General features: G+C 43.8%; 1 protein-coding gene across 1 annotated transcript; it reads right to left on the minus strand.

Annotated features, from left to right (window-relative positions):
- Positions 1-123515: 123515 nt before the first annotated feature.
- On the minus strand, positions 123516-124421 carry LOC137308488 (uncharacterized). The gene has a single exon (XM_067977170.1). The coding sequence runs from the start codon at positions 124419-124421 to the stop codon at positions 123516-123518; it is 906 nt and encodes a 301-aa protein (XP_067833271.1).
- Between the last annotated feature and the right edge of the window lie 19758 nt (positions 124422-144179).

The raw sequence follows: 144179 nt of genomic DNA on the forward strand, positions 1-144179 counted from the left end.
ACTCCAGGTGTGGTCTCACCAGAGCCCTATACTATTGCAGTAAGACCTCCTTACTTTTATGCTCCAATCCCATGGTAATAAAGGCTAACATACCATTTGCCTTCCTAATTGTTTGCTGTACAAAGAGGATGCAAAGAGGCTGCAAAGGGATATAGACAGGTTAAATGAATGGGCAAGAAGGTGGCAGATGGAGTATAATGTGGGGAAATGTGAAATTATCTACTTTGGTAGGAAGAATAGAAAAACAGAATATTTTTTTAAAAGTGAGAGACTAGTAAACGTTGGTATTCAAAGGGATTTGGGTGTCCTTGTACACAAATCACAAAGTTAACATGCAGGTACAGCAAACAATTAATTAGGCAAATAGTATGTTGGCCTTTATTGCCAGGGGATTGGAATATAAAAGTAAGGAGGTCTTACTGCAATAGTATAGGGCTCTGATGAGACCACACCTGGAGTACTGTGTACAGTTTTGGTCTCCTTACCTAAGGAAGGATATTCTTGCCTTAGAGGTAGCGTAACGAAGGTTCACTAGATTGATTCCTGGGATGAGAGGGTTGTCCTATGAGGAGAGATTGAGTAGAATGGGTCTATATTCTCTGGAGTTTAGAAGAATGAGAGGTGATCTCATTGAAACGTAGAAAATTCTTAGTGGGCTTGACAGGATAGATGTGGAGAAGCTGTTTCCCTTGGCTGCAGAGTCTAGAACTAGGGGTTATAGTCTCAAGATAAGGGGTCAGCCATGTAGAACCGAGATGAGGAAAAATATCTTCACTCAGAGGTTGTGAATCTTTGGAATTCTCTACCCCAGAGGGCTGTGGATGCTCAGTCATTGAGTATATAAAGGACTGAGATCGATAGATTTTTGTAGACTAAGGGAATCAAGGGATATCGGGATCGGGCGGTGAAGTGGAGTTAATGTCGAAGATCAGCCATGATCTTATTGAATGGCGGAGCAGACTCAAGGGCCGTATCCTGCTCCTATTTCTTATGTTCTTATCCAGGCAGCTGTAACAAAGGTCTTCATCAGAAATAGGTGTGCGAAAAACAAATAAAACCCTGCATGGTAGATATCAAAGTGCAGTACAACTTTACTCCTAGAACATGAGCCAATGTGTGTTGGTGATGTTTTGTGGAAGCCAGTAACCATTTCTACATATTTTGCCTTTCTCCACAAATTTTCAATTACATCAGAGTTGACTATTGAAACTATTCACCTTCATTATCTTTTGGGACTTTTGATGGGAATCACCTTACCTGTACATGAACTAATACATCAGCCTGTAGTTTCACATTACATGCCAATGCATCCCTGTATTATAATTTAAGGCATGCGACTAATGTAGCCTGCTTGGATCCAGATACAGAAAATGGTCCATTTGGATTATATATACTCTATGGTTAGATTAGATAAGTTGGTAAAAGTATAGCCTTTCTTACTAGAGTTCTGCACATATCGACAGGCAGAACTATCCACAGCTGCAGATACATTCAGGGCAGCCTTAGGAGAATCCACAGTGAGGTGTTTGGGGAACTATGATTCTTTAGGCAGATTTTCCTCTTTTTTCCTTTTGTGCTGGGGCATAAATAATTACCTGGGCAGAACATGGACGAGAATCAGGCAGTGAGAATTACCCGTAATGGAGCTTGCCTGATTTTCCACTACGCTCTCTGTCCAGGCAATGTGCTCTCATCCCTCTTCCCAAAGTGCGCACTGCTTTCTAAGTCCCACTCCACCTCCATGCTCCATAACCTCCTCACTCTCCTCCAATAAAAGGCCTCCCATGGAATTTCGGGACCCGTCTCTTTGAGTTCGACCAATTTCTCTATTGCTTGCTTCTGAAAGAACTCCTTGTACATGCGATCAATGCTTCTCAGCACAGTGCAAAACAAATGATGCAATGTGTATCCTCAAGTGGGGTCAGGTCATGAACAAAGCACTGCTACAGGAGGAAATCCTTAATCATATCTCTTTCCTCATGGGACCAATCTTACAGTTTGTGTTGTCAGCGGGAAGCCTCTCCCATTGTCTGTGTGTTATAGAAATTTGGGTACTTGCCGAAACAGTAAGGCTCCCAAGTGATAGGGTGAAATATAAAATTGTCCATGTAAATTAACATTGATGTTCTTTCATCTCTTCCAGTTTTGTTTTTACTGGTGATATTCTTAAATAAAAAGTCTCAAATGGGGGGAACTATGTTTAATGTATTTTACAATTTTTCACCATTTTTAGATTTTCAAACTCTTACCAGTGACAGTAAGTTACTGCATGTGTGAAGAATTCATATCTCATTAGTGTGTGAGCATGAGTTGGTGATGGCAATGCTTCACAGAAGTGAAAGGATGCTTCTCCTTAAATGTCCTACGTAAATTATTCAGCAAGTACTTCTTTGAAATTTAGAAACAAATAGGAACAATCGTTCCCATTGGTTCCATGCCAGTTAATCCTAATTATCCGCAGTTTTCAGTTATTCTCTTCCTTTTCATTGTTGCATGACATTCGATCAATTTACCCCAATTAAATTAACTGCATTATTTGGTATTCAAAATCATGAACGGTTTTGACAGAGTAAACAAGAAGAAATTGTTTCCAGTGGCATACGAGTCGGTAACAGAAGACACAGATTTAAGGTGATCGGCATAACAACCAGAGGCGACATGAGGAAACATTTTTTTTATGCAGCAAGTTTGAATGGTCTGAAAGGGTGGTGGAAGCAGATTCAATAGTAACTTTCAAAAGGGAATTGGATAAATACTTAAAGGGAATAAAATTTACAGGGCTATGGGGAAAGAGCAGGGGAATGGGACTAATTGGATAGCTCTTCCAAAGATGCGGCATAGGCACGATGGGCTGAATGGCCTCCTCCTGTGCTGCACTTACTATGATACTATGATATGATATCTAAACACAAGGGAAACTATTACAGTCATCCATTCATAATGTAGATTTCTCACTATGCAAGTTTAGAAGAAAACACAAGATCTAAACAAATTAACAGTAAAACGGTGACTTAAACTAAATGGAAACTATATTGTGTGAAAGCAGATGCAAAGAACTGTAAATGAGTATTAATACATCACATTGTACATTTAATTACAGTAAAAGGGTAGAAATTCGTTATTGCCCATTTCCATGCGCATAACGGACAATGCATATCTAGCGCACGACTGAACAGGGAGGCCCAAGTTCCAGCAGAAATTGGGCTTTGGGCCTTATTTTAATAATAGCGGTGAGCTGACCGTGCCTGTTGCACTTCCAGAGGCAGCTTGCCACATTGCCGGGATTCAATTTGGATCAGCTGTCTCCCTAGCAGCGGCCTGCAGGTAAGTCCGTGGGTGGGGAGACAAATGGAAGGGGGACGAGCGAGGGCCGGCAATAGCCTGCAGTATTAACATGCAGGCAGGAGAAGCAATCCTGCTCCTCTTGGCTTCACACTGAGGGTATAAAAACTTTCATTTTCTTCGTCAGCCTCTTTAAGGACCTCTGCTTAGGCTGTTGTAGATCTAGAAAAACAAGCTCTGACTAGTCTTAAGGAATTTAACAAACAGTTCCGAAGAGGGTGCAGGGCCCTCATTTCATTGCTGTAATGAGGCCTACGCTCATTTTAGGCAGCCGTAAAACGGGTGCACCCCAAAATGGGATACAAATTATAAAAAAAGCAACAATGTCTCCTCAGTTTTTCTTCCCCACATGAAACAAGCATCTCACCAAAATCTGAAGTTTGAGGGAGATATTTGGTTGATTGGAGAAAATAAAATGAAAGGCTAAAATAGGTCACTGCAGTTTTACATCACAAGTATAAACAGTTCATAAAAATTAATGCAATTTAATGCTGATGAGTCAATGTTTCTGAAATATAACCTTACTTTAACTCAAAAAAATTAATATAAATCAGATTATTGTTTTAAGTACTTTGCATAGATAGGGCTCGATTTTAAAAGGGCGGCGGGATGGCAGCAGGGGGGTATGATTTGTGGGCGCCAAACCCGGAAGGCAAGTAGGCAGGTTGTGATCGCAACACTAATAAGGCCAATTAAAGCCTCCTCCAGATTTGGCGCCAGGCAGCCAGCCTGATTGACAGGCTGGCTGCTGACAGGAGCCGCAAATCCAAAGGGAGACGGGGAGAAACAGAGAGAGACCTCATCGGCTGTTGCGAGAGAGAGTGGGGGCTGGGGGAGAGACATTGGACATCAGAAGGGGGGGACATCGGATATCGGAAGTGGGGGGAGAGACATCGGAGAGACATTGGACATCGGAGCAGGGGGGTGCAGGTGACATCTTTGGAAAGTATGTTGATTTATTTTTTTACAATGTGAAATGTAATTTTATTTAAATTATTTAGTCTATTTTTCACTGATGGCGTGAATCGGAAGCTGTGGGAAAGCCGCCCAGGTAAGTTCAAAATCGTTTTAAATGCCCAAAAGGCAAAAAAAAAAGTACCTTAAGTACCTCAATAAGGTACATTTGCTGCATTAAATATCGTCCTGTTGGCTTTAATTGCCGGTGGGACTTCCGAGTTCGGGAACGGTGCGCGCACCCAGATGACTCTGGGTTGTGCTCGTTTTTCAGCTGGTTGGAACAGGGAATCCTGTCTGCTCCGGATTTCTCCAATTTTCTTTCCCCCCCCCCCCCCCCCGTCCTCAATGCACCTGGATTTTGAAGTTAAATTTGAGTCCATACAAACTATACACAACAGTTTGGGGATCACAAGACCTGAAAATTTAATACCACTCTCAAAACATCAGGATATTGGCATGTGTCTCGTTCAGATGAACATCATTATATTTGTGCGACAAGGTAATAGGAATGGTTTACAAGTATCACTCAATCTGGAATTTGAAGACCTTTTTCTCTTTAAAAAAAATCATCGATTTCTTGGATGAATAACTGGGATGAAATGTATCTATTTTTTAAGCTGTCTCCATACAGAATTTTCACGGTTGCTAGGCATTATGTAACATGTTTCAAAACAGTGGAAAAGATGCAATGTTGAGAGAGCTATAATTTTGTGGTCAAGTTCCAGAAAAGTGAATTGCTCTCAAATAATAGGTGACAAATTAGATCCACTGGTATACCTCTTGACTTATGCATCTTTAAAACAATTGCGAAAGTGCAAGTAAATAAATAAAAAACAACAACAAATTGGCTGTGCCAGAGGCATAGTGATGCAGCTGTAACGTATGGTGCCATGGAATAGTGGAACGCAGGTCCAATTGACCCATTCTGCTTAAATTTCTATCTCTGTCACATAGCTGAGTGAAGGAACTGAGCAGAGGTCAAGGAACAGGAAAAGAGGGACAATCAAAGGGACAGCTCTCAATATGAAGCTTTGGTTGCTGAATCAGAGCAGCATTGGCACAGACTTAGACAGACTGTATTTCTTGGGGAAACGAAAGGCCAGAAAAATGAGGAAAGCAATGAGAGTAAACAGCTTTAAAAAAAACGATTGCACCATTTTAATCAACATGGAAAATTTATTTCGAATACATCAGCTGACACTCTGTTTATTCTATTGGAACAAAATGTTTAACTTTAGAATTCCAGAATGATGCACAGAGCTGCTAAGTAATAATTTACTTTTCTGCAACGTCACTTTAATTTTTCCCTTGAATGAAATGTCACTCCGGTTGTCCACTGGTTCAATCCCACAGAATTGCATTTGATAATTAAAAAGGTTGGGAGCTATTTTTAGCTTGTCATAAATTTTCTGTGATTTACCATCAAACGATAAATGTTAGTCCAAGCGTTAAAGCTTCTTTGGAAGGTATTAATGCCAGCTCATATATTTAACACAGTAGCTAATGTTTTACATTAGATGACAAGAAGAATAAAGAATAGAGCCAAATATTGGAAGGTTCTGGTTGCAGATACAATTAGTATATACCTTGCTATATATTTACAGTTTTAAAATGGTGCATTCCACTAGCTTTTCTTGGACCAGATTTGTTTATGGATATAATTTATTACTAATACTAATCCTTTCTCTTAAAAAATACTGACAACATTTGCCAGGTCTGCATTCTACTCTGAAATATGTAGAAGCATCATGCAGCAGCAATGAGTTTTTCACATTGCTGCATGGTGTAATATATGCAACAAACCCTATTTGCATCATATTCGTACATTACTCTGTGCATTATGGAAATGGATGCAAATACAACATTTTCAGAGAGGAAATAATGCTACAAGCACCTGTTAGGCCATTCAGAAGTGCTCCTCCTGGCTCCACTGTAGTGTCGAAGACCATTTCCTGTCCCCTCCCAGACTCCTCCCAATCACCCTCTCCCTCTCTTAATCACTCCCCTCCCTCTCTTAATCACTCCCCTCCCTCTCCCAATCGCCCTCCCTCTCCCGGTTGACCCTCCCTCTCCCGGTTGACCCTCCCTCTCCCGGTTGACCCTCCCTCTCCCGATTGCCCCCCTCTCTCCCGATTGCCCCCCTCTCTCCCGATTGCCCCCCTCTCTCCCGATTGCCCCCCTCTCTCCCGATTGCCCCCCTCTCTCCCGATTGCCCCCCTCTCTCCCGATTGCCCCCCTCTCTCCCGATTGCCCCCCTCTCTCCCGATTGTCCCCCTCCCTCCCGATTGCTTCCCCCCCAGGACCTATCGGAGTGCCGCTGCCAGCGATGTAGTGGCCCAAAATTGAACTCCTCTTTGCCGGCGAGCCACAGGGAGATGCCTTCATGTAAATGAGGCCCAAGGTCCAATATCGGGTGTGCCTCGAACCAATTTCTAGCCCAACATGTCAAAGAGTTTGATTCTACCTATGAAATGGAACTAAAAAACTTCTCTAGGGGTGGAAAAGGAACTGGGAACAGGTGTGAAAGAAATAAAGCAGTCTCACTTCAATTATTAGATAAAAATATCATAGGCAAAGTAAATTGTATTGTTCTTTCAAACCTATATACTTATCAATGTTATTATCATCAGCAAAACATTGTGCAACATGAGATCATGAATGGTACTATATAAAAGTTACTTTTCCTTTTTTTAATACAATTTTTTCTCTGCAATCCTTGCAAAACCAATGTTGTTTCATTCACTACTGGAACAATATATGCAACAATGAAGGAGTGAGTTAAAAGCAGCAGGGTAGATTTTTTGATTGGATTTGACCGATTTTTGGGTGTAAACCAGGCAAACCCAATTGGAAAATTGGGGCGAGAACTGTAGTGCTGGCTCTCTATCCATTTTTACACCCAATCAATTTTCTAATTAGGCTTCCACCAACTCCAGGAAACATCAGCTAATCTGTGGGCTGATGCACATATACTTTCACCAACAGTGCCTTCCCTTTTCAATGCAACTCACAAATCTGTCAGTCATGCCACCTGATGAAATCTTTCCCCAAACTGTAGCAAAAACACTTTCTACAAGCAATTGTAGTTCAACCATATTTTTAACATCGAAACATTGTTTGTGTTCGTGAATGTGTGTGTCCACCACAGTTCTCCACTTGGTGAAGTTTTGTAAAATATTTCCTCTTAACCCAAATCTCAATGGCAGCAGTGTGTGAGGTGATTGCTGCTGTAGTTCAACAGGAAACTTGTGGCCCTCACCTCTTGGCAGCTGTGTCCTAAGACAGAACTGCTATAGGCTGCAGCACTTCCACTACTACATGGGTAGCTTGAGCTTACATGCTTCTTACAACCTGTGCGGGAAACAGAAGGAGCTGGCAGGATAGTTCAGATATGTTCGTGTCCTGAAAGACAACATATTCTAGCCATCTGTGCCTAGTCCAGTCACAGGACATACATCTGTCATTTGCATAGCATTAGAAAAGCCTGTCCATATATGGGCAGATAGATTGTACATCTCCGACCAACGCAGGTACAAAATCCTGCCAGTGACAGGGCAAAATGGGGAGTCGGTGGAGTGATCCCTGAAGAAATTTCCACATCAGTTGCTCAGGTTATGCTGGGGGTCCGGCGCAACTCGGGCAGAAAATCTATTCTCCAAACTATCTATTCAAACCTTCTTTTACTTTGTTCGGTTTAAAATTTTGAACCTAAACTTTTTTACTTCAGAGTCAGAGGCAAGAATGCCACCACAAAACCAAGGCTGACATGTAATGTTGCCTTTACACACTTGGGGGGTTAAATTCGATAACCCCTGGAACCGGGCGCGGCCATCAGGGTCCGCGATTAACCTGCGCCCGGTGATTCCATTGCAGGCAGAACGAGACATTCGTGCTGCCTGATCACTTACCTTATCAAAGTGCTACATGAAGGCCTTGACACATGGATTCCGCCACATTTGCACTTCTCACCGGAAGGGTGAGCCCAAATCTTGGGTGAATTGCTCGCGTCTCTTAAAGGTAGGCCACATCGCTTAAAGGTAGCCTGTACCTTTTATTTGCAAAAAATAAGATACGGGTCTGCACGGAGTCTGAACGGAGATCAGACATCGCACAGGTAAAACACGGATGCATGTCCCGTCCCTATGTTTACAAACTGATGAGTTATGTTAAAACATTGAATAAAGGTTGTGCACTATTAAATCCCACATCCTCCAATCTGCATGCCAGACCTAACCAATCTTTTTTTTTATTCGTTCACGGGATGTGGGCGTCGCTGGCAAGGCCGGCATTTATTGCCCATCCCTAATTGCCCTCGAGAAGGTGGTGGTGAGCCGCCTTCTTGAACCGCTGCAGTCCATGTGGTGAAGGTTCTCCCACAGTGCTGTTAGGAAGGGAGTTCCAGGATTTTGACCCAGCGACAATGAAGGAACGGCGATATATTTCCAAGTCGGGATGGTGTGTGACTTGGAGGGGAACGTGCAGGTGGTGTTGTTCCCATGTGCCTGCTGCCCTTGTCCTTCTAGGTGGTAGAGGTCGCGGGTTTGGGAGGTGCTGTCGAAGAAGCCTTGGCGAGTTGCTGCAGTGCATCCTGTGGATGGTACACACTGCAGCCACAGTGCACCGGTGGTGAAGGGAGTGAATGTTTAGGGTGGTGGATGGGGTGCCAATCAAGCGGGCTGCTTTATCTTGGATGGTGTCGAGCTTCTTGAGTGTTGTTGGAGCTGCACTCATCCAGGCAAGTGGAGAGTATTCCATCACACTCCTGACTTGTGCCTTGTAGATGGTGGAAAGGCTTTGGGGAGTCAGGAGGTGAGTCACTCGCCGCAGAATACCCAGCCTCTGACCTGCTCTTGTAGCCACAGTATTTATATGGCTGGTCCAGTTAAGTTTCTGGTCAATGGTGACCCCCAGGATGTTGATGGTGGGGGATTCGGCGATGGTAATGCCGTTGAATGTCAAGGGGAGGTGGTTAGACTCTCTCTTGTTGGAGATGGTCATTGCCTGGCACTTATCTGGTGCGAATGTTACTTGCCACTTATGAGCCCAAGCCTGGATGTTGTCCAGGTCTTGCTGCATGCAGGCTCGGACTGCTTCATTATCTGAGGGGTTGCGAATGGAACTGAACACTGTGCAGTCATCAGCGAACATCCCCATTTCTGACCTTATGATGGAGGGAAGGTCATTGATGAAGCAGCTGAAGATGGTTGGGCCTAGGACACTGCCCTGAGGAACTCCTGCAGCAATGTCCTGGGGCTGAGATGATTGGCCTCCAACAACCACTACCATCTTCCTTTGTGCTAGGTATGACTCCAGCCACTGGAGAGTTTTCCCCCTGATTCCCATTGACTTCAATTTTACTAGGACTCCTTGGTGCCACACTCGGTCAAATGCTGCCTTGATGTCAAGGGCAGTCACTCTCACCTCACCTCTGGAATTCAGCTCTTTTGTCCATGTTTGGACCAAGGCTGTAATGAGGTCTGGAGCCGAGTGGTCCTGGCGGAACCCAAACTGAGCATTGGTGAGCAGGTTATTGGTGAGTAAGTGCCGCTTGATAGCACTGTCGACGACACCTTCCATCACTTTGCTGATGATTGAGAGTAGACTGATGGGGCGGTAATTTGTCGGATTGGATTTGTCCTGCTTTTTGTGGACAGGACATACCTGGGCAATTTTCCACATTGTCGGGTGGATGCCAGTGTTGTAGCTGTACTGGAACAGCTTGGCTAGAGGCGCAGCTAGTTCTGGAGCACAAGTCTTCAGCACTACAGCTGGGATGTTGTCGGGGCCCATAGCCTTTGCTGTATCCAGTGCACTCAGCCGTTTCTTGATATCACGTGGAGTGAATCGAATTGGCCGAAGACTGGCTTCCGTGATGGTGGGGATATCGGGAGGAGGCTGAGATGGATTATCCACTCTGCACTTCTGGCTGAAGATGGTTGCAAACGCTTCAGCCTTGTCTTTTGCACTCACGTGCTGGACTCCGCCATCATTGAGAATGGGGATGTTTGCAGAGCCTCCTCCTCCCGTTAGTTGTTTAATTGTCCACCACCATTCACGACTGGATGTGGCAGGACTGCAGAGCTTTGATCTGATCCGTTGGTTGTGGAATCGCTTAGCTCTGTCTATAGCATGTTGCTTCCCCTGTTTAGCGTGCATGTAGTCCTGAGTTGTAGCTTCACCAGGTTGTTACCTCATTTTTAGGTACGCCTGGTGCTGCTCCTGGCATGCTCTTCTACACTCCTCATTGAACCAGGGTTGATCCCCTGGCTTGTTGGTAATGGTAGAGTGAGGAATATGCCGGGCCATGAGGTTACAGATTGTGCTGGAATACAATTCTGCTGCTGCTGATGGCCCACAGCGCCTCATGGATGCCCAGTTTTGAGCTGCTAGATCTGTTCTGAATCTATCCCATTTAGCACGGTGGTAGTGCCACACAACACGTTGGATGGTGTCCTCAGTGCGAAGACGGGATTTCATCTCCACGAGGACTGTGCGGTGGTCACTCCTACCAATACTGTCATGGACAGATGCATTTGCGACAGGTAGATTGGTGAGGACGAGGTCAAGTAAGTTTTTCCCTCGTGTTGGTTTGCTCACCACCTGCCGCAGGCCCAGTCTAGCAGCTATGTCCTTCAGGACTCGGCCAGCTCGGTCAGTAGTGGTGCTACCGAGCCACTCTTGGTGATGGACATTGAAGTCCCCCACCCAGAGTACATTCTGTGCCCTTGCTACCCTCAGTGCTTCCTCCAAGTGGTGTTCAACATGGAGGAGGACTGATTCATCAGCTGAGGGAGGACGGTAGGTGGTAATCAGCAGGAGGTTTCCTTGCCCATGTTTGACCTGATGCCATGAGATTTCATGGGGTCCAGAGTCAATGTTGAGGACTCCCAGGGCCACTCCCTCCTGACTGTATATCACTGTACCACCACCTCTGGTGGGTTTGTCCTGCCGGTGGGACAGGACATACCCAGGGATGGTGATGGAAGAGTCTGGGACGTTGGCTGAAAGATATGATTCTGTGAGTATGGCTATGTCAGGCTGTTGCTTGACTAGTTTGTGGGACAGCTCTCCCAATTTTGGCACAAGTCCCCAGATGTTAGTAAGGTGGACCTTGCAGGGTCGACTGGGCTTGGTGTTTTGCCATTGTCGTGTCCGGTGCCTAGTGGTCCGATGCCGGGTGGTCCGTCCGGTTTTATTCTTATTATGACTTTTCGTAGCGAGATTTTACAACTGAGTGGCTTGCTAGGCCATTTCAGAGGGCAATTAAGAATCAACCACATTGCCGATCTGAGTTTGTACCAGGCCTGCGAGAGTGCATGCACCAAGGTTCTCTGCTGATGCACTAGAGGCCTTGGTGCAAGAGGTGGACAGAAGGAGGGGCATCGTATATCCGGGGTGGGGGGAGGGAGGAGGGCAAGAGGCCCTCCAAACATATGCTCAAGAGGCAATGAGAGGCAGTAGAGGACACCGTTAATGCCAGGTACATAATACCATGAACATGGATGCAGTGCAGGAAGAAGTTCAATGCTTTGACATGAGTGGTCAAAGTGAGTGAGGTCAACTGTCAAGTGACATCACCTACCAACTACACCACTAGCCACATCCACTGCACCACGCACTAAACCCCCCATCACTCACATACCAACAAACTCTTTCCATCAGTACTCAGCTCTTCCAATCAGATGCTTCCTCTCACCCTTACATATTACCACTGTTGTAAGCCGCACACCCACAACTCACAGGTCACACACACTGGCAGCTATTCAATCATGACAGGCACATCACCCGAACATCCTGCAGGGCACTCACCGACACACTCCTCGCTTTCTTGCAGGAGACGATGGCACATAACAGAAGACAACAAGTGGCAGTGGCATTTAGCCCTTGAACCTGTTCCCCCATTCAATGAAATCACAGTTGATCTGTGACTTAACTCCGTATACCCGCCTTAGCCCCATATCCCTTAATATCCTTGGTTCACAGAAATCTATCAATCTCAGATTTAAAATTAACAATTGAGCTAGCATCAACTGTCATTTACAAGAGAGCGTTCCAAACTTCCACCACCTTTGCGAGTAGAAGCATTTCCAAATTTCAATCCTGCAAGTGCTGCGTCTAAATGTTAGGCTATATCCCCTCATCCTAGTATTCAAGTATGGGAGACCTCCAAAAACAGGTACAAATGCATCAGCAACCAAAAGCAATAATCCATTAACTAACCTTTAAATCCTGCAAATTCCCTTTAAATAGCACTGGTAGGGGTGTCCTCGAGGCACTCTGAGACATGTTTAGCTGGACGTGGTTAAGACAGTACATTGAGAGGAGCATTATGTGTCAAAATGGTGTCTATCCCATTAAATCAGCATTGCTCACTGATCGAACGCATGTTCTCCTTACTTTACACGCTGCCGGCATTCGTTATCTGCGCATGCGCTAAACCCTTTACCAAGATGACGTCCAGTGCACGTCACGCTAGAAGCGTGCGCGCGTACCCCAGACACAATCTTGGATATTCGGGAGGCCGTGTAGTGCCAAAACAATGGGCGCTAGACAGCCGAATTTCTAGCCCTTGGTCTTTCGGGATGCTGGGCAAGTATACTTATCATCAACCCTGAGAAGAAGAGTAAACTCATCAATTGAACGTTAAAGTTTAAGAGGAAATATCACACATTTCATTTTATTTTAGAGATGGTAGCCCTTTGCACTTTATGAAACTGCGCAAACTTTGTTGACATTCCATCCTTTCCATGGACTAAAGCTTCATAGAATGTACATTGAGCATAATAGATCTTCTTGCCAGAATTTTTATGTTTATTAATGGTTGGACAATTCAGCTTCAGAAATGTCATACAGCTTCAGAAAAGCAGTGTTATTTTTGTGTAGTTACTTTTGGTTTCCAATTTCTATCTTTTAATGGTAGAATGGCACAATGCAACATGCATCAGTCAAGTACCTCATTCCTACTGTATTGGGATAGTAAATATGAATCCAACTGTGTGTCTCTGGTAAGTTAGGATATTGTGTAGGTAGTATTCCCAGATGTATAGCACTTACAGTTGCACAACTGTTGGAAATGGCTTGCTGCCTGGCTAAAAATTGCTTTCCTAAATGATTTAACTTGGTTTGAATGGGAAAACATCCTAGCAAAGTCATCAGTTATTTTCTAAGTTTTTCTTTATAAACTTGGTCATTCTTGCTCAGCGTCTTTGTCTCTAACTTTGAATTGCTTTTATACCCTTTCTCCACCTGAATCATTAGGGAGCCACTTATACCTTGTCCCAACCCAATTACCTGTTCTATTTCTCACCCAAATGGCTACTATTAGCCTGAGTTAGTAACCTTCAGGTATTGTTATAACCTTTATAAAATTAATGGTTGGTTATAATGGGCATGTATTTCATTGAGAAGGTATATTTAATTAGAATGTTTGTTAGCAGCTTCCTTCTAGCCATTGAAAGGCAGGTGTCTTGGGATCTTTTATGAATCCACAATAAGTGTAGTCATTAATTTTCATAATGTGTAGCCCTTCAATCACAACTCGTCACTTTACCCCAAGCTAAATTTTTAAAAACATCAATTGAGCTACTTTTTTGAATGAGTACACTACAATATTGGTGCATAGTGTTCTCACAAGTATGAATGACATCCAAGTCATAGGCACAAGTGAGTGACGCTGATCTTAGAAACAATTGAAAGGGAGGAACACACAACTAACAATGTAATGTTCCATTTACCTTGTGGACTATTATTTAATTGTATTGAAAAATGTTCTGCACTATGCTTGTTTTCCCTGAAGTTTATCACATTCATGGACAGTAAAATTCTCTTTTGTAATAATCTCCAGTATAATTCAGAGTCTGCACTCTAAAGGTCATTTGCCTGCCAATCTTTAGCTAATGATGATTCTCTTCTTGCTGCTATTAATATAGATGATAAGAAAAATATTGCAGTTCCTTAGCACTTGAATATCAAAAGTTGCAAAGAATATAAGCATTGTTTATGAAACAAAATGTTTTTCACAATGTAAAATCATGCTTTGCATCATGTTGAATATATTATATTCCAAAGGACAAGACCGTTTTAATAATTTTATATCGTTTGTAGTATTAATAAAATAGTCCTTTGATCAACATGATCAAACAGGTCTGAAATAGTTCAGACTTTTGATACTCCAGATCGGCCATTTTGTGCTCTTTCAGTTTATACGTTGTGATTGAAACAGCAAAAGTTCTCCAGAGGAATCTCAGGACAGAAGAGATAGAAAAACAAAATAGACCGCAGCACAGAATGTAGACATATCAAAATGCCTCAAGAGCAAGAATTACAGGCTTCCAGTTGTAAGCAAAATAAGTTCAACTGAAATGGAAATCATGTATAACGATATACCTGAGATATTTGGCAAGGCTTACTACCAGTGTGGCTACCAGTTGACTACTTAAATTATTTTATACAAAATTATGCCATATATACAGCCATTTATTAAATAATAACATTTAAAACTGAATTTTAAATGTTTTACTTTCCATTGAAAAGTACATGGATGAAGTGAAAATTCTAAATGAAAGAATAGCATTATTATTCTGAGGTTCCTGGAGGCAGGGAATTCTGCTGGTACTGCAATAAATGTGTTAAAAATTAATTCCAAGAGAAGTATCAATGCACTAAATATTAATGAATCTATGTTTAAAATTAATGTGAAAAAAATAAATATCATTAGCATCCATTGAATCAACTCTCATTAACAGTAAACTCCAACTGAACAGCTATACACAATTGCCGGTGATCACTCCAGTTGCTATTATTTTTTTCTTTTCTAGGGTTAAACAAAGGCCTGGAGGATTCTGAGAAAGAAGCATAAATGCTAGAAATCTTAAATAAAAGTAGAAAATGTTGGAGAAGTGCACCAGGTCAATTAGCATCTGAAGAGAAAGATAGGATAACATTTTAGCCACCTCAAGTATTTTCCTCCTAAACACTCACCAGACGATTCTACAGCCTGCCCTGAACCTGAACCTGTCTCACTGCACATAAATTAAGGTGGATGGGCGTGGTTAATATCACCTTAAGTTTTCCGTTCTTTATCACCTCTATTGAACCTACTATTTAAGGGGAGCTATCAGGAATATAGTAGTGTCTCAGAGGTGGGACTGCACAGTCAAGCCCACGTTAACTGAAATAAAAACAGAAAATGCTGGAAATACTCAGCAAGTTTTCACAGGTCTCTCAGACTTCATTAGAACAATCTTTTGACTTCTTACACTGTACATTCGATGAAAAAATTACCTTGTTATTTAAAGTGAGTACCTGGAAATTTGAATTTTTTGGGGGAAAATGGATTTTCCAATGGGAATCCCTTTCTTTCTGAGATATGATGAGGAGGATGATGAGGATATGGAAGAACCTAGAATAGAGGAAATGAGAGTGAGGCATCACCAAAGATAATTGCATCCAATCCATAGTTACCCATTCCACAGGATTAACAGAACTCCAAGGTCTTACCTAGATTTCTCAGTTCATAAATGTATCAGATGGCTGTGTTTCCCCACCTCCTGGAGGCTATTGGGGTATTATACCAGATGCTGGCAGAAGAGTTGTAGCCCACTGCAGCCCACATCATCAAGATGCACAGCATTATCTCTGTGAATGTGACCGCATATGTGGTCTTGACAACCGCCAATAATAGCCCCTTCAATTTTATCAATAAGAAAGGGTTCCATCTGATGAATGCCCAGCCAGTACGCAAAGCAAATTGCATGATCTCACACAATGCCCACTACCTGTCATGACTTATCTATTCTTTGCCAATCCACCATATTAACTTTGAAGAGTTAACCCAATATATCAGGGTGACTGATTGGCGATCAGGGATATCCCTCTGCAGTAATGACTGATGACTCCTATTAGGCATTTGCACTCTGAAGAGGAATAAGGTACCTGATTAACACAACAATTAATATCACCCTGGTGCCTACAAATATTCCATGGTGAGAATACTTTCAGATGCAGACTATGCATCAATCTCTTCTCTTTTCTGTCTAACACCACTACACCTGGTCTCAGGGGCTAGGTAAGGCACAGCAGGAATTGGGAAAGGAGTGTGGTTGTGGGGTGTGCATGGTGCCTTGTAAATAAAATGCCCATCTCTTAATTTGCACTGTGAGGGCATAGTAGATATGGAGGTGAGTCATGCTTCTAGCATTCTTTCAGGATGTATAGGGTAATTGAGACCTCACATACCTTCACCAGCTTTCTGAGGTTAGTAACCTTATTTAGGCCCTTTGGAATGGTCGAGGTGGCATTACTGCCTGAGGTACTTCACTCCATACTTCTTGCACCACCCTCTTCTGGAACTTCCTTCATGTGTGCAAGTGAGCCAATCTCCCCTTGCTCTTATCTCTACCAACAAAACCTCCATGAAAGCTTCTGAAAATCTGGGGGCTTTTGCTCCAACAAACACCCACAATGTTGTTTCTCTTTCCGCCATTTCAGACCTTTCACTTGTGTTCCACAATTTTACGTTCTTCTGGCTTTTTAAGCAACTGCAGGCTTTTAATGCTACAGCAAAACTGCAATTCCCTATCAGTTATGATAAACCATTTAGAAGCGGAAAACCACTGAAAACCTGTGATGCGTGCCAAATGGGGCCCTCCAGAAAAATGCTGTGTGGGTTTCCAACGAAGCCACGTAGCTGTGGAAGTCCTGCCATGCCATGTTTCCAGTGGATGGAGGGGAATCTAGCGCTAGATGTCAGCTTGGTTCAGTTCATAGCATTCTCATCTGTACATCATAAGGTTGTAGGCTTGCACCCTACCATGGACTGCAGCATATAATCCAGACTGACACTTCAAAGGAGCACTAAAGGAATACTGAATTGTTGGAGGTGATCTCCTTTTGATGAAATGTTGAACTGAGGTACATCTGCCTGGCCAGGTATAATAAAGGATCCCATTCAAAGAAGAGCAGGGAATTTTTCCTGGCCTATATTCTTCTCTCAACCAACACCACCAAAAACAGATGACCTGACCATTTACTTATCTTATATTCGTGGGACCTTGCTGTACACAAGTTGGCTGCCATGTTTGACTTCATAACAACAGTGAGTTCACCTCAAAAATTTACAAGGTACCTTCATCCATCCTTAGAACTAATAATTGGTACAAGCAGGAGTCTGCAGACAATTGACCGAACAACCCAGCACCCAACTGCCTGTTTGATGGCTGCTGAAGTGGATGTGGTGCTGCATGAGATGGTTGTAGGAGGGCAGCCCTCTGTGCCACTCTATGGCACCATCCACCTACATCAGCATTGCAGCTGACTACTACTGTCAATGCATATAAGACAGCCTTATGCTATGTGGTACTGTCATTGCAAGTGTCCTGACAGCAGATGGCATAGTTTTGCTTCTGCCTGTTTGCTGACACAGACCTTGAGAGGACAGTTCCCCATGGTTGTTGCAAGATCAATGTGCCAGGCCCTGTAGAAATGGTTGGTAGCAACTGGCAATTGCAACCAACTGGGTTATGCTAGCTTTTAATCACCTCGGCTCGCCTTCTTTAATGCAATGCATGCTATAATTAGGGTGCTTGCATTTCAAATGGGCTTCCTGCATTGTATTTCCTGCATACCAGAACAGCGAGAAATGCCCTCAAATACGTGCTTAACCCAAGGACCCATGCGCCTGTGGCAGGCACTTTCACTGCCATTGGTCCTGCTCATCGTAAGTTGCCCAGGGGAGCATCTACACATTTTCCACTTCCGGCCACCTGATTGTCACCCAGGGTAGTAAGATGAGGGAAATCTAGACTCATCAGTTTCTTTGCAACCAGCTTCCTTTGTTCACAGCTCAATTTCGGAGGAGCCAAGACAAGCTATTGACTTCTGTTTGATGTGTGAGTCAATTTACTTAAACAAACAATTTTGTTCAACAGTCTAGATTTGTTATGTCTGTAATAGTGCTTTCGAAGCTCATAAAAAATATCATGTAGATGTCATATCTTAATCTAGATCAATAATAAGTGGATGTTCTGACATTATTACTTTCCTGGTGTAAAGGCAAAAATGAAAAAGCATTATGAGCCGATAACATTTGATGCAATGTAAATATTGCCTGCAATTTTCAATGAATATCTGTTGACCTACGTCAGTACTCTCTATGAACCAGCATGATTCTTGTATCGTACTCACAGGACAGAATGATGTGCTGGTCTTTAAAGTTTTATTCTTCTGCAAGTTTCTGTTGGAGTACAAAAAATAGTTGTGGACTTTTATCACTTTTTGGTGTTGTGAACATCTATGTACTGAATCAGTGCCACCGGCCCCTACAAACATTATGCAGATTGATGTATTAAGCTGTGGATTCTACAAGACTGCCTCATTCATTGTTACAAATCACAGACTAGTGTGAAAATGGCTTCAGACTCATATCATTTTTAATGCAATTATGAATAGTCTGACAATTGAAATAATTGTGAGGATTTGTCAAGTCCTTTTATCAACAAGAGATTTGGAGGACTGCTTGGTGTACTGAGTTAGAATGTTTTCCTTTTACCTTTGATGTCAGTGTTATAATAAAGCACAGACTAATGTGATTAAAGGCTCCTCAGTGAAGCGAATTTGGACAATCTTCATCCAGTTCCCAATGGAAATGTATCCATGGTGAAAAAATGCTTATAATTCAGCATTCATTGGTGCTGAACCGGTGATCTCATTCACAGACACCACACGGAAGAAGGTTTGGGAATGAGAATGTAATGTTGACGTGATTGTGGGTATTTTGAAACGTTGGTGAACAACCATTGTTAGGGAAAGAGGGAACTTTATCCTAAATTTAACCTTCTCCTAGGAATGCCTGTACCAAAAACAAAAGACAGGAAAAGACCAGCTGATTCATTAAGCCTATCCCATATGGTCTTCATGCAACTTACGCACTTCATGACCCCCATCTGCTCCCTTCCCATCAACCAGCCACACAGTTTCATTGGAGAGGCAAAAAAATGTGAAAAAATCTTAGGCCAATTTCGGAAGAAAAAATCAGAGAAATTCCTCTCCAACTCCCGATGGCGATCAAACAAGTTGTAGGAGAACATGATGACAGGGAGACACATCCCCCAGTAACCACCTACTTTTTATATGTAGTTGTGTTGGCCGCATCCTAAAACTATTTGCTTTTGCTATAGCCTCACAGGGCTGTTCATGGGCCCTCAGAGATTCACTAAACAGCCATATGCATGCAACCCTACATGGTGTACTTATCTATATTAAATGACATCTGCCAGACAGGTTCATCCCCTCAGCGGTAGAACACTTGCCTCTGAGTCAGAAGGTTGTGGGTTAAAATTCCACTCCAGAGACTTCAGCACAAAATCTAGGCTAACACTTCATTACAGCACTGAGGGAGTTTTGCACTGTCAGAGATGCCGTCTTTCAGATGAGACTTTAAACCGAGGCCCCAGCTGCCCTCTCAGATGGAAGATCCCCCAAGGCACCATTTCAAAGAAGAACAGGGGACTTCTCCCCAGTGTCCTGGCCAATATTTATCCCTCAACCAACATCATTAAAAAACAGATTATCTGGTCATTATCACATTGCTTTCCATGGGACCTTGCTGGGCACAAATTGGCTGCTGCATTTCCTACATTACAACAGTGACTACACTTCAAAAGTACTTCTTTGGCTGTAATGCATTTTGGGATATCCTGAGGTTGTGAAAGGCACTTTATAAATGCAAGTCTTTTTTTCTATCATTGCATCGAGATCTGCTTGTAATCAATGTTTTCATCTACTAACACTTGCACATAACTTTGTATTATCTGCAAAATTGCAGACAGTTCCTCTGATGCTTTCATCCAGATCATTGATAAAGATGGTGAAGAGCAACAGCCCTAACACCAATTTCTGCGGGTAACTGGTCCCCATGCAGAGCCACTGCCATTAAGAACAACCTTCTGACTGTGAAAATTCAACTAATTCCTTATCCAAAGCAAAATCTGCCCGTTAATCCCACAGAACTCAGTCATATTAAATAGCCTATTCTGTAGCACCTTGTCAAAGGCCTTTTGAAAATCAAGGTAAACAATATCAACAGTACTACCTGTAACCACCAACCGAGTGACTTCCTCAAAATATTCAGTCAGTTTGGTGAGACATTACCTTCTTTTCCAGAAGCCATGCTGAGAGTCTCTGATAACCCCTTCCCTGTCAAGGTGGTCATATAATGTATTTCTAACGATCGCTTCTTGCCTAAAACTGAAGTCAAGATAACAGGCCTGTAATTTCCTGGGTCAGACTTATTGCCCTTTTTAAATATTGGCATTATATGATCCTTTTTTCTAAGCCATGGGAACAATTCAAGACCCCAGTAAACTGTTAAATATATGAGCAACGGGCTCGCAAAGCACAGCCCCCTTTACTTTGAGCACTCTTGAGTGACTGCCAAAAGGGCAAGCAGTCAGACCTGTTTTGAGAACCCTTATTCTAGGCAGAACTATATCTCATTCACTTTGATACTTTCAACTTCAGCATCCACCCTACAATATACTACTGGAAACTCAGCTTCGTCTTCTGTAGTCACTGATGCACAGTAGTCATTTAAAATGTCTGCTATATCCTGGGAGTCCACCTGAATCTGTCCTGAGGAATTCTTCAATGGCCTTATACAGTCCTTAAGGGCCCTCTGACTCCTAATATAACTGAAAAAGACCTTGTTAATACTACCGCAGCTATCTATTGACTTCTTCTCTAATGTCCTTTTGGCTGCTGATTGCAGCTTGATTTGCATTTAGCTAAGATCAATACCTATCCCTGTTCTCCCGAGAACTATTCTTTTACGTCAATAAAAATATTTCTGCTTAAGTCTGATTTGTTTTTGAATATAACCCATTAGGTAATTTGGCTTTGTTTAACCATGTCCCCTTCTTTTAACTCTAGGCAGATAACTGGCTTTCTATTGCATAAGGATGTTTTTTCTTGCATGTTACTAATGTCCCCACCTAGCAGGATTGTCCAATCAATCTGGTTCAAGTAATTTACAATAATTGGAAATCTAGCCCTCTTAACATCTGGAATTGGCATTAAAGTTTCAGCAGCTGATCACATTGAATCTAATAATATTGTGGTTACTGTTGCCAGTCTATTGTGTTCCTGCACTTTGGAGATCTGATACTGCACCAAGGTCACTACGATATATAAGAACATAAGAAATAGGAGCAGAAATAGGCCACATGGCTGATCTTCTACGTCAACTCCACTTTTCCACCCTATCTCCATATCCCTTGATTCCCTTAGTCTACAAAAATCTGTCAATCTCAATCTTGATTATACTTAACGACTGAGCATCCACAGCACTCTGGGGCAGAGAATTCCAAAGATTCACAACCCTCTGAGTGAAGAAATTTTTCCTTATGTCGGTCCTAAATGGCCGACCCCTTATCCTGAGACTATGACCCCTAGTTCTAGACTCTCCAGCCAGGCGAAACAACCTCTCAGCATTTACCTTGTCAAGCCCTCTGAGAATTTTATACATTTCAATGAGATCACCTCTCATTCTTCTAAACTCCAGAGAGTACAGGCCCATTCTACTCAACTTCTCCTCATACGACAACCCTCTCATCCCAGGAATTAATCTAGTGAACCTTCGTCACACCGCCTCTAAGGCAAGTATATCCTTCCTTAGATAAGGACTGCAAAACTGTACACAGTACTCCAGGTGTGGTCTCACCAGAGTCCTATAATTGTAGCAAGACCTCCTTACTCTTATACTCCAACCCCCTTGCAATAAAAGCTAACATACCATTTGCCTTCCTAATTGCTTGCTGTACCTGTAAGTTAACTTCCTGTATTTTGAGTGGAAGGACACCCAAATCCCTCTTCATATCAACATTTCTTAGTCTCTCACCTTTTAAAAAATATTCTGCTGTTCTATTCTTCCCATCAAAGTGGACAATTTCACATTTCTCCACATTATACTCCATCTACCAACTTCTTGCCCACTCACTTAATCTGTCTATATCCCTTTGCTGCCTCTTTGTGTCCTCCTCACAGCTTACTTTCCCACCTGGCTTTGTGTCATCAGCACACTTGGATACATTACACTCGGTCCCCTCATCTAAGTCACTGATATATAGTTGAGGCCCAAGCACTGATCCTTGCAGCACCCACTAGTTACAACCTGCCAACCCAAAAATGACCTGTTTATTCCTACTGTCTGTTTTCTGTCCATTAACCATTCCTCAATCCATGCTCATATATTACCCCCTATCCCATGAGCCCTAATCTTGTGTGGCACCTTATTGAATGCTTTTTGAAAATCATAAACTTTCAAGAGGGAGCAAACTGAATCCATAAAAAACATGATAGGTTGGATAAATATGTGACCGGAGAAGACACAAATGAGACCACGTAAGAGACAAACCAGATCAGTATGCAGCAGATCAGGGAAGACAGAGAGGAAATAGAAGAAGGTATGAAATAAGTTAATAATACTGAATGAGGTGGTGACAAGTAATATGAGGGAGATTTGGTAAGAGTTTGTAGAGGATGTGAGGAAGATAGATAGCAGTGACAAGGCATAAGCTGATGCAATTAGTGGTGCCTAAACTCACTGGCATCATCAATGTGCTCCATCTGAATGTCAACACCTACACTAGCAAATAATCCTTCTAGTCCTACTTCTCCTAATAAGATATACCAAGCTATGGTGGAGTAGATTCAACAGGATTGTGCTGGAAAGATACAATTGTACTGTAAGCCCAAAAAACAGAACATATTTAAATTTTACATCACATAGAAATAATTGTTTTCATTTTGAAATCATTATAGCTAAAATATCTTGTAATAGTATTTTGGCATAGATAAATCATTTTTATCTGTAAACTCAACAACTCTAAAGAAAATATTTTTGAGAAATTATAAATTTATGACAAAATGCCTAACTTTTTGTTTGCTTAATAAAAATTATTGACCTTCTCAGTTGTAGCAGACCTTCAGATTATTCATTGTGTATCACAGTTGTTTATCTCTTTTGAAACATCTTTTTATGAAAACATTTTCTCTATGGTCTGTCTCGGTGTGTTTTTTCAAGGTGACATATGCTCACAGATAGCACTTATCCCCTAGGAGCTACAGAAAAATGAGTTCATGCACATGTGTATCCTTCACCTTTATGCATTGCAAAGCATTATGTGCAAGCATTGTGACAGTTGTGTCCAATCACCCTTTCTAAAGTAATTATGGATGATGGCAATATGTGTGCTCTTGGCAGCTGCATGAATTTGTTTCTTCTGCATTGTTCTGGTTGCTAGCCTCCACCATCTGTCTGTCATTGTTGCTTTCTTATAAGCCAACAGTAATACCATGCAGTGTCGTCATGTAGTACAGGGTACAATATAGAACTAAGTACTCACAGACCTTCCTACTGTGGTAGTCATCTGCCATCTGTGAAACTTAAGCATGAATTCAATGACTATTCATTACACTTTTCTTAGGCTCGCTTTTGAGGACTTGTAACTGGATCTGTGCACTATAGTTTAACTATAGCCTTTGTCACCTGACAGGGAGAGACAAATAAATCACAGACGTTAATTCCCATTGACTAAAATTTTCCTCCCATAAACTTAATGACAATTCCAAAATTAATGAGGAGGAATAAATATTGTGTAATACCAGGTTAGTTGATGTACACATCATGACAGTATTCTTGATGTCATATAGCACCTGCATCTTAACAGAATGGAAACTTTTTTCTGTTAAACTAGTTATGTATATTTAGGTGTCAGTCTTGGCTCAGTGGTAGCACACTTGCCCCAGAATCAGCAGACCATGAATTCAAGCCCCATTCCAAAGACTTGTAATCTATGCTGAGACTTCAGTGTAGTTCCGAGGGAGTATTGCACTGTCAGAGGTGCCATCCTTCGGATGAGACACTGAACTGAGGCCACGTCTGCCCTCTCAGGTGCACGTAAAGGATCTCATGGCATTATTCTAAGAAAGGCAGGGGAGTTCTCCCAGTGTCCTGGCCAATATTTGTACCCCAACCAACATCACTAAAACAGATTATCTGATAATTGCTATTTGTGGGACCTTGCTGTGAGCAAATTGGTTACTGCACTTCAAAAGTACTTCATTGGCTGTAACACACTTTGGGACGTCCTGAGGTTGTGAAGGCGCTATATAAATGCAAGTTCTTTCTCTTTGGTTATGTGCATTCCATTTAGCTGCAGAAATGGTTATGTGTACAGCATTAGAATATCAGAGAACATACAAATGGCAACGAATATCTCTTTGGTTCTCTCACTCTCTCCCAGTACCTTCCTGGCCAGTGTAATGGTGACTTAAGAAATGACTAGAAGCTACTGATGCCTACAATTGCTCTATCTGGTATCTGGAAGATCTAAGAAGCACAACAGATAAGCACTATGGTCACCATTAGCAGGCCGTAATTAAATTAACAAACCATAATTTAACTAACCTGATAGAGTTTTTTGATGAGGTAACAGAGAGGGTAGATGAGGGCAATGCAGTTGATATGGCGTATATGGTAGGCTTATCATCAAGATTGCAGCCTATGGAATAAAGGGGGCAGTAGCAACATGGATAAAGAATTGGCCATGTGACAGGAAACAGAGAGTAGTGGTGAACGGTTGTTTTTCGGACTGGAGGGAGGTGTACAGTGGTGTTCGCCAGGGGTCAGTGCTGGGACCACTGCTTTTCTTGATATATATTAATGACTTGGACTTGGGTATTCAGGGCACAATTTCCAAATTTGCAGATGACACAAAACTTGGAAGTGTAGTAAACAGTGAGGAGGATAGTGATGGACTTCAAGAGGATATAGACAGGCTGGTGGCATGAGCGGACATGTGGCAGATGAAATTTAATGCAGAAAAATGCAAAGTGATACATTTTGGTAGGAAGAATGAGGAGAGGCAATATAAACTAGAGGGCACAACTCTAAAATGGGTACAGGAACAGAGAGATCTGGGGGTATATGTACACAAATTGTTGAAGGTGGCAGGGCAGGTTGAGAAAGCGTACGGGATCCTGGGCTTTATAAATAGAGGCATAGAGGACAAAAGTATAGAAGTCATGATGAACCTTTATAAAACACTGGTTCGGCCACAACTGGAGTATTGTGTCCAGTTCTGGGCACTGCACTTTAGGAAAGATGTGAAGGCCTTAGAAAGGGTGCAGAAGAGATTTACCAGAATGATTCCAGGGATGAGGGACTTTGGTTACGTGGATAGACCAGAGAAGCTGGGGTTGTTCTCCTTGGAACAGAGAGACAGTTGTGAGGAGATTTGATAGAGGTATTCAAAATCATGAAAGGTCTAGCCAAAGTAGATAGAGAGAAACTGTTTCCATTGAGGAAGGGTCCAGAGGACTTAGATATAAGGTGATTGGCAAAAGAACCAAAGGTGACATAAGGAAAAACTTTTTTACACAGCGAGTGGTTAGGATCTGGAATGCACTGTCCAAGAGGGTGGTGGGGGCTGATTCAATCGTGGCCTTCAAAAGGGAACTGGATAAGTACTTGAAAGTAAAAAATTTGCAGCGCTACGGGGATAGGGCGGGGGAGTGGGACTAGCTGGATTGCTCTTGCATAGAGTTGGCTCTGACTCGATGGGCCGAATGGCCTCCTTCCATGCTGTAACCTTTCTATGATTCAATGATAATTTAGGTGAGCCTGACGTAAAGCATTTTCTTATCATATCCAATTCTCTGAAACGAGCAAATCAGGCTAATTTGCAAAACTAATAGAGCATTTGTTAAATCTGAGGGAGGATGCTGCTCTTTCCACTATATGCAACAGGATGCCAACCAACTGTGTTAGCCTCATGTGCTCTACTGAATACCTATAATTAGAAAATATAAAAGTGATGCAGAAACTTGGTGTTATAATCACTTTATAAAATATAATCACTTTATAATTATTTTCGTAACAAATCAATAATGCAGTTAAAATAAGCAGAATTGCAATAACTATATATGTCTCTGCCAAGTAATTTCAATAAGATGAAAAGACTATTCAGAAACAGCGTGGAGGATGGTATTTATAATCTAACACAATTTACTGATGACAAAAATTAATTTTCAGTGCCAGAGAGGTATTTTGTCAGTCATTAATACTTACCACACCATTAAAAGTTAGTGTAGATCTGATATAACTCAGCATATCTTTCTTATGGAGAGATTAGTTTGTTTCCAGCTGGGCAGTGCAGCAAGTTTGCGCTGGTCCATTCATTCAGCCGGTGAGCTGTCCTTCCTGCACAGCTTTCAAACGAGCAGGGCAAATGGTAGAGCAATTACCGGATATCTGCGTTTGACTGCACATGTGCGTTCACTGGAACTTGCTCTACAATTTGGCTTGAAATAACCCTGACCCCTGTTAGCATCCCTGTTATTTCATGAGCAATTGTTGGGCCAACAGCTTAAATCCAATTTGTTGAAAGTTGCTACTACTGCCAAAATGAACAATAGAAGCCAAGAGAAAGAATATTGGGGGGAAAATTCGATAGGGGCCGTTTTTGGACGCGGGTAGCACAATGCACTAGTACCCCGCGTCCAATGGCTCCTACGCAGGCAGGAACCAAGTTTGGACCCACGGGAGCATTTACCTACAATCAGCTTTCCTTTCCAGGCCTTGTGGAATCAACGCAATTTGCACTTTCCACCAACAGAGGGAGCTCAATCTCTTAAAGGGAGGACGGGCGCTATACGGCCTCTTCGACATCCAAGATGGCGTCTTGGAAGCGCACGCATGTTTCCAGCGTGACGTGCACTAGACACCATCTTGGTATAGGAGTTAGTGCAAGCGCAGATAACGAACGCTGGAATCATGTAAAGTAGGAAGAAAATGGCTTCAATCAATGTACAACGCTGATTTAAAATGATAGTCACCAGTTTGGGACTTAACGCTCAACTCAACGCACAGTCATAACCCCGACCATCTGAACGTGTCTTAGAGTGCCTGGAGGACCCCCACACCGGCGCTATTTAAAGGGACCATGCAGGATTCACAGGTTGGTGGCTGGATTATTGCTTCTGGCTGCCCAGACATTTGTAACTATTTTGGAAGTCTGCTACCCTTGAATACTAGGACGCGGGGACAAAGCCTAACATTTAGAGCCAGGACGTGCAGGAGCGAGGTTAGGAAATGCTTCTACACGCAAAGGGTGGGAGAAGTTTGGAACACTCTTCTGCAAACGGCAGTTGATGCTAGCTCAATTGAGGATTCTAAATCTGAGATTGATAGATTTCTGTGAACTAAGGGCATTCAGGGATATGGGGCTAAGGCGGGTATATGGAGTTAGGGCGCAGGTCCACTATGATCTCATCGAATGGTGGAATAGGCTGGAGGGGCAAAATGCCACACCACTTGCTGCCTCCTGATATGTGCCAGCTTCTCCTGCAAGAAAGCGGGACGTGTGTCTGGGTGATGTGCCTATCATGGTTGAATAGCTGCCAGTGTGTGTGACCTGTGAGTTGTGGGTGGGCGGCTTGCAACGGTGGTAATGTGTAAGGGTGAGAGGGTTGAGTACTGATGGAAAGAGTTTGTTGGTATGTGGGTGATGGGGGGTGTAGTGCGTAGAGCAATGGATGCGGCTAGTGGTGTAGTTGGTAGGAGACGCCACTTGACAGTTGACCTCGTCCACTTTGACCACTCATGTCAAAGCATTGAACTTTTTCCTGTACTGCATCCATGTTTGTGATGCTGTGCGCCTGGCATTGACTTCATCCCCTACTGCCTCCCACTGCCTTTTGGATGTATGTCTGGAGGGCCTCTTGCTCCCCCCCCCCCCACACACTGTGGATATAGGATGTCCCTCCTTCTATCCACCTTTTGCACCAAGGCCTCTGGTGCACCAGCAGAGAACCTTGGTGCACGGACTCTCAGGTTGGCAGATTGGTGAGGTCTGACATGAAGATTGGAGGATGTGGGATTTAGTGGTGCGCAACCTTTATTCAATGTTTTAACTTAACTCATCAGTATGTAAAAATAGAGATGGGACCTGCATATGTGCTTGATGTGTGCGATATCTGATCTCCGTTCAGTCTCTGTGCAGACAGCAGGCTGTTATATTCAGCAAATAACAGGTACCTTTATGAGATTTCTAACAGACAGCCTGCCTTTAAGAGATTGGAGCTTCCCCCTGCTGTTGGAAAGTGCAAATTGCATGGAATCCTTGTTCAACGCTGATTTCCAACGCAGATTGCAGGTAAGTCCTCAGGCCTGACAAAAATCTCATCCTGCCTGCCCAGGGACCGTTGGGCGCGGGGTAATAGCGGATTGTGCTACTCCCGGCCAAAAACAGGCCCTATCCAATTTTTCCTCCCGATGTTTCTTAGAAATCTCTTAAAGGTAGGTGGTACCTGTTATTTGATGAAAATAATAGTCTACTGTCTGCACAGAGTCTGAATGGAGATCAGACATCGCACACGTAAAACACAGATGCAGGTCCCATCCCTATGTTTACACACTGATGAGTTATGTTAAAACATTGAATAAAGGTTGCGCATTAATAAATCCCACATCCTCCAATCTGCACACCAGACCTCACCAATTTGCCGATCTGAGTTGGTACCAGGCCTGCGAGAGAGCGTACACCAAGGTTCTCTGCTGATGCACTAGAGACCTTGGGTGCAAGAGATGGACAGAAGGAGGGACATGCTATATCCAATATGGGAGGTGGGCTGGGGGAGGGGGCACGAGGCCCTCCAGACATAAAGTGGGAGGCAGCGGGGGATGAAGTTAATGCCAGGCGCACAGCATCATGAACATGGATGCAGTGCAGGAAGAAGTTCAATGCTTTGACATGAGTGGTCAAGGTGAGTGAGGTCAACTGTCAAGTCGTGTCTCCTACCCACTGCACCAAGCACTACACACCCCATCCCCCACATACCAACAAACTCTTTCCATCAGTACTCAACTCTTCCAATCAGATGCTTCCTCTCACCCTTACACATTACCATTGTTTCAAGCCGCCCACCCACAACTCACAGGCCACACACACTGGCATTGATTCAACCATGACAGGCACAACACCCATACACACGTCCCGCATTCTTGCAGGAGAAGGTGGCACACATCAAGTGGCAGCAAGTGGCAGTGGCATTTAGCCTCTCAAGCCTGATCCACCATTCAATGAGATCGTGGTGGACCTGTGACCTAACTCCACATACCTGCCTTAGCCCCATATCCCTTAATACCCTTGGTTCACAGAAATCTATCAATCTCAGATTTAACATTCACAAGTGAGCTAGCATCAACTGCCGTTAGCAGAAGCGCATTCCAAACACCCTTTGTGTGTAGAAGCATTTTCTAATTTCACTCCTGCACGTCCTGGCTCTAAATGTTAGGCTATGTCCTCGCGTCCTAGTATTGAAGTCTAAGAGACCTCCAAAAATAATTACAAATGTCTGGGCAGCCAGAAGCAATAATCCAGTCACTAACCTGTAAATCCTGCATGGCCCCTTTAAATAGCGCAGGTGGGTGCTCCTCCAGGCACTCTAAGACACATGCAGATGGTCAGGGTTAAGACTGTGCGTTGAGTTGTGCATTGAGTTAAGCATTTAGTCCCAAAATGGTTTCTATCACTTTAAATCAGCGTTGCACACTGATTGAAGCCATTTTCTCCCTACTTTACATGATTCCAGCGTTTGTTATCTGCGCCTGTGCAAACTCCTATACCAAGATAGCTTCTGGAGCACGTCACACAGGAAATGTGCGTGCGCATCCATGACGCCATCTTGGATGTCGGAGATACCGTGTAGCACCAAAACAACTGCTGCTACATGGCCCAATTTAGCGCCCAATGTCTTTCAATTGTTATTTAATTGTGGCTTATTTTGTAGTCTTAAATAACTGGTACATTAATAAAGCAACTGCTAAAATTTGGATCGCTTTACTATTCCAATATTAATGTTTTTTCCAATGACACAGGGAGCGAACGGAAAATGTAAGAAATAACTGGTCTGGGGAGAATGCCATTTTGCTTGAACTGCTGATAATTTAACGGTTACTAACAGTTAATGGGATTTGGATCAACCCAGAGGATGGGCCAAGGAACGTCGGGGGTAATTTTCAATTTCGGTGGGGGCGGAAATCTGGCAGCAGCTAATCAGCTGGCCGTTATACATCCCTGCCCAATTCTGGCCGGGTATATAACCAGTGTCCTATCTGTTACCGCCAGTTTTCTGCCTCCGCCAAAGTTCAAAATTACCCCCATAGTTTTCAAATGTAGGAACTTATTTTCAATAAGAGGTGCTTGATGCAGGGAATAAAATAGTCCAATTTTGCCATTGAATTCCACAGCAATGCTGAGCTGATGAAATATTAATAGGTTAACATGCAATATATGTTTTGTAGATTAATGCTGAAAATAAAACACAATATTGATTCTGTATTGTGCACTGGGACCTGTACTCTAAAAGCCCAGCCCTCAGAGAATTGCACACCCTTATTTTTGAGCCTTTGGCGATAAACTGAAGGCTTGACAGATAGAAACAATTATCTGCAGCATAATTTCAAAACAAAACATATTTAACAAGACATTGTTATCCTACCTTGGTGAGAAACCTTTGATTACGCTGAAGCAATATTGCACAGTTAACAATTCATTACTTAGGTATTACAGTAATAACTTTTTATATTTAAGGACAACCACACTGTTTTCTATTTTAATACGGTAAGATATTTTTGCCAGCACTTCCACTTTGATTAATGCTTCCTTTAGAGGCAATAAATTAAAACATGTTAAAACTGCAGTAGAATTGTGCAGTAAAATATAGCAACAAGCTCCTTCATTCAGAAAATAAAAACCTTTTGTATTTCCACAGTTTTTGCAATTCAACCTTAAAACAAAAAGCATTATCATTTTCAGACCACATTTTTTAAAAGCAATGTAATACTTAGGAGTGGGATAGTTATGGTCGGACTGTAGTACCCATTGTGTATAAAATCCTTATAATTGTGCTGCACAATACATGATCTGTTTTTAGCTTGTTGTTGTGTTCTATTTGAGGTGTCAATGAATTTATTTCCCAAGCCATTGAAGGCAGTTCCAATTGTTAAAATTTCATTTTAAGAAATGTACCCAAAAAATCAATTAGTTTTGCATCTATATTTTGTATCTAGTAGTACTTCCACTATTTTAATTTCTTTTTGTAACAGTGTGCTTTCCTTTATGGACACAGCATAAAGGGTCAATTTGCCTCTGCTTTGCATTCAACATATGCTAATTTCCTTTGCGTTAAAAAGGGGTGGAGCTTTGTAACATGGGAGAGGGATGCGAAATTGGACCTCACTTTGTCCATTTATTGGGCACGCACCTGGTCCACAACCTACCAATTTTCATTGCTGATTGCATGCGAATGAAATGCACAGGACGTGCGTCAGTCACCATATTGGTTAGGACGCCCCTTATTTGTTCCGGGCGCCTGCCTGAAACGAGCATTTGGTCCATTGCCTATGCAAATAAAGGGCCTAACGCTCGGTTCAAGCCCCTTGACTAAATTCGACTGCGTGTGACAGCAGCATATGCCATGAATGTTTTGGTAAGTTTATTCGGGCTTTGAAACAGCCAAACCAGTGGTCGTTAAAGAGGCCATGAGAGGCTGCTTACCAAAAAGGTAAGTAAAAATGTGGTGTCAGAAGGAATACTCGTGGCCAGCCGACACTCGCCCCCTCCTGATCTCCTCCCCTCCTCCTGGACTTACAGTTGATCCGGTGACGGCTTTCCTGACGGCCGACCTTCACCCTTCTCAGGAATGGCACACTGTCTCTTGGGGCATGACTAGCACCCCCAGAACGCCGGTCGTGTCCTGATGACGCAAGGTGACCAATTTCACGTTGTCCTCTTGCACATCAGTTTTGGCGGAACGGTCCTTGCTGCCACTGGGTTCGCACCTGAATTTAGACCTGAACCATTTTCTACCCCAGGGTTGCTGCTCTCTTTGTAATGCACAGTTACTTCCGGGAGTTTATCTGCAAATGTACATTTGACCATTGCATAGTACAGCTGTGAAGAAAATGTAATGCATTGGGTAGATAGGACTTTCAACTGAAAGTTTGATCCGTGAGAGCCTGCTATTTGGCTCTAGCTGCCTCCAAAGATCATCTCAAAGTTTCCCCTTTGTAGCCATGACCTCCTTAATGCTTCTGTGCACATCTGATTGACTGTTAGCGATATTCCCAGTGGCAGCTTATAATGACTCTCTGGCATTTATGGCTTGAGCAGGTAAGGAGTGCATGTTAACAAAGGGACAAGTGATTTTCCGACTGTGCTCCCAGTGAGTGAGGCTCTCTGCTGGCAGTGTTGAAGTGAAAATTGATCCTTTTAATTCTTTAACTTTTTTAATTACAAATGCTTACTAATGCCTGTGTGTTATAAGCTCCTGAACTAAATTAACTACATCTCGAATATATCCACAGCCTTCATTTGAAACTTTTAAAATGAATGGTTGAAACATCATAGGTTATGTAAATCTGAAGTTCCAATATACACTCCGGGTGGAGAAAAATCCCTGCTGAGAATGTGGACCTGAAATTAGCCCTCTAGTGTCAATATGGAGCATACTCATTGAGATACACCCGAGGTACAGAGAAGAGGAACATTTTCTCCACATAACCCAATAACGGGGCTGATAATCCACCAAGTTCCAGCCTTGTACTGGGAATCCTGATTGGCCATGTGGTATTGGAACCTCCTACTGCCCAGACAACACCACTGACATGAGGTAGTGTGGATTCCCTAGAATCAATTTTCAGATGGCCGAGCGGGTGCGTTCGTGGCGGGGGGGGCTCCTAAAATTGGGGATTCCCAGAGCGGGTCCGGAGCCCAGCTCCAACCCGCCCACTTCTGTGTTCCCCAATGACATGAATCAGTGTGCGCGCAGCCCCCGCATGCGGGACTCCCACCGGCAATCAAAGCCAGCGGGATCCCACTTAAGATCATTATCTGGGTACTTGACGTCGTTTACAGACCTCATTAGTCAGAGATTTTAGGAGGATTCGGATTTTGGACTACCCAGAGCGTGTTTCCCATGCTGGGGGAAACACTCCCTGTTTAAACAGACGTGTTGCAACCAGCAGCCAGTGGCAGCTGCAAAGGTCCATTTAACAGGTGCGGGGTAAACCCTCATTCATTGCAGCACGGCACTCTGTCACCTCAGACAAAGTTTTGCCTGCCACATCGTTGTCTCCACACTCCAGATTATTAAATCATACCTGAAACTCTGCTGTCCAAACACATTTACCTACTTTGTGGACCCCCTCACACTCACACCGTCAGGATGGGGAGAGGGGGGGGTCCATTGCTGCATTCATCACTCCATTGGAGGACGAGCAACATCACCAGCCTCACCAGGCATGCCGTCTACCTCCGCCACGTGGAGCTACACAACACAGTGCTGCGCAACAGGCACCTGCACAAAGTAGTCGTGCAACTACACATACACCCACTGTAGGGTGACCCAATGGGTGGCATCAAGGGTGTTCATGGAGAACCTCATGAAAGGGCCTTATTGCACAAGCCAGTCAAGAATGGCCAAGACGTGGCAGTAGTGGTGACAATATAATATGTAATGTGAGTTGATCAGAAATCAAATATAAGTAAAAACCAATACAAACCCTCAAACACCCTTGTGCATCCCCTTCATGCTCACAACACGTTTACCTTACGCTTCCTACTACACATACGTGATGCATGCCCTGTGGCTGCAGCACAGGTAGTGGCAGGTTGGGTGAGGCTGGCCGTGAAAGAGATGCATGAGAGGGTGAGTATGAGACAGAGCCATGAGATTGTATGAGACTTGGGTTGAGTGGTAGTGGTGGGATGAGTATTGGGGAGGTGAGGAAGTGCAGGTAAGATGAGGATGAGGGTTTAGTGGGTGTGAGGAGTGATGTGATACAATTAGTGTTGGCAGTGCAGAAGGAGATGTGGGGTGGGGCAGTGATGTCGCAGACGGAGTGTAGGGGAATGAGTACGAGTACTCACTTCGGCTGACCTGGTTAGGTCATTGAAGCGCCTCCTGCACTGTATGCAGATGCGTGATATGTTGGTGGTGCAGGTGACCTCCTCTGCCACCTCGAGCCAGGCCTTCGTGGTGGCAGAGGCAGGCCACTTCCTCCCGTCCGCCGGGTGGAAGATCTCCCTCCTCCTCCTCCTCCTCCCCCTCATCCCATCCAATAATACCCGGAGTGAGGCATCATTAAACCTGAGAGCAGCCTTCCCCCTGGGCTGCTCCATGCTGTAATTTTGCCTATTTTCTGCAGCATCAGTCAGTGGAGAACTCCCCTTTTAAATAGGGCTCCTCCAGCTGACAGCCTATGATGCGGGTGCGCAGTCCGCCCGCTGCCAACCCACCTCCCTCCTGATATCGGGCCCAGGGTCTGGAGTTCCCACACCCTGCCTTCAGTCAGTGTTGGCAGAGTCACGTCTGGTCTCACCATGCACACCTCCCATATAATCGGGGGTGGTTGGGCCCACTTGGTGGTCCAGGCTGGAATCGGTGCCTGAACCCCTGAAGATCACAGACATGAATATTCTCTTTTTCAATTGAGCAAGTGGCCTCCTGACACAAGTGCCACTCGGAGCAGCCACTTCCCCTTTCCAGGACGTTTTCCCCCTGCTGAGCAGACTTCAGCTAGCTTTTCCAGATACACTCCTAACTTGTCAAATACCTGCTCCCCTCGACCCCACAAACTTTTGTAAACAATTTTACAACACCAAGTTATAGTCCAGCAATTTTATTTTAAATTCACAAGCTTTCGGAGGCTTCCCCCTTCGTCAGGTGAACGATGTGAAAATGAAATCCTCGAAATGAAATCGCATTTATAATTCACAGAACAATGCTTGGTGAGTACAGACAGTTTTTTCAACTGCCCGTTGCCAAGGCAATCAGTGTGCAGACAGACAGGTGTTACCTGCCAGGTCTCACAGAATATACAAATCACCAAAAAAAAAACAACAAACAAAAAAAAACAGAGATAGAGGGGTAGAAACATAGAAAAGACAGCAACTGACCCGTTATATTAAAAACAGATAACATTTGTTCGCTGGTGGGGTAACGTGTAGCGTGACATGAACCCAAGATCCCGGTTGAGGCCGTCCTCATGGGTGCGGAACTTGGCTATCAATTTCTGCTCGACGATTTTGCGTTGTCGTGTGTCTCGAAGGCCGCCTTGGAGTACGCTTACCCGAAGGTCGGTGGATGAATGTCCATGACTGCTGAAGTGTTCCCCAACTGGGAGGGAACCCTCCTGTTTGGCGATTGTTGCGCGGTGTCCGTTCATCCGTTGTCGCAGCGTCTGCATGGTCTCGCCAATGTACCATGCTCTGGGGCATCCTTTCCTGCAACGTATGAGGTAGACAACGTTGGCCGAGTCACAGGAGTATGAACCATGCACCTGGTGGGTGGTGTCCTCTCGTGTGATGGTGGTATCTGTGTCGATGATCTGGCGAGTAGTGGAGGTGTGGGGATGGCCATAGCGAGGTGTTTGTCCTCATTGATGACATGTTGAAGGCTGCGGAGAACATGGCGTAGTTTCTCCGCTCCGGGGAAGTACTGGACGACAAAGGGTACTCTGTTGGTTGCGTCCCGTGTTAGTCTCCTGAGGAGGTCTATGCGATTTTTTGCTGTGGCCCGTCGGAACTGTCGATCGATGAGTCGAGCATCATATCCCGTTCTTACTAGGGCGTCTTTCAGCGTCTGTAGGTGTCCATCGCGTTCCTCCTCGTCTGAGCAGACTCTGTGTATTCGCAGGGCCTGTCCATAGGGGATGGCCTCTTTGACGTGGTTAGGGTGGAAGCTGGAAAAGTGGAGCATCGTGAGGTTGTCCGTGGGCTTGCGGTAGAGTGAGGTGCTGAGGTGCCCGTCTTTGATGGAGATTCGTGTGTCCAAGAAAGAAACTGATTCTGAGGAGTAGTCCATGGTGAGCTTGATGGTGGGATGGAACTTGTTGATGTTATCGTGTAGTCTCTTTAGTGATTCCTTGCCGTGGGTCCATAGAAAGAAAATGTCGTCGATGTATCTGGTGTATAGTGTTGGTTGGAGGTCTTGTGCAGTGAAGAAGTCCTGCTCGAACTTGTGCATGAAAATGTTGGCGTATTGGGGTGCGAATTTGGTCCCCATGGCTGTTCCGTGTGTTTGGGTAAAGAACTGGTTATCGAAGGTGAAGACATTGTGATCCAGGATGAAGCGGATGAGTTGTAGGATGGCGTCCGGAGATTGGCTGTTGTTGGTGTTGAGTATTGATGCTGTCGCAGCGATGCCGTCATCGTGGGGGATACTGGTGTATAGTGCCGAGACGTCCATCGTGGTGAGAAGTGTTCCTGGTTCAACTGGTCCGTGGGTACTGAGTTTTTGTAGGAAGTCTGTAGTGTCGCGACAGAAGCTGGGGCTTCCCTGTACGATGGGTTTCAGGATGCCCTCGATGTATCCAGAGAGGTTCTCACACAGGGTTCCGTTGCCTGATACGATAGGACGTCCGGGTGTGTTGGCTTTGTGTATCTTTGGGAGGCAGTAGAAGTCTCCCACGCGGGGAGTACGTGGGATGAGAGTGCGTAGGATGTTTTGAAGGTCTGGATCGAAGGTCTTGATCAGTTTGTTGAGCTGGTGGCCCACAAACTTTGGCATGGGCATGGTTGGGCGCATCCTGACACTTACACTAGAATGCAGCCCTCTCGCAGATGTTCAGATGTGAGGAATCTTACAACACCAGGTTATAGTCCAACAGTTGGACTATAACCTGGTGTTGTAAGATTCCTTACATTTGTCAACCCCAGTCCGTCACCGGCATCTCCACATCGCAGATGTTCAGGGCTGATATGTCTTAACCTCAACTTCAGACGAGCAAATTTGAACATCAGTGTGAAATGTGAATTTCTGTAAAGCCACGTTTGTGTCCTCTAGTACGAGTTAGCGCTAAATTATGCACAGTTTTAGCTTTGAACTGTGTTAAGATTGCCAAAACTCATTTCACATGGTATCCTTACAGTCATTAGGGAGGGAGGATATATATCCCATCTGTATTTGATAGATGCAAGTCCTGTTGAAAAGACACTGCTTTAACAGTGTGACACTTAGTCACTGGCTGTTACATTCTTATGCATAGATTAGTTCTGAAAGAAACTTCTGTTATTCTGGTGTACTGAATGGCACTAACCAAATAGTGTCACTGATATGCAGCTCTGTTGAGGTTATTGCTGATTGTAAACAATTTTACAACACCAAGTTATAGTCCAGCAATTTTATTTTAAATTCACAAGCTTTCGGAGGCTACCTCCTTCCTCAGGTGAACGATGTGGAGGCTACCTCCTTCCTCAGGTGAATCGAGGTTATTGCTGTGTGAGTGTTGTGACATTAACATTTTTCAAAGGGCATTGTTCTAAGAAATCTGTTAAGGAATGACTGGTCTTTACTCTCCTGAGCATTGTCATCAAATCCAATATTTCTAAATCTTGAGCAAATGCAGAATCATAATTATGATGATCTGGATGTTATTTGTTGTAACTGTGTCATTACTTTAACAATAGAGTGTGAAATATCAAAGTTAGCATCCAAGTGGAAATAGTAAAGAATACATAATAAATTGTTTAAAAAAAGACATTTCTCTGATTTCAACTATCAGTTACATCACAATTAATTATTAGTTCCTTTTCATTAATACTAGAACTGCAAACTGACCAAAAACATTGTAGGGAAGCATAAGAAAATGAAACCGTTAAATTCTATATAATTTGTTGTTCCTAATATTCACCATGGTAACACCTAAGAAATAAGGAAAACAGGGAAAATAGGTAAATTATATATTAAAAGTCTTGGGTCAGGTGCATAGCTATAGGGCAAATACTGTAGGTAGTGTGAAGGGAATGTGTCTGTAGGGCAAAATATCATGAGTAGCTGAGAGGCAGCCCAATTATAATCACATTACATTTCCTAGGAACTAATCAAAAAAGTACAGTATGTGTTACCGCAGTATTTGCTTTTGGTGGTAGTGTATCTTTCACATGTTCCTGTTGCTAATTAGGGTGGGAGGAGGCTTGTGTAGAGTATAAACATTGACATAGACCATTTGAGCTGATTGGCCAGTTTGTGCTGTAGATTACGTATATGTAACTCTATATATGTAAATATTCAAGATATGTTCAGTGTTTTAGATATGCTATTTTAGCATTCAATTTTCCTTCAGACATATAACTTTTCACAATTTAAAAATGTTGATTAAGCTACATCTCACTCATCTAACATGCAATCTTTTTCACATTATTTCACGTCATCCATATTGCCTCCAAGCTGCATTGACTTAAAATTTACAAACTGCCTTGCTAAATGCAATTTTTAGAGCTCCATTGATCTTTGATGTATGATTTTAATTTAGCAATTATTGCCAGAGTAAGAGCAAATTTAATGAGCCAAATCATGCTCATTTAGATCCTTTACTATAATAGAGAACAGTTTCTGTTTTTTTATTCAATGGTTACCATGAAAATAAGACTTTACTTCAGACATCCGCCACCCTAAATATTCACTCCCTTCACCACCGGCGCACAGTGGCCGCAGTGTGTACCATCCACAGGATGCACTGCAGCAACTCGCCAAGGCTTCTTCGACAGCACCTCCCAAACCCATGACCTCTACCACCTAGAAGGACAAGAGCAGAAGGTACATGGGAACAACACCACCTGCACGTTCCCCTCCAAGTCACACACCATCCCGACTTGGAAATATATCGCCGTTCCTTCATTGTCACTGGGTCAAAATCCTGGAACTCCCTTCCTAACAGCACTGTGGGAAAACCTTCACCACACGGACTGCAGCAGTTCAAGAAGATGGCTCACCACCACCTTCTCAAAGGCAATTAGGGATGGGCAATAAATGCCGGCTTCGTCAGCGACGCCCACATCCCATGAACGAATAAAAAAAAACATAATTTGTAAATATTTTTTCCCACATTTCTCAACTCAAGTTAGCCAACACATCCATACTCTCCACTTTGGCCTGAAGGATATGGTGGTCCAGCATTCAAATAATTCCATACACGTCATTAGTAAAGCCTACCCAATTCTTCCATTTTCAGTGGGAACCTCGTGCGTGAAATTGTAACCTTAGTGCCTCCTACCTGAGGATCAATATCTCCACCTTTAGAATTTCCCACATTGCAGAGTGGCACAAATAAGAGCCTAGACATTATAAAACTCACTCGGCACTCTGCGAAAATTTTGATTATGGGCAGAAATTAATGGGGTGTGCAGATACGCAGGCATGAGATTTGGTATCTTAGCCATGTGCCATATATAGTGAATATTGACAGCAAATAGAGAAGGTGAGCATCTCTCAGGTATAACAAAAACTGAATGACCATCATTTACATGTTATGGATACACAGACAAGTGTAAAGTACTGCATACAGAAAGAATAAGTGGGCAACACACATACTCCATAAATGTTGAAATAGCAAAGGTGAAGTGCAAAAAGATCTAGGGGTCATAGTAGACCCACTCCTCAACATGTCCTACCTCTGCAGAGCAGCAATCAACAAAGCCAGTAGAATGTCAAACTATATAGCTATATAACTATATATATATATATATATATATATATATATATGATATCTATAATACAGTACATTGTAAGGCAGAGGATGTCATACTCAAACTGTGCAGTGCTCTGGTGAGACCTTGAATACAAAGGAGACATTAATGCACTAGAGGCAGTTTAGAGAAGAGCCATAAGGCTGATCCCCAGTGACCCTGCTACCAAGATTACCAATTAAGTACTAGCAAAATACCTGTGTTATATTATTAATAATAAAACATTCCTAATGACAAAATGGAATCAATAAAAAAAAGGTTGGCTTATATTCTGTAAATAAACTGAACTGAAGATCATCCAACAATCTTTTTACTGAGAAATACATTGAAACACTGACCCACCATTCTGAAAAGACATTTTGTAGACATGATAGAAAAGAAGACTCAAGGGGTGAATGAATTTGCTTGCTCTTTTATCGTAACTTTGTCGGAAGAGTCACGGAAATACTGGAAAAATGGCATTAACATAGTTCTTGCTGTTTTATCTGGAATTTCCATGGTTCTTCTGCTGAAGTTGTAGCAGGCGAGCATCAGAATCCCCGAACAAATTTATCCCCTCAGTATTTAGGCAACTGAGCACTGTAACCACCAGCAGTTCCAGATGAACCTCAAGGAAAAGAAGTAGAGAAAAATCGAAAAATGGGGAAGAAAGAGAGAGGAAAGGATAAAGAAAAATGTAGGAGAGAAGAAAAACAATGGGCCAGAATTTACACTCAAAATAATGGCGAGGCTAACAGCAACTTCAGGCAAGGGCACATGCTTGGTTAAATGTGAAAATCCGGAAGTTGTTGTCCGAGATGTGTCGCTCTGCCGTCAGCTTTGCAAAAACAGCATCTTGCCATCTAACTCACCATTCAATTGCATTGAATGGCGTGAAGTTCCTGTACTTGCGTGGTAGATGTGAATTAAACTCACCACAGAAAGTTAGGACTTTTCCTTTTCAGTCGAAGTACCCTTTTTAATGGTGTGATAAGTCTTAATTACTGCCAAGCAACCTCTCTGGCACTGAAAATTAACTTTTACAAGTGTGGAGTCTCATTCCTTCATATTTTAATTGTTATTGGACATTTAAAAAGAAAAAAAGAAAACAAAATGTTTTTTTTACTTTTTCTTTCTGTCTGTTTTTTCTCACTCTCTTAATCCAATCTTTCTTACCCTCTCTTTATTTCTCTTTCTGTACCTGATTTGACATTGAATTCACTATTCTAACTTACACTTCCTGGTTCAGATTCTGCGCAGTTCATCAACAATTCTTCAATCTGATTGGTTAAGGAGACACACAGTTGCTTGTCTTGTTCACTCAGTTCCCAGGTGCCCTGTAAAGGGCACTGACCTCTATCATACAGCAACTTTAAATGCAAAAGCTCATGGAACGTATATGGACAAGTGCAAGTCTAACGGATGGCATGTGCCGTTCATTCACTGCTTACAGTAAATTCTGGCTCAATACGTTAGATTTTTCTGCACAGCAATGTAAGCAAGAGCCATAGTTTTACTGCCTGCCACAATCATTACCAATTTGGAGAAGATAGAGCATACTCAAGTACATGCATGAAGCACTGCTCACTGACCTCCCATCATCAATGTGTTTCTTCCCATCTTCTCCAGGAGATGTCATTCAGTCATACTTATGATCAGTGACTCAGAGCAGCTACATTAGCAGTAAAAGGACAGGAGACCTGCATCCGAACTCAGACATGTTACAGACAGAGCCTTTTGCTTTTAACTCTTTATGTTTTCTGCCACAAGTGGGTAATTCAGGTTGATGGCTCAGAATTGAAAATCTCACACCTAGGTTTTGCTCGGTGTTGATAGCCCAGCATCAATGCCATCTCTCTTTGTGAGTCTACCTGGAAGTACAGAAAGGAATTCTTCTTCAGTCAATTATCTCTGTCTTACTCAGCCAGACATTGCTGCCTTCCAGAATCAATTTGGCTGAAACTGGTGAAATTATTCCCCAGGATACGCTTGACATTCAAACTTGGATTTTTTAGTTGAGAGTCCAATGCCCCAGGGTCAGAACAACCTTTTCAAAGCACATCAAAAATTTAACTAAAACAGGTGTCCAATAGTTATAATATGAAAATGTTGAAATCCTGACAAGAAGACTTTGGTTCAAAATTGTAATTCCATTAATCCCACTCTCAGTTGATATTCCCCCTGTAGCAAGAGATTTGCCAGCCTGGGTCAGATTGTCTGTGGGAGAGAGAAAGATGACAATGTGCTGTGTGCCTTCCTACACAGCTCAAATATACTTTCTGGGAGAATAACCAAGAGGAGCACTGATGGCAGTTATAGAGATGGCGATGGACTTGACTGTCAGACATTCCAAACACTGTTGAAGGAGGTCACCTACAGCATGTAAAAATGGATGAAAATTCCCATCCAAATAAACTCCAGTTTATTAGACAATCAACATCATCTTTTAAAAGGTTAAGCTCATTTTATAGATTATATATATTCCATATATGTGGAAAAAGACAATAACAATTTCGACTGTTACAGGAAAGGATCATTTTCATATATTTGGCCGAACAGTATTCTCGAATATATTAGATAAAGCAGATGAATTCAGGTCATTGTACAATGTGGGGACAAGAATTTAATTGGTTGCTATTTGTAGTGACACTATGAATGTGTTTATGAAGATTTTGTCTGTTTGATAATTCTTCCAAAATTGTAAATACAGAATAAGAGAATACAATTTTGTTAGAAATATCAAACAGAGGAAATTTTCACAAATAGACAATGTCACTACACAGTGACCAGAAGAACTCTTATCCCATAGTGTTTGCCTCCCTTCCCCCAGTAACTAGTCTATGGGCCCAAAATTCCAATGGGCACATTCCTCTGACAAAAGTGCAGCAATGTTGTCTGTAAATCTGCCAATGTTGAACAACCCAGACCTCATCCCCAACTAAGAGGACTGGTCTTTTGTGAATTAGAGTTGGCAGACTACACGTTGTAAGGGCTTATCAGCAATGCATGTCCCTCTCTGATGGTAGAGAGTGAAGCAGATCAAAGCTGCTCTGCTAGGGGGAGCCCAAGACTATTCCTAGATCAGAGGTTAAATAAATTAAAAATAATTCAGCTCCTAAAGCAGCCTTTCAATGTGAATTTTAAGATAATTGAACCCCTCTGGGATTGATTAGCCTTGTCTGTTCAAGGACTGGTAGTTTTCCTGGGGCCTCTGTGGAATCCATGTCAGCTCTCAACTGGCAAGAGTTCTGCTGAGGCCTACCGAGGGTATAATGTATGGAATTTCTGAGGTATCCCAGGAACCCCAGACATGCTCCCTCGACATGAGGGTTGGTGGATAGAAGACTTACCTTATCCTCACCAGAATATTATTAGCCATCATAAACGGGAGGGAATCCCAGCAAAACTGGGGCCTGCCCCAAATTCTGACTCCCGTCGAGCGGAATTCCGCCTGTGAGATTGATCAGAATTTTGGACATTAGGGAAGTAAAATTGGGCTTGGGAGATAGCGCAAAATGAGTGGTAGTGAAATGGAAAAGAAAATCGTGCGGGATGTAAAATTGACTGCCTATTCACTATTGCGCATTTTGTACTATCTTCTAAGACTAATTTGACCCACTAGCACTCTAAATCATTAAAGATAGTGGGGGTTAAATTAAGCCATGTAGCACTCATTTTTTGGTGTTACGCGACTACCTAAGATTTCAAAACGATGTCCAAGATGCACGCGCTTGTGACGGGATGTACGCAGGACGCCATCTTGGTAAAAGCGTTAGCGCACACAGGCCGAACGCCCGCCGGCAACATGCAGAGCAGCGAGATCATGATGCGAATGAGTGTACAGCACCACTTTGAAGCCACTGCTGCCATTTTGCAACTCCACACTCCAGCCAACACCCTGACTTAACTTCACACAGTCCAACACAACGTTAAACGGCATAAAGGACGCCCCACCACCGCTATTTAAAGGGTTCATGAAGTACTCACAGGTTAGTTGCTGGATTATTTCTTCTGGCTGCTGGTGCAATTGTGTGCATTTTTGGAGTTTTCCTATACTTGTCTAAAGTTTGCATACTCTGTAGAGAGTGGTGTGGCTGGTCTTGCAGTACTTTTTGTGTCATTTAAAATATTGTGCTGAAAGAAGTTGCTTCCAGACATGGGTGGCCTGGAAAGGATTCCTCTGGGAAACGAACATGACTGGGAGAATGAAGAGAGGCCACACCGAACAGGACAAGCTGCTAGAAGAGGGAGGCGGAGGAGGAGGAGGAGAAGCAGGGCACTCAGCAGGAGGCCATGTCTGTGGAGGGTCTTCAGGGAGCAATTCTCTTACCTCAACTTCAATGACAACCAGTGCATCAGACATCTTCGGTTCACAAAACAAATTGTGACTGAAATCTGTCAATTGCAGCAGCCACAACAGCAGCCTCAAAGTAAGGCAAGGACAGCATTGCCTGTGGCTGTCAAGGTGACCGTAGCTCTTAATTTTTATGCCTCTGGCTCCTTTCAGGCTGCTGCTAGAGATATAAGCAACATCTCACAGTTTGCAGTGCAGTGCAGTATAAGGGAGGTCACTGAGGCTCTCTATACAATGAGAAACACATTCATCTCATTCCCTCTTGCCAGAGATAAGCAAGATGAGTGATCACAAAGTTTTGCATGGTTTGCTGGCTTCTCCATGGTGCAGGGTGCCATTGGCTGCATGCACATCGCCTTGCGTGCTCCTCATCTGAACTTGAACATATTCATGAACAGAAAGGGATTCCACTCCCTCAATGTGCAGCTGGTGTGCGATCACAGGCAGTGCATCATGCAGGTGAATGCCCACTATCCTGGCAGCAGTCACGATTCTTTCATTCTGCAGCAGTCCTCTGATCCACCTGTATGTGAGGCAGCAAGTAAAAGGCTGGCTATTGGGCGACAAGGTTATCTCCATGACATGGCTCATGACTCTGGTCAGGAACCCACGCACACGTGCACAGCAGGCCTACAATGAGAGCCATGCTGCCACACGGAACATTATAAAGCACACCATCGGTGCCCTCAAGAAACGTTTCCGCTGCCTGGACCACTCTGAAGGAGCCCTACAGTACTCAGCGGAGCGGGTATTGAGATTTGTGGTAGTATGTTGCATATTGCACAACCTCGCCATTATGAGAGAACATCCCTTGCCACCACCTATCAGGCGAGAAACTGAGTAGCAGGAGCACGAGGAAGAACTGGAGGAGGAGGAACTGCAAGACGAAGTGGAGGAAGGGGAAGAGGAACGGATGCTACAACGTTGACAGTCCCTTTTTTGCCAGGGCTCTACGTGATCAGATTATTCATGAGTGATATCAGTAACCACAACTACACCTCCCCATTCACCAACAGTCCCACACTCCTTACCTTTCCTCTTTCACTGACAATCAAATCGTCCTCTTTCTGACAATACATATTGGTTCCTCCCTCAGTTCACCGCAGAAATAAATCCCACCACCAAATTCAAATTCAAATCCAAATTTATCAATTCACTCATTAAATAATACAAAATGAAACTATTCATCCTTGTGCATTCCCTTAGTGCCTGTCTTCCACATGTCTTTACCTTTCCTTGTGCTCCTATGAGGTGTTTCCCCAATGGCTGCAGCATGGGTGATAGAAGGCTGCTGACCTTCAATTGAGGAGACTGCAGATGGCCTTGGAGGATGACCTTGAGCAGTTCTGGACTGAGATGGCCCGGCTTCAGATTGCACATCTCAACCTGGGCTGCAGCAGTCTGGCCTGGCTGGCTGACAGGCAACAGCAAGGGCGCTGGTGGAGTGGCAGGGGTGGGAGAAGGAATGCTGTCATCCTGAGAGAGGACAGCAGGTTCCTGGTTCATGGAGCCACTGCCACTCTCGCGGGATGGCGCCTCAGCAATCCTGGTGATCTGTTGGAGAACAGAGTGGTGGATTGCAGTGATGCCCTGGAAGCCCATTTCAATAGTGGCACCCAGAGCCACGATGGCAGCAGTCTGAGCTTCCAAAGTAGCAGTCAGGCCTTTGATGGCAGCTGTTTGTGCTGTAATGGAAGCTGCTACATCGGTCATCAGATGCTACATCATGGCGGGTTCCACAGGTGTGCTGATGGAAGTGACCGCCCATTCCATGTGGGAAAGGATGGGCTCCAAGCTCTGTGCAAAGCCCTGTGCCAGGTTGGAGCTGGACTCCTCCTTGGCACTGTGTACAGGCTCTCTGGCAGGCTTTCCAGTGCACCAAACATTTGGTTGTGTACATCCATTAGCCGTCTTCTGTAGCCTAGCCCATCGAAGTCATCATCTGAATTCCCTGCAGCAGAACTAATAAGTGACCTTGCCCTCCGGCGAGCTGGCACCTTCGGCATCCTTTCCCCCCCCCCCTGCCTTGGCTCCTGTGCACTTGTGCCCAGTGTCTCACCATGTGCAGATCCCTCCTCTATCCTAGCCTCTAAAGTACGTGCAGTGTCAATCTCTGAGCTGGTGGCTGCGAGTGTAAGGTTGAGTGACGGTGTATCTTCATCTCAACTGTCTTCTTCCTCTGCCTCCTCTGACTGTGCCGGTTCCAGTTCTTTGGTATCTGAAATGAAAAAGGGATAAGAGTTGGGTTATGATGAGGGGAGAGGAGAAAGTAAGAAGTGCTTGCTTACGCTATCTGCAGCTTGTGAGTCAGAAGAGATTGTGAGGTGAGGGAGAAGTAAGAAGTGAAACGAAGGATTAGGATGACAGAGACCCTAATCATTGATCATTCAATGCCGCCAGTGGCCACGGCCTCAGTGATGCCCCTTCCCATGATGGCCAGCACTGTCTCCTCCATGGGAGTTAGGACGTGTGAGCTTGTTTGTCCTCCTCCAGCTCTTTGTTGCTGCCTCCTGTTATGCGCCACCTTCTCCTGCAAATATGTTTGGGTGATGTGGCTGTCATGGTCGAATAGCTGCCAGTGCGTGTGAGCAGTGTATTGTTGGTGTGAGGCTTACAACAGTGCTAAGTATGTTAGGGTCAGGTGAACTCTCTGAATTGAAGGGTTGAGCAGTGATTGATAGAAATTGTTGGTGTGGGGGTGATGGGGGTGTTGTGAATTCAGCAGTGAATGCGGCTAGTGGTGCAGTTGGTAGGATATGCCGTTTGAAAATTGAACTCACTCACCTTGATAACTCATGTCAGATCATTAAACTGCATCCTGCACTGCATCCATGTTCTTGGAACCATGCTCCTGGCATTGACCTCCTCCGCTTCTTCCTCCCACTGCCTCCTGAGCATATGTCACGAGGGCCTCCTGCTCCACTGCGGATACAGGATGTCTCTCCTTCAAGTATCATATCATAGTATCATAGTAGGTACGGTCCATCATGCCTGTGCCGGATCTTTGAAAGAGCTATCCAATTAGTCCCACTCTCCTGCTCTTTCCCCATAGCCCTATAAAATTTTTCCCTTCAAGTATTTATCCAATTCCCTTTTGAAAGTTACTATTGACTCTGCTTCCACCACCTTTACAGGCAGTACATTCCAGATCATTACAACTCGCTACATAAAAAAATATTTCCTCATGTCACCTCTAGTTCTTTTGCTGATCACCTTAAATCTGTGTCCTCTGGTTACGGAACCTTTCTCATTATTTACTCTATCAAAACTGTTCATGATTTTGAACATCTCTACCAAATCACCCCTTAACCTTCTCTGTTCTAAGGAGAAGAACCCCAGCTTCTCCAGTCTCTCCATATAACTGAAGTCACACATCCCTGGCACCATTCTAGTAAATCTCTTCTCCACCCGCTCTAAGGCCTTGACATCTTTCCTAAAGTGTGGTGCCCAGTATTGAACACAATACTCCAGCTACAACCTAACCAGTGTTTTATAAAGTTTTAGCAAAACTTCCTTGCTTTTATATTCTATGCCTCTGTTAATAAAGCCCAGGATCCAAGATGCTTTTTTAACAGCCTTCTCAACCTATCCTGCCACCTTCAAAGATTTGTGCACATGCACCCCCAGGTCCCTCTGTTCTTGCACTCCCTTTAAAATTGTACCATTCAATTTACATTTCCTCTCCTCATTCTCTCCACCAAGGCCTCCAGTGCATTATCAGAAAACCATGGTGCACAATCTCTTGCACGTTCAGCCATTCCTCAAAGTATCAGATTCAGTTTTCAAATGACTTCTTGAAGCTACAGTGCACCTCCCCTTTAGGAGGTGCAGGCCGACTTTAAGTAGCGCTAGCCACTCGCGATATCGTGCCTCTTGCTGACGCATGAAACCAATGAACAGCACAGTTAGCGCAGGCTGCACACGGGAATCATGGAAATCAGCAGGCAGCACAATTTAATGTGCTGCCTATAGCACAATGAAGGGGCATGGGTTAATCGTGGACTGCGATCTCCACGTCTGTTTTCATGTGTTATCCAATTTAACCCCCAGTATTTTCAGCCATTGCTAATTTTAGTGAAAAACTTAGTCTAATACAGGGAATGGTCCTTTTATTCATGTCTTTTCTTTTTCTAAAATAACGAATAGAGGAAAATACTTACAATGTCCTATGTTGAAATATTGGAAGCTTTATGTTTCAAGATTATAAAGTTTTGTCCCCAAATTACATGTGTCAAAGTGATTACTACAATTTGTCATTTTATTGCCCATTTTTCACTACTTCATTAATATTGCAGCTTTTTTCAGTGATATTGATAGTTTATTTTGAAATGTAGCATGGTATGACATAAAAGATAGAGGCAGAAATTACTCACCTGACAACGGCATTCCTGAATGGCATCCTCTGCCTCTGATGGCGAATCAAAGGAGCAAATTCTCACATTTGCATATGCACACTAAAACCCAGAAATCATGAACTTGCTCCTATTGGTTCGTTGGCGATTTCACATCTGCGAATGAAAAGGACATCGCACGTTACAATCACTGAAATCAATGAAAACTCGCAAACTTTCCTATCTGCCCAGCTGGAACATGACTACTTATGCCACCAAAAGGTACGCTGAAAAATACCAGGTCTACACTACTTTTTAAAAGCACGATGACTCTTAATGACTGCAAAACAACTAAAAATTAAATTTTAAAAAGGTGAGATGTCACATTACTCCTTATTGTTATATTTTTTGATCATTAAAAAAAAGTCAAAACTTCTGTCTCTTTAATTTAATTCAATTATTTGCTTGTTTTTTTAATTAAAAAAGTTACATTTTTATCTACAGTGACATACAGAATAGTAACTTTAAATGAATGAAGTCTGCTTGTGGGCTTGACTTCTCTTCCTGACGGATTCTGTGGGCATCTCTTCCATTCCCGCAGACTGTCCCACGCGAATCAGCTTACATTAAATTGACAGCGCACAACTTCACAAAACTTCAAGATCAAGCAAGTGGACATCGTGGAGCCTGCAGTAAGTATACTCCTTCTTTTTATTCGCAAGAGCTGCAGAAAGCCTTGCCAAACCACTCTGCGCGATTTCTGGTCCATAATTGTTATGATTTTTTTCGTCATTAATGAAGGAACCTGGCTAGTATGGTTCCTTTGGAAAAACTAAAGCATTGTTGAAAACTTGAACTCACTCTTTTTTTAGTTGACTCCAGCAGTAAAAGAAAGCTGGATTCTTAGTTGAAATGGTTAATGACTTTACCTATTGTTAGTTCAATTACCTCACACTCTTGAAATCAGTAATATTTCCAGCCAGTTTCCTTAATTATGCCATTAACACAATGTTAAAAAAGGAATATTCTAAGAATAAACAGAATTAGATCATCTCTTTTTTCAGTTATACTTGTTTGCGATGCATCTGCCCAATCTGTGGTATTCAAGACATTTATTATTGTTATAAAACTGCTTACATGACCTTATAAAGTAGCTTTGCCCAAGCTAAGGAGAACAGCCAACTTTTTCAATTACCTGCCAGTTTTAACATTTGGGTTTCCACTCTGGAATTGACTGCAACAGACCTGAATGCCAGATCCATGAGAGTAAATCGAGGACCAAATGAACTCAAGCTTATTACTATTTTGCGCTAAATAATACAATTTCAACATCACTTTTACTTGGTAAGTTAGCCCAAATTAAGATATTAGTTCTCACTTGGCAAACAAAGACTGAAAAGGTTGCAAGCCTTATGTACAGATTGTTAATTGTTGGAATTGAACAAAGCCAACTACAAGTAATTCCCCTCCCCATTACTTAAAGGCAGGGCAACAATTAAAAATTCAGGAATTGGTGATCCCAATTTACCCCAAAAAATAAACACAGTACCAACATTAATATAAAACAATTCATCAAGTCAGTTATATTATTTTGTATGGATCAATAATTTATAGGAACCAATTTTATATATGTTGAAACACATCTCGTGATTTGTACAGCACATCACACTTCCTGTCATCTTGCTTTTTCCATTAAGCTAAGAACCTACTGTTATATCCAATAAACACTCAAGTTGGTGTGGTAATGTAATGGCTGCTTTTATTTCAGACTCTCTGGAACATTGTCTCTAGATATAACATTCAATCTGAAAGGAGACCCTGGAGTGTAATTGCTGCAGTGTGCTTACTCCATTCAGGCGTCCCTCTAGTCTTCAAATAACAACATGCAAGTACCATACATATCACTTTCCACCCAACAGCCATCTCCAAGAATGAACCTGGTTAACAACTTAAAAAAACATTAAGTAAAGAAATTCAGCAACTACATCTTACAATAAAGTGATTAAAACAAAATAAACCATAGCTCTCTCCTGGTAATATGCAGGAAAGATGGGTTATGTCAGCACTAGAACCATAATGAAAACCATTACGCTCATAATGATCTACAAGTTCAAACAATTTGGATGTTTCCTTGACCTTTGAGGACATCTTTGAATAGGTTCGACAGTGGGTGAACTGCAACTAAAAACAGAAGCGGTAGATGATAATTTCTCAGGTTCGGTTTCAACACTGTCAGGGTTCACAACTTTCTTCAGAACCCGACCTGGAGAGTTCACACCAGAATCAGGAGCACAAACAGCGTCCTGGGAGGTGGTTGGTTCATTATACATGAGAATAGGCAAAACATCTAAAGCTTTTTGAGGAGCTGTAACAGCTATTTCCTTAGTTGGACTTGGCATTGGTGGTAGGTCATGCATAATTATCATTTGGTACATTAAAGGCAGCAGAGCGATGGAGTTCTCGTAATTGACCCTTATGACCCTTCCACAGCAAACCATCCACTGAAACTAAACAAGTAATCCCTCCAATATTCAATAACACCAAGTCAAGGCATGATGGCCCCGAATTTCCTGTAACGATGGTATATCGGGGGCTAAATTGGGCCATGTAGTGCCCATTTTGTAGGCACTACGTGGATACCTAAGCCCCAAAAGTGGCTTCCGAGGTGCGTGCTCCTCTGGCGTTCTGTGCGCAGGACGCCATTTTGGTAAAGGCGTTTGCGTACGCGCACCTAACGAACGCTGGCAGCAAGAAAAGTAGGGAGATTTTGACGTAAACAGTGGGCAACGCTGACTTGAAGCAGCCGGCTGCATTTTCTAACTCTCCGCTCCAGCCAACGCGCTGTCCTAACCACACATAGCTGAACAGGAGTTAAAAGGCATGTAGGACACCACCAACAGTGCTATTTAAAGGGAGCATGCAAGAGTTACTGGTTGGTTGCTGGATTAGTTATTCTGGCAGCTTGTACAATTATGGGTGTTTGGAGAAAGTTGCAATATTATTTAGAGAGCGGTCTGGCTGGTCGTGCAGTACTGTTTGTGGCATTTAAAATAGTGTGCTGAACAAGATTGCTTCCAGACATGGGTGGCCTGTTAGGGCTTCCTCTGGAAATTGAACATGACTGGGAGCATAAACAGAGGCCACGCAGAGCAGGACAAGCTACTCGAAGAATGAGTAGGAGGCGCAGGGCACTCAGCAGGAGGCCATATCCAACGAGGGCCTTCAGGGACTAATTCTCTTACCTCAACTTCAGCGACAACAAGTCCATCAGACGGCTGTGGTTCACTAAAGAGGTCGTGACTGAGATTTGTCAAATGCTGCAGCCACAACTGCAGCCTCAGAGCAGGGCAAGGACAGCATTGCCTGTGGCTGTCAAGGTAACCATGGGCTTAATTTTTATGGCTTTGGCTCCTTTCAGGCTGCTGCTGGCGATATAAGCAACACCTCGCAGTTTGCAGTGCACTGCTGAATAAGGGAGGTCACTGAGGCTCTGTATGCACGGAGAAACAGATTCATCACATTACCTCTTGCTAGAGACAAGAAGCATGAGTGAGCACGAAGGTTTGCTTGCATTGCAGGCTTCCCCATGGTGCAGGGTGCCATTGACTGGATGCATATTGCCATGTGTGCTCCACATCTGAACTCGGCCATATTCATGAACAGAAAGGGATTCCACTCCCTCAATGTGCAGTTGGTGTGCGATCACACGCAGCACATCATGCAGGTCAGTGCCCACTATCCTGGCAGCAGTCATGATTCCTTCATTCTGCGGCAGTCCAAAGTGCCAACTATATTTCAACCAGCATGGCAAGTCAAAGGCTGGCGACAATGGTTATCCCCTCATGAAGTGATTCATGACTCCGGTCAGAAACCCATGCACACGTGCACAGCAGGCATACAATGAGAGCAATGCTGCCACACGCAACATCATGAAGCACACCATATGTGTCATCAAACAATGCTTCCGCTGCCTGGACCGCTCTGGAGGAGCCCAGCAGTACTCAGCTGAACAAGTATTTGTCGTTGTATGTTGCATGCTGCACAACCTCGCCATTATGAGGGAACAGCCCTTGCCACTGCCTATCCAGCAAGAACCTGAGCAAGAGGTAGAGGGAGAGGAGAAAGAGGCAGAGGAGGAGGAAGAGGAAGTGGAGGAAGAGGCAGGGAGGCAACAAGGTTGACAGGTGCTTTCTGCCAGGGCTCTGCGTGATCAGATTATTAATGTGCAATATCAGTAACCTTAACGACACCTCCCCATTCACCAACAGTCCCACACTCCTTACCTTTCCTCTCTCACATGACCATCAAATCGCCCTCCTTATGATTACACATTGCTTCCTCCCACAACTCATCGCAGAAATGAAAATCAACACTAAACACAAATTCATAACCATATTTATAGATTTACACATCAAATGATTCAAACAAACTGATGCTATTCACCCTTGTGCATTCCCTTAGTGCCTGTAGTTCGTGTGCCTTTACCTTTCCTAGTGCTCCTATGAGGTGATTCCCCCAGTGGCTGGAGCGTGGGAGGTGGGAGGCTGCTGAGCTTCAATTGAGGAGAGTGCAGATGGCCGTGGAGGACGACCTCGAGCAGCTCTGGGCCAAGAGGACCCTGCTTCCGACTGCACCATCTTGGCCTGGGCTGCAGCAGTCTGGCCTGGCTGGCTGACAGGCAACAGCAAGGGCACTGGCGGAGTGGCAGGGATGGGAGCAGGAATCTTGTCATCATGAAACCATGGTAGCAGGTTCGTCTACCATGGGGCCACTGCTATTCTCACGGGGCAGTGCCTTAGCACTCCTGGTGATCTGTTGGAGAACAGATTGCTTGACTGTTGTTATGCCCTGGAAGTCCCATTCCATAGTGGAACCCAGAGCCACGATATCAGCAATCTGAGCTTCCAAAGCAGCAATCAGACCTTGGATGGCAGATGTTTGTGCTGCAATGGAAACTGCTACATCGGTCAACAGATGCTGCATCATGGTGGGTTCCCCAGATGTGCTGATGGAGGTGACCACCCGTTCCATGTTGGAAAAGATGTGCTCCAAGCTCCGCGCAAAGCCCTGTGCCAAGTTGGAGCTGGACTCCTCCTTGCCCCTTGAAATTGTGCACAGGCTTTCTGGCAGGCTTTCCAGTACACCAAGCATTTGGTTGTGTACATCCTGCAGCCTTCTTCTGTAGCTTGGCCCATCGAAGTCATCATCTGACTCCTCTGCAGCAGAACCAGTGAGCGACCTCACCCTCCGGAGAGCTGGAACCTGTGGTATCTGTTCCCCCTGCCCCGGCTCTTGCTCATTTGTGCCTGGTGTCTCACCACATGCAAATCCCTCCTCAAACCTAGCCTCTAAACTACACGCAGTGTCAGTCTCTGAGCTGGTGGCTGCGAGTGTAAGATCGAGTGATGGTGTGTCTGCATCATTGCTGTCATCTTCCTCTGCCTCCTCTCAGGGTGCCGATTCCAGCTCTTGGGTATCTGTAATGACAAAGGGACACAGATTGAGTTGTGGTGCAGGGAGAGGAGAAAGTAAGACGATCATGCTGACACCATCTGCAGCACGTGAGTCAGAAAAGATTGTGGGATGAGGGAGTCGTGGGATGCAAGAAGGAGGATTAGGTAAACAGAGACCCTCATCATCAATACCTCCAGCACCGTCAGTGGCCACAGACGCAATGACAGCCCGGGCTATGATAGACAGCTCTGTCCACCTCCATGGGGGTGAGGACGCGTGGGCGTGCCTGTCCACCATCCGTTCTTCCCTGCTGCCTATTGTTGTGCGCCATCTTCTCTGCAAGAAAGAAGAAAGTGTGTCAATAAGTGTCCTGCATGGTGTTTGGGTGATGTGGCTGTCATGGTAAATAGCTGCCAGTGTGTGTGACCTGTGAGCTGTGGGTGTGCAACTTGCTAGAGTTGTAATGCATGAGGGTGAGATGCAGCATTTAATTTGAAGAGTTGTGTAATGATTTCAAGAGTTTGTTGATAGGTGGGTGACAGGGGATGTAGTGCGTGGAACAGTGGATGAGGCTAGTGGTGTAGTTGGTAGGAGACGCCACTTGACAGTTGACCTCACTCACCTTGACCACTCGTGTCAAATCATTGAACTTCTTCCTGCACTTTATCTATGTGCGTGGTGCAATGCTTCTGGCATTGACCTCATGCGCGACTTTCTCCCACTGCCTCTTCAGCATATGTCTGGAGGGCCTCCTGCCCCCCCAAGGATAAAGGATGCCCCTCCCTGCATCCACCTCTTCCACCAAGGCCTCTAGTGCACTGTCTGAGAACCTTGGTGTACACATACTCGCAGGTCCAGCCATTTTTCACTTTCCTGCAGCACGGAGTTAGTTGCCAAATGAATTCCAGCACTTCCTGCAGCCACAGTGCACCTCCCCTTTGAGAGGTGCAGGCTGCCTTTAAGTATAAGGAGTCTTACAACACCAGGTTATAGTCCAACAGTATTATTTGAAATCACAAGCTTTCGGAGCTTTCCTCCTTCGTCAGGTGAGTCACCTGACGAAGGAGGAAAGCTCCGAAAGCTTGTGATTTCAAATAAAACTGTTGGACTATAACCTGGTGTTGTAAGACTCCTTACATTTGTCCACCCCAGTCCATCACCGGCATCTCCACATCATGCCTTTAAGTAGTGCTAGCACTCCCGATATCGGGGTCCCCTGCTGATGCTTGCAGCCAATCAACAATGCAGATAGGGCTAGCTGCACACAGCAATCATTTAAATGGTCAGGCAGCACGAATGTTACGTGCTGCCTGCATTGCAACCAACGAGCGTGAGTTAATCGTGCATCCCGATCCCAGCGCCTGTTTTTGGGGGGGTGAACCAATTTAACCCCCATGGTGACATAAGTTAAACTGTTGTGTGCCCCGATCCTTAAGTAATGAATTTATGCCAAAAGTTACTGGAAAACTGATTTGAATATGCCACATTGAAGCCATTGGATATCTCTGCACCAAAGGAAATTCTATCTGTATGCATGGGTTGTTAAATTGTCAATAATTCTGGTGGACATTTATTAGTTTTAATTGAGACTCTCAATACTACAAGGCTTTATATATTCTAAATAATTTTACCTATCTACTTCAAATTGTCAGGTTTTGGATGCTGTAATTTGAAGTTTAAATTGCTTCACAGCAATCATACCATTAACCAAATAAATCCAATACTGTTTTATTGATGTTAAGTCATTTTACAAACTGCTCCTGAATTATCCAGAGCTTTTAACATCTGCTGTGTGGAATTAGCTTTTTGTGTAAAGCAAAGCAGTGTTCAGTAATTGCTGTTAGGGCAAAACTTATCTGTAGGAGGTGAATCTTTTTTGGATGTACCTTGTTATGATCCTTATTGAACTCAGTTGGGCCTAAATTACCATACTGGAGAGGCCCGAGAACCAAGCTAAACTCATTGTCTGGCCTCATCATAATAATTCAGTAGAGCTGCAGGTAAAAATCAGGTGCCCTGTAGCAGTTCACTGTTGGAGCCTTACCAATTTTGTCCCACGTTGAGGTCCACAGGTAAGGCAGGAGGCGATCGGTGGGAGAGACAAGTGCAGGCCAGCAACGGCCCGCAGTTGCTTTATAGATGCAGGAGGAGCACTCCTGCTCCTCCTGACTCCACAAAATAAAATTCTCAAGTTTTTAAGGGCCACTGGTTAGACTGCTCAAAACCTGAAAATACTAGTGTAAATGAATTTACCAATCGGGTCAGAAATGATGCAAGAGCCTCATGCCAATTTTAAAATCAGGCCTGCATGTGGCCGTCTAAAAAATGGGCCAGACCAATTTAGCAGTGGCCCAAATGCCCATTCAGATCAGCTGTGGGCCTCTGGTCTGCAAAACTAGTTATCGTAGCACCCATTTTAGGCCCATAAAAAGGGTCCAACATCGTTAAATTTAAATCCCATTGTTTTTAAGCATATAAATTCTAGGGATTTGTATTTTGAAAAATGTGATACAGTGTTAGATGAAGTAGGGTGGGAGGAGGCTCATGTAGAGAAAAAGCACTGGCATTGACCAGTTGGGCCAAATGGCCTGTTTCTGTGCTGTAAATTTTATGTAACTATGCAATGTACTTTTCTTTGGAAAGCATTACAGGAATTGTCTTTAGAATAAATTATCAAATGCAGTAAACACTGACCATATTTCTTTTGTGTCCTGTCTGCATTTGGCGATTGAGATTATGGCCCAGAAATACGTGTTGTCAGCTGTTTTTTTTAGTTTTGCGTTGTCAGCTTTAGTTTATTATATATACATAATATAACCCTTTCTCTGCAAAAAGGGGACATGTGCAAATGCATCATTTTCAACAGTGATTGCATGAATGAAAAGGCAACTTTTAAAGTATAGTTCAGCTGCATATAATTTTTTAATTCCTTTGGGCAATGTTTCCACCAAACGCACTGGATGGATGTTATTCAATTTTTATTTATGATTGCAGTGTTGAGTCCCAGCCTCTTCCAGTCTCTGAAGTAAGCACTCAGCAGCTGTTCTTGGAGGTCTGATTTGGCTTGCCTGTAAAAATTGGAAAAAGTTAATTTTTTGCTAATCCACAAAATGTCCTTATTGTCCCAGTAGCATGTGTGAGATATTACAGCAGTAGAAACAGATGACAGTGTACTCTGACTGGTGTGTATCATCCAAAGATTTTATTAACTCCTTTAAATGTCAATCATGTGAAAGTGATAATAACAAGAGCCCATTATACTTGAGCAGACACACTGCAGGCGACAATTTCGGTGACAATGCATGACCAATGCATGCAAAAGCATTGAATGTCATATTGGTACATTGTAAGATCAGTCATTAAAATAGAATAAAATAAGAAATGTTGGTACATTGTTTGACATCTAGGAGAAATAGGGAGATAATCTTCAAACATTAAATATTCCAATATATCAACATAGACATTGACATTTGGTGATAAAGTCTGAAAGAGTGATCAGAGCATGACTTTGACTATCAGTCTCTTTCTGTCTTCCATCAAAAACTGCACTTGTTACAGCCTCCATCATTGTTACTCACTTAACATTTTGCCAACAGCCACAATCCTAACCAATGTCTTACTCAAGAGCCAGTCTTAGGGATGCTACAATATGCTGCAACATGGAATGCTAGGCCTGTGTCTATGAGCTGCTGATTTCAATTATACCTCTGTTGGCAGTTGCCAAGTCGAGGACAGGCACCTGTGTAGAGGAAGAGTATTAAAAACTATAGGATTATCACATTCACATCCTAAACCTTTATAAAACTCTGGTTTGGCCTCAGCTAAAGTATTGTTTTCAATTCTGGGCTCCACACTTTAGGAAGGATGTCAAGGCTTTAGAGAGGGTGCAGAAAAGATTTACTAGAATGGTGCCAGGGATGCGGGACTTCAGTTATGTGGAAAGACTGGAGAAGCTGGCATTCTTCCCCTTAGACCAGAGAAGGTTAAGAGGAGATTTGACAGAGATATTCAAAATCATGAATGGTTTTGATAGAATAAATAAGGAGAAACTGTTTCCAGTTAGAAAAGGGTCGGTGACCAGAGGATACAGATTTAAGCTGATTGGCAAAAGAATCAGAGGCGACATGAGGAAACATTTTTTACACAAAGAGTTGTTATCGTCTGGAATGCTCTGCCTAAAAGGGTGGTGGAAGCAGATTCAATAATAACTTTCAATAGGGAATTGGATAAATACTTGAAAGGAAAACATTTTCAGGGCCATGGGGAAAGAGCAGGGGAATGGGACTAATTGGATAGCTCTTTCAAAGAGCCAGCACAGGCATAATGGGCCGAATAGCCTCCTTCTGTGCTGTAACATATTATGATACTATGATACTATGACCAATAGTTCTATGATGCAGTTTCTTTTTTAGTATGCCTTTTCACGTGTTATATGAAAGTTGAGATAAACCTGCTAATGGCATAATCTTCTCTTCTTTTGCTCAAGAATAAGAAAAACACTAAATCCCAGATTATTCAACATCCCACAGATGGGCAGGTTATGGATGAAGGCCCAGAGACATGTGGAGAAACAAGTGTGCCAAAGGCCAGAGGTGACAGAAGGGTGGGCAAAATGACTCCTGGCTACATTATTAATACTTCCAGCCTAGTTACCTTTGAGAAGCTACAAACGTAAGGGTAATATTGCATTATGTTATGTGAAGTAAATGTAAAGTTTTTTTGAAGCAAAGATATTTAGTTACATATACAAAGTAAGAGCACATTTGGGAGCTTCTTTGTACATTGCCTACTCTCCATGATTTTAATTTAGCATGTTTCAGTCTTTTATGTCTAATTATGATGGGGCAGATTTTAATTTGGGCCATCCAGTGCAAATAGGACCGTAACGGCCCAAAAATGTCTGATCCCCCTTCTGCGCCTGTGCTCCAACAATTGTCGTCCTCAAAGAGGCCTTCTGCTGGGTGGCCGGAGTGCCTGCCTGTTTCAGATGGTGGGCCTTTTTAATATGCAATTTTGATGGACAACTGGGCGGAGTGCATGCGATGCAGGTTCTGCCAAAGTTTTACTGGATGGTACAGCAGAAGAGGCACCAAAAAAGTACTTTTAAAATTACCGCTCCCAGCTGGCAACTTATGATGCTGTATATGGCCTTTTCTGCTGGGGGATGCTTCAAAGGAGCTCCCTAAATGCCATTGTCCTGTTTCTCCTGTTACCCCCCCCCCCCCACCACCCACCCCATGACTCTGCGACATTTGGCAGGGTCAGTGGTGACAATCGCATGTGGCCGCATCCCTGGCACTTACGTCAGTCAGCGACTATCTCGTGGATTTTCCTACGTTCGTTAATATCCCATGGAACTTAAATGCTGCACCTAGAATCCCCATAGGAATTCTCCAGTGGAAGATTGGCAGATCCTGCGAAGACATGGAGTGCACAGCTAAAAACGGCCATTTACAGCATTCCTCAAGGGTTTTCGCCAATTTTCCGCCAAAGTTACATCAGGAGGTTGTGAGAACCCCACAAAGGTTCTTCCGCTTCATCTTTTAATTGGAATCCATAAGCAAAGTATAAACCCAACCAACAAAGTATGATCAAAAATCAAAATATTGCAGATGCCGGAAATCTGAAATAAGAACAGAAAATACTGGAAACACTCAGCATCTGTGGAGAGAGAAACATAGGGTTAACCTTTCAGCACAATTGGAAGCACAGCTTCAAATGTCACTCTAAACTATATTATCATTTTCACTATCATTGTAGATGTGCTATTACGTAGAATATAACATGCAAACATGAGAGCTTTGCAACTATAACCGAGAGTCTAATAAAGAAAGTGGTTTACTAAAGTAACTTTCTTTTAAACTGATGTTCGCAATTTGAATATAGATATGGCATTTTGCAAAATTGGGATAAGTACCAATCCTATTGAAAAGGAGCCCGCGTTTCTTATGTTTTCATATAAAATTGAAACAGTAAAGTATTTCGTAATTTGCATGTAAAAATTGTAAAATTACAAGAAAAGTTTGGTTGGAGAATATCCTTCAGCCCATTTTATCTCCAGACTAACAACCTTACCGCCATGCTATTAAATGGTAATGGCTCAGTAGTTGCCAATTATGGCTCTGCCACCCTTCATATAAAACTGATTGACGTAAAAGGAGAGTCATAATTAGCATTTCTTAAGAGTATATTTTAGTACAGCCAACAGAAAAACAAGAGTGATGCAGTGATGCACTCAGAAACATATCTTGATAGCTGATGAAAGGAAGATGACCGTTGTCTTCAGAATGCTGGGAGTAGGAAGCACAAGCATCTGACCTTTTGGGCTCAATTTTAGGATGTCCAAGTGCGTTCGTGGCGGGGGGTTCCGAAAATTGGGGATTCCCGGGGTGGGTCCGGAGCCCGGCTCGAACCCGCCCACTTCCGGGTTCCCCAGTGACGTGCTTAGAAGCGCGCGCAGCCCCCGCATGTGGAACTCCCGCCGGCAATTAAAGCCGGCGGGATCCCACTTAAATCAATTAATTTGATACTTCAGATCATTAGGAGACCTGATTTGGAGCATAGTTTAGGAGGGGTGGGATTTTCATCCAAACTGAGCGTGTTTCCCGTACTGGGGGAAACACTCCCAGTTGAAATGGACGTGTTGCAGCCACCAGCCTGTGGCAGCTGCAAAGATCCATTTGACAGGTGGGGGAGGGAGACCCTCACTCATTGCAGGAGGCCACTCTGTCACTTTGGACAAAGTTTGGCCTGCACCACCCTCCTCCTAACACAAAAATTCACCAACTTGCAACCTCAACCCCGGTGTGCAGACATATGTACCTACCTTGCGGACCCCCTCAAACGTACATCTTCTGGATGGGGGCCGCCATAGCTGCAGTCATGACCTCCTCGGAGGACGAACAGCATCACCAGCCTCGCCGGCCATGCCGCCCACCTCTGACACGTGGAGCTCCACAACACAGTGCTGTGACACATCCACCTGCACAGCAGAAGGGAGGGCAACCGCAGAGAGAAATGCGTCGCAGAAGGCACTACCCTCGCCACAGGGTCTACAGACCGAGGCTCAGCTTCCTGGACCTCTCTGAGCAGCAGTGCACACGGAGGTTCAGAGTCACTCGACATGTAGTCATGGACATCTGCAGCCTCCTTGATGCCGAGCTCCTCTTAGCTGGCCCGAGCACCATCTTCTTACATGTCGCTGTCAAAGTCACCACTGCCCTCAACAACTTCTCCTCCGCATCCTTCCAGGGTGCCACCGGGGACATCGCCGGCGTCTCTCAGTCATCTGCACAAAAAAGTCCTGCAAATACACCTGCACCCACTCTGCAGTGACACAATGGGTGGCATCAGGTGTGGATCTTCATAGTGATCCTCAGGAAAGGGAATTATTGCACAAGCCAGACAAGATTTGCAAAGACATGGCAGTAGTGGTGATGACAATTTTTAATGTTTTTTTTGCAAAACAAATGAAAGTAAATCAAAAACATGACATTTTGTCTTACACCCTTGTGCATCCCCTTTGTGCTCACAAAACCTTCGCCTTACGTTTACGGGAACCCTTACGCGGTGCTCCCCCTGTGGCTTCAGCAGAGGTAGTGGCAGGTTGCTCTTGTCCATGCCCTGACCGATGAGATGCTTTGCGCGGACGCCCTCTGGGTTTCGGTGCCCGTGAGGGCCCCTCCAAAGACTGCTCCACCTGCACCTGTGCAGGGGCAGACTCAGCCACCTGGAGAGGGGGCAGTTTTGCGGGTACTAATTGAGAGGGGGGCAACGGGTGAGACGTGGGAGCGCTTTGAGTGGCGTCCCCACTTCCATGTCCCCTTTCACCATCATCCCTCTCCTGGCCCAGGCCCACATCACTCCTTCCACCCTGCTGGACGACAGTTTGGAGGACTTGTGTGAAGCTTTGGAAGGCCAGTTGTAAGGTATCTGTCAGCCTGTTTAAGGCGGCAGAATGTTGCTCACCCTGAATCCGAATGACCTTTGTCAGGGCCTGAAAGGACTCATTGTTGAGCCGTGCTTGAAGCTCAATGGAGGCTAGACTTTCCTCCATCGCAGATATTCCCGCACCTACCCACGACACAGTCTCAGAGATACCTTCCCATCCCTATGACAATATTCCACTCATGACAAGAGTTGGACTCCTCCATCCTCTGCACGATTGTGGAGAGTGCGCGTGGCAACTGTTCCAGTACCTCAGCAATGTGCTGCTGACCCTCGATGACTCTCCTTTTCATGGCCCCCAGGGTTCAGCATCTGGGTCCAGCTGAGCAGAGCCTGGAGAAGAGTGCTCCCACCGACGCCGACTCTCCATGGCTGCCCCTGCCACCAGGGTCTGCTCGTGCTCACATGTGCGTTGTGACTCACCATGTGCAAGCCCAACTAAGTGATGACGGGAACCCACCGAGGTGTGTGTATCTGCGCTGGTGGATGGCTGGCTCAGATGTGACGATGCACCCTCAGAGGCCGGCAGATCCTCTGAGGAATCGCCCTCCACAGTCACGGCGCTCGCAGATGGCCCTGCAAGAGAATAGAAAGCAATATTAAGCATGTGGACAGATGTTGAGGTGCTGCAGATGCCAAGTGATGCTAAGATCATTCGCTATCATGAGTGCTGAGTGTTGGATTTCTGTCACCAGCTGCTTGTGCACTCCCAGTCTCGTAGTCCGCCATGGACAGGCACTCCAGCGTCCGGCTTACTTCCAATGCCTGCTGCTCCACGTCTGTTAAGACCACCTGGTATGGTGGGCCCCCTCCGGTCCTTGCCCTCTCCCGGGCATTCTGGCATCTCTTCTCCTATCATGGCAAAACACAGAGAGGCGTGATTGAGTGATGGTTGCATGGTGACCTGCTGCATGCATTGGTGTGGGTGGAGGTGACCGTGAGGGAGATGCATGGGAGGGTGCGTGTGAGACATAGCCATGAGATTGAATGAGGATTGGGTTGCGTGGGAACTGGGGCAGTGAGTAAGTGCAGGCAAGGTGAGGATGATGGTTGAGTGGATGTGAGGAGTGATGCGAGAGCATTGTGGTGTTGTGTGGTGGTGGAGGTGATGTGGAAGACGAAGTGTTGGAGAATGTAAGTATACTCACTTTGGCTGACCTGGTTAGGTCATTAAAGCGCTTCCTGCACTGGACCCAGGTTCGGCACACATTGCCGCTGCTGCTGACCTCCTCAGCCACCTCCAGCCAGACCTTCTTGCTGGCAGAGGGAGGCCACCTCCTCCCATCAGATGGGAACAGAATTTCCCTCCTCCTCCTCACCCCATCGAGCAGCACCTGGAGTGAGGAGTCAGAGAACCTTGGAGCAGCCTTGCCTCTGGCCTGCTCCATGCTCCAAATTTGGTTCTTTGCTGCAGGAGGAGCATTGGAGGACTGCCCCTCTAAATAGGGCTCCTCCTGCTGACAGCCTGTGATGCGGGTGCGCAGTGCGCCCGCTGCGCAGGTCTGGAACAGGAAACCCGGAAGCACGCATAAGTACCTTCAATTAGGCTGTGATCGCGTGCGGAGCACCCCGAATTCATTGGGCGCGTTACGCACACGCTCAGTTGACCCCCTGCTGCCAACCCGCCTCCCTCCTAATATCGGGCCCTTTGTGTCTGGTAAATGCACTGTAAATACACAAGAAATAATATCCAACGGCCACCAATTATCACTTGTCTTCAGTGTCATCAAGAACTTTGCAATATACTATGTGCTACTAAAGAGAACTATTTAATATCAGATTTAGAATGATTAACGATAAATAAACAACAGGACCCATCTCCATAATTATAGTAGTACATCACAATAGCATAAAATACTTCTATACTCAAAGTGATATTATAATAAAAATGTGTAACTATACAACTGATGCAGAGCTATTTGATTTATTTTTAAATTGATAGTGATTCACGGGTAATTTGTTCTAGTTAGGCTGCTCTCTGCCATAGGTGGAAAAAGAAGAGTATGTTACAGGTTCGGAAGGTGAAATAGTTACAATTTCACCAGAGTCAATTGCAAGCTGTTGAATATAGAATTTAACCTACAAGAACAGGGGACTAAAGAATGAGAGTGCCAAAGCTATAGGCATAGAAATTGGTTTGAACCAGCTGAAGAGGGGCCGCCAATGACTTTGACAGTGCAATGGAGTGGGGAGGAGCATTCCTGCTCCTCCCAACTCCACATTCAGTTAAGTATTTTTTTTTAAACTTACCATTTGGCTGGCAGCCTCCAGCTGTACCTTTAAAGACCGCTAGTTAGGCTGCATGTAGACCATGTTATCCTGAACAAGGATGGCCCAGCGCCGGTTGCATTCAGGGCAGCTCCGTTTAGCATCAAGTGCCTTGGACGCCTCTTTTTCTGCCTTTACCAATATGATGGACGGCGCACTTCAGGCCTGCCTTATTGGATGCTTAGGCACCCATTTCACGCCTGAAAAATGGATGTGTGCCATTGATTTTCTAGGCCATAGTTTGTTATGTAGGCCACAAATAGGATAGGATAGATTAACTATGAGATGCTTTAAATTCAGTTATGTGCTTACACCATAAATGTAATATTAGAAGTACACTTGATACTTCTTTTATTGACCAATTCATGTTATTTTAAATAGTTCCAACCTAAGAGCAGATACTTTGTATCTTGTTCTCTTGTCTACAGTTTTTTGTTTATCATCTTGAAAATCCATTAAAGGATTAAAGTTAAAAAATAATAGATATAGCTACAGTTACTTTATATTTAATGATTTACCATTGATCCTTTTTAATTTTCTGCTTGACTGACTCATTGAAATTTTAACATTGGCCTTTTGAAAGCTAGAAAAATCCGTTTGAATAGAAAATCACATGTAACAGTGTAAGGGTTAAATATTAGAATATAAGGATATGTTATCAGTATCAATGCCACTAATCAAAGTAACAGGGATGTATTCACTTCCTCAACCTTTGTGTTGTTGTAATATTAATGGTGCCAATATGTTTTGGAGCTTGAATTCCGTGGTAAATTATTAAAATATATTTTCTGAGCATTGACTTCGGGAGTCCTAAAGTAAAAGTTAGTCATTGCTCATATTCATTCACGTAACTGATGGTGTGCTTCCAGCAGCGCCCAAACCAGGAGGCCCAAGGCTCGATAGAAATTGGGCCTCAGACCTCATTTTAATACATGCGATGAGCTGCCAGTGTCTGTCGCACCTCCAGAAGCAGCTCACCTATGTGCCAGGATTGCATTTGGGCTGGTTGCTTCACTGACAGCGGCCCACAGGTAATTCATGGGGGGGGGGAGACACGGAGAATGGGGGGCAAAGAGACCACAGACTAGCAGCTCTTGCTCTTCCCGGCTCCACATCAAGGTAAGTCTAAAAAAACTTACATTTTGGTGGTGGCCTCCAGCGTTCTCTTTAAAGACCGTTGGTCACGCTGCACGTAGACCAGGTAATGTTGACCGGGACAGGCCCGACGCCTGCTCCTGCTCCTCCTGCGCTGCTGAATTTCCTGTAGGGGTCCTGAAACAGGCATTAGGGCCCTCATTTACATATGCAAAGGGCCTGACGCCGATGTCAGATTGGCGCCAGGGATACATGGGAAGCTGCATTTACTTAAATGAAAGCACCCATACCCCAGACGCAGATCAGCTACGGGACATTATGCCCTAAAATTTGACCTTGTTACCCCCATTTTACAAGTGGAAAACAAGTGCAACAAGGACCAATCCCACCCTTCTGATTGAGTGCAGTTGGAAAGTAGTCCCATCTTTTTTAGTGAATAAATCATACAAAGGAGAAACCGTAACAGTGTGTTTAGCATTGTGCGTACTAACATGACATGTATGAATATATAATTTTAACCTGGAGCACAACAACAGTGAAATCTGAAATCAGAAGTATCCTTCAAGCAAAATATGTATATGCACCACTTGATAATGGAAACTAAGTGGATGAGTGTTAAAAAACCACACATGCATTTCATATGTTATCTTGTATATAGTGAGGTGGAGCGCAGGTTAAAGTTTGCATTCATGACCAATGAATAGTTCATGTGGTCCCAAATGCAGCATTCAATCAGGCAGTGTGTTCAGAGTTCAATAAGCCAGCGAATGGAGGCATGGGGCAATAAGTCAAAACATCCTGAAAGTAAGCGCATAGGAAGGCATGCCCGATATACGCAATTGAATATATAATTTCTTTGCAGGGGCAGTAGAACTGCTGTTGAGTCATGCTTAGGCATTAACTTAAAAGAATCAATTGTTTCTCCGATTTTAATATTGGGGTAGGAGCAATCCATACTCAGTCAGAGATGAGTTGGACCCAGCTGGCAATTTTTTTTAGTCTTCAGGAAGAAGCATCAAGCAGGTTGTGAATCTTAGGGAATTATCAGTGCTAAAACAGCAGCACTTCTGCATATTAAATCAACAGATTAAAAATCTCCATGCTCCAGGGAGCTGTGGTGCCTGATGGAGCAGCTCCCTGGACCAGGGAAATTTGATTTGATTAAGCCCAGGAGCTCTCCACTTGCAGTTCAGCATGCCTGGAAACCTCTTCTCACTGCAAATATTTTACGTCTCCCAAAAGGTTCAGCTATGCTTCCACATACAAAAGCTGCTTGTTTCATCTGAGATGCCACAATGTTACAGGAATGTTCTTTTTGTTTCTCTTGTTTCCATTCCAATGCTTCACAAAAAGGTGATTTTTCTGCTCTGATAGTTTAACAGGATATCGATGGGTTTCTCAATAAGTTAAATACAGAAATCTCGACCTTGGTCTCCAGTCTACATAAACAACAAAAGAAAAATCCAAATAGGGATCGGGCCACTAAGGGATGCATAAGATAAACTCATAGGTAATGACAGTGAAATGGTAGAAATATTGAATAGTTACTTTGCCTCAGTATTTACCAGAGAGACTAACAAGGTGGGCAGGACATTAAAAGAAGAGGTTGAAAAAGATATAAAAACATTTAAGATAGAAAGGGGGGAGATAATTGATAAACTAATCAAACTTAGGGAGGATAAGACCCCTGGTCCGGATGGATTGTATCCGCAAAAGAAGTTAGGGAGGAGATAGCAGAGGCATTATTACATAGATATAAAAATTCACTAGAAAAGGGAATCGTGCCAGAGGACTGTTATTCAGAATGAGAACAGAGGCTATTATTCCTATATTTAAAAAGGGAAATAGAACAAGTCCAGAGAACTATAGACCAGTTGCTGAACATCGGTGGGAGGAAAGATAATAGAATCTTTACTCAAAGATGTAATAGAAAAACATCTAGAGAACAAAGATATAATAAAGAATAGACAGCATGGATTACAAAAGGGAAAGTCATGCTTGACCAACCTTATTGAATTCTTTGAAGAAGTAACAGAAAGAGTAAACAAGGGTAATATAGTAGATGTAATATATTTGGATTTTCTAAAGGCCTTTGATAAGGCACTGCATTGTAGACTCATGACTAAGGTCAGAGCATGTGGAGTCGGGGGACAGGTAGCAGAATGGATAGCAAGCTGGTTATAAAACAAAAAACAGAGTGTAGGGGTTAAGTGCAGCTATTCAGAGTGGCAAAAAGTAGGAAGTGGTGTTCCACAGAGATTGGTGCTGGGGCCACTGTTGTTCACCATTTACATTAACAACTTGGATTCGGGAATCGGAAGTACAATTTCAAAATTTGCGAATGACACCAAATTAGGGGGTATTGTTAATACAAAGTAAGAATGCGTCAAAATACAAGAGGATATTAATAAACTTGCAGAATGGGCGTATAATTGGTAAATGAATTTCAATATAGATAATTGTGAGGTGGTGCATTTTGGTAGGAAGAATAAGGAGACCACATACTGTTCGGATAATAAGAGTCTAAATGGAATAGAGGAGCAAAGGGATCTAGGGGTACAGATACACAAATCACTAAAAGTAGCGATGCAGGTTAATAAGGCCAAAAAAAGGCAAATCAAGCACTAGAGTTCATTTCTAAAGAGATAGAATTGAAAAACAAAAAAGTTAAGTTAAACTTGTGTAGAACCTTGGTTAGACCACACTTGGAGTATTGTGCACAGTTCTGGTCTCCACATTATAAAAAGGATATAGAGGCATTGGAGAGAGTGCAAAAAAGATTCACAAGGATGATACCAGAAAGGAGAGGATATCCTTATCAGGAAAGGCTGAACAGGCTGAGACTCTTTTCTCTAGAAAAGAGAAGGCTGAGGGGTGACCTGATAGAGGTCTTTAAGATAATGATAGGGTTTGATAGGATAGATGCAGAGAAAGCTTCTGGGGGAGTCCAAAACTAGAGGTTACAAAAATATAATAGTCGCTCATAAATCCAATAGGGAATTCGGGAGAATCTTCTTTACCCAAAGAGTGGTGAGAATGTGGAACAAGCTACCACAAGGAGTAGTTGCTGCAAGTAGTATAGATGCACTTAGGGGGAAGCTAGATAAGCACATGAGGGAGAAAGGAATAGAAGGACTTCCTGATAAGGTTAGATGAAGTAGGGAGGAGACTCGTGTGGAGTATAAATGCCGGCATAGACCAGTTAGGCCAAATGGCCTGTTTTTGTGCTGTAGTTTTGATGTAACTCGATGTTAACAGTCTTAACGGATTCTTCAAGTGATTTTAATTGATTTCACCGCGGTTAGGGAATGATTTACATGGGATTATTCATTCGGTTCAACTCTTTATATTTAGGGTTGGGGCTTTTTAACATGAGGCCCCATTACAGGTAATTTTTTTTTTGCAGTTGCTAGAAAAGGAAAAAGTAGGTTTGTGAAATGGGAGTAGGAGTGGGAGATATAAAACAGAAAGGGGAAGAAAAGGGAAAGTAAAAAGAACAAAGTAAAGGAAAAGAAAAGAAGTAAAAGAGCATTGAGAGAGAATGAGGAGAAAAGGGCAAAAGTGAAACAGAAGTGAAGAAGAGTGAGTATAATGACAATATTGGGGTCGATTTGAACCCCCTTCCTCTGTCCAGTAGGAATGATGCAGGAGGGGGCTTAAGATGGCAGCTGGGTCATGCCGCATTCTCGACGTGTTGCCACCCCTCCCTCACTATCTTAATGGAAAGGCTGCCCACCTCACAAAGAAGGGAGCCCACTTTGCATTGAAAAGTGATGACCCGATGATGTTATCGGTGGCGTGATGCCATTTTAACTAAAAAATTTGGGAGGCCCGCTTGGGCCAAACCCAACAGCAGACCTGGCGGGAGTCAGTGGAGTGGCCAGAAGAAGCCAAAGTAAGTATATTATTTCAACTTTTTGGTGGATTCCTTTTGAGCCAGGATGAGCAGAAATGCTCCTCTGGGCACAACAAGGAGTCCTTGGGCCTCCCTAGCTCAATCCATGCCTCGCCCTCCTGGCACTGGCATCTGCTGTCAACACTTGGAGTATTGTGCACAGTTCTGGTCTCCATATTATAAAAAGGATATAGAGGCATTGGAGAGGGTGGAAAAAAGATTCACAGGGTTGATACCAAACATACCTCCCTCCCTGCAGCACTAACTTCACACCGGTTTTGAGCAGAAGGCACTGCTAAAGTATTCAAATGAGGCCCAGGAGTTAAAATGGCCCAGGCCTCATGCTGAACTGTCCGTGAGGGTTGGCCTCCTGACCTATGCCCCGAGTTAAAATTGACCTCAATGTAAACATTAATTGTCATGCTCAATGGTTGAAAAGGAGATCAGACTGTGTATCTGGTGGGACCAGACATGGGGAAATGTGTGCAAATGGAAGGCGGAGGTCATCATTAGGGCTTTGGATGATTTTTGGGGGGTATAGGTAGTGGGGCTTCATGTTGGATAGTTGGGTTGATTCCTAAAAAAAACAAAATGTTTAAGCCTGGGGGGGAGCACAGGCGGGGAGTGGAATATACATGGTGGTATATGCAAGATGGCCTTCAGGCTTTTTAAATTAAGTCCAATGCTTGTAGGATCCAAGAAGTCTCTACAACAGCTTGCTGTAAATAGAATTGTAGGTTTGTACAGTAATGTCTCTGGCACGTTATTCCTAGCAAAGTGATAACCTTGAAATTCATATTTGAAGCAACACTCTTATTAAAAGTTTTCTCCCAGTCTGACCCTGTTGCTGTATCATACAGATTTTGTTTTCATAGTATCATAGTAGGTACAGCACAGGAGGAGGCCATTTGGCCCATCGTGCCTGTGCCGGCTCTTTGAAAGAGGTATTCAATTAGTCTAATTCCCTTGCTCTTTCCCTGGTAGTACATGATTGGGAGAAAATTAAAATTGGGTAGAAAGATTTTGCGCAATGTGATTGCTGATAAACAAAAGTAGAAAATAACCAAAGTAACCAATTAGAAAGGAGAAAACTCAGGCACATGTCTCAGGCAGGAGCCTCATGAATATATGTAAATCGGGGTCTTATCACGTACATAAGACCCGAAAGCTATTTTAATGGCCTACTGGACAAAACATCCACCACAGACCCTCCGTTCAGTAAAACATGGCAGGCAAGAAAACATGGAGGCCTTTACGGGCAAGTGTAACAATTATTTTTGTGGGACCAGGAGGAGTATCTCATCAGAATCACCAAATAAACTGAGACCTAAAGTGTCACCAGAAGACCCCTAGTTAAGATCCAAACTTCTACTAAAATAGAGATGACCTTCAATAGAATTTAGCTTGATTCATCCAAAGAAAGAACACAATTCTCTTTGACTATGCTTCCTTCCAGATCTTCTCAACTCAGTCAAAGCACTGAGGAAAATTCATCTGTGCCAAAGGACTAGGGTGAATTTCAGAGCTACATAAAAGAGGAGATTAATAAGGTGGATAAGATTAGAATCAAAAGAAATGTAACTGTCAACTCCAACATACAATAAAGAATCCTGAATCAATTGTAGTCTAATTTGGTCTATGCTAGAATCATAGCCCAGGCATATTGTATTGTAAAACAGGTTCAAAAATGCAGGAGAGGGTAACAAATGTTTTGTGCCAGTCCCACATTGTGCTATAAGCTCTGGATGCCACTGGTAGAATTGGACTGGTGTATGTTTAATAAAGAAGTTTAATTAGTCCCTTTGGCATTCGAGTGCTAAACAAGATCTTAGGTGGTGCCAATAGGATATTTTCCTGCACCTCCCTTACAATTTCAATATTCAACTTGGATAGGCATGACACATGCAAATAAATGAACTTGCCATATCCATTGAAGGAAAGCACCCATAAAACTGAGAAATAAGGTTACTGACATCGGTAGGGAAATGAGTTTATCCTTATCAAAATAACCCAGTAAAATTTGACAAGTGAGGACACTTGCCAAGAGGTCCTTAGAGAGGCCGCAGGTAAGAAAGAAAGAACTTGCATTTTTACACCCTCAGAACATCCAAGTCACTTCAGGATCAATATATTACTTTTGAGATGTAATGGATTACTTTGTTATTTAGGCGAATGCAGCAGCCAATTTGCACACAGCAAGAGCCCACAAACAGCAAAGGAAAGCTAAATACTGTAGATGCTGGAAACCTGAAACAAAAACAGAAAATGCTGAAAACATTCAGCAGTTCAGGCGGCACTGTAGAAGAAGGAATTGACCTGCTGAGTGTTCCCCGCAAACACTAATTGAACGAATGACCAGTTAATCTGTTTTAGAGGAGTTGGTTGAGGAAACAGTTTTGGCCAGGGCACCAGAAATACTCCTGCTCTTCTTTGAATAATACCACAGGATCTTTTACATCTATCTGAGCAGGCCAAAGGGGCTTCAATTAAATATCTCATCTCTCAGACAATGCAGTACTCCCTCAGTATTGCACTGCAGTGTTAGCCTGGCTTGAACCCACTTCCTTCTGACACAGGAAATGAGACCTGTTGGATTTGAACATACTGGAAAAAAATCCGTCCATTACATGGGACTAACCTGCACTGTAAAAACTGGGACTAACATGCACTTCGCATGCTCTGCCCATTTATGCATGAAAATTGCAATCAGAGTCCGACAGCCAACATAGAACACCAATTTACATATTGAATAACCACTTACCTGTCTTGGGTGGGAATGCTGGGTGCCTATTTAAAGGGCTGCCTGAAAATTGAATCAGACAGACAAATGGGTGTACAAGGTCCCCACCAGATTTTCTTCTGCTGGTTGCCCATCTTTCAGGCGAGAAATGGCTAGCTAGCAGTTCAAATTCTCCCTTGGTAAGTTGGCACTTTGATTTGAATGCGATTACAGCCCTGCTTCCATTGGGGTGAGGGGATTAAAATCTCCCCCAGAGGCTGGAGGCAGAGAGACATAAAGAACATCGGAAAGCAATATTTTGCATTTTTGTTCTGCTTCTTTAATCCTTTGAACGTCCTGGTTAGCAGAAATACTAACAGTAGGTGGTTCTATTGCAAGTGAACAACAGAGATGACAATAGGCAACCCTGTACCTCTGAATAAACAAAGATGAAGAAATCATCTGAAGAACCAGAACATGAAGAAAGTGTGACAGCCCATTTAATGAAACTTTTCCAAAATCCCATGGTCTTTCCCAAATCTCGTGGTCTTCACACTGATTTCAAAACTAGCCACTTGACACAATACAGAGTGATCTCCTGGACTAGTTTCGATCACCTAACGGGGTCAGAGAGGAATTCCTAGATTTTTTTCTCCCAATTGGCCTGGGTTTTTATCTGTTTTTTCTCCTCTCCCAGGGGATCATGTGGTTTTGGGTGGGGTAGGGAGTGTATATATTGTGATGCACAAAGAATCACAAATTGATGGACCAGAGGGTCTTTTCCTTTCTGTCATTGTTCATATGTTCATAAATAATTTCTCTGCACCTAAAGAGAGAATTAGTAGCATCATTGGGAATTCAAGCTATAGATAATATTGAAGAGATTGTACACTTTGTAATAAGTGCTATCTCTAGTTTCTCTGTTGTCATGGTAAATGTCTAAAAAGCGACAATAAACTGTAGTTTTTCATTCATCTTCTCTCTCTGATTATATTGATATATCATTTAATGTTCAGTATGGGCATAATCAGTCAAAGAAAGAAGGACGAACTTGAAGGGAAGAGAAAGATAAACAAAATGGGCAGCACTAGAATTCCTTCTACTCCATTCTGGATAGTAATTGCTGCTTTAGGGAAACTCTCATCATTCCTAATGTTAGAATTCATTGGGTTGAATTCCTGTGAAGGTTTTCCCAATCGTCCACTTTGGCAGAAGATCCGTGGAAACCCTGGAGAAATGTCAAAAACACCATTTATGTTGCTTCTCCAGAGTTTCTGCAGGTCTTCCACTGAAGTAACACTGGACAATTGGGAGAACTCATGGGGCGTCATTTTAGCACCCGCTATCGGGTGCGTTCCTGGCGGGGGGGCTCCGAAAATCGGAGAATCCCATAGTGGGTCGGGAGCCCGACTCCAACCCGCCCACTTCCGGGTTCCCCAATGACGCGCCAGCGTGCGCGCGCAGCCCCCGCTGGTGGGAATGCCGCAGGCAATTAAAGCCAGCGGGATGCCACTTGAAAGGATTTTTTTTGCTTGTTCAGGTCATTAACTGACCTGATTAAGGGACTATGTGAGGAGGGGTGGGATTTTAGAGCAAACTGGGACTGTTTCCCACACTGGGGGAAACATTCCCAGTTCAAATGGACCTGTTGCAGCTGTCAACCTGTGGTAGCTGCAAAGGTCCATTTGACAGGTGGGGTGGGGGGGGAGACCCTCACTCATTGCAGGAGGCCACTCTGTCACTTGGGACAAAGTTTGGCCTCCACCACCCTCCTCCTGACAATCAAAGTCACCAACTTGCACACTTACCCCGGTGTCCAGACACATGTACCTACCTTGCGGACCCCCTCAGATGTACATCTTCCGGATGGGGGCCGCCGTAGCTGCAGTCATGACCGCCTCGGAGGGCGAACAGCATCACCAGCCTCGCCATCCACGCCGTCCACCTCTGACACGTGGAGCTCCACAACAGAGTGCTGTGCCACATCCACCTGTACAGCAGGAGGGAGGGCAACCGCAGAGAGAGATGCGTTGCCGAGGGCACTACCATCGCCACAGGGACCACAGACCGAGGCTCAGCTTCCTGGACCTCTCTGAGCAGCAGTGCACACGGAGGCTCAGAGTCACTCAACGTGTAGTCGTGGACATCTGCAGCCTCCTTCATGCCAAGCTGCTCCTGGCTGGCCCGAGCACCATCTTCTTACCTGTCGCTGTCAAAGTCACCACTGCCCTCAACAACTTCTCCTCCGTATCCTTCCAGTGTGCAACTGGGGACATCGCCGACGTCTCTCAGCCGTCTGCACAAAAGAGCCCTGCAAATACACCTACACCCACTCTGCAGTGACACAATGGGTGGCATCAGTTGTGGGTCTTCATAGAGATCCTCAGGAAAGGGCATTATTGCACAAACCAGACAATATTCGCGAGGACATGGCAGTAGTGGTGCCAATATAATATGTAATGTGAGTTGGTCAGAAATTCAATATAAGTAACAACCATGACAAACCCTCAAACACCCTTGTGCATCCCCTTTATGCTCACGACACGTTTGCCTTACGCTGCCTACTGCACATATGTGATGCATGCCCTGTGGCTGCAGCACAGGTAGTGGCAGGTTGAGTGAGGCTGGCCGTGAAAGAGATGCACGAGAGGGTGAGTACGAGATAGAGCCATGAGATTGTATGAGGATTGGGTTGAGTGGTAGTGGCGGGATGAGTACTGGCGAGGTGAGTAGGTGCAGGTAAGATGAGGATGAGGTTTGAGTGGGTATGAGGGGTGATGTGACAGAGTAGTGTTGGCAGTGCAGAAGGAGATGTGGGGTGGGGGCGGTGATGTGGCAGACGGAGTGTAGGGGAATGAGTAAGTGTACTCACTTTGGCTAACCTACTGAGGTCACTGGAGCGCCTCCTGCTCTGTATGCAGTTGGGCGATATGTTGGTGGTGCTGGTGACCTCCTCTGCCACCTCGAGCCAGGCCTTCCTGGTGGCAGAGGCAGGCCGCTTCCTCCCACCCGCTGGGGGGAAGATCTCTGTCCTCCCCCTCCTCCTCACCCCGTGTATTGATACCTGGAATGAGGCATCATTAAACTGGGAGCAGCCTTCCCCCTGGGCTGCTCCATGCTGTAATTTTTTCTGTTTGTTGCAGCATCTGTCAGTGGAGGACTTCCCCTTTAAATAGAGCTCCTCCAGCTGACAGATCTTACTGCGCATGCGCAGCCCGCCCGACGCGCAGATCAACAGTGGGGAACCCGGAGGAGAAGATAAGTGGATCCAATTGGGCTACGATCACACGGGTGGCTGACTCATTTCGCTGGGCGCGTTACCCACGTGCCCGATAGCCCCCCCGCCGAGAACCCGCAGCCCTGGTAACATCAGGCCCATGGAAATTTTATCCCATTTGTTACATAAGAACATAAGGGGGGTGATATGAAACCCCAAGAACGGGTGTGTTGGGGGCGGGTCGGAGTTGAAAATAGTTGTTTTTTTGAGTTGCAACCCCAAAATATTTGGACTTTGCATTCCCAAAGGGAAGCCTGTACTTTTACCCGCTGACATTAAACCCAGAAATAAAGCCGGGTTGCAGTCGCGACCCAAAAAACAACTATTTTCAACTCCAACCCGCCTCCAACCCACCCGCTCTTGAGGTTTAACATCACCCCCAAATGATCTGAAGTTGCACTGTGAAATATTACTATAGCTTCACTTAATGTGTTTGTTAAAAATTCCATTTGCTGCTATTTTAGCAGATATGTTAATCCATTTTAGGGAGAGGTTAGCAAAGGTTTTATTTATCTAGAGTTAATACAGTATTTTTTACAGGATATAAAATGCTTTACTAGTTAAGGGAATGGAAGCAGAATTCAAAATAGCTTTTAAAAGCAAATTAGGTAAATATTAGAAATAGAAAAAAAGGGAGAATAGAACTAAATGAGAGCTGATACAAATGGAAAGGGTCCAATGTCTTCCTTCTGTGCTGTTAAATTCTAAGATTGTATGATTCCAATATCCTTTGCTGTAATTACAGAGCCAAAAAAAAATAGAACCAAAAGAAAGCCTGTCAGCCAATCAAGCCATTTTTTTTGTACACTATGTACAATCAGCCCAATTGCAATCTCCACCAAACCCATTTAATCTACTGAGCAAAAGTTCCGTACAAATACCTTCTGATCCTCAAGGGTAATAGTTGGAAAATACCTTCTCCTTTCAGCTTGGAAGATTTCAAAGTCAGAATCAAAAAAATAACAAACCAACATCTGTTGCCTAGCAACATTTTATAGTTGAATCAGATTATGAAGTTAGTTTGGAAACAAAGCAAGTTTGCTGTAGTAAAGGATGAAAGGCAATTACACCTGGAAACAATTGCATGGAATAAAACAAAATATTAGAAAAACACAGCGGGGTAGAAATTGGACCTTGTTGCGACTGTTTTACAGGCGTAAAATGGGCACAACGAGGGCCAATTTCAGGGACCAACGTCCTGCACCCAAAGGACACCTGAAAAACGTCCAACCCAATATTGTACATGAGGAGCCTTAACACCTGTTTTAGGCTCCCTCTGGGAAATTGGATATCGCAGAGCATTGTGGGCCTGTTCCTTTCCGGAATCTTCAGCATCCTCTGCGGCTTAAGCAGTGGCCACCAACAAAAGGTAAGTATTTAAAAAACATTGCTGTGGATCCAGGAGGAGCGGGAGTGCTCCCTAGACCCTACAGTATTCCGATTTCCCTCCCCTGCTGTTGCCGATCCACCCCTACTCCCGAGACTAACCTTAACACTGCTGCCAGCTCAGCAAGCAGCCAGATATTCATTTTCTTCAAATAGGCGAGTTGCCCATGGAAGCACAATGGGTGCAGGCAGTTCGCCTAATGAGGCCCAAAGCCCAATTTCGAACTGGCCTCAGGCCTCCTAGTTCTGGTGCACGTTAGGGCCACATCGTTGCCATCACATCCAAAGCTGGGAGCCAATGAATTTCTACCCCAGCAGGTCCATTAGCATAGATTAATGTTTTGGGTACAGACCCTTTGTCAGAACTAGGGAGAGAAAGTAGGTGATGTCCTTTATCGGACCGACCAAAAACAAAGACTGGAGGGAAGAACAACTGCCACATCTTTTGCAACTGACGTGTAGAGTCAAATCATCCTTCAGAATTGGATTCAAAGGGGTCGGAATTTTGGCTATTCCAAATCCAAAATCAAACAAAGGGGTAAAATTTTTAAATTGTGTTAGGCAGTCAAAGTAATGATACTTCTTAATTCCTGTGTGCATTTTTTAACTAAATCATTAACCTGTTTAAAATAAATTTTAAAATAAACTTTTGATCCTGTGGCACATTGATAGACACCAGAGGCATAATTTTCTGACTTCATATTCCAAGCAGGGAGCATTACATATCAATAGCACAGACTGGAAATTTGGCTGCGCACTGCCTATGATTTGCTGACCATTTGGTTGGATAACTGTGGGAAATGCACACCCGAATGTCCAGTATTCACGCTCAGCTGGTGAGGCTCCCTGCCAGAAGCAGAAGGTTGGAAAATTACCCCTCAACCGTTAACCATGTGAGAAAAACATATAAAATTTAATTGTCATGGCTGGTCAAAATATTCCTCTATGCATGAGCAGTGCCAATTATTTTGGAGGTTAGGTTGCTCCTGAACTGAGCCAAACCTGGGTTTTTCGTGGCTTAGTATGAACTGGCACAATTTGTTTTTCTTTTAAGTGTGAAAACCCATTTGATGCTTTTTCTGACTGACATATGTCATTTGTGCTGAGTTTCATTTAGCCATTCTGTTATTTCCAGGATATAATAGTAATAGTATAATGCCAATAGTAATGTGCAACAATCTCTTGACCTCTAGCAGTATGGTTAAACCTTCTCCAATGCGCTTCTGGGGCAAATTGACTTGTGTACTCATGAAGGGATCAGACTGATACAATAATGGAGAATAGAAACATTGTAACAAAAATCAATGTACTCCCCCTTGCTCTCGACAAGACTCTCAGGACGAGGACCAATCAGTCATTTCTTTTTCAAAGCTCCTACTGTTGTAACTCAAGCAACAATCAGCAGCTGTTCCCCACACCATCTGCCATAATGACAGAAAACTAAACAGGATACATAAAATTGCTGCATGAATGCAAAGTGGAACATTTTGTCCTTATGCCATTTTCTTTCCAATTGAAGTGAACTGAAACCTGAAATGATTCGAATTAGGCAACAGAAACTTTTTGAAGAGACTTATAATGACTCAGCTCAAAACACTTCAGATCACTTTGGGTTAAGAATTTGATTCAGTACTTTCACTACTACTATCTCTAAAAGCTTTGAAAACCTAGGGTTCTTATACCTAATGTACATATAACAGCAAAGATAATAGCCCCAATTTTCTTATAATTGGAAAATTGGGGTTGAGCTGTGCCAAAGCCCAGGCTTGTCTGTGCCTGCAGTGCAGAGTGATGGCCTAGTCCAAACTTCCAACCCCTATCTGCACACCCAGCGGAGCTTTGAAAAAATCATCCCTACTATTAAAATAGTCAAGTGCACCTTTCATATCCTCAGGACATCCCAAATACTGCACAGCCAATTAGTTCATTTTGAAGTTGGTCATTAGTGTTTCTCAAGCAAACACAGTAGCCAATTTATAAGGTCCTACAAACAGCAATGAGATAAACGACTAGATAATGGGTTAGATTTTTGGCTGACTGCCTGGGCGTAAAACTGATATTGTGGATCAGCCATTGGTTATAAAAAATCAAAGGCTGCATGTCCGCAATCTCCCAAATTGAATTATCTGTGAGAGCTGCTCCCCACTGGAATTATCTGTTTAGTTTCAGAATTGTCACACTAATGTGGCCGGGAGTGGGTCAGTCGGCATGTATGGTAGCAGTGGCAGTGTTCATTAGGCCAAGCATGTAGTTCATGGGGCTAATATATTGTAATCAAGATCATGGCACTGATCATGTACAGGCACATGTACAAAGTTAAGTAAAAGACCTGTCAAAGAATGATTGGCACGCTCAACCATTCCCTCTTCCTCTGCCAGTCTTCAGGGTGCCTTTCTTGGTCCTGTTGCTGCATGGTTTCCCCACCCTGTATAGCAAAATTATATAGTGGATGCAGATCATTCTCGATACGTTGGGGGTAATTTTGACTTTATGTGATAGCGAATCGGCAGCCCGATTTACGTCTCTTACAATTTTTATTTCCATTGAAGTCATAAAAATCAGGAGCGATGTATCGCACAAAGTCAAAATTACCCCACTTGTCAGGACTATAGGTCAATGCTTTTGCATTTACCCCCACCCTCCCAATTCTGTCCAAACGTCAGAATGTCTGTTTGAGCATGCCAATTGTGTGTTCTGGAAGAATCCTGATGGAGGCATGAGTTTTGTAGGACCTGCATTCCACTTATGCTTGGGGGATTCTCAATGAAGTTATTGTAAGGGAGCAATGGGTATTGATGGTCCTGTAGGCGCCACCCTTACATTTTTCCTGCTCCTTCGAATAATACTGCGATGGTGGACTGGCGTAAAATGAAGGCACCATGGCTGCTACCAAGGTATAGTGCATTAACCTGCATTATTCTATCCCTGTGGCCTGACACCACCTGCATGTTAATAGAATGAAAGTCTGTCTTATTAGATATGCCATTCGGCTGTTGGGAGGAGCCTTAATGCCCAAATGCATGTCATCGAGAGGGGGCACAGCATTTTTGAAAAGCCTGCCACCTGTTAAAAGTGCCATTCTGTTGAGTGCCGTCACCTCCTTTTGATGAGGAAGGTGATGGAAGTGTCTCCTCAAGCAATGAGGACTTCCGTTAGTTGGTTTATGCATTAATATATTGAAGACTGACTGATGTGCCAAATGTCACCAGTAGTGGCTTGGAAGGATCTGTTCGTATAAAAAAAATGATTGCTGTGGTAACCTTAACAACTACTGACAGAGCTATCCCTGTGTACATCTTATTTGGTGATTTAGGTTGAGTACACAACATAGCTCTGTGACTGGTTCCCTCATGAAGCATAGACAGTTAAGGCAGGTCTCTCTAGACATCCCTAAGTTGGAGAGCCTAGACCTGGAGACTTGGCCCCTGGGATGAGTTCCACTGGGATTTAAATGCCCGAGTTTCAGCTGCACCTCCATTTGTTCCCTTCCCCAGGTCCATCACTATCATTGGAATTCCAAGTTGCATTCCCATGCTTAACACTGTGATTGCTGTTAATAGCAGCTGCTGTCAGCAATAGTGCTGTGGGAAAAATTATACTCAACATAGTCTTTTGGGAATGCGTGGCCCTATACATCGCACATTTCAAAATTTGTTAAAAAAAAATTCCACCAGCCCTGAAGGCCGCAGCAATTTTCCTTCCCTCCCCCAACCTGAAGTGGACAACCTAGCAATAATGCAAATATCACTGGGATTCCACCACAAAAATTTAAATGATACTATCTTTGGGTCACATTGCAGATCAATGTGGGCGCACAACACACCTCACCACCAATCTGATCTGAAAATCTGGACCAACATGTCTGACCAAGATATGCTGAGCTTCCGAGTCAGGTTTTTCTTCCCCTATAACATGTCCCTTGCTACTCTATGCACTTGCAATAGATTGTGTTCCACAAGATATGTATAACCCAGATACTGTAAACTTGTCCATTCTTTGTACAAATATTGTACATGCCGACAATGATGAAGTACATTTGTCACAACAAGCTTTGGTGACATGAATTTGCTATTAAGTCTTTGTGTAATGAAAGCCATTTTTAAAATTGCAGACATATATGTAACTTCAGCTTTCTGACTTATTTATATTTTTGTCAGCAATTTCATTGGAAATGTAATTCGTAGAAATATTTCAATTTAGGTTCAGATTAAATTACTTTGAATTTTTGTTCCAATGGAATACATTTTTGGTTCTGTAAGATGCTAATTTTGTGGAGCACATTATACCCTCATCTAGCAGATTTGGTAGACGTGATCACAAGCCATGACCCAAATGGTGTCCTACCGATGATAATTATTTGAAGATTGTATGCCACTGGGATAACTGTTTTAATATTTTTAACATGACATTTACAGCAATTGTCATTTGGATGTCATACTGATTTCAAGTTGCATAAATGTCAAAATCACCTCCTTGTAGCGAAAGCATGACAGACAGCAACTACACTGCAGCAATTTGTTCTATTATGGCTATGTGTAAAGTGCAATAATCAGCATGTTCCTTCAGAACATTTCTCCTTATCCATTCTGGTTGCATTATTTCACCTAGTTTTTGTTCTGCTTGAGAGTCTATGAATGCACAAGAAATAATAATCACTGTGTGTGATTGTAAGATGCAACTGAACTGTAAAAGATCTTGCACGTTAAAGTGAGCAATAATACTTTTAACTCACATTCCCAAACCAGGTCCAGCGGTGAATGGATATATAGTAAAATTCTCTCTACATTGCCCGAACAATGCTCAATATCAACAACCTTAAAAAAGTGCCCTTTACTGCACTCTTGTGACATTTACATTTCACACACCAGCTATCCTAATGGCCTCTGGGTGACACTGCTACTTTAGTACCTGTTAATGTACAATTAGGTTTTATGCTGTGTTCTCATTCCCATTAGTAACTAGGATGAAAGTACTGATTCTCATTTCAAATAGAACCCTTGGCAGAGAAAGGAATCTTGTCCTATCAGTCTGGCTGAAACCTGGGGCTAATTTTTATCTCCAAGAATGGGTGGGTTGGGGGCCGGTGGGTAATTAAATAGTTGATTTTTCCGGGTTTAAAGGAGGTGCATTTGGATGTGTGCGAGTAACCTATTCGCCGCAGTCAGGCCCTTAATTAGTTCAGGCGGGCAGATAGATAATGCAGCAATTAACATCCTTGTGAGATGTTAAATTCAATTTTAAATTGAATTTTACTTAACTTTAAATTTAACGCATCCAGCGCGGATTTCCTGGGGCTCGTAAATCTCGCCAGTGGATCAGACGTGAGAAGGGCTGGTTCCATGAGGTGAGTGCCTTTATTGCACTGCTTGTGGGTCAGGAGGAGCAGGAATGCTTCTTCCAGGCCAAACAAGCTTACTTGCCGTGATCGGACCCCTGCGATTGACCAACCCCCACAATGTCTGAGACACCCTTGATGTTCGACCCCCCTCCCCATCTCCGACTCTTCTGCTGACCTCTGATCTCTGACTCCTCCTGACCTCTGACTCTTCTGCTGACCTCCGTCTCTTCTGCTGATCTCCGACTTTTCTGCTGATCCAATCACCTCCTGGCCCACGATCTTCTCCACAGCTCCCCCCCTCCCCCCCACCGTACCCACAGGCACTGTGTATCTGAAATGCAGATAACATGGGGCCTTACTGAGCCTTGCACACAGTTGATATGCCGACTCTCAATGGACTCTATGCTGACTGGCTGCATCGGGTGTGCTGAACACCTCAGACAGATCAAAGGCCTCGAGCCTCTGTGCCCAATAATAAGTGGTGTCTGCTGTCACATTATCAGCCCTACAGAACCTGCCCACTGCATAAGACAAAAAAACACGGAGCCCAGCACAGACTATTTATATACCATTAATGCACAAAGGTGTAGAAATTGAGGCATGTTATAAGAACATGGACATTTGTAATTTGTACTTACAAATGAAATGATAATAGCATTTTGCCCAAAAAGCTTTGCAGTCTATGGTCACACATAAACATTTTCCCACAGGCTACAATAATGGTGCATTTTTGCTTCTCTGCACTAACTTTAACAGAGATGTGGACATGAGTGAATGGATGAGGAGAGCTCTGAGTTAGAAATAATCATTCTTTCGTTATTAACCAATGCCTACATTTTTTATCCCGTGCTTAAGTGATAAAGTAAGTGAGGCAAAGAAAACCATGCCTTCTTTAGGACTGATCTGCTTAGAAACACAGAAAGTTCCTTGGCTTGCGTATTAAAGGAAGTTTATCTATTTACTCACATTAGACCTGGAAGTAATGCTGAGGATAAGCAAGATGTCAAAGCTTGAACAAATAGAACACAGTGGCAGACCTATGAAAGCTGGGATGCAGCCACATCTCAGTTGTTAACTTGATGTCCCCCACGGCCGCTTCACCACCCCACCATCTCCTCCGGGCATCAGGCCCCCCCCCATCACCTCCCGGCATCAGACCCCACCTCCCCCATCACCTCCTAGCATCAGACCCCACCTCCCCCATCACCTCCTGGCATCAGGCCATCCCCCCATCGCCTCCTGGCATCAGATCCCCCCCTCCCTCTATCTCCTCTCGGCATCAGGTGCCCCCATCTCCTCCCAGCATTATACCCTCCTACCTCCCCAATCACCTCCTGGCATCAAACTCCAACCCCCCCATCTTCTCCCAGCATCAGACCCCACCTCCCCCATCTCCTCCCGGCATCAGGTGACACCACGTCCTCCCGGCATCAGACCCCACCTCCCCCATCTCCTCCCGGCATCAGACCCCACCTCCCCCATATCCTCCCGGCATCAGACCCCACCTCCCCCATCTCCTCCCGGCATCAGACCCCACCTCCCCCATATCCTCCCGGCATCAGACCCCACCTCCCCCATATCCTCCTGGCATCAGACCCCACCTCCCCCATATCCTCCCGGCATCAGACCCCACCTCCCCCATATCCTCCTGGCATCAGACCCCACCTCCCCCATATCCTCCTGGCATCAGACCCCACCTCCCCCATATCCTCCCGGCATCAGACCCCACCTCCCCCATCTCCTCCCGGCATCAGACCCCACCTCCCCCATCTCCTCCCGGCATCAGACCCCACCTCCCCCATCTCCTCCCGGCATCAGACCCCACCTCCCCCATATCCTCCCGGCATCAGACCCCACCTCCCCCATATCCTCCCGGCATCAGACCCCACCTCCCCCATATCCTCCCGGCATCAGGTGCCCCCATCTCCTCCCAGCATCAGACCCCACCTCCCCCATATCCTCCCGGCATCAGACCCCACCTCCCCCATATCCTCCCGGCATCAGACCCCACCTCCCCCATATCCTCCCGGCATCAGGTGCCCCCATCTCCTCCCAGCATCAGACCCCACCTCCCCCATCTCCTCCCGGCATCAGACCCCATCCTGATATCCTCCATGGCCCTGCCCGATGTCCTCCATGGCACCCCACTCCCAATGTCCTCCACGGCCCACAATCTCTCCCTCCCTCCCTCCTCTCCGATCCCTGGCCTTCCCGCCCAACAGCCAGATGGCCTGTCAATCTGGCTGGCTGTCACGCAGGAAACCCGGAAGCAAAAATGATTGCCTTCAATTGAGTTGCGATCACAGATTCCAACGCACTCACTTCACTTCCTGGTTTCCCACGCGAAAATCTACTCACCCGCTCTCTTCCCGGCTCCAAGTAAAATCATGCCCTTGAACTCAGGTCGCAGAAGTGAACAGATAGGCCTAGAAAGTCAATGGCACACGCATGTATCTCAGGCGCAAAATGGGTGCCTAAGCATCTTATATGACGGGTGGGTCATACACACTCATTACGTGCCAGAAGTGCGCTGCCTGCCATATTGTATCGGGCTGCTCCATAGCTGTCCAGGGTGCATGCCAGAACTATTTAAATTGCTGATTAAAATATTTAAATAAGGGTCCTACGCTTGACTCGTCATGTGATAAACTCACCCAGAAACACATGGTGCTAACAGGCACAACGGATCCTTCAGCGATGCTATTTAAAGGGATCATCCATTATAAACAGGTTAGTTGCTGGGTTGATATTTGAGGCTGCTGGGGAACTTCTGGACATTTTATGTCATTATTTCTGACTTAGAGAACTGATTTCTGACTGTTGATAACAAGTTCTTGCTGCTGTATTGTTTTTGGCTGCTTTCTAAACAGTTTTACAGCAATCATGGGTAGTCTGGTAGGGTTGCTTTTGGGGGTGGAGGAGGAGGGGGGGCAGTAAGGAAGACAAGAGAGAGTAGGAGCAGCTTGCAGTAGATGGACGAGCTGGACACTGTGCAGGAGGCCATACCCACAGGGAGCACTTTTCCTACACGAACTTCGTGGAGGGGTAATGTCTCGGGTGCCTTCGCTTCATTGTCACTGAGCTATGTCACCTGCTGCAGCCTCAACTTAAGGCTCATACCAGGGCGTGGACAGCACCGCCTGTGGCTGTCAAGGACACAGTGGCCCTTAGCCGTTATGCCACAGGCTTCTTTCAGGCTGCAGCAGGTGACATGAGCGACATTTCCCAGTTTACACTCCACCGTTATATCAGGGAGGTCACCAGGGCTCTCTGCACCAGGTGGAACACCTACACCTCGTTTGCCATCAACATAGCAAAGCACGACCACAGCTTGGGAGGTGGAAGGTTGCTGAGCTTCCATTGAGGACACTTCAGGTGGCCATGGTGGGGGACCTTAAGCACACAGAAAAGCAAACTGCTATGAAGGAAAAATACCCTCCAGTTTGGCAATGACAAGACGCTAAATACAACTAACTCTATTTACTTGAAGAGAGAACATAAGTTACTTCCAGTCCCAGGTAGGTCTTTAGATGAATTATTTTCTAACTTGAAAAGAGCTCTATCTTCACCTGACCATCTTTTACAACTAGTACTTCTAGATGTACACTAGAAAGTTGATTGACAGACTGGAAACAAAGGGTTAAGGTTAATGGGTGTTCCTTTGATTGGCAAAGGGTTGGAAGATTTGTATCTGAGGTGTCACTGCTGGGTCCACTTTTGTTCTCGGTATACACAGATGATTTGGACTTGAGCAGGGGGCAGTGGGGGGCACAATATTGAGATTTGCTGATGGCACAAACCCTCTACTTTTGTGTTACCGTTAAAAGACTTAAGGAGGAGATAAACAGGTTAGTGGAATGGGCAGACAGGTGACAGATGCAATTTAATCTGCAGGAATAACCAGGAATGGGAGTATTTAAATGGAAAGATGCTGAATGGTGTAGATGAACATAAGAAAGGCCAGTAGCATTTTGGGTTTTATAAATAGGAGCATAGAGTACAAGAGTAAAGATGTAATGATAAATTTGGACAAGGCAATGGCTAAGGACATAGTCAGAGTATTGTGTGCAGTTTGGGATGGCTCATTATTGAAAGGACATTAGAACCATAGAAATTGTCGATTCACCAGGAAATTATAACTATGAAGCGAGACTTGAGATACTAGGACTATTTTCATTGGAGCAGAGAAGATTGTGAGGAGATTTCATTGAGCTATTTCAAATTGTAAAGGGCTTTTATGGTGGGAATAGGGAAAGACAACATCCTCTGACTTGGCAGTCAGTAACAAGGTGGTCATCAATTTAAAATTATTACGAAGAGGGTGAGGAGAGAGGTCAGAAGACATTTATTTACATGGAGATTTGTTGGAGCATGAAATGCTTTGACTTGGGATTTAGTGTTGCATTTTATAAGGGAAAAATTGCTAAATATTTGAAGTGGAGGAAGGTGCAGGAATATGGGGAGAAAGCAGGCAGTGGGATTAGTTTTGAAATACTCTAGTAAAGAGCCAGCACAGATTCAATGGGCCAAATAGCTTTCTTCTGTGCTGTAAATGTCTATGTGCACTAAATATATTTTGGAGGGGGGGATCACTCACTTCTGACCTAACCGAATCAAACTAGAGTCTGGGTGACTAACTGAAAAGAGAGTGGGGTATAAGTTTGACCTTGGCGGTAGTGGTAACAAAAATGGGCGATAACAAATCAGCAGCCCGTTTTATACACTGGCCGATTATCTTTTCCATTGAAGTCAATGCAAAACAAGCTGCCGTTTCGCTATTGCCTGTTTTATCTGCCGCCCGAGACATATTTATAACCCAGTAATGGCTGGAACAAAGGATATTTGCCAGGAATTTCCTCAGAGCTGCTCCCCACCCTCTGCCACCATAACTTCACCAGAAGTGTGGCGGGAACCCTGTTTAAATGTACAAGTCCACGGTGGTAGAGTGGAACAGTTCCGAGGAAATTCCCGGCGATTGTCCATAGCTTCTGTTACAATATAACTAGCGAAAATTAAATTGATTAAGGAAGTATATTTTCCTCTTTATTTAATTCTCATTGTCAATCAAAAAGTATGACAGCCTGCTCCATTATTCCTCTCTGTAGTTCCTAGGCAATACTATTTCACCGGTACTATGGAAAGGAAAAGGGGGTGAAGTCCCCTAATGTTGGGAGGAAATGAGCCAAGTGGAAGTGTTCTCAGTCCTCCCGCCTCACTTTCTTCTCTGTATGACAGAAAGATACCCATTTTCAGGGGTGCCTGAAGAAGTTGGCGTTTGGCCTTGCACCTGCTACCCCTTCAAATCAGAGGGCCTGAGGTTATAGGCAGCAAGGCAAGGGAGGCCATAAAAGGTAAGTACTGCTTTTCTTTTCCAGCCTCCTAATGGATCTTCAAGCCTGAAGGCCCAGTAGCTGCTGTTTTCTAACCAGCAGCCAGAAGACTATCAGCCAGCTCCTCAGCTGCAGGCTTCTCCTCTCTGCAACAACAACAACTTGCATTTATATAACGTCCTGAGGTGCTTTTCAGGACATTTTTCTACGTCCTGATGCGAAATCAGACAAAAATCAACACAGAGTCAAAGTAGGAGATATTAGATGGGGTGGCTAAAAGTTTTTCAAAGAGCAGGGATTTCAAAATTATCTTAAAGGAGGAGAGAGGTTTAGGGAAGGAATTCTAGAGCCTAGGGCCTAAATGGCTGAAGGCACGGGTATCAATGGTGGGGCAAACGGATTTCGGGATGCACAAGAGGCCGGAGTTGAAGGAATGTAAAGTTCTTGCAGGGTTGTAGGGCTGGAAGGCGTTTCAGAGATAGTGAGGGGGTGCGGCCATGAAGGGATTTGAACATGATGATGAGAATATTAAATTGGAGACATTGGTGTACTGAGAGCCAGTGTAGGTCTGCTAGCACAGGAATGATGGGTGAGAAGGACTTGGTGTGGGTTAGGAAATGGGCAGCAGCGTTTTGGATGAGCTGAAGTTTATGGGGGTGGAGGATAGAAGGCTGGCCAGGAATAGTCAATGATTGGAAGTGGCAAAGGCACGGATTATGGTTTTGGCAGCAGATGGGTTGAGGCAGGGGTGGAGATAGGCAATATTATGGAGGTGGAAGTAGGTGGGCTTTGTGATGAAGAGGATGTGAGGTCGGAAACTCAACTCATGGTCAAATAATTGTCTTGTTTTTTATTGTTGCTGCTGTTCTTGTCGTCTGAGCTGCAGAGGAGCTTTCACCACAGACCAAGTAACATCAGCCACAGTTGAATCAACCAAAAGCCCAGGTGCACACATTATTTAGTAACATGAACAAGGCAGCACAAGATGAGGTCCAGGTGGCTGGTCATGAAGGGGAAATAGAAGAGGTGAACACCAGATGCAGGCACAGGTCCTTTGTGTTCAATGCCCTCCTGAGTTGACTTGGGATACACACCTTAGTGGGCTTACTTTCCAACAGAGAACATTTTAACACATCATAGTATCATAGTAGGTACAGCATCAGAAGAGGAGCAATTCCTATGTTCCTATATTCCAATGAAAGCCATAAAAACTATCAATGTGAAGACGCAATGATATTATACATGAAATATACAGGAAATGTTTCTTGATGAACAACAGTTTAATTGTTGATGAGACCTGTCACACAGGCTGTGTTTTTTCCTGTAAGATTCTTCTGCACTAATCATATGTATCATAGTATCATAGTAAGTACAGCACAGGAGGAGGCCATTCAGCCCATCAGATCTGCACCAGCTCTTTGAAAGAGCTATCCAATTAGCCCCATTCCCCTGTTCTTTCCCCATATCCCTGTCATTTTTTTCAATTCAAGTATTTATTCAATTCCCTTTTGAAATTTACTGTTGAATCTGCTTCCACCATCCTTTCAGGCAGTTCATTCCAAATCATTACAACTCGCTGCGTAAAAAAATGTTTTCTTGTGTCACCTCTGGCTCCTTTGCCGATCACCTTAAATCTGCGTCCTCTGGTTTCCAATCCTTCTGCCACTGGAAACAGTTTCTCCTTATTTACTCTGTCAAACCATTCCTGATTTTGAACACCTCTATCAAATCTCCTCTTAACCTTCTCTGTTCTAAAGAGAACAACCCCAGCTTCTCTATTCTCTCCACATAATTGAAGTCCCTCATCCCTGGTACCATTCAAGTAACTCTCTTCTGCACCCTCTCTAAGGCCTTGACATCGTTCCTAAAGTGCGGTGCCCAGAATTGATCACAATACTCCAGCTGAGGCCTAACCAGTGTATTATAAAGGTTTAGCATATCTTCCTTGCTTTTGTGTTCCATGCCTCTATTTATAAATTGTAAACAATTTTACAACACCAAGTTATAGTCCAACAATTTTATTTGAAATTCACAAGCTTTCGGAGGCTTCCTCCTTCCTCAGGTGAATGTTGTGGCTGAGGAAGGAGGAAGCCTCCGAAAGCTTGTGAATTTCAAATAAAATTGTTGACTATAACTTGGTGTTGTAAAATTGTTTACAATTGTCAACCCCAGTCCATCACCGGCATCTCCACATCATGGCTACCATCTATTTGTAAAGCCCAGGATCCCGTATGCTTTTTTAACCACTTTCTCAACCTGTCCTGCCACCTTCAAGGATTTGTGCACATATACCCCCAGGTATATGTGCACAAATGTCTGTTCTTGCACCTACCATTTAGGGTTAGGGTTAGGGTTACCCTAACCCTAATGCAGCCTCTCCTCATTCTTCCTACCAAATGCATCACTTCACACTTCTCTGTGTTAAATTTCATCTGCCATGTGTCTGCTCATTTTACCAGTCTGTTTATGTCCTCCTGAAGTCTTACTATCCTTCACATTGTTTACTACATTCCCGAGTTTGTTTCAATTGCAAACTTTGAAATTATACCCCTTATACCCAAGTCCAGGTTATTTATATATATCAAAAAGAGCAGTGGTCCTAATACTGACCCCTGAGCAACACTTCTGCATACTTCACACTAGTCCAAAAAAACAACTATTCACCACTATTCGCTGCTTTCTGTCCCCTAGCCAATTTTGTATCCATGTTGCCAATGACCCTTTAATCCCATGGGCTTTAATTTTGCTAACAAGTTTATTATGTGGTACCTTATCAAATGCCTTTTGAAAGTCCATATACAAAACATCAATCACACCACCCTCATCAACCCTCTCTGTTACTTCATCAAAGAACTCAAGCAAATTACAAGCAAGCTCTATTACTTCATCAAAGAACGCAAGCAAGCATGTACCATATTGGAACATATTCTCTTGGTCTGTCCCCACTGCAATGCAAGGGATGGAGAAATGGTTCTCCAGACTGCAACCTGCCTTTCAGCAGGAAGTAATCTCAGTGACAATTTAAATTATGCAAATCGTAGACAAAGCAAGAGGAACTTCCCTTTCAAATACTTCCACTATTATGGATGTTTTGGGATTCAAGATCCAAGAAGCAGTCAACAACAGTTTTAATGTGTGAGCAGTGCTTATAGACAACCATCAGGGAGTGATTTTAAGACCTCATAGAGAGCCAGTGTTCTGCATTCAGACAGATTATTAAGCCTTGTGTGGAAATTGCCTCCAGCAATGACAACTGTGTAGCAGCAGAGGAACAATTTAATAACAGTAACGTCGGTGCCAGTTCTGGGCTGCTATGTCCCCCTACAGACGCAGCTGTAGGCACAGCCTCAAAAAGAAGCAGAGACTCTAATGACTACAGCACAGGGCACTCATGGCACTGTTGCAGAATACTCAATAGTTAGCCGCAGATGCAAATTCCAAGGCTTCTGAATCCCAGGCAGCATGCCAGTTATATGAGCAGCCATCCACCATTGCTATTCCCTCATCTAAAAGAACATCCAACGGGCAGAGACACATGAACAAGCAATATAATATGTAGAACCGTAGGGAGTGTTAGTGGATTTTCTTATTACTGTCACAATAAAAGGGTTGTTAATCCTTCAACAATAACTTCCATGTGATTCTGGCACGAGTGGTCATTAAACAACAAGCATTAATACATTTACTCACGACAGTATTCAACTGTCTTTAGAGTGCATTTAAATGACAAGCAAGCAAGTCATACAACCTGGTTCCTGCGGACCCAAGATGAAGAGACTTGGCCCCTGTAGGCTGCCTTTGGCAAAGGACCTCCAACTGTCCTCTCGAGAGCTCTAACCTCTGGGAGGAACATGCCCTATCTTTATACTATTTGGCTGCTATGTTCTATACGTAAGCATCTCTGGCCTTATCTTCTAGTCATAAGTCATCCCACCGTGCTGACGCCACGTTAGCAACTCGAGTCCGCGAGCGGGAGGAGAGTCCGAGAGGTGAGCGCAGTGTAAAAGGAGAGTCCCGAGAGTGGGAGGAGAGTCCGAGAGGTGAGTGCAGTGTAAAAGGAGAGTCCGAGAGGTGAGCACAGTGTAAAAGGACAGTCCCAGAGCGGGAGGAGAGTCCGAGAGGTGAGCGCAGTGTAAAAGGAGAGTCCGAGAGGCGAGCGCAGTGTAAAAGGAGAGTCCGAGAGGTGAGCGCAATGTAAAAGCAGAGTTCCGAGAGGTGAGCGCAGTGTAAAAGGAGAGTCTAGAGAGGCGAGCACAGTATAAAAGGAGAGTCGGAGAGCGGGAAGAGAGTCCGAGAGGTGAACGCAGTGTAAATCTAAGGCAAGTCATGGCAGCAGAGCTCGCACCCCTGATATGCTCCTCCTGCACTATGTGAGAAGTCATGGATACCACAGTTGTCCCTGTGCAGAAAGTGCATGTGTGCAGGAAGTGTGTCCAGCTGCAGCTACTGGCTAACCGCATTTCGAAGCTGGAGCTGCGGGTGGATTCACTGTGGAGCATCCGCGATGCTGAGATTATCGTGGATAGCACGTTCAGTGAGGTGGTCACACCGCAGGTAAAGATTACGCAGGCGGAAAGGAAATGGGTGACCGCCAGGCAGAGTAAAAGGACTAGGCAGATAGACCAATAGTTCCCTGGGGCCATCTCCCTCTCAAACAGATATACCGCTTTGGATACTGTTGGAGGAGATGGCTTATCAGGGAAAAGCAGCAAAAGAGCCAAGTTCGTGATCCATATTGGTACCAACGACATCGGTAAAAAAAGAGATGAGGTCCTGCAAGGTGAACTTAGGGAGTTAGGGGATAAATTAAAAAGCAGGACCTCGAAGGTAGTGATCTCAGGATTACTACCAGTGCCACATGCTAGTGAGTATAGGAACAGGAAAATAGACCGGATGAATGCGTGGCTGCAGGGATGGTGTAGGAGGGAGGGATTTAGATTCCTGGGACATTAGGACTGGTTCTGTACAAGTGGGACGGGTTACACCCGAGCAGGACCGGGACCGATGTCCTCGTGGGGGTGTTTACTAGTGCTGTTAGGGAAGGTTAAACTAGAATGGCAGAGGGATGGGAACCTGAGCAGGGAGACAGAGGAGGGGGAAACAAAGATAGAAACAAAATGCAGAAATGAAAGAAGCAATAATGGAAGGCAGAGAAAACAAGGACGAAAAACAAATAGGGCCATAATGCAAAATAAAACTAAGATGACTAGCAATCTTAAAAAGGCAAGTCTAAAAGCATTGTGTCTAAATGCGCGGAGCATTCGCAATAAGGTTGATGAATTAACAGCGTAGATAGATATTAACGGTTATGATATAATTGTGATTTAGGAAACATGGCTGCAGGGTGACCAAGGATGGGAACTGAATATCCAGGGGTATTCAATATTCAGGAAGGACAGGCAAAAATGGGAAGGAGGTGGGGTAGCGTTGTTAGTAAAGGAGGAAATCAATGCAATAGTGAGGAAGGATATTGGCTCAGAAAATCACAATGTGGAATCTGTATGGGCGGAGCTGAGAAACACCAAGGGGCAGAAAACGTTGGTGGGGATTGACTATAGGCCCCCAAACAGTAGTGGAGATGTAGGGAAGGGCATTAAACAGGAAATTAGAGACACATGCAAGACGGGTATAACTATAATCATGGGTGATTTAATATACATTTGGATTGGTCAAACCAAATTAGCAATAATACTGTGGGGAGGAATTCCTGGAGTGCATACGTGATGGTTTTCTAGACCAATATGTTGAGGAACCATCTAGAGAACAGGCGATCCTAGACTGGGTATTGTGCAATGAGAAAGGATTAATTAACAATCTTGTTATGCTGGGTCCCTTAGGGAAGAGCGACCATAACATAATAGAATTCCACATTAAGATGGAGAGTGAAGTAGTTGAATCCAAAACTAGGGTCCTGAATCTAAATAAAGGAAATTATGAAAGTATGAGGTGCGAGTTGGCTATGATAGATTGGGGAACTTTACTAAAAGGGATGACGATGGATAGGCAATGGCTAATATTTAAAGAACGTGTGCAGGAATTACAACAATTATTCATTCCTGTCTAGCACAAAAATAAAACAGAAAAAGTGGCTCAACCGTGGCTTACAAGAGAAATTAGGGATTGTATTAGATCCAAAGAGGAGACATATAAAATTGCCAGAAAAAGCGGCAAGCCTGAGGATTGGGAACAGTTCAGAATTCAGCAAAGGAGGACAAAGAGATTGATTAAGAGGGAAAAATAGAGAATGAGAGTAAACTAGCAGGGAACATAAAAGCTGACTGTAAAAGCTTTTATAAATATGTCAAGAGAAAAAGATTAGTGAAGACAAATGTAGGTCCCTTACAGTCAGAACTGGGGGAAATTATAATGGGGAACAAAGAAATGGCAGAACAATTAAACACATACTTTGGTTCTGTCTTCACAAAGGAGGACACAAATAACCTGCCAGAAATGTTAGAGAACCCAAGGGTCTGGTGAGAGGGAGGAATTGAAGGAAACTAGTATTAGTAAAAAAAAATAATGCTAGGGAAATTTATGGGGCTAAAGACTGACAAATCCCCAGGGCCTGATAATCTACATCCCAGAGTACTAAAGGAAGTGGCCCTGGAAATAATGGATGCATTGGTGATCATCTTCCAAAATTCTATAGACTCTGGAACAGTTTCTACAGATTGGAAGGTGGCAAATGTAACCCCACTATTTAAAAAAGGAGGGAGAGAAAAAACAGGGAATTACAGATCAGTTAGCCTAACATCAGTAGTGGCAAAAATGTTAGAGTCTATTATAAAGTATGTGATAACAGAACACTTGGAGGGCATTAACGGGATTGGACAAAGTCAGCATGGGTTTATGAAAGGGAAATCATGCTTTACAAATCTACTGGAGTTTTTTGAGGCTGTAACTAGTAGAATAGATAGGAGAGAACCAGTGGATGTGATGTATTTGGATTTTCAGAAGGCTTTTGATAAGGTCCCACACATGAGGTTAGTGTGCAAAATTAAAGCACATGAGATTGGGGGGAATATACTGGCATGGATTGAGAATTGGTTGACAGACAGGAAACAGAGAGTAGGAATAAACGGGTCTTTTTCCGGGTGGCAGGCAGTGACTAGTGGGGTACCGCAGGGATCAGTGCTTGGGCCCCAGCTATTCACGATATATATCAATGATTTGAATGAGGGAACTAAATGTAACATTTCCAAGTTTGCAGACGACACAAAGCTGGGGTGGAATGTGAGCTGTGGGGTGGATGCAAAGAGGCTCCAATGTGATTTATACAAGTTGGATGAGTGGGCAAGAACATGGCAGATGCATTATAACGTGGATAAATGTGAGGTTATCCACTTTGGTTGTAAAAACAGAAAGGCAGATTATTATCTGAATGGTGATAGATTGGGAAAAGGGGAGGTGCAACGAGACCTGGGTGTCCTTGTACACCAGTCGCTGAAAGCGAGCATTCAGGTGCAGCAAGCAGTTAGGAAGGCGAATGGTATGTTGGCCTTCATTGCAAGAGGATTTGAGTACAGGAGCAGGGATGTCTTACTGCAGCTATACAGGGCCTTGGTGAGAGTATTGTGTGCAGTTTTGGTCTCCTTATCTGAGGAAGGATGTCCTTGCCATGGAGAGAGTGCAACGAACGTTTACCAGACTGATTCCTGAGATGGCAGGACTGACGTATGAGGAGAGATTGGGTCGACTAGGCCTATATTCACTAGAGTTTAGAAGAATGAGAGGTGATCTCATCGAAACATATAAAATTCTAACAAGACTGGACAGACTAGATGCAGGGAGGATGTTCCCGATGGGTGGGGAGTCCAGAACCAGGGGTCACAGTCTCAGGATACGGGGTATGCCATTTAGAACTGAGATGAGGAGAAATTTCTTCACTCAGAGGGTGTTGAACCTGTGGAATTCTCTACCACAGAAGACAGTGGAGGCCAAGTCATTAGATGTATTCAAGAAGGAGATAGATATATTTCTTAATGCTAAAGGGATCAAGGGATATGGGGAAAAATGTTACTGAGTTAGACGATCAGCCATGATCATTTTGAATGGCGGAGCAGGCCCGAAGGGCCAAATGGCCTACTCTTGCTCCTATTTTCTATGTTTCTATGTAACTCAAAATAAGCTGTTTTATGTAACGTAGCTAATGACCTCAACCTTCATCTCTGTTTACAAGCTGTTTGTACCCCTGAGAAATGCGTAGGTCCTTGGTTACCACACCTCTGGTATTGTTGTAGTTCACCTTCTGCCGTTAGCATGTCTCCATAATTCTTACTTGTGTAAGCAATCTTTCAATTTTATCTATATTATGGAATGTTGGCCTCATCCTCCCTGATATCCTTGTTTTCACAGAGATGCTAATCCACGCCCCCCTCAACATTGCCCTCTTGCTAAATGACTGTGCAAGCTATGCGAGATGGGATATTTAATTCTTCCTAGTTTTGAACCATATTCTTGTAGGGAGGAATATATTGAACATCCCAGAGAAACACCTTGAATACTCATGCCTCATGCATCATTTAAAATGATTTCCCTTGGATTATAAATCTCAGAAAATTTACTCTATATTCTACAGAAAAAGTGTAATTTTTCCAGAAGTAGATCAAATATGCAGAACAAATGCATTTAATTTAAATAGCTAAAGCATCTAGCAGCTCTCCACAGATGTCCAATAGACAGTTATAGTGGAGAACTGCAGCACTAACTAGAAACTGAGTGCCTCCCACACCAGGTTCCCTGATTGTAGTGGCATCTTCCAAGCCTTAGTGCTGCTCCTGATCTGAGACCACGATAAAGGTTTTGTTCATGAACGTATTGTGTAGCATTCAGCAAATTATTAGAGTTTTGCCCACCTTCTTTGGACATATTGTAATACTGTATGACTACTTCAAGCATGTGAAGAATTACTTTAATGCTGCTACAAATTTCCAATCTGCTCTAGATATTGTTTCAGTGTCAGGGTTTAGTGTCACCTGTCTCTCCCGTACATGGATCCCTCATTCCTTATGATAAAGAGTTTACCGTTACCAATGAACTAGTCATACAATAGCGTAAGCCAGGTTGCCATAACATTGAAACCTCTTGTTAGATGAACTGGAGATTGTAGTTTTGCACACTGGGTATGGTAGTGTAGTGGTTACGTTACTGGACTAATAATCTAAAAAATTTGAGTTCAATTCTCTACCATGACACTTTGAAAATTTTAATTCAATTTTAAAATTTTTGTGGGGATAGAGTAAATTCCTGCCCACTATTTCTGGTGTTTTATCATTTTTTTTTAGCAATTCTTTTTTTATTTCTCCTTACTGAGACCTGCACTGTATGTTCTATTTATTTGAATGCTTTTTTATGGCATTAAAATCTGTTACGTTAAAAAGAGAAAAATTTCCACAATTACATTTTCTTAAAACATGTTGTGCTTAATGTGCATATGATAGTTGGATGGCATTAAACTTTAATTTTCATAACATCAGTAAGATAAGGATGGACTTACAGAAGAAAGATGCTGTGTAAGTTCTGCGCTTTCCTCAGGCCCCAGTTGTTTGCAGTAAATTCTGTTTGTTTTACGCCAGTTTTTACGTTCTGTCATATCCTACTGAGATTCTTCGGAAATCTCGGCATGCTTTGCTGTTCGCGCAGAAAGTGTCAAAAATTTTGGCATAATTTCAGCACAAATTGGATTGAGGAAATTCCAGCTCACAGAACCAAAACTTGTAACTGTCCTGAAAGTGAAAGGAAAGTTTTCTTAACCTCATGTGCCATCCAATCCCCATTATTAAAATTCTTGCCAAAGATCCTATTATTTTCTGATGCCCAGTATATGCTGATCTATTAGGGTGGTGATAAAGCAGTAGGTCTTAGTACTGCTAAGTTAGGGAGGGAGAACTGACCCCCTCCTGATCTCTATCCAGCAACCCCTGCTTGAAGTGCATGTGTGTGGATAGGATTAGGCTCAGCTGTGATGGCCCCTGTGATATAATAGCTTGCCGACACTCAATGTCAATGTTCACACATAAATAATGAGCACTTGAGCAAAGTACCCGAGGGTTCCAGGTGGCTATACGTTAATAGATGTCTTTCAATAACATTACTGATTCTGGGTCAGCCCCACATCGATGTTCTTATTCTGTCCCTTGCTTTCTAGGGAGAAAATGCAGAGAAAAATAGTGAGGTGGGCTGTGACATCAGAAATAGAAAATAGGAAAAGGAAAAATAAGAAAGGAGAAACAAAATGTGGACTGTATGAATGAAATAAGAGAAATTGGTCGGAGAAAAAAATAAAATAGATGAGAATAAGTAACAGACAACAAAGAGAGAATAATAAAAAAAAATGAGTGAAAATGTGAGATGTATCTTTTAATATCACTTTTATACCTCACGGTATTGGTTGAATTTCAGTGTGATACAATTTCGACCCACATTTTCACCTGCTCATATTATTGTGAAGTTGGGACAGCCAGCGTTCAACATGTGCTCTCAAATGTATTTGAAACTGCTCACTGTCAAAGGAGTCCTGTGCAATGCAAGGCAGTGATATGCAATGTTGATTGATGTCCACCATTTCACCTTAGCAAAATCCTGGTGACAACTAGTGGCCTTTATGTAAGTCATTGCTTGGGATTGGGCCCCTCCAGCGAAAGGTAATGAGTGCGCCTGACTCACAGTAACTGGTTTACAAAGTATGATGAGTTCCTGACAAAAAATGCAGATGAATTGAACATAAAACAGTTTTTTTTTGAGGGGAGTGAAATCAGTCTTCGGCGGTAGCACAAAACGGAGGATAACAAATTGGCAACCCCTTTTACACCTCGACATCAATGGAAAATAAAATTGGGTGGACTGTAAAAAGGGCGGCCAGTTAGTAATCGCCAGTTAGTTTTGCAATACCTCTGAAGACCAATTTCACCCCCTTCATTTCAAAAGAAAGTTGCATATTGCTCATTGACAAGAACCACTGCACTTAAAATTCTGATCATGTTCAGCTGCTCATGGGGTTCGAACACATTGCTTTCAAGTGTAATTCTGAAACTGCTTGGTTGTTCACAAATCATGACATATGACACTCAAACTAAAATTATATTGTGTTTCTCCATTTAGGTGTCTGCACTGAACAAAAAATGCAATTTCTTTGTGTAATGATGTTCATGAAATTATTCTCAAAATTCATAATATTATAGAATATTGCATTCATTCTCTGAAAACTGATTTGATTACAACAAGGAATAATATTGGTAAATAAAACAAACCTTGTTTTTTAACCAATAATCTTACTACACATTTATATTTCAACAGATTTTCATTGCACTGCATTTTGAAAATACAATTGTCTCCACACATTATGGTGTAAATTTACAGTGGCAAGAAGTCATCTTACTTATTAAAATTCGTTCATAGGATGTGGGCATCACTGGCGAGGCCAGCATTTATTGCCCATCCCTAATTGCCCTTGAGAAGGTGGTGGTGAGCCCCCTTCTTGAACCACTGCAGTCTGTGTGGTGAAGGTTCTCCCACAGTGCTGTTAGGAAGGGAATCCCAGGATTTTGACCCAGCGACGATGAAGGAACGGCGATATATTTCCAAGTCGGGATGGTGTGTGACTTGGAAGGGAACGTGCAGTTGGTGGTGTTCCCATGTACCTGCTGCTCTTGTCCTTCTAGGTGGTAGAGTTCGTGGGTTTGGGAGGTGCTGTCGAAGAAGCCTTGGCGAATTGCTGCTGTGCATTCTGTGGATGGTACACACTGCAGCCACGGTGCACCAGTGGTGAAGGGAGTGAATGTTTAGGGTGGTGGATGGTGTGCCAATCAAGCAGGTTGCTTAGTCTTGGATGGTGTCGAGCTTCTTGAGTGTTGTTAGAACTGCACTCATCCAGACAAGTGGAGAGTATTCCATCACTCTCCTGACTTGTGCCTTGTAGATGGTGGAAAGGCTTTGGGGAGTCAGGAGGTGAGTCACTCGCTGCAGAATACCCAGCCTCTGACCTGCCCTTATAGCCACAGTATTTATGTGGCTGGTCCAGTTAAGTTTCTGGTCAATGGTGACCCCCAAGATGTTGATGGTGGGGGATTCGGCGATGGTAATGCCGTTGAATGTCAAGGGGAGGTGGTTAGACACTCTCTTGTTGGAGATGGTCATTGCCGGGTACTTGTCTGACGCGAATGTTACTTGCCATTTATCAGCCCAAGCTTGGATGTTGTCCAGGTCTTGCTGCTTGCGGGCATGGACTGCTTCATTTTCTGAGGTGTTGCGAATGGAACTGAACATTGTGCAATCATCAGCGAACATCCCCATTTCTGACCTTATGATGGAGAGAAGGTCATTGATGAAGCAGCTGAAGATGGCTGGGCCAAGGACACTGGCCTGAGGAACTCCTGCAGCAATGTCCTGGGGCTGAGATGATTGGCCTCCAACAACTACTACCATCTTCCTTTGTGCGAGGTATGACTCCAGCCACTGGAGAGTTTTCCCCCTGATTCCCATTGACTTCAACTTTACTAGGGCTCCTTGCTACCAAACTCGGTCAAATGCTGCCTTGATGTCAAGGGCAGTCACTTTCACCTCACCTCTGGAATTCAGCTCTTTTGTCCATGTTTGGACCAAGGCAGTAATGAGGTCTGGAGCCGAGTATGTCCTGGTGGAACCCAAATTGAGCATTGGTGAGCAGGTTATTGGTGAGTAAGTGCCACTTGATAGCACTATCGACGACACCTTCCATCACTTTTCTGATGATTGAGAATTGTAAACAATTTTACAACACCAAGTTATAGTCCAGCAATTTTATTTTAAATTCACAAGCTTTCGGAGGCTACCTCCTTCGTCAGGTGAACGATGTGAAAAAGGAGGAAGGAGGAAGCCTCCGAAAGCTTGTGAATTTAAAATAAAATTGCTGGACTATAACTTGGTGTTGTAAAATTGTTTACAATTGTCAACCCCAGTCCATCACCGGCATCTCCACATCCTGATGATTGAGAGTAGACTGATTGGGTGGTAATCGACCGGAACGGATTTGTCCTGCTTTTTGTGGACAGGACATACCTGGGCAATTTTCCACATTGTCAGGTAGATGCCAGTGTTGTAGCTGTACTGGAACAGCTTGGCTAGAGACGCAGCTAGTTCTGCAGCTTCTGTCAGCCAGGATGATGATGGGAATCCTCTAATGGGACATGCCAATGACATCACACGTGTACACGGATATTTTCGTAGGGGAATATAATTTCCCTTTGCTTATTTCATATTCAGTGATTATCAGAATAGAGACCATTGGGACGATTTTCATCTCATGACCTCCTGATGCGATTTTGGAGGGGGCTTCGATTTAGATGGCCAGTGCTTCCGCCCGAAACAGGCAGTATCTCATTAATATATTTAAATCAGGGTTCTAAGACATATTTAGGACACAGATGCCATTTTAGCCTTTCATTGGGTGAAGCATGCTCTGTGCACCGTCCGCCCAGTGAATTTGAGCATAGCGCAGCCAAACCATCGGTCCAAAGAGCTTTTTAAATGAGGGGACCTGGAGAAGAACGAATGCTCCTCCTGGACCCTGCAAAAATATTCCTGCCCTGCTGCCCTGTACACCCCTCCACCACCCCGCCCCCCCCCCCCCCCCCACCCTGCCCTCCCTGAGTTGCTCTCCCCTTCTCTTCAGTGGGAACCTTCTCTCTTGGCTCCATGGAGAAACCATCAAATTTCCTGCCCACCCGATCAGTGAGTTGCCCGTCAGCAATCGTTCGGCGGTGGCAGCTCACCGATGTTATTATAATGAGGCCCAACCACGAAAATGGATCAGGCCTTCCGCCAACGTCATCGGGAGGGCGGAGGAGACCCCGGCACCACCCCTGCCGCTGTACGGGGGATACTGGATCGACCCCTATAATTCAAAGCATGCGATGAGCAAAGATCCACTGATCAATCGCAGCTTTTAAGGCATAACTTGTTTGAACAAATTCTGGATAGAATGCTCCTTACCAACAGAGACTGTTTAAAAATAAAAGTGAAACCAAAACAAAATACTACCATTCACAGGCCAGAATTTCCTTGATCCGACTTATGCCGTGATTAGTCTGAGATTTCCCCAGTTTCTATGTTGATCTTGCTGATGGCAGTTTATGCCAAATTTTCCTGAGAATCTCATTAGTATACATTAGAACATAAAAACGGGTGTGAAACAAGTGGAAATCAACGTAAACAATTGGGTCCCGAGGACAGCTCGGAGAATACCCCATTTTCCCTCCTCATTTTATTGATGTGATGAAAATTACAATTTGAAGCCATCAAACCAGCATCTGTTGTGCCTCCAGAAGCAGCTCTGGAGAATGAATTTTGGCCCATTTTCATCGCCATGCAGCGACCCTCAGGTAAGTCCCGGGAGGAAGGGGAGGAGTACGTGAAGGGCGGGTAGAAGTTTGGAACTCTCTTCCGCAAACGGCAATTGATACTAGCTCAATTGCTAAATTTAAATGTGAGATAGATAGCTTTTTGGCAACCAAAGGTATTAAGGGATATGGGCCAAAGGCAGGTATATGGAGCTAGATCACAGATCAGCCATGATCTTATCAAATGGCGGAGCAGGCACGAGGGGCTGAATGGCCTACTCCTGTTCCTATGTTCCTATGATGATGCATTTTGTGTTGTGGTTTGGCTGGCAATGCTCTTCTACCAATGACTAAAGAATAACCAGTGACAGCAGAATGAAGCCTAAGGACATATTCTAACAGTGTCACGTTTGGCAGAAAAGCCTGTCCTTCCTGTACAGAGTGACCAAATAAACCATCAACATGCAAGTACAAGAGAAGAGATGAAGTTACCTTTTAGGATGGATAATGCTAATTATTGTTAATAATAATGCAGGGAACCTTTCCTTGTACGCTATGTGTAGTAAAATTGTAAACCCAATCTTTGTAAACAGGCTTATGATTTTGTTACACATTACACAGAAAGGAAATCATCTTCCAGTAAAAGAAAATATAACTTTTCATCATAATAGGAACATAAAGCGATAAGAACGCCCCAGGCATTCTTGGTGAAAAGAGAAAAATAGTAATAATATAGCAGACATGATTTATGTTATTGGGTTTATTACTGTAGAAAGTAGCATCACAGAACAGTCATTACCTGTTTCCCTGAGTGACTACAAATAAGACCACTGAAGGCTCCTTCCCTGAAAGCATATCACCATTGCTACAAAACTGTGTCCCACAGCAACAAACTCAAAATTAAAATTGTACCTGACTGGAGCTCTGGATGTTTTCTTCTAGTTTCAGTTCCATGTTTATGACTAGTGATTGTTTTTATTTTATTTTGAGTTTATCATTTTCTCTCTGTAGGTCATTCTGGGAAATGCACCATTCCAAGTCCAAGCCAATGAGTAGATGACCAGTTCCATTGACTTTGAAAATGCTGCTCTGTCGTCATTTGGACATGCACAAGAGGGGCTCACAGAAATCTGCCCAATTATTTTTTTCCCATCCCTATTTGAATTACCCAAACTTCCTATTATCTCAGCATTATCTTTATGACCTCTTTCTTTAGAAATACATTCAGTTGGGGGTTGGGGATAGTATTTTATCATGGATAGAGGATTAGTTAATGGACATAAAACAGAGAGTAGGAATAAACAGGTCATTTTCAGGTTGGTAGGTTGTAACTCATGGGGTTCTGCAAGGATCAGTGCTTGGGCTTCAGCTATTACAATCTATATTAATGGCTTAGATGAATGGACCGAGTGTAATGTATCCAAGTTTGCTGATGATACAAAGCTAGGTGGGAAAGTATGCTATGAGGAGGACACAAAGGGGTCAATTTTCAAAGGCTGGCTGGATGGCAGCGGTGGGGGCGGGTGGGGGGGGATGGCGGAGGGTGATTTGCAGGTGCCAAACCCAGAAAGCAATTAGGCAGGTTGCAATCCGATCGCAACCCTAATGAGGCCAATTGAAGCGTCTTCCAGGTTTTGTGATGGAGCTGCAATGCCAGGGGGGGGGGGGAGGGGTAGAAAGAGAGTGAGAGAGACCTCATCAGTCGCTGCAAGAGAGAATTAGGGGGGAGGGTAGACAAAGATCAGAGGGGGAGACAAAGATCGTGGGGGGAGACAAAGATCGGGGAGGGGACATTGGACATCGTCGGGGTGGGGGGGGGGGTGGTGACCTCGGTGAGGCATCGGTGGGGGGAGACCTCGGAGAGACATCGGACATCGAAGCAGAGGGACACCATTTGAAAGATAGGTTTATTTATTTTTTCTACATTGTGAAACTTTATTTTATTTCATTTATTTACTTTATTTTTAACTGATCCGGCCCTCTAGGCGTGAATCAGAAGCCATGGGGAAGCCGCCCAGGTAACTTGAAAATCATTTTAAGTGGCCAATATGTAAGAAATAAAGTACCTTAAATAACTTGGTACATTTGCTTGTTTAAATATCGTCCCGTCGGCTTTTATTGTCGGCTGGACTTCCGGGTTCAGGAACAGCGTACGCACCCAGGTGCTTCTGTATGAAACTCGGAAGTTGGCCGGTTGGAGCTGAGATTCATCCCCGCTCCGGATTTTTGCGATATTCTTTGCCCCCCCGCCCCCAACGCATCCGGACTTGCATTTGAAAATTGAGCCCAAAGAGTTTGCAAAGGGACAGAGGCAGGTTAGGTGAGTGGGCAAGAAAGTGGCAGATGGCGTACAATGTGGGGAAATGTAAGGTTATTCACTTTGGTAGGAAGAATAGAAAAGCAGAACATTTTTAAATGGTGAGAAACTATTAAATGTTGGTGTTCAGAGAGATTTGGGTGTCCTTGTACAAGAAACACAAAAAGTTAGCATGCAGGTACAGTAAGCAATTAGGAAGGCAAATGACATGTTGACCTTTATTGCAAGGGGATTGGAGTACAAGAATAAGGAAGTCTTACTACAATTGTACAGGGCTTTGCTGAGATCTAACCTGGAGTACTGTGTACAGTTTTGGTCTCCTTATCTAAGGAAGGATATACATGCGTTATAGAGGCGGTGCAATGAAGGTTCACTTGATTGATTCCTGGGATGAGAGGGTTGTCTTATGAGGAGAGATTGAGTAGAATGGGCCTATACTTACTGGAGTTTAGAAGAATGAGAGGTGATCTCATTAAAACATACAAGATTCTGAGGGGGCTTGACATGCTGAGAGGTTGTTTCCCATGGCTGGAGAGTCTAGAACTAGGGGCATAGTCTCAGGATAAGGGGATTGAAGACCGAGATGAAGAGGAATTTCATCACACAGAGGGTTGTGAATCTTTGGAATTCTCTACCTCAGAGGGCTGTGGATGCTGAGTCGTTGAATATGTTCAAGGCTTAGATGGATAGATTTTTGGACTCTAGGGGAATCAAGGGATATGGGGATTGGGCAGGAAAGTGGAGTTGAGGTCGAAGATCAGCCATGATCTGATTGAATGATGGAGCAGGCTCGGGGGGTCATATGGCCTACTCCTTCTTCTATTTCTTATGTTCTTAGTTGTCTCTTAAACTTCTGAACAATTTGATGTAATGGCCTTCCTTATTCCATTTTTCCATAATCTTTTGTGTATAATAATTCAGCCAGAATTTCCTATTTACTTCTAAATCCCTAGTTGCTCCTAACGTCCTAATTGTTAAATAATGTAACTTCTTGTGCAAACATTATATTATCAATGCTTTTTGATACCATCTCTCTCCCTCTGTCTCTCCTTCTGTCTCTCATATTCTGTCTCTCTCTCTCTCTCTTTCTCTGTCTCTCTCACTCAGTCTTCCCAATGCATAAGTTTTAAAATGTTCGGTCAATTCAGAACTTAGTTGGATTTTATTTTAAACAAGATCTGGGGTGAAATTCAACTTCGGCAGGCATGCAAAATGGGCAGTAGTGGATCAGCCGCCCATTATATGCTCTGCCCTGTTTGCCGTTCCATTGACTTTAAACTTTAGCAAATATATTAACCTAAGCGAAAAATAGCGAGGAGAGACAGAGGAAGAGATAAAGAAAGACAGAGTGATACAGACAGACAGACAGACAGACAGATAGGTTGCCTTTCCTCAACCTAAATTGTAAGTTTATCGAAGTAGGTTTCTTTTTCTTAACACCTATTGTAGTCCTAATGTATATCTAAATATTCTAATAATAGATATCAATGAAGATTATTGATCATATAAAGTAGCATCAAATGAGATTGTGTTGTGAAATATTTTTGCTTCTATCTCCAATTTGTCTTTTGCTCGGCAGTCTCTTTCTCCATATGGTAGCAATGTTTTGTCATAATCTTCATTTTGTTTCAGGAATAACTCTACAATGCTGACAGTGTTGATGTGTTTAAATGATCGTACATTGGAATGAAGGAGAACCATGACCGCTGGCTGGTTGTCTTGGCTTTTGAGACCACTGGTAAAATGATAAATTGTGTCATGCAGATCATGGCCACAGGGTCTGGCAGTGAAGTAGTGGAGATGGATGGCTTATGTTATTGATTCTGGATGAAGCAGTCTATCAGAGGAAGACAGTACTACAGTTCTGGCACCTTAGGTGAAAAATGCTATAAAGCATTCAACAGCTGCTAACAAGTCTGCAGCGCCTCTTTCGATGTCACTATGATCTCTACAGTTTGATTAAGGCATGTACATAGTTTCAGTAGACTCGAACTATTGACCCAAGCTAGTGGTGGGTATCTCAAGATACTGTGCATTCTTTAGGGCCAATTTTAATCCTGCCCACCCATTGGAAACTGGGCAGGCAGTTAAAATGACCACAGCGATTTACCCCCTTCGATCCCTCTGCCTTCCCAGGGTTTCAATTTTAACCTGCTGTTTTAAGCAATCAAGCAGGACACCTGCATAGAATATAAGAGCAAGGAGGTTATGATGGAGCTGTATAAAACACTGGTTAGGCCACAGCTGGAGTACTGTGTGCAGTTCTGGTCGCCACACTACAGGAAGGATGTGATCGCTTTGGAGAGGGTGCAGAGGAGATTCACCAGGATGTTACCAGGGCTGGAGCGCTTCAGCTATGAAGAGAGACTGGGAAGATTGGGTTTGTTTTCCTTGGAGCAGAGGAGGCTGAGGGGGGACATGATTGAGGTGTACAAAATTATGAGGGGCACAGATAGGATGGATACTAAGGAGCTTTTTCCCTTCGTTGAGGGTTCTATAACAAGGGGACATAGATTCAAGGTAAAAGGCGGGAGGTTTAGAGGGGATTTGAGAAAGAACTTTTTCACCCAGAGGGTGGTTGGAGTCTGGAACTCACTGCCTGAAAGGGTTGTGGAGGCAGGAACCCTCACAACATTCAAGAAGCATTTGGATGAGCACTTGAAATGCCATAGCATACAAGGCTACGGACCAAATGCTGGAATATGGGATTAGAGTAGACAGGGCTGATGGCCGGCACGGACACGATGGGCCGAAGGGCCTCTATCCGTGCTGTATAACTCTATGACTCTATGACTATGACCCACCGGAAGGCAAGGCTCTTTCTTTAAATATTTAGGTTGGGCTCTAATGATATAATCGGGACCCAACTGCAATTTTAACCTGTGGTCTGAGCGGCCAAACTAATGGCAAGTGAATCCAGAGCCAGAAGAGATCCAGTGAGGTAAGTTATTTTTAATTTTTGCTTGTTTCCTTATAGGCCAGGAGGAGCACGAACACTGCTCCTGGGCCCCCAAGATAACCTTGGGCCTTCCCTGCCTGGGGCTTTCCTCTCACTCTTCTGGCCGTACTGCCATCCCAACGACCACCTCCCCCCACTCCCCACCCTCCTAACCATTTACCTGATTGCCAGGGACCATTCCTTCGGGTCCCCAGTGATAGCCTCCTGCCACCCAAAATCCCGCTCACAGATTTGGGCGGGAAACTGATGGGGCCTGCAGATGAAGCCCAGGAATTAAAATCTCCCGGATCTCATGCTGTGGAAGGTCAGACAGTTACCGTCCACCTCGGCCCTTGCCCACACAAATCCCGCCGGGACTTTTGTTTATGTAGTACACTAAAATTGGAACTCAGTGAAATGTACTCATTTACTCATTTTTAGGTGTAATTTCAAAGGCACTGATGAATGTCACCCATATACTTTCCTTGATTTTCTCCAGCTTCCTCTTATAAATTTCACTTTGAGGCAACCTATACTTATATTGTGTTTAACATGTAACTGTTATGGTCTGGAAATTTGATGGTGCCACACCCGCTTATCGGGCACTAAACTGACGCCTAAGCCTCCTATATGGTGGGAAGGAAACCAATGCTCAGTATGAGTCAGAGGTGCACCGCCCGCCATATTGGTATAGTCAAAAAAATCGACGCCCAGGGCCTGTGCCTGAAACAGGCATCAGGTCCTTCGTAAATGCAATTATGTGGCCTAACATTACATGCAAGTAACATTGGGCTGCCCTGAACGCTCCCGACTCCTGGCCACAGCTGTGTTCAGGAAAACATGGTCTACATGCCGCCCATATCAGGTTCGCCTCGGGCCTACCCATTCAGGCGCAGGGATGATTCCCTGCACCCAGTTCGTGCTGGCAGGGGGAGGGAAATCTGGTGAAATTGTCCAAGTGGTCCAAGTCAAGGTGATCCGAAATGTAACCTTTTCATAATCTACGAACATTTATGGGGTCATTGAACACCTCCGATTTGTGGGAACTGGGAGGCTCAGTGGGTTAGATTGGCTTTTCACCTCTGGGACCGCAGTTCAAATCCAGCCCAGACTGAGGAGTGAAAGTGGCCACTGTCTAAAGCCTGAAAGGGTTATATGTGAAATGAATGTGGGCTATTTCAATCCATGATGGGCATGGGCCAGGAGCACAAAACTGGCCCTAATTAAGCACTAATCAGCAATCTCACTCAGAGAGGCCACAGGATGGTTGGTGTAGGAAATTATCAAAAATGTCACAGGCAGTAGGATGTGCTCTTCCACATTTGGAACTAAGGCACATTGTTGCGAGAGAGTATCTCGCTATGCTGTATCTCAGCTGCCTGAAATGGGAGGAATTCCATTCCCCAGCCAAAACATCCGTCACCATGATGAGCGCATAAATTTTAAAAAACTTCCAATTTAAAGCCATCCTGATGAATGAGAGAATTTTGTGTTCTCTCTCCATCGTTTTTATGTATTACTCGATGTGTTAAAGAATGCGCCAAGAAGCTACATTAATTGCCAAGAAATGTTATTGGTGCTAGTGTTTTATCTTATATTTCCGTTAGTAAAAGTTTTCTTAATGAGGTGTTGTCTGATGTACAATTTGTTCCTTTCATTTATGCATTTTACTGGATTATTTTTGAACAATTTAAAACACGGCAAATAAACAAACTTCTGCAGATCCCTGTGACTCTAAAACTCAGCTGGATCCCTTTTTGTTAATGTTGCAACTACTCATTACATCGGTTTAAAAATAATTATTTGATTACACTCTTATATTCTGTGGTTTTTTTTGTTTACCTTGCTGGATTACTGACTGACAATACTATTCTATAATAAGATGGATAATGTAAAAAGTTTTAAAACAGAAATAGACAATTTCGTAGAAGTAAAGGGAATTAGGGATTATGGGGAGTGGGCAGGAAATTGGACATGAATTTAAATTTGTGGTTAGGATCAGATCAGCCATGATCTTATTGAATGGCGGAGCAGGCTCGAGGGGCCGATTGGCCTACTCCTGCTCCTATTTCTTATGTTCTTATGTTCTTAAATGTTAATTACCATTTCTGGGGAGATGTTCGAGAATCTTTCCCTGGAGAAAAGTTTCCATAGTGAAGTTAAATCCTGACAGGATGTGGATATTCTTACCTCCTCCCAATTGTGCTTCCTGATGGAAAGTAAATAATTATATAACATTCCTCTTATTTTTAAGCCCAGTATTAAGTAATATTTTTGTTCATCTCCTCCAATTGCACATAATAGGATACCAATGTATTTAATATATATTACTCTCCCTAGTTGCACATTAGCGGAGGCTGTAAATTATGAATGCTGAAAGGATTCTGTGCTTGTAGTGTGTTTCTTTGGAGCAATGGGTCAGTCAACGTTTTCCTGACAATGATATATTAACTCAGCTGGACTTCAAAAATTTCGCAACTAACCGGCTGTACTTCAGTAAGTTAAATCTATATCCTGTGTACTCAACAAGTTCAGACACTGCAAATGTATTCTTCCTTGTTTTTTTTAATAACAAAGGGCAGTTCAATGTCAGGTTGAAAATCTTTGGTCCCAGTTTTAATTCCGGGCCGGTTTTGGGCAGCTGAGTTTGAAATTCACTGCTGCCCTAGAAAACAGGCCCAGGATATTGTAACCCACAGGCCTCATTAGAATCGCACGGTCAGGTTTCCTAATTGATTCAGTGACCCGTCAGGAAACACGTCCACTTCTGGAGCGCAATTTCCAGTGGGTCAACCAGGGTATTTAAAGCTGCAATGCACCTCTTAAAGTGAGCTTGCATTGTTTCCTGGCACCTTTAAATTCAGTTCCCAGTCATATCAGTCAGTTTGTGAACCCAATGTCACTAAGTTTAACTTTTAATGAACAATATGTGCTCCCCTTCATGTCCAACATATGTCCCATTCCTTCCACCCTATAATCAAATGCATCTGCCCAAATTCCAAAATTAATGGCCCGTAAATTGTTCTGAGCGATGAAGCAACAGTGCTCAGCGCTTGTTAGATTTAAATTCACGCAGTAAGTTACTGCGTTCTTTTTGGTGGCAACTTCCTTGAACTGCGAGTTCAAGAAACAGGAGCGATCTTTCCCGGGCTGTGTCAGCGGGGAAAGGATTGCTGTGTCCCCTCAACCAACCAGCTTGAAGCAAGCCACGCAGTGAGAACCAGGAAGTGAATCTCATTCACAAACCGCGTAAACTAAGAACCAGGAAGTGCCTGATAAGGTTAGTAAATGTATTATAATATGAGATAGAGAATGAGAAATAAAGAGAGGGTAAGATTAAAAGACTGAGATAAAAGAGACAGAAAGAAAAAGTTAAAAAAAAATTTTTACATCTTTTAATTAATTTTTTTAAATGTGCAAAAACTATTAAAATCAAGAGTAATGAGACTCCACATTTTTAAAAGTTAATTTTCAGTGCCAGAAAGGTTGTTTGGTATGCATTAATACATACCACACTGTTAAAAGTTAGTTTGGACCTAAAAAACTCAGTGCACCTTTTTTGTGGTGAGGTTGGTTAGTTTTCATCTGGCAGGAGAGCAAGTTGGCGCTGGTCCATAGATTGCAGCTGGCGAGGTCCCTTTAACGTGAAGCTTTTAGATCACTGGTGAATCAGGAAGAACAAGTACTAGATTCCTGCATTTGACTGTGATGTGCGGTCACCGGAATTTGCTCTTCGATTTGCCCATTAATAACGGTGAGCGCTGTTAGGCTCACCGTTATTTTATAAGCAATTTCTGGCCCAATGTCAACTAACATTGCAAGATCACCAGCTACTACAGGAACACTCTCTGCACACAAAAATTTCAAACAACATTGTGCTTTTACTAGCCTACAGAAAGGCTTACACACTATTTCTCACCATGCTGTGAGCCTCCAGTGCCTGTCTTAAGTGCTCTTTTACCTACTTTTGTGCTTCTAAGAGATGTTCCCCTATTGGCTGCAACATGCCTGCTATGGCTCTTTCAACGACTCACGAGATGCTTGAGGTCATCGACCTCTAGGAGCTCAGGTTTGAGAGGGCCCAGTTGCAGAAAGTAACAACTCGGCATCTGAAAGGACAGTCTGGCTTAGCTTGTTTTCTGGCACCAGGGTATTTTTTCAGGACATCACGAGGGTACAGCAATGTTGTCATCATAAGATATGGCATTGTGATCCATTCCCATTGCACGATTGCTCCTGCGACTGGAGCATATCTACTAATCGCCTTATCCATTCGGTCCATCAGCCTATCCACAATGGAGGAAATGGTTGAGCCCAGAGCCTGCATAGCTCCAGTATGAGCTATCCTGGGAGATGTTACTATTGGTTCCATAGAGGGGGGCTCAGCTACAGCAATCATTTAGGTGACTACAAGCTTCATGGTGACTGAAGAGTGTTGATGCCATGCATGAGAACCCTAGATAAGTTGGTAATGAACTCCACCCTACTATTTGACATGTTTTGGAAGCTCCCTGGTGGGCTAATCAATCTATTTAGCAATTGATGGAGCAAAAAATCATCTTTCTTTTAAATGTTGGGCCCCTGAAGTCGCATCTCGCTCCACTTCAGCAGTGCTGGGATGTAAGCAGGACCTCCGCTTAGCTCTTTCCTGGGCCTTTCTTGTCCCTTCCATCCGTTCCTGCTCACTTGTGCTCAGTAAATCCCCCCCCCCCCCAATGCAGTCACCTCGAAATCACTAGCTAAGTTATGGAGAAACTGATTTCTGTGCTGGTATTTGGCAAGGTAAGAGCGAGTGACAGTGCATTGTCATCAGAGTTATCCTCATCAGCCTGTCTAAGAACACAAGAACCTCAGAAATAGGAGTAGGAGTAGGCGACACGGTGCCTCGAGCCTACTCCGCCATTCAATCAGATGATGGCAAATCTTCAACCTCAACTCCACTTTCCTGCCCGATCCCCATATCCCTTGATTCCCCTAGAGTCCAAAAATCTATCTATCACAGCCTTGAACATATTCAATGACTCAACATCGACTGCCTTCTGGGGTAGAGAATTCCAAAGATTTACAATCTTCTGAGTGAAGAAATTCCTCCTCATCTCAGTCTTAAATTGCTGACCCCTAATCCTGCGACTATGCCCCCTAGTTCTAGACTCTCCAGCCATGGGGAACAGCCTCTCAGCATCTACCCTGTCAAGACCCCTCACAATCTTATATGTTTCAATGAGATCACCTCTCATTCATCTAAACTCCAGAGAGTAAAGGCCCATTCTACTCAACCTCTCCTCATAGGACAACCCTTTCATCCCAGGAATTAATCTAGTGAACCTCCGTTGCACTGCATCTAAGGCAAGTATTATCCTTCCTTAGATAAGGAGAACAAAACTGTACACAGTACTCCAGGTGAGGTCTCACCAAAACCCTGTACAATTGTAGTAAGACTTCCTTATTCTTGTACTCCAACCCCTTGCAATAAAGGCCAACATGCCATTTGCTTTCCTAATTGCTTGCTGAACCTGCATGCTAAATTTTTGTGTTTCTTGTACGAGGACACCCAAGTCTCTCTGAACACCAACATTTAATAGTTTCTCACCATTTAAAAAATATTCTGTTTTCCTATTCTTCCTACCAAAGTGAATAACCTCACATTTCCACACATTATACTCCATCTGACACGTTCTTGCCCACTCACTTAACCTGTCTATATCCCTTTGCAGACTTTTTGTGTCCTCACAGCTTACTTTCCCACCTAGCTTTGTATCGTCAACAAATTTGGATACATTACACTCGGTCCCTTCATCTAAGTCATTAATATAGATTGTAAATAGCTGAGGCCCAAGCACTGATCCTTGTGCCACCCCATTAGTTACAGCTTGCCAACTTGATCATGACTTGTTTATCCCTACTCTCTGTTTTCCATCCGTTAACCAATCCTCTATCCATGCTAAATGTTACACCCAACCCCATGAGCCCTTATCTTGTGTAATAAGCTTTTATGTGGCACCTTATCGAATGCCTTTTGAAAATCCAAATATATTACATCCACTGGTTCTACTTTATCTACCCTGCTAGTTACATCCTCAAAAAACTCTAATAGATTTGTCAAACATTATTTCCCTTTCATAAAACCATGTTGACTCTGCCTAATTGTATTATAATTTTCTAAGTGCCCTGTTACCACTTCCTTAATAAAGGATTCCAGCATTTTCCCGACGACTGATGTCAGGTAAACTGGCCTATAGTTCCCTGTTCTCTCTCGCCCTCCTTTCTTGAATAGCGGGGTCACATTTGCTACCTTCCAATCCGTTGGGACCGTTCTGGAATCTAGGGAATTTTGGCAGATTATAACCAATGCATCCACAATCTCTGCAGCCACCTCTTTGAGAAACCTTGGATGTAGGCCATCAGGTCCGGGGGATTTATTGGCTTTTAGTCCCATTAGTTTCTCTACTGATATTAATTACTTTAATTTCCTCACTCTCATTAGACCCTTGGTCCCCCACTATTTCTGGTATGTTTTTTGTGTCTTCTATTGTGAAGACAGATACAAAATATTTGTTAAATGCATCTTCCATTTCCTGATTCCCCATTATAATTTCTCTTGTCTCAGCCTCTAAGGGACCAATGTTTACTTTTGCTACTCTCTTCCTTTTTACATACTTGTAGAAGCTCTTACAATCTGTTTTTATATTTCTAGTTTACATTCATATTCTATTTTTTCTCTTTTTATCAATTTATTGGTCGTCCTTTGCTGGTTTCTAAAACTCTCCCAATCCTCAGACTTAATACTTTTCTTGGTAACATTAAAGGCCTGTTTTAATCTTTTTTTTGTTCATTCATGGGATGTGGGTGTCACTGGCAAGGCCAGCATTTATTGCCCATCCCTAATTGCCCTTGAGAAAGTGGTGGTGAGCCGTCTTCTTGAACCGCTGCAGTCCGTGTGGTGAAGGTTCTTCTACAGTGCTGTTAGGAAGGGAGTTCCAGGATTTTGACCCAGCGACGATGAAGGAACGGTGATATATTTCCAAGTCAGGATGGTGTGAGACTTGGAGGGGAACATGCAGGTGGTGCTGTTCCCATGTGCCTGCTGCCTTTGTCCTTCTACGTGGTAGATGTTGCGGGTTTACGAGATGCTGTTGAAGAAGCCTTGGCGAGTTGCTGCAGTGCATCCTGTAGATGGTACACACTGCAGCCACGGTGCGCCAGTAGTGAAGGGAGTGAATGTTTATGGTGGTTCATGGGGGACAATCAAGCGGGCTGCTTTGTCCTGAATGGTGTCGAGCTTCTTGAGTGTTGTTAGAGTTGCACTCATCCAGGCAAGTGGAGAGTATTCCATCACACTCCTGACTTGTGCCTTATAGATGGTGGAAAGGCTTTGGGGAGTCAGGAGGTGAGTCACTCGCCGCAGAATACCCAATTTCTGACCTGCTCTCGTAGCCACAGTATTTATGTGGCTGGTCCAGTTAAGTTTCTGGTCAATGGTGACCCCCAGGATGTTGATATGTTGATGGTGGGGGATTTGGCGATGGTAATGCTGTTGAATGTCAAGGGGTGGTGGTTAGATTCTCTCTTGTTGGAGATGGTCATTGCCTGGCATTTATCTGGAGCGAATGTTACTTGCCACTTATCAGCCCAAGCTTGGATGTTGTCCAGGTCTTGCTGCATTCAGGCACAGATTGCTTCATTATCTGAGGGGTTGAGAATGGAACTGAACACTGTGCAATCATTTCTGAACTTATGTTGGAGCAGCTGAAGATGGTTGGTCCTAGGACACTGCCCTGAGGAACTCCTGCAGCAATGACCTGGGGCCGAAATGACTGGCCTCCAACAACCACTACCATCTTCCTTTGTGCTAGGTATGACTCCAGCCACTGGAGAGTTTTCCCCGATTCCCATTGACTTCAATTTTACTAGGGCTCCTTGGTGCCACACTCGGTCAAATGCAGCCTTGATGTCCAGGGCAGTCACTCTCACCTCACCTCTGGAATTCAGCTCTTTTGTCCATGTTTGGACCAAGGCTGTAATGAGGTCTGGAGACAAGTGGTCCTGGCGGAACCAAAATTGAGCATCAGTGAGCAGGTTATTGGTGAGTAAGTGCCACTTGATAGCACTGTCGATGACACCTTCCATCACTTTGCTGATGATTGAGAGTAGACTGATGGGGCGGTAATTGGCCGGATTGGATTTGTCCTGCTCTTTGTGGACAGGACATACCTGGGCAATTTTCCACACTGTTGGGTAGATGCCAGTGTTGTAGCTGTACTGGAACAGCTTGGCAAGAGGCGCAGCTAGTTGTAGTATAAAGTGACCGGTTACAACCTCCACCAACTCCCCAATTAATTTATTAATTTGGGAAACTCAGCATTTTCTTTTCTAGAATGTGTACAAATTCACATTATAAAAGTTTACCTATTGGCAGTGTATGTTGGGAAATCCTGAGCACGTTCTCCACAATTTCCCTCATAGGTCCAACCAGTGAGCAAGTTCCTGTGGCACAGAAGGGTGCATTCAGTAAATGGGCCTTCTGGTTCATTAATCTACTGAGTTTCACCAGGTCCTGGGTTAGCCACCAAACTGGGCACTTCATTTCGGAGAAGGAAAGAAAAGGAACAAGCAGGTTTGATGCATCAGTTATCCCTCCCAAATAATGCATCTTCTGCCACCGCAGGCACAGAGTATCACTGATGGTGAGCTCGGAGATATCTGCAGCCAATAGCAACTCCGACTCCAGCTGAAGAAGAAGGTGCAGGCATAATGGATGCAGCAGTAAAACTGGAGGATAAAGTGGGAATAAATATATGTTTTAAATTGATATTTTGCAGGGGCTACTTAAAATCCAGCAGGTGGAGTTCCCTGATGCCATAGCTAGTTCAGGCATTGGGAAGCTGAGCCATGCAGATCAGGACAGTCGCAGATTTGAAGCTCAGATTGTTGTGATTCATTGACCTTAGCCAAGGCTGCATTAGGCGTACTAAAACTGACCAAGAAAAATCAGCCTGGGTTCCTGCTTCTGTTTGCTATCTCTGCCAGATGTGCATTTGTGCTGATGTAGGTTGAGAACTGAATTGGGCTCAGCTTTGGTGCCCCTTTCAGTCTAATAGTCTGACAACATTCTACCTCAGCTCGCAGATGAAGAATGACTATTTGGGCAAGAAACCAATATCGTGGGAGCATATCCCACAAAGGGGTCACTGCAGAGGGGAGGAAAATTTTGATGGGGAAAGAAAAGAACAAAAGAGACAGTATTACATGTTGCTTTATTATGTGCTCCTCAAAACTGGTATTGGAGTTGGGCAAAGATAATATTCAATACTGACTTTAATAAAGAAAATGTGTTGCAGACAACTTTCCCCTGAGATCTACTTCTTTCTCAAGTGTGTCTTCGGATCGTCTTCCTCTTCATAATGTTCAATATCGTGCATTAGACAACAACTATAATTGCATGACTGTGACTGTAATGAGATACAATCTGTCAAGAGTTGCCATTTTTTAATGTCATATATTGTTTTTGTTATCGTTGCTCGAAACCTCTTGTTGTTCTACTGTTGCAGGACAACTTAAATTAGATGGCAATAACATTATCTTTATAGTTTACGAGCTCTGCAATTATTTTGGATGACAGTCTTTTAAAGAGACTGTTTTTGTAACACTTCATGATGCATTTCCTGTGTAACCGTCAATTTATACACGACTAGCATTTGCTGCAAATAAATTGAAATAAATTGCCATGATAGCTTCTTCAAGCCACTCCAGGGAAAAGAATTAGAAAGAGAAAGGTAAAATCGTTTTTGCAGTTCTACTATAAACAAACATAGGCCTAGAAATTAGTTTAGGCCAGTTTTGAAGCACCAAATGGGCACAGGGAACGATTCCCTGCGCTAGAATGGAGGCCCAAGGATCGTGACAAATTGGTCCATGGACCTCATCTGCACAATCATAGTGAGCTGCCGGCATCTGGTTGATAAGCCCCCACCTCCTCCCCTTCCCCCCCCACCTCCCCTCCCCCACCTCCCCCCGCTAAGAACTGGCCCCTGCTAAGGGGTGGCCGGAAACGGGAGTTTGGGAGGGGATAGAGAGAGAGAGAGAGAGATGGGGCAGGGAGAAGTGTGGGGCTAGGGTGAACAGAGAATAGGGAGCAGGGGATAGGAGGTTAGGGCTCGAGGGTGAAGAGTGGATGACTTGGAACTGGGAGGGGGTTGGGGATTGAGGTTCGGGGCAGGGGGAAGAGAGGGAGACTGGGGAATGGGGCGGGGGTAAAGGGAGACTGGGGAATAGGGAATGGGGATCAGGGAGAGAAGCAGACTGGGGAATGGGGACGGGAGATTGGGGCTCGGACAAGGGGAGAGAGGTAGACCGGGGGCAGGAGATTGGGTCTCAGGCAGGTCGGAGAGAAAGAAACTTGGGACTGGGGGTTGGGGGATTGGAGCTTGGGCGGGGGAGAGGGAAGGCTGGGGAATGGGGTGGGGGTGGGGGTGAGCATGGGGCATTTTACTACATTAAAGGAGCTATATAAATGCATGTTGTTGTTGTTGTTAAGTTCAAGTACAAAATGACTGCGGTGTAAAGGGATTTGGGGACAAGAGTATAGAGCTTGGATTTGCCTGACCTAGGGGTGCAATGTGTGGTTGGTGGAGATGGCATACTGGTCCAGTATGTCCTGCACCTCCAACATTGACATAAACGTGAGCTAGTGCCTGTCTGCTTTGGTTATAATGGATTCTGAGTTGTCTATCGTCTTCTCTAAGATTTTGATCATTTATTTCGTTATGAGCTTGCCACCTTAGCTGGAATCCTTGGCCCTGGGGAACGTAAGCTGCTCCGGATCCTATTATTCGGCCATGGTTTCCTCCACGTTGCTGGGCGCCGTTGATTAGACCTCCCAATTGTGCAGGTGTGCATCTTATCATTAAGGAATTTTATGGGTTTGGAGTATTTGTTTGATTATCCCATTGGATCTCTCGTATCCCCTGGTTCTGGAGATCAACACCAATTGTGCCATGGGTTCTAATGGCTCCATCGGCATCAAAGCCTTTTATTTCAAAAACTATTGCTTGATCTTGTGGAAGTATGGGGTAGGATTATTTCCTCTAACAAAGCAATTGTTTGAATTTCCTAGATGGATAGACTTGGCCAATTCCGACAGGGTTTGCCATTTTGTCAGGACCTAACCTCGGTTAGGATTTAATATGAACTTTATAAGAAATTTCTAAACCTCAATGTTATATTGAGGGAGTTCTGATTTAAGTTCTACAAGGCCTGATCAGGGACTTGTTGTCTCTTGAGACTTAAATCTGGGTCTTAGTACCACTGTCAGTAAAACACTCCTTCTATACTTGATCATCCATCAGATATATATAAAAAAAAAATATATATAAAAGTATATATATATATATATAGATATAACTATAAGTATAGGGTTCTGTTTCAACTCATTACGTGTTGGGCGCCAACTGTGGTGATTTTACAATCCTAGCACCTTTGGGACTATCCCAGATCAGGCGTACTTCTCAGGCGTTCACTCTCAACCTAAGATCGAGGTAGCCTAATCCTAAAGACACTGAATGGGTCTGAAGGTCTGGTCTATCTCTCCCCAAGGGAAAGGGATCACCCAAGAATATTACCGGCCTCCAGATAGCGTTTTTAGCAAGTTCCAGCCGGATTGTAATATCCCGGATATTGTGAGGGTCAGGGGGTTTCTCCTCAGTAATGTACCTCTTCACCAAAAGAATGTACTGAGATAGGATTCACGAGCTAGTGATACAGAAGACTATACGAGACAATATAAAAACTATACAGAGGTTTATTGATGAAATATTTTGCAATCTACAGCTGGTGAGACCGGTCAATCGCAACACTAACAGTTTCTTAAAAAGGTAAAAATTATAATTCTGAAAAGTATCTTGACAGGTTCTTAAAAAGGTAAAAATTATAATTCTGAAAAGTATTTAGACAGGATATCCATCAATTATCAAGGTAGCTTTTACCTTATATCTCTGAGTAGTAGAAGACTATAGAGTTACCTTACTCTGATAGTCAAGAGACGCTTCTACCCTTCTAAGCGAATCTAAAAAACTTGAGCTGAGCTCTCAGAATTTATACCATTTTTTCCAATTACTTAATCTTGGCTGTGAGCATTTTTGTTGCCAAGGCTCATGTTGATTAACTTGGTTTCAATTCTTACTTATTAATATTAATCAAAACTAGTTACATTTTTGCTGACCGCTGTTTTTCTTCAGCCTTGATGCGGAGATGCCGGTGATGGACTGGGGTTGACAATTGTAAACAATTTTACAACACCAAGTTATAGTCCAGCAATTTTATTTTTAATCCCACTTTAAGTGGGATTAAAAATAAAATTGTTGGACTGTAACTTGGTGTTGTAAAATTGTTTACAATTTCTTCAGCCTGTGTTCATTGTAAAGAGTTATTTCAACTGCTGGTTAAAGGTAGGTGTCCTTGAACCAGTTGCTGCTTTCAGCTTTTTGCTTTTATGTGTTCCATTATGTAGGGTTAGCAAGGAATGCTCTAAGGTAGGCCTCTTGACCATATCTGCTGTCTTCATCATGTGCTTATTTGTATTCCATTGTGTGAGGTTTATCAATTACTTGTCAAAGGTATGTTCCCTTGATGCAATCAATCATCCATGATTTAGCTGACTGGTGTCTTCAGCATTTCATTTACTGCAAAGTATTTTCAAATGATTATTTAAAAATGTTAAAAGTTTGTTGTGAAAGGTCTTCAAATGATTATTAAAAGTAGGTACCCTTTGTCCCCAAATTCCTTCACAGAGGCTCCCAGTTTAGAGTGTTCAGCTTCACAGAGAACCTGAATCCAAACCAGAGTCTAAGGAGATAAGGAGAGAGATGGAGTCTGTTAAAAGTGGCATCAACTGGGGAGCCTGAGCACACCTTGTGCAGTGCAGGGGGATTCTGGCTGCAGTTACAGGGTAAATATCAGCAGGTTATAGGATTACAATGAGTTACAGGTTGGACATCGGGGTGTCCAGTTACATATAAACGATCAGTGAGTTTTTGTATTATTGTTGGTTATGAGGGTTGTCACCAGAATTACTATTAGTGATCAGTGCGATTTCAGTGAGTTATTAGTAGTTACTGGTGGAATCAAAGTTCCTTTCATCTCTGGTTTCCTCCTGCAAATCCTTCTCCCACCTTCAGTTTCCTCTCTTCTTGACCTTCAGTTTCTCTTTCTCCTGCTTGCAGGTGACCTCCTGGTTCTTGGAACTTCTTGCATAACAGCTGCTCGCGCGAAGTCACAAGCAAAAATACTCAACTACAGGGGACCCAACCTTTATTAGATAAATGCAATAACATTTGCAGTTGTCACGTGATCAGACGTCACATGGTTGGATGTCATGTGGTCAGGAATACCTCCAACCAGAGTTGGCAACACTACCTCAGGTAAGTGGGCAGGGGGGAGGACAACAGTAGGGAGCCCATTATGGCTGGCAGCAGCTGTCAGGAGTATTGTGGAGCTCCTCCTGGCTCCACATCAGTTTTTAAAAAATCAATTAAACATACCTTTTTGGTGGAGGCCGTTGGCTAGGCCGCATCCATGTCCAGGAAACCTGAGCAGAGCAGGCCCAATGCCTGCTCTGCTCAGGGCGGCCCAATTTGGCAGAGGGGTCCTAAAACAGGCATTAGGCCACTTATTAGCATAAGCAGGGAATCTAACGCCTGTTTTAGGCAGCCACCTTGGATGTCTGGAAAGTGGCCCAACCTAATTATGGGTTGGACGTTTTTCAAGCATCCTTGCGCGCAGGACATTGGACCCCAAAATTGGGCCTTATTGTACCCGTTTTGCACCCATGAAACGGGAGCAATAAGGTCCAATTTCTTCTGCATACTTTCATAATGAATTTCAAGATTAAAAACAAAATCAAAGAAGTTAATGAAATTCCAACTCTAATGTAATTTAGTAAAAAGCTATGTAAATCCATAACTAACATTTTTTCCCCCAGAAGACTCATTGGGTCACAATTCTATGACAGGTCAGTTAATCCCTCCAACCTTGTTGAAGTGGATGCAGTCAGCCGCAGGGAGGCCTGAATAGGCTCGTCTGATAGGAAAATAAGAGAACAGTATAGAAATCTTTGCACTTGAAGTGCAGATCAAAAGTACAGAGCAGCAGATTGTCTGACAGCTCTGTGTTAAAATTGTTAGAAACCACCAAAAATACATACTTCATTCTGGCAGCAGCTATCGAGAGACCAAGACCAGGACTTTAAGCAAGAGTATAAAGCTGCTAGAGTGTTAGTCTACTGAACTTAGTTAGTAAAGGTAGCTCAGATTGTTTCTAACTAGTACTTGGACTGGTTAATAATGGGAATGATGCCCAACTATTGATTGAGATGCCAAAATTTCTGTAAATCAGAAACATAACCCTCCAGAATAAAATCTTTGAGCTTTCTTTGATCAAAATAATATTCCTAAATGTACAACAGAACACAGGAAGAGTGCAGCATCCATAGATTAAATTTTGGGGGCATATGCTTTCCCAATACTGAAGGCTTGTGGCTCCCAATAATTTCCCTATAGAAGAGCCACAATATTTCTGCCAAGTGTAATGCATATCATTCTCTCTTTTAAGGAAGAGGAGGACTCTTGGAATTTATGAATATAGAATATAAAGGCCCATCATCAAAAAATTGATAAAAATTGTAATTTACCAGCCATAATCCTGGTAAGTCAGCTGGACAGGAGTTTTCATATATTTCATATATTTATCCGACCAACCAGTTAGGTTTTATTGAGAACAGATAATTAGATAACATGGGAACTTTTGTATATAATTGCAGCATATATACGAATATATGGGCCATTGATAATAGTGTCCTTCAAGAGTGATTGCATAGAGTAACTTTATCTTTTGGGTATACTTTAAATTTTCAGAAGTATTTTTGCTGATTAGGACCACACTTTGTGCACCTGCATAAAAGCCTTGATTAATCCTAGGCCTGTGCATTTCAAAACTGTTCAGTCTTAGCAGAGGTCCCTACCACAGGTTGTTGTGAGTGGCGAATGAACGCAATAGCCGATAGTTAGACTTGCACTTGCCCATAGACTTTCCATAGAGTTTTGTCAGCGGGACATCCAAACAGTGTGCGCCCCCTGCAGGGCATCTGGGACCTGTGCGAACAGGGCAAGCATCTGTGTGTCTCCTTAACCAATCAGATTGAAGAATCGTTAATGAGCAGCGCAGAGTCTGAACCAGGAAGTGTAAGTTAGAATAGTGAATTCAATGTCAAATCAGGTACAGGAAGTGAAATAAAGAGAGGGAAAGAAAGATTGGATTAAGAGAGATAGATAGAAGAGAAGGAAAAGAAAAGCAAAAAAAAGTATTTAAATTTGTCTTTTTAAATCTTCAACAACAATTAAAAGCTGAAGGAATGAGACTCCACACTTGTAAAAGTTTATTTTCAGTGCCAGAGAGGTTGTTTGGCAGTAATTAAGACTTACCACACCATTAAAAGGGTACTTTGACTGGAATGGACAAGCCCTAACTTTTTGTGGCGAGTTTAGTCCATAACTACGACATCAGTACAGGAACTTCACGCCATTCAATACATTTGAACGGGGAGCCAGATGGCGAAATGCCGTTTTCACGCAGCTTACGGAGGGGAGGTGCATCTCAGAGAGCAACTGCTGGATTTTCACATTTAACTGCGCATCTCTGATTGCCTGAAGTTGCTGTGCGATTTGCGCATAAGTAATGGTGAGTGCTGTTAACCTCATCGTTATTTTGACAGTAAAATCTGGACCAATATGTAATAACAATAGCCTAGTCCTGCAAAAAAAAGGACTAAATCTCTATGCCATTATTATGTGAGTGAGTAACTGTTCATTGTCCCCAATATTAATTGCAGTTTATGGATGGTATCCCAATCAGTACTGTGCAATATTAACAATTTTAAAAAAGAGACATCAAAATAAAGATCCAATTCAAACAAACAATGAGCCAACAAAAGTGCAAAGCAAATAAAGCAAAATAAAATAAAAAATTCAAAAAAGAGGTCTCATAAATCACACCAGAAAGTCAGCTTTAAGAGCAATCCCATTATGTGGTTGTTCACATGCAAGACTGGGCTTTGAAGTAGCCTTCAAAGCTGCACAGCACTGGCCTTGCACCCAGGGCGCAATGTATCATGATTCCCAGGGCAATAAGGATGTTGATAATAATGAATGTTGTAATGAGGCTGCGCAACAGAGTATTGTGAGCCTTCCATATTCCCACTGCAGGCCTATCGGAAAACCTGGGCTGAGCGCAAATCAGCGCAAAATTGGGTGCAAGGCATTTGAACCAGGTTTTCCATTCCCTTTGGGCCTGGCACATGCCTGTGCCATTAATGCACAGACGTGGAATTCCAACCTCTAAAGCAGCAATTCATTCAGAGTTTTCCAAAAGGCCTGGCTGGAAGCACAATCCTCGTTGCAGCATTCATTTGGGGATGCTTCCTTGTTGCCCAGGAATTCTGGTACATTGCATCTCTTAGGCAAGGCTTTCCAAACCTGGATCACTCCCATAGGCACAGAGTTAGCAGAAATGCTTTTAAAGTCGATTTAAGGCAGAAAAATGGCAGCGGAGGAAAATGGAAATGTCGCATTAGTACCTGAGAAGTTGGAGTAACTAGTTCTCCTTACTTAGGGGTGGGGTCAGGGGTGGGACTGGGGTCAGGGGCGGGGTGGGGCGGTGCCAGGGTTGGGGCCAGGGGTGGGTCTGGGGTCAGGGGCCAGTGACAGGGCCAGGGGTGGAGCGGGGTCAGGGGCAGTTTTGGGGTCTGGGACGGTGCTGGGGTCAGGGCTGGGGCCAGGGGTGGGCCCGGGATCAGGGGCGGTGCTGGGGTCCGGGGTTGTGCTGGGGTGATGAGCGTGCTGGGGTGATGAGCGTGCTGTGGTCAGGGGCGGTGCTGGGGTCAGGGGCGGTGCTGGGGTCCGGGGCGGTGCTGGGGTCAGGGGCGGTGCTGGGGTCAGGGGCGGTGCTGGGATCAGGGGCGGTGCTGGGGTCCGGGGCGGTGCTGGGGTCAGGGGCGGTGCTGGGATCAGGGGCGGTGCTGGGATCAGGGGCGGTGCTGGGGTGATGAGCGTGCTGGGGTCAGGGGCTGTGCTGGGATCAGGGGCTGTGCTGGGATCAGGGGCGGTGCTGGGATCAGGGGCGGTGCTGGGATCAGGGGCGGTGCTGGGATCAGGGGCGGTGCTGGGGTCAGGGGCTGTGCTGGGATCAGGGGCGGTGCTGGGGTCAGGGGCTGTGCTGGGGTCAGGGGCTGTGCTGGGGTCAGGGGCTGTGCTGGGGTCAGGGGCTGTGCTGGGGTCAGGGGCTGTGCTGGGGTCCGGGGCGGTGCTGGGGTCGGGCGGTGCCGAGGTCAGGGGCTGTGCTGGGGTCAGGGGCTGTGCTGGGGTCAGGGGCGGTGCCGGGATCAGGGGCGGTGCCGGGATCAGGGGCGGTGCTGGGGTCCGGGGTGGTGCTGGGGTCTGGGGCGGTGCCGGGGTCAGGGGCGGTGCTGGGGTCAGGGGCAGGCATTCTGTATGCTGGGAATTCCTCCTCAGTAGAGACCCACCGTGCCTGGTGAGGTGAGACATACCAACCTACTCAAATGGGTCAGGGATGGGACCGGGGTCAGGGGCCAGGGGCGGGGCCAGGGGTGGGACTGGGGTCAGCGACAGGACTGGGGTCAGGGATGGGACCAGGTCAAGGGGGGGGCCAGTGGCAGTGATGGGGTGGGGTGGGGCCAGGTGTGGGGCCAGGGCCAGGGGTGGGGCTGGGGTCGGGGCGGTTTTGGGGTCCGGGGTAGTGCTGAGGTCCGGGGTAGTGCTGGGGTCCGGGGCAGTGCTGGGGTGATGGGCTGTGCTGGGATCAGAGGCGGTGCTAGGGTCAGGGGCAGGCGTTCTGTATACTGGGAATTCCTCCTCGGTAGAGACCACCGTGCCTGGTGAGGTGAGACATACCAACCTACTCAAGTGCACTTGTGAGTCACATTGGTGGGGTCCACACCAGACAAGTAACCTGTTCACACAAACTTTTGTTCACAGGGCAGATAAGACACTTGCTTGGTTGGGGGGAGGGGTCGGACTCTGGATCATCTGCCCTTCTCCAAGGGTGGAACCAGGCTGGAGTTTCCAATGGTATGGGCCAGCCAAGTGCCAGAAACACATCTGAAGTGGCTCTCATGCCTGCCTACCCCATACTAATGAGGTGACCTCCAACTAGGGTTACCAACTCTGGTTTGACATATTCCTGGAGATTTGATCATGTGACATTTAATCACATGGCATTCAATCATGTGACACTGCTCATGTGATGCTTAGTCACATGACATTTGCTCATGTGAGATTTGCCCACTGTTTGCAAATGTTATTTCCCTTAGTTGAGTGTCTTAGTATCACCAAGCCTTCTGTGATGTTTCTACAGTATCGACTAGAATGAGAAACAGCAAGTAAATAACACTGATTCAGCAAAAAACATCATCCATACAAGTAACTTCTAACTAAAGTTTTCGTACCATTTTATGACTTTTTACTACACACAAAGTTATAAAAATAAGAAATAAAACCAAAACAAAACCTATTTCAATTCACTGGCTCCCACACACACCGCTGAACCCAGCTTCAGGGAGGTGAGGCTCAGTTCTCAGGGAGCAGCCCGAAGCTGCCTGACTCCCGTAATAAAGCACATTATACAACAGCGCACATCACAGGTCGACATGAACACTCCCTCCCCCAGTTTGCATTGCTCTCTCTCTCTCTCCCTCCCCCAGTTTGTGTTCTCTCTCTCTCTCTCTCCCTCCCCCAGTTTGTGTTCTCTCTCTCTCTCTCCCTCCCCCAGTTTGTGTTCTCTCTCTCTCTCTCTCCCTCCCCAGTTTGTGTTCTCTCTCTCTCTCTCCCTCCCCCAGTTTGTGTTCTCTCTCTCTCTCTTTCCCTCCCCAGTTTGTGTTCTCTCTCTCTCTCTCTCCCCAGTTTGTGTTCTCTCTCTCTCTCTCCCTGGTTTGTGTTGCTCTCTCTCTCCCTCCCACAGTTTGTGTTGTTCTCTCTCTCTCTCTCTCCCCAGTTTGTGTTCTCTCTCTCTCTCTCCCCAGTTTGTGTTCTCTCTCTCTCCCTCCCACAGTTTGTGTTGTTCTCTCTCTCTCCCTCCCACAGTTTGTGTTGTTCTCTCTCTCTCTCCACAGTTTGTGTTCTCTCTCTCTCTCTCTCTCCCCAGTTTGTGTTCTCTCTCTTTCTCTCTCTCCCTCCCCAGTTTGTGTTGTTCTCTCTCTCTCTCTCTCTCCCCCTGGCTGGTGTTGCTCTCTCTCTCTTTCTCTCACCAGTTTGTGTTGCTCTCTCTCTCTCTCTCCCCAGTTTGTGTTGCTCTCTCTCTCTCCCTCCCACAGTTTGTGTTGTTCTCTCTCTCTCTCTCTCCCCAGTTTGTGTTGCTCTCTCTCTCTCCCTCCCACAGTTTGTGTTGTTCTCTCTCTCTCTCTCCCCAGTTTGTGTTGTTCTCTCTCTCTCTCCCTCCCACAGTTTGTGTTGTTCTCTCTCTCTCCCCAGTTTGTGTTGCTCTCTCTCTCTCTCCCTCCCTTCCCTTGTTGCTCCCTCAGTATCACAGAGTTTCCAGACGATTTTTGTTGGCCTGGACACCGCCACCCTCACAACCGGCAATGAAGCAGTGTGTTCTGAATAGGTGGGACAACGCAATTTGGTCGCGACAGCCAGAGTACTGCATATACGTGAACCCTGCATACAAGGACCGTTTCTCCCGAGTCGCTGGCAGCAGCTCTTGGGAGACCAATTATCATTTCGGGACACTCCTGCCTAAAGTGGGAGTGTTGGGAACGCTACCTCCCAGTGACCCTGCAAAATGTAGAGCACTGCTCGTATGGATCGCAGCTTAACCTCTAGTGTCCTGACCCTAGCAATCTCGGATCCTCGAGCTTTTGCTAACCACTTATCTGGAAAGCTCAATAATATATTAAAAGGTAAAAATATAGATTGAGAAATTTATGAAAAATTATTGAAATATGTCAGGTAGCCTGACTGATCCCTTTTTGCTGATCATAGAATCATAGAAAGGTTACAGCACGGAAGGAGGCCATTCGGCCCATCGAGTCCGCGCCGGCTCTATGCAAGAGCAATCCAGCTAGTCCCACTCCCCCGACCTATCCCCATAGCCCTGCAAATTTTTGCCTTTCAAGTACTTGTCCAGTTCCCTTTTGAAGGCCATGATTGAATCTGCCTCCACCACCCCCTCAGGCAGTGCATTCCAGATCCTAACCACTCGCTGTATAAAAAAGTTTTTCCTCATATCACCTTTGGTTCTTTTGCCAATTACCTTAAATCTATGTCCTCTGGTTCTTGACCCTTCCGCCAGTGGGAACAGTTTCTCTCTATCTACTCTGTCTAGACCCTTCACGATTTTGAATACCTCTATCAAATCTCCTCGCAACCGTCTCTGTTCCAAGGAGAACAAGCCCAGCTTCTCTAAATTTGAAGGTGTTGATTTTTCTGACAGGTTTCTCCATCATCCGGATGCCAACAGGCTGCCCTGGCTCAATTTCTTTGATCTCTTGACCTAATCCAACAGGAGGCCGATAATGAACTGTAGCATTATGCCTGCTGCTGCATAAGACTACGCAGAGTTCATGCCATTCCCGGAGCCCAGAGTTCAGCTTTGCTTACTGCTTGCTCCAATTTAACTTTAACTAAAGTCCCTCATCCCTGGAATAATTCTAGTAAATCTCTTCTGCACCCTTCCTAAAGCCTTCACATCTTTCCTGAAGAACGGTGCCCAGAACTGGACACAATACTCCAGTTGCGGACGAACCAGTGTTTTATGAGGGTTCATCATGACTTCCTTGCTTTTGTTCTCTCCATAATATGCTTTGTTGATTCAATCTACAGAATAACCTCAGTCACTTACATCACTTCCTCATTGTAAGACGTTAAGGTTACTAAACCCTGGCTCCCAGCTTTTTTTGTTGTTGTGCTTCATGTTATGTTCAGAGTGCTTTGACTTCCAGTGTTTCTGTGGCTGTACAATCTGCCAAAGAATACTGTATTGCTGCAGAAATTACCTGCCACCACAGATGAATCAGAAGAAACATCGAAGACTTGACTCCCAAACTGGAGCAGGCAGTAAGCAAAGCTGAACTCTGGGCTCCAGGAATGGCATGAACTCTGCGTAGTCTTATGCAGCAGCAGGCACAATGCTACAGTTCATTACCGGCCTCCTGTTGGATTAGGTCAAGAGATCAAAGAAACTGAGCCGGGGCAGCCTGTTGGCATCCGGATGATGGAGAAATCTGTCAGAAAAATCAACACCTTCAAATCAAAACTGCTCAAAAAAACAACAATCTATGTGGCAGCTGGTGATAGGGCTGTAGGAGAATTTGAACCTGATACCAAATGGTTGCAACAAGTCTGTTTATTTTGGGACAACAAGTCTTAACGTTGATCTATTACAATAATAGTAGAACAAAGAAAGAAATAATATTATCCTGTTCTGTTTATGAATTCACATCTCGGGTCTCTACAAGATTCTTTAAAACACACTGTCTTATAATAAACCTGTCATGCACACTTAAGTGCATTGTCCACAGCTGCCCATCATTTATCTCACTTGTTCCAGAATATGGAATGCGTAGCCTCCCTTATCAATGTCCGAACCCCCTCAAAACCTTGCTTCCCATCCCTGGAACAGACTGCTGTAAAAAAAAGTTTTAGAAGCATCCGTCGTTAGCTGCATCCCTCTGCCTGAGGGATAGTTTAATTTAACCATTTCTATCTTTTTAGCTGTGGATGTGTTAATGCTTAATCTAATATCTGTAAGCATGAGCTGGTTTTATGTATTAGAATGCCAAACCCAAAAGTGAGTGGTTCATATGTTTTATATGTTAAAAACATCTATGCTAAATATAAGTTTTATATACTAGAAAAATATCATGTAAAAGGCTTCATTTTAATTCGCAACCTCTCAGATAATGAAGCAGTCCGTGCCCGCATGCAGCAAGACCTGGACAACATCCAGGCTTGGGCTGATAAGTGGCAAGTAAGATTCGCGCCAGACAAGTGCCAGGCAATGACCATCTCCAACAAGAGAAAGTCTAACCACCTCTCCTTGATATTCAACGGCATTACCATCGCCGAATTCCCCACCATCAACAGCCTGGGGGTCACCATTAACCAGAAATTTAACTGGACCAGCCAAATAAATACTGTGGCTACAAGAGCAGGTCAGAGGCTAGATATTCTGTGGTGAGTAACTCATCTCCTGACTCCCCAAAGCCTTTCCACCATCTACAAGGCACAGGTCAGGAGTGTGATGGAATACTCTCCACTTGCCTGGATGAGTGCAGCTCCACCACTCAAGATGCTTGACACCATCCAGGACAAAGCAGCCCGCTTGATTGCCACCCCTTCCACCACCCTAAACATTCACTCCCTTCACCACCGGCGCACTGTGGCTGCAGTGTGTACCATCCACAGGATGCACTGCAGAAACTCGCCAAGGCTTCTTCGACAGCACCTCCCAGACCCGCGACCTCTACCACCTAGAAGGACAAGAGCAGCAGGCACATGGGAACAACACCACCTGCATGTTCCCCTCCAAGTCACACACCATCCTGACTTGGAAATATATCACCGTTCCTTCATCGTCGCTGGGTCAAAATCCTAGAACTCCCTCCCTAACAGCACTGTGGGAGAACCTTCACCACACGGACTGCAGCGGTTCAAGAAGGCGGCTCACCACCACCTTCTCAAGGACAATTAGGGATGGGCAATAAATGCTGGCCTTGCCAGCGACGCCCACATCCCATGAATGAATAAAAAAAATCTTACAGTACTAAACACTGCAGTAACTTCCCTGCAACTGTTCTTTCAGAGTTGGAACTTGTGTTGAGAAAAGAATTGAATTAATATGCGATTCTGTTTTTATTTTACTGTACAATCAGGAAACTCTTGTCAACGAAATTCCATATTTTTCCCGGCAGGTGCTTGGAGGCTGTGGTTACATTATAGAGCATACACTATAGCGTGTATCTCATTATAACACACAAGGGTAGAGAATCCTTTCTGATGTTGCAAAAAGAATGAGTTATTCCCTTCAAGTCAGTGAATAAAGATGGCGGGTGCTGCATGTTGCTTCAGTTAGGACAAAGATAGAAAGTCTTGACAAATTATAGATATTATACATATTGATTTAGACATTCATTTCTAAAACATAAAGCAGTAATTGCCTTCTGTAGGTTTCAGCTCTGGAGGAACAACTTTCAAACAGACAAATTACATTTTCTCATTGTTGGAACGTGGTCAGTTGACACACAGAATTCATAAAGTATATTTTGAGCCAATTTTGCAGTGGTGCTTAGAAAGTAAAATTCAGGAGATTTACACGACTCACCCTGACATTAATGCATTTGATGTTGTTGGGTTTGTGAAAACACCTGCATCGCATGTCACAGCACTTATGAATTTAGCGTATTATTTGTCATGGGATTGGTGATTTGTTTAAGCATTAACATATTTTAGTTTGAAAAAAAAATGCATTGATCTGTGGAATATTTCGGTGAAGCTTACATGATGCTTGATGCCAGCATGGTTCTTTTACAGGTGTTATCAAATTGTACATGCTAGATATATAGTGCAGTTTAACGATAAACGTGTTATCAAACTTTCACATACTACAATTAGTGAAAAATTAATAAATAGCATCAAATTTCAATGCTTTCAATAGATTGACATAGATATCATTATCTAGTACTGTCATTTAAGCATGCTAAATAAATATATACAAGATAGGAATAAATTTATAAGGCAAAACAACCAAGTACTAGATAACACATCTTGAAGCAATAGCAACTGTTGGGCCTAAAGATAATTATTTTGGTGTAATGCTATAGAAGTCTCTTCCCAGTCAGTTGCTAAGAAACAACATGTTGTTGGAATGTAATTAGAATAGATCAACGATTTGCTTTCAAAAGTCACACACTGCATGCTCAAGCATCTGTAATTAAATCATACGTAAAAGGAATTCAAAATATGAATTGTCATTGAATGCAGAGACACTAGATGGCAGTATTTAACAATAAATGAAAAATCTATGTCCATTCTGAAATGTAACAGAAATTTTGAAGAGTAAAAACCTTCATACAAAATGAACTGCCATAATAACATGTTTTAAACGCACTGATGTGAAGAATATTGTATTTTTTTGCACAGCAGTAATTTTTTAATATTTGCAGAGCTACCAGGTGCTCTCCCAGCTTACCATGGCTGGTTGGTGATGCGCTTTGTGAAGTATGTGCTACACCTATTTCCTTCATCGGCATTTCATGTCATGCAACAATGAAAGACAAAACAATGCACTACTGACTATCCTCGTTCATCATATTAGTACCTACAGTACAATAAGAACATAGATTGTCAATAAAAATGCAAGTCCCTGACTCTCCTCAGTGACCATCCCTTGTTTACCCTAATTACTCATGTTCCTTGTCTCACTGTACTATACCTCAGTGGTTTGTGCTGATCTATTCCTCACATTCTGACTCTATGCCTCTACTCATGCTGTCTTCTTGTTTATGCTAACCCAGTCTACAGTCAACATGATGAATGATAGCCTTTCCACGTTAGTACTATTTCTAACTGGAAGAATAGCTGAGAAGGAAATATAAAAGAGGCCTTGATAATAACACAAGAGTCATTAGAATATGGTGTTTAGTTTAATCAATGTAACTATTTTTAATGGAAAATATTGTTCTTCGCATTCTAATAAAAATGTGGGTTTTGTTTGTTTTTTAAATGTAATCCCATGATTGAAACATACTGGAATATAATAAGTACTTCCATTACTTGTGTAAAAATAATCACACCCTAGCTGGGAGCATATCCTGTAATCAAGCTATGTCGTTTAGGGAAAGAGAGTTAGTTATCTTACACAAACAAAATATACATACACAAACATATATAAACACATACACTCACATTCTGTATCCTTACTGCTGCTCACAAACTCTTCATGTCTGTTAGAGATAAAAGTCCCTAATTTCTCAAGGAGCCATTGGCGCAGAGCCTCACTCATAAAACCAGGCACATGATTCACACTGACCCGGATTTTCCAACCTGCACTTTTGGTGGGTGAGAAGGGGCTGTCCTACTGGCAAACACAAGCCTCATTTCTATAACAGAATTATTCCCATTGGGTCTTATGCCAAATGACACAAAGTTTGCCCGAGCTGCATCCCATGATTTAACTTCATCCGTAAAATGGACAAAAGACTGTTTCTCGGGCTTGGTCTGCTTTCGTTTTCTTCTGGTAGCTAGATTGTTGTTTGGATAATTGAGCTTGAAAGTTACCTTTCTCGTGAGTTTGTACTTCAGTACTTGTGCATTTTCTATTTTAGCATTTTTTTTCTGCCTGTGCCATTTGCTCCATAAGGCAAAAACTTCTGTTTTGCATCCAAAACTTTCCTGCAGTCTTTTTCCTTCTGCTGCTTTGGAACTTGCAGCTAACAAATTGCTAAGAATGGGAATCCATATGGGTTCCCATTGCAATGTATGAGTTAGATGAGAAGGACAATTTCATGAGATGATAGCACCTTGGGAGGCATGTGTACATCCATCAATAATCTTGACATTCGTACCTGAGCATGTCTGATCAGACCAATCTTTGCCTCTTTCACCTGACTAGTAAAGCTATTGTAGATCTACCCCATCTGCTGCAGGCTAACCTGTAGACAACTTCAGAATCTGGCATTGTTCTTCATGTAGCTATGAAGGTCATCAGTTCATTAAGCATCCATGCTACACGATTCTTCCAGGTCATAGCAGGGTAGATCTACCAAATCAGCCAGGCTGCTATCTTTATATGAATAAAGCAAGTGACAGATACCTTGTTTTCCAGGGGAAAGAGCTCGGTAAGCTTTCCCTGTCAAAGGAGGCAACAACTGGACAGAGCATTGAAACTTTTTCCATCTGGCAGGCTTCCCAAGGGGCTAGGGTGTTATAGGTGATGTCATGTGACATTACAATAAGCAGTTCAGAGAACAACTTTTGAATTTATGCATTTCGGTGCAATCTATTGGTGTGCCTCACTAGAAGTGTGCCCTGGTCCTTTTCAAGGGGTGACCACATCTAATTTTGTTGAAGCAAAATGCTGAAGTTCTAGAGCAAAACTAAATTTTGTGTTTCCCTACATTACAACAGTGACTACACTTCAAAACTACTTCGTTGACTTTGAAGCATTTTAGGACATCCTGAGGTCGTGAAAGGCGCTATATGAATGCAAGTTCTTTCTTTCCAAACAGTATCTGGAGGAAGAGGAATATCAAGTGTGAGGATGAGGAATGATGCCGCAGGAATAGGAGGTAGGTACTGGATTGAATGTGAGGCTTCTCTTTTTATTCCAGGGTCAGGGAGAGGAGGCATTCCTATGTTGCTGTGGGGAAGTAGGTGTTTGTGGCTCAGGAGATGGTCGGACAAATGGCTTCAGCAGCTGTCAAAGGGGCTTGTGGTTGTTTGTCTCTGCCTGTCTCCAAATTACCTGCATGCCAATAGAGCAGGGGGCAGAGTACTAATCACTGCCTCCGTTACCAAGTGTAAAATATTAAAAGCATTCTGCAGTAAGTACAGAAGCAGCAAAGTCATTTTCTTTATTCAAAAAGCCCAAAAACAACAAACGTGTATGCACAAGAAGCCTATTACACGAGGAAGGACCTTGTGAAATTTAGCCTGTCTCAGTCCTGACCCAGTTGTGCATGCTCCATGAGTGAGTGCCACCTCGCATGTTCTCCCTTTTGCCAGTCTCTCACAACTGGGACTACAGACTTCCATGACTAATCTCCATCATCCATTCTCCCTTCATTCTAATTTACACATCAGACACTGTCTTATCTGCGGCTCAATGTCACCTACGCTGGCTATAGGCTTTGTTGTTTCTTAATGGTTTTGAGAAACAGCTATTCATAATTACCTGCTCATGCAAGAAAATATCATTCCCAGAAAGATTAGCTCATTACATATGATATGAGTGAGTCAATTATTCAATTTTGATTTAAATCGAGAAAGCAACAGATGGTGGAATAACGTTTGTCTATATGACTTTGAGTAAAAGTGGGAATGATGGCACCAGAATGTATCTGTCTGTGAGTAACCCTTTCATCGCAACAACAGACCAGACCCTGATTACAGGATATATCCAAAGGTGGATCATAACTTTATTGTAATCACAAATATAATAAATAATGGAAGGTCTGATTATATTCCAATACATTCGGACACATTTAAATAATAAGAAAAAAATGACATTCCTGTTTCTTCAAAGTTTAGGCCTTGACCCAGGTGGGACCCACACGTGCCCTCTTCATTGGACATACTGGTTGCTAGTCCTGCCCCACCGACTGAGAGGGCAGGCATGCTGATGTTGGGAGTCCCTGGCATATCCAGGTCTCAGCTTATGTTCCAACCCTTCAGCCCTACTCCTGCTGGAGTTGAGGCAGGAGGGCCAAGGATTTTTGGCCCCAGTTTTTTGTATTTAAATGGATTTCTGAGTTGTCTCACTCTTTTTGATTACACATCTCATTGTTAACATTGTGCCAATGTTGACAGCTCTGCACATACAGTTCACTCTTCCTGAATTAATACAGCTATAACTTACTGTCAAAGATGGGATGACTGCTCCATATCCAGGGATAACACATCCCTTGTACTGCTGGATAGGAAACGAGAAAAAGCTTGCCATCTGATAGGTGATTTCTCTCTCACCTCCAGCTCTGTTTCACTCTTTCTCTTTGTCACTGCCTTTCTTGTTGCTCTATTTTATTGACACTGTTCTGGTCAGTGCACCTCTAAATGCTCCTCCTTAGCTCCAAATATGTTGTCCCACATATTCTTCCTCCTCTCTGTATCCTAAATTGAAATCAAGATTATTGCACTATCTGTTTTACAGGCGTAAAATAGGTGCCTAAGCATCCAATATGGTGGGCGGCGTTTCTGCACCAGAAGTGCGCCGCCCACCATATTGGTAAAGGCTGAAGTATAAGTGTCCAGGGGCCGAGCCTGAAGTAGGCGTTAGGCCCCTTGTGTGAGCAAATAGGGGGCCTAATGCCTGTTTTAGGACTCCTTCCTAAAATTGGGCTGCCCTGAACATACTTTTTTGGTGGTGAGAAAAAAGCTATGGTTTTTAAAAAATATTTCCCCGAATGTGGAGCTGGAAGGAGCAGGAGTGCGAAAGACCATTGTCAACCCCTGCCCGGCCCTCCCCGATCACCTTCCACCTCTATGAGGACCTACTAGGCAAGGCAGTGGCCCAAAATTTAAATCTGCTGCACCGGCAAGCTGCCTGGGGACAAGCAGCAGGCATCCGCAGCTCACCGGTCTAATTCAAATGGGGCGCACGGCCCAATAGTAGAATGCCTCCGGCCTATCCGTTTTGTCATAGGGATCATTTCCTGTGCCTAATTCGGGCCGGTAGGCCACTGCAAACTAATTTCATCACCATTGACACCTTGTTGGGGTATGGTTCTATGGGTACCAGCTCTTAGCTTCACTCAAGTGAGTATTTTTCATCTTCATCTACAGCTGTGTGTTACCAAGCTGTTCAACAATAGGAACACCAGAATAAAGTCCAACCCTGCCCTTAGCCAACATTCACATAGTGTACTTCTTCTATGGGTTGCTATATAACGATTAGGAGCAAGAGCCTTTGCTAATTTTACCATTCATAACCCAGGAGTGCTGAGGCTAATTATACCGCTGCCTGACTAAGATCAGTTACCTCAAAATAAAAACAAACTGCATTTATATAATACTTTTCATCTCCTCTCGAAATCCATAGCACTTTACAACTAATGAATTACCATTGTTATACAGGCAGATGTAGCTGTGAGTTTGCACATAGCAAGGACCATCAAACAGAAAATAATTTAAATGACCAATTAATCTGTTTTGATTGAAGGATAAATGTTAGCCAGGTATTTCTTTGAATAGTGCTATAGCATTTTTTATATTCATTTAAAGATGCAGACAGGACCTCAGTTGAACACATCACGGAACGCCATCACCTACAGAAATGCAGCAATCCCTGACACTGAAGTGTCAATCAAGATTATGTGCTCAACTCCAGAAATGGAGCTTGAATCCACAACCTTTTGATTCAGAGGCACTGAGCCAAGTTGACACTCGTAGAGTTGGGATCAAACCTGGGGCCTTCCACATCTGTATCATTCAGCTACTCACTGGATATATTCAGTTGGCCATCAGGGAGATCCACTATAGGTTTTATACCTACCACCATTGGATTAAAAACATCAAATAAGCCAATAAGTAGGGAAGATCTCATTATGTTACATTATCAACAACAATAATTTGCATTTATATAGCACTTTTAATATAGAAAATGTCACAAGGCGCTTCACAGAGGCATAATCAGAAAAAATGGATGCCAAGCCAAAGAAGTAGATTTTAGTAGGGGTGACCAAAAACCTGGTTAAAGAAGTGGGTTTTAAGGAGGGTCTGAAAGGAGGAGAGGGAGATGAAAAATCATTGGGTTTAAGGAGGGAATTCCAAACTGTGGGATCTCGGTGTCTGAAGGCATGGCTGCCAATGGTGGGCAAAGGGAGGAGAGAATGCACAAGAGGCCAGAATCAGAGGAATGCTTAGTTTGGGGTATTCTAGCAGGCCTCTCATGACATTGCCCAAGGTCAGTTGGAGGTTGCGCTGTTGCAGGGAGGGACTGGAGGAGTGGAGAAGGGATATTCATTGACATTGACAAAGTGTGGACTGAAGTTTATGAGAGACGGAGCTGATTGGTGAGTAGCTGATTGGTGAGTTACTGGTGAGTGTTCTTTTAAGTCTTTCGCTTATTTCTGTTAACCTTAGTTGGTAAATTAATAAATAGAGGCATGGCAGGGCACCTCAGAATCGTCGAATGCATGGCCTGTGCTATGTGGGAACTCCAGGATGCTTCCCCTGTTCTGGACAACCACAGGTTTCGGAGGTTGAGCAACAGTTGATGTCACTGCATGGCATCCGCGAGGCTGAGAGCTACATGGATAGCACGTTTCAGGAGGTGGTCACCCCGCAACTTAAGGAAGTGCAGGGAGAGAGGGAATGGGTGACCGCCAGACAGATATAGGACCAGGCAGGTAGTGCAGGAGTCCCCTGATGGCATCTCGCTCTGTAACCAGTATTCAATTCTGAATACTGGTGAGGGAGAGGGTTCCTCTGAGCAGTGCAGCCAAAGCCAAGTCCACAACACCATGGCTGACTCAGCTGTACAGGGGGGAAGGAGAAAGGTCAGGAGAGCAATAGTGATAGGGGATTCTATAGTTAGGGGAACAGACAGGCGTTTCTGCGGATGCAGACATGATTCCAGGATGGTATGTTGCCTCCCCGGTGCCAGGGTCAAGGATGTCACCGAGCGGCTGCAGAACATTCTGGAGGGGGGAGGGTGAACAGCCAGAGGTCATGGTCCATATCAGTACCAGTGACATAGGTAGAAAGAGGGATGAGATCCTGCAGGCAGATTTTAAAGAGTTAGGAAAGAAATGAATAAGCAGAACGTTAAAGGTAATAATCTCCGGATTAATCCTGGTGCCGCGCGCTAGCGGGTATAGAAATAGGAGGATGGAGCAGATGATTGCGTGGCAGGAGAGATGGTGCAGGAGAAAGGGCTTTAGATTCCTGGGGCATTGGGACCAGTTCTGGGGGAGGTGGGACCTGTACAGGTCAGACAGGTTGCACCTCAACGGAGCTGGGACCAATGTCCTCGCGGGAAGGTTCACTAGCGCTTTGGTGGGAGGTGGTGGTGGGTTTAAACTAACTTGGCAGGGGGATGGAACCTGAGTTAGATTCAGAAGGGAGAGAAGCAGAGCTGGAAATGGAAGGCAGAAAATTAGTAAGCGAGTTTGGAATGCAGATGAAACAAAGGTTAGAAACTCGACAACAAAGCGATTTGGCATTACTTAATGGTATATACCTCAATGCAAGGAGTATAATGAATAAGGCAGATGAGCTGGGGGCACAGATAGACACGAGGCAGTATGATATCTTAGCTATTACTGAAACATGGCTTAAACAGGGGCAGGAATGGCAGCTCAACGTTCCTGGTTACAGGGTTTTCAGACGAGATAGAAAGGGGATAAAAAAGGAGGAGGTGGCAATATTGGTTAAAGAAACAGTTACAACTGTGAGGAGGGATGATATGTTAGAAGGATCATCAAATGAGGCCATGTGGATTGAGCTAAAAACGTAAAAGGGACAATCACACTGCTGGGAGTGTACTATAGACCCCCAAACAGTCAGAGGGAGATAGAAGAGCAAATATGTAGGAACATTTCTGAGAAGTGCAAAATCATAGGGCAGTAATAGTATGGGATTTCAACTACCCTAATATTAACTGGGATAGAATCAGAGTAAAAGGTATAGAGAGCACAGAATTCTTAAATTGCATTCAAGAGGACTTTTTTAGCCTTTTGTAGCAAGCCCAACAAGACAGGGGGCAGTTCTGGACTTAGTTTTAGGGAATGAAGCTGGGCAAGTAGAAGGAGTATCAGTGGGAGAGTATTTTGGTGGTGGTGATCATAATTCAGTTAGATGTAGCATAGTTATGGAAAAGAACAAAGATGGAACAGGAGTAAAAGTTCTAAATTGGGGAAAGGCCAAGTTTACTAAGCTGAGAAGTGATTTAGCAAAAGTGGACTGGAAACAATGTCAGAGCAGTCTGAGGCATTCAAGCGGGAGATAGTGAGGGTTCAAAGCAAATATTTTCCCACAAAAAAAGGGTGGGACGGCCAAATCTAGCGCCCCCTGGATGATGAGGAGCATACAGGGAAAGATAAGGCAAAAGAGGGAAGCTTATGTCAGACACCGAGAACTCAATACTGCAGAAAACCTGGAGGAGTATAGAAAGTGCAGGGGTGAAATTAAAAAGGAAATTAGGAAAGCAAAGAGAGGGCATGAAAAAATACTGGCAAATAAAATCAAGGAAAACCCAAAAATGTTTTATAAATACATAAAGAGCAAGAGGATAACTAAGGAAAGAGTAGGGCCTATTAGAGACCAAAAAGGTAATGTATGTGTGGAGGCGGAAGATGTGGGTATGGTTCTTAATGAATACTTTGCATCTGTCTTCACAAAAGAAGGGGTTGATGCAGAGATTGTAGTTACGGAGGAGGAGTGTGACATACTGGATGGGATAAACATAGTGAGAGAGGAAGTATTAAGGGGATTAGCATCTTTGAAAGTAGATATATCCCAGGCTGTTAAAAGAAGCAAGGGAGTAAATAGCAAAGGCTCTGACCATCATTTTCAGATCCTCCCTGGCCACAGGCGTGGTGCCGGAGGATTGGAGGACTGCTAATGTTGTACCAATGTTTAAAAAGGGAGTGAAGGATAGACCGAGTAATTACAGGCCAGTCAGTCTAACCTCGGTGGTGGGCAAATTATTGGAATGAATTCTGAGGGACAGGATAAACCGTCACTTAGAAAGGCACGGGTTAATCAACGCCAGTCAGCACGGATTTGTTAAGGGAAGGTCGTGACTGACTAACATGATTGAATTTTTTGAGGAGTAAACAAGGAAGGTCGATGAGGGTAATGCGTTTGATGTAGTCTAAATGGATTTTAGCAAGGCTTTTGACAAGGTCCCACATGGCAGACTGGTCAAAAAAGTAGAAGCCCATGGGATCCAAGGGAAAGTGGCAAGTTGGATCCAAAATTGATTCAATTGCTGGAAGCAAAGGGTCATGGTCACCGGGTGTTTTTGTGACTGGAAGGCTGTTTCCAGTGGGGTTCTGCAGGGCTCAGTACTAGGTCCCTTTCTTTTTGTGGTATATTTTATTTTATTTTATTTTCAGATAAAATTGTTGGACTATAACCTGGTGTTGTAAAATTCTTTACATTTTGTGGTATATATTAATGATTTGGACTTAAATGTAGGGGGCATGATTAAGAAGTTTGCAGATGATACAAAAATTGGCCATGTGGTTGATCGTGAGGAGGAAAGCTGTAGACTGCAGGAACATATCAATGTCAGGTGGGCAGAAATGTGGCAAATGGAATTCAATCCGAAGAAGTGTGAGGTAATGCATTTGGGGGGAAAACAAGGCAAGGGAGTACACAATAAATGTGAGGATACTGAGAAGTGTAGAGGAACAGAGGACCTCGGAGTGCATGTCCACAGATCGCTGAAGGTAGCAGGACAGGTAGACAAAGTGGTTAAGAAGGCATATGGAATACTTTCCTTTATTAGCCGAGGCATAGAATATAAGAGCAGGGATGTTATGCTGGAACTGTATAAAACTCTAGTTAGGCCACAGCTAGAATATAGCATACATTTCTGGTCACCACATTACAGGAAAGATGCGATTGCACTGGAGAGGGTATAGAGGAGATTTACAAGGATGTTGCCAGGACTGGAGAATTTTAGCTATGAGGAAAGATTGGGGTTGTTTACTTTGGAACAGAGGAGGCTGTGGGGAGATTTAATTGAGGTGTATAAAATTATGAGGGGTCTAGATAGAGTGGACAGGAAGGACCTATTTCCCTTAGCAGAGAGGTCAATAACCAGGGGGCATAGATTTAAAGTAATTGGTAGAAGGATTAGAGAGGAGCTGAGGAAAAAATATTTAATCCAGAGGGTGTTGGGGGTCTGGAACTTACTACCTGAAAGGTAGGGGGGGAAACCCTCATCACATTTAAAAGGTACTTGGATATGCACTTGAAATGCCATAACCTACAAGGTTACAGACCGAGTGCTGGAAAGTGAGATTAGGCTGGGTAGCTCTATTTCGACCGGCATGTACACGATGGGCTGAATGGCCTCCTTCTGCTGTAAATTTTCTGTTTCTATGTTTCTACAGTGAAATAAAGGTTTTCTGATTAATTTTGGGAAAATAAATAAATAAGTTAGGCCCCAAGATGGGCTGCAAAGAGACACTATTCAGCTAGCACTTCTGCCTGCCAATCCACCATGGGCTGCCCTCGCCATAATCCGCAGGGTCAGCTCATTGTTATACCCACTGGTGTTGGTAAACCAGAACTCCCGTGTAACACAGGAGTACTGAGCTGGGGAGAGAGAGAGGAAACTTCAGGTGCAGTCTTTAAAAATTAGCAACGACGTTAAACTTCCAGCAGAAAACTAGAGGAGCAGCAGGTAAATTGTGAACCTTAAGCAAGACTGAATTTAGCATTCCTTAGTAGTTATAAATATCTCACATGAGATTTCCTGGCACTTTTAAAGAATGTCTTCTGAAGGAAGAGGAGGCTAAAGGACCCAAAGAAGGAAGCAGACAATTCAAAGGAGACAAAAGAGAAGAGCCCAAATCTTCAGTGAGTTTGACCTCCAGTCACTCCTAGATGAAATGCAACAAATTGGTGAAAGACCACTGGGTGTCTATGTGAAGGAACCTAAGAAAAGTACATCGAGAGCCATGTGGAGGCGACAGTGGTAATGAGTACCATCTCTCTCACCCCCAGAGCTGCAGGCCAGTTCAGTGACGTGAAGAGGACAAGCAAGGTACAAGACTGGCCACTTTCTCTTCTCTTTCTTGGATACAGTTAACTCTCCAATATGGCTCCCTACCCAGTCCTCTTTCTAACTGCACTGTGGGTTTAGGGGTTCATTGAATCTGCATCTTGTAATTTTGTGTTGGCAACTACCCTTACAAGAATGACCAGCATTCAGATGCTTAAAGGCTCTTCCTCTATGAAAAATCTACCCACCCCCACCTCCCCAGTTGGAACTTATCATCAGTCCAAAGTAGGTGTGAACCCAACGGAGCCAAGATCTAGCCCATCCCCCCACTGGGGCATAAATTTGACTTACACCCTGTCAAGCCCAGGAATTTGAGAGCCATTGTGTGTTACATGTTATAATGCTCCTTCTTTATTTAATAAACAGCATATCCTCTTGTTAGGGAATGGGTATTTTCACTTATAAGTTTATAAGTTATTCCACAAGATAATAGGGTTCAAAGGCATTTACTGACATACATAGGAAATAAGCATACAATAATAAGTATTATAATTATAATTAATAATAACACTTACGGTACAATTTCACCAGAGAATTCACCATGTTACAGTTTTGAATTCAAAATTGAGGTATGGCCAAACCCTGACAAAATCTAAAGTATCTGTTCTAACCCCGTTTTTAATATTTTTTTTCACTGTGCCGACGTGAGGATCCACATGTTTCAAAATATTACCTCATCAATTAGCGAGACTTCAATTTTAACAAGAATAGCACTCATTCATTTTATCGTGGGTTTACTCTGACTGAGCTGTCAATCAAATCATTCAACTGAAGACAGTTACAGGGACCCAAGACTCTCCTACAGGCGAGTTATCGCTTGCCTTGCACAGATGTGCCCTTGGGGGACAGCTGAGATCACTGGGGCTAGGACAGAGAAAGCTTATCACCCAAACTTCTCTGTCTGGTAACTTTCAATTCCCACTGAACAATTGAAACTCACTTAACTGGCAAAAACTAGAAGTTAATACAAAGAATTAACCCTTTCCTTACACGTTGACTTATCATAAGCAGCATCATGGGAGATTTACCATTTAATATCAAATGTAAATGACTAGCATTAATTAAATTATAGTTTTAAAATCAAAAAGTAGTTTTACATTTGTTTTGTCTAAACTGTACTTTAAGTTTTGAACAAATTAGATTTTTGAGAAGTACATCAGATGAAAATGGAACTAGCATGTCAGAATGCAACTATTTCATTACAAGGACACAGTTATTTCATTTGTTTTTTTTTAATCAAGAATTTGCCAGTTCTGCAAAATAGAATGAAGGTTTTGTACAGGACAATTTTATTCTGTCGATCCAGACTAACACAGGCAGTTACTGAGAGATATTTCTGACTTTGAACATAACTGTAGCTGTTATATTTAATGACGAAATGTAACAATTTATCTTGTTATGGAATCTATTGTTCACTCCCCTCCCACCCCGAAATAACTCTTACTGAAAATGTTCTAATAGTTTTAGCTTTTGATTAACTGAGCGCCCAGAAGTGCAGCTTAAATCCAGTGGTGAAACTTATTAATGCTAAGCCTTTTATTGTCATTTGTACAATTACTTTGAAATTCACAATCGTTTCAATAGATGGTTTTTCAATTTTAATCTGACACAGTATTGTTACCTTCATTATTGCAATTTTTCACCTATTGTGCTCTTCTAAACCCAACATTATTTTCATAGATGTACACACTGCCCTATTCTTTTCGCATGATCCCAAATTGACAGAACATTGAATTTTCGGAGCAAAGACACACAGAAGTAAACACCTCCAATTGCAGTTATTCTTTAGGGACTAGCATGCGATATTAATTTGTTTGAGTCTTGGAAAGTCGATAGCCGTGCTTGCTCAGAGCTAGAACAAATAATCTGCGTGAGCTTGGGCAAAAAGTATTTTGTAAAGATTCGATCCTGGCTTTCTCATAATGTGAAATCTCACAAAATGAACCTGTTTAGAATACAACTAAGAAAACCTAGCTTTTTGTTTTCATTACCAGGCATTATTTCTTGCACAAGAAAATGGCATCGATGGTCAAACGATGGTGCTTGATTAATGTGTGCCAAGAGTGGCAGAACCTGTCTTTCAAAAGGAGAGGCACAATATTTATTAAAGAATCTGGGCGCTAATTTGGGCCGTGTAGCGCCCGTTGTTTCGGCATGTTTCCAGCATGATGTGCGCCAGACGCCATCTTGGTATAGGAGTTAGCACATGCGCAAATATCGAACGCCGGAAGCATGTAAAGTAAGGAGAAAATGAATACAATCAGTGTGCACCGCTGATTTGAAGTGATAGACACCATTTTGGGACTTAATGCTCAACTCAATGCACAGTCTTAACCCCGACCATCTGAACGTGTCTTAGAGTGCCTGGAGAATCCCCACCAGTGCTATTTAAAGGGACCATGCAGGATTTACAGGTTAGTGGTTGGATTATTGCATCTGGCTGCTGAGACATTTGTAACTGTTTTTGGAGGTCTCCTATACTTGAATACTAGAACTAGGGGACATAGCCCAACATTTTGAGCCAGGACGTGCTGGAGTGAAGTTAGGAAAAGCTTCTACATGCAAAGAATGGGAGAAGTTTGGAACGCTCTTCTGCAGACGGCAGTTGATGCTAGCTCAATTGTGAATTCTGTATCTGAGATTGATAGATTTCTGTAAACCAAGGGTATTGAGGGATATGGGGCTAAGATGGGTAAATGGAGTTAGATCGCAGGTCCATCATGATCTTATTGAATGGTGGAATAGGCTCAAGGGGCTAAATGCCACTGCCACTTGCTGCCTCCTGATATGCACCACCTTCTCCTGCAAGAAAGCGGGACGTGTGTCTGGGTGAT

Source organism: Heptranchias perlo, chromosome 3, assembly GCF_035084215.1.
Source record: "Heptranchias perlo isolate sHepPer1 chromosome 3, sHepPer1.hap1, whole genome shotgun sequence".
NCBI lineage: Eukaryota > Metazoa > Chordata > Chondrichthyes > Hexanchiformes > Hexanchidae > Heptranchias > Heptranchias perlo.

Bases quoted from the DNA above. Each gene is read 5' to 3' on its own strand.
- LOC137308488 (XM_067977170.1), bottom strand. From the start codon at position 124,421: ATGTCTCACCTCACCAGGCACGGTGGGTCTCTACTGAGGAGGAATTCC.